The 113,600-nt window shown below is 51.2% G+C and overlaps 7 protein-coding genes and 1 long non-coding RNA gene across 14 annotated transcripts; 4 read left to right on the top strand and 4 right to left on the bottom strand.

Annotated features, from left to right (window-relative positions):
• Positions 1-15,631: 15,631 nt before the first annotated feature.
• LOC134555350 (biotin-dependent 3-methylcrotonyl-coenzyme A carboxylase beta1 subunit-like) lies at positions 15,632-26,453 on the top strand. Of its 2 annotated transcripts, XM_063406857.1 has the most exons (13): positions 15,632-15,764; positions 16,564-17,288; positions 19,240-19,436; positions 20,261-20,439; positions 21,186-21,266; positions 21,450-21,628; positions 22,341-22,533; positions 23,475-23,566; positions 23,750-23,906; positions 24,413-24,535; positions 24,912-25,054; positions 25,400-25,481; positions 26,316-26,453. In XM_063406857.1, the coding sequence occupies exons 2-13, from the start codon at positions 16,576-16,578 to the stop codon at positions 26,397-26,399; spliced, it is 2,223 nt and encodes a 740-aa protein (XP_063262927.1). In that variant the 5' UTR covers positions 15,632-15,764; positions 16,564-16,575; the 3' UTR covers positions 26,400-26,453. The 2 variants fall into 2 exon arrangements, with proteins under 2 accessions (XP_063262927.1, XP_063262928.1); XM_063406858.1 differs by lacking the exons at positions 15,632-15,764; positions 24,413-24,535 and having other exon boundaries at positions 16,174-17,288.
• Positions 26,454-26,514: 61 nt separating this feature from the next.
• On the bottom strand, positions 26,515-36,336 carry RPE65 (retinoid isomerohydrolase RPE65). 2 transcript variants are annotated; one of them, XM_063406860.1, is made up of 14 exons: positions 36,230-36,336; positions 32,901-32,983; positions 32,423-32,573; positions 32,068-32,175; positions 31,835-31,976; positions 31,106-31,253; positions 30,763-30,844; positions 30,434-30,566; positions 30,177-30,316; positions 29,208-29,337; positions 28,269-28,383; positions 28,073-28,167; positions 27,871-27,982; positions 26,515-27,414 (listed from the first exon to the last, which is right to left on the bottom strand). In XM_063406860.1, exons 4-14 carry the CDS (start codon positions 32,142-32,144, stop codon positions 27,263-27,265), a joined length of 1,326 nt encoding a protein of 441 aa, XP_063262930.1. In that variant the 5' UTR covers positions 32,145-32,175; positions 32,423-32,573; positions 32,901-32,983; positions 36,230-36,336; the 3' UTR covers positions 26,515-27,262. The 2 variants fall into 2 exon arrangements, with proteins under 2 accessions (XP_063262930.1, XP_063262929.1); XM_063406859.1 differs by lacking the exons at positions 32,901-32,983; positions 36,230-36,336 and having other exon boundaries at positions 32,068-32,559.
• LOC134555354 (uncharacterized) lies at positions 27,282-38,664 on the top strand. The gene is made up of 4 exons (XR_010081411.1): positions 27,282-27,421; positions 27,887-27,988; positions 38,229-38,432; positions 38,539-38,664. It is a non-coding gene; the product is annotated as an uncharacterized LOC134555354 (long non-coding RNA).
• Positions 35,786-46,440, bottom strand: DEPDC1 (DEP domain containing 1). 2 transcript variants are annotated; one of them, XM_063406855.1, is made up of 12 exons: positions 45,905-46,437; positions 45,026-45,291; positions 44,306-44,447; positions 43,495-43,613; positions 42,978-43,108; positions 42,475-42,522; positions 41,644-41,784; positions 40,143-41,186; positions 39,425-39,597; positions 38,585-38,761; positions 38,197-38,382; positions 35,786-36,491 (listed from the first exon to the last, which is right to left on the bottom strand). In XM_063406855.1, the coding sequence occupies exons 1-12, from the start codon at positions 46,187-46,189 to the stop codon at positions 36,351-36,353; spliced, it is 2,853 nt and encodes a 950-aa protein (XP_063262925.1). In that variant the 5' UTR covers positions 46,190-46,437; the 3' UTR covers positions 35,786-36,350. The 2 variants fall into 2 exon arrangements, with proteins under 2 accessions (XP_063262925.1, XP_063262926.1); XM_063406856.1 differs by lacking the exon at positions 40,143-41,186 and having other exon boundaries at positions 45,905-46,440.
• Positions 46,441-46,708: 268 nt separating this feature from the next.
• On the bottom strand, positions 46,709-56,096 carry LOC134555353 (cystathionine gamma-lyase-like). Its single transcript, XM_063406861.1, has 12 exons — positions 55,871-56,096; positions 54,249-54,330; positions 53,547-53,642; positions 52,156-52,265; positions 51,478-51,609; positions 50,219-50,276; positions 49,916-49,993; positions 49,097-49,249; positions 48,415-48,536; positions 47,781-47,833; positions 47,299-47,437; positions 46,709-47,128 (listed from the first exon to the last, which is right to left on the bottom strand). The coding sequence occupies exons 1-12, from the start codon at positions 56,030-56,032 to the stop codon at positions 47,120-47,122; spliced, it is 1,194 nt and encodes a 397-aa protein (XP_063262931.1). The 5' UTR covers positions 56,033-56,096; the 3' UTR covers positions 46,709-47,119.
• Positions 56,097-59,845: 3,749 nt separating this feature from the next.
• ANKRD13C (ankyrin repeat domain 13C) lies at positions 59,846-77,201 on the top strand. Its single transcript, XM_063406854.1, has 13 exons — positions 59,846-60,288; positions 64,336-64,377; positions 65,770-65,874; positions 66,803-66,888; positions 67,898-67,943; positions 68,669-68,735; positions 69,980-70,124; positions 70,830-70,961; positions 71,685-71,846; positions 72,725-72,804; positions 73,348-73,446; positions 74,014-74,114; positions 74,913-77,201. The coding sequence occupies exons 1-13, from the start codon at positions 59,982-59,984 to the stop codon at positions 75,041-75,043; spliced, it is 1,503 nt and encodes a 500-aa protein (XP_063262924.1). The 5' UTR covers positions 59,846-59,981; the 3' UTR covers positions 75,044-77,201.
• Positions 77,202-79,715: 2,514 nt separating this feature from the next.
• Positions 79,716-95,815, bottom strand: SRSF11 (serine and arginine rich splicing factor 11). 4 transcript variants are annotated; one of them, XM_063406850.1, is made up of 13 exons: positions 95,686-95,815; positions 95,386-95,538; positions 91,059-91,192; positions 87,141-87,250; positions 85,920-86,012; positions 84,637-84,686; positions 84,189-84,316; positions 83,184-83,265; positions 82,859-82,990; positions 82,557-82,646; positions 81,955-82,050; positions 81,254-81,392; positions 79,716-81,160 (listed from the first exon to the last, which is right to left on the bottom strand). In XM_063406850.1, exons 2-13 carry the CDS (start codon positions 95,511-95,513, stop codon positions 80,963-80,965), a joined length of 1,380 nt encoding a protein of 459 aa, XP_063262920.1. In that variant the 5' UTR covers positions 95,514-95,538; positions 95,686-95,815; the 3' UTR covers positions 79,716-80,962. The 4 variants fall into 4 exon arrangements, with proteins under 4 accessions (XP_063262920.1, XP_063262921.1, XP_063262922.1 ...); XM_063406851.1 differs by having other exon boundaries at positions 79,716-81,157; XM_063406852.1 differs by lacking the exons at positions 95,386-95,538; positions 95,686-95,815 and adding an exon at positions 87,547-90,215.
• Positions 95,816-97,940: 2,125 nt separating this feature from the next.
• On the top strand, positions 97,941-109,692 carry LRRC40 (leucine rich repeat containing 40). Its single transcript, XM_063406865.1, has 15 exons — positions 97,941-98,160; positions 98,667-98,848; positions 99,083-99,156; positions 99,839-99,968; positions 100,325-100,448; positions 100,705-100,847; positions 101,363-101,535; positions 102,260-102,350; positions 104,933-104,978; positions 105,800-105,908; positions 106,399-106,506; positions 107,557-107,667; positions 108,397-108,474; positions 108,651-108,836; positions 109,457-109,692. Exons 1-15 carry the CDS (start codon positions 98,007-98,009, stop codon positions 109,560-109,562), a joined length of 1,815 nt encoding a protein of 604 aa, XP_063262935.1. The 5' UTR covers positions 97,941-98,006; the 3' UTR covers positions 109,563-109,692.
• The last annotated feature ends 3,908 nt before the right edge of the window (positions 109,693-113,600 follow it).

Genomic DNA, 113,600 nt, shown 5'->3' with positions numbered 1-113,600 from the left:
GGGCTGGAATCTGCCTTTCCCTGGAGCATCACCTCCTCAAAAGAAGCAATGAAACTTGTATTGCTAACACATATGGGCATTTTTATATTTAAAATTATGTCCAGCATCCTGTTGTAGCGCAGCAAGGTTAGCAAAAGTAAAAGCTGAATTGCACAAACATTTAAAGCAAAATCTTCGTGGTTCCATCACTCCTGTCCATGTTCAGAATACAAAGACTGAACTCCATTTCTCTGTTAAGCCTTTATATTTCTTTGAATCCAATATTTTGCAAATTTAGCACTGAAGACCAAACTAGCAGTTGCTAAACTAAAAGAAAAAAAAATTAAAATGAAGCCATTTCTTCATATTTTCATAAAAAGTGAACTCTAGGGGCCTGAGTGTTTGTACTGGTGGCACCTGGTTTAGAATTAGAACACCAAGAAACAGGCCCTCATTAAATTTTAGTGAACACTGATATCAGTTAATTAATGACAGAGATTTAATCATGTTCCTGTGCTGTCTTCAGATGAAAAGTTGACCAATATGAACCTCAATTTACTCTTGTGTTTTGTTAAAAAATGTGCATTTTGTAGGTGGCTGTTTTGGATTTGGTAAGAAATGATTTGCAGTTCTCTGTGTCTGCACTGTGTGAACACACAGAGTTATTGGTTCATCCAGTCTGAAATTCTGGACGTCTGGAGAAATTAGAAATTTCAAGTTCAACCAAAGCAATACACGCCCAAAATGCCACCCAAACATGAAGCATGGATTAGGTTTTAGGATCTCCTAGAAAGAGAAATCTGTTTTGGAGCAGTCACAAAGGGCTATGGCCAAAACTATCCCATAATAGTTATGAGCTGTAATTTGACATTTTAGAGGCACATTCCTCTTGCCAAGCAATATCATATTTTGGCTCTTGGAGGAGAAAATAAAGAGAAGGATCTGTCCAGGATGAGTAATTTAGTACAATGTAATCAAGGCAAGCTGCCCCACAGACTGGGGACTCAATGAAAATTACCAAGTCAGGGTTTTTGTCCTCTTAAATAAAAGTGTGTGCATTAAACAGGAAAAAGATTAGAAAGAAAAATGATTTTCTTAGTAGATATTTTCCATCTGAGCCCAAGTGTGGGCTTGTACTCTGAGGGCAGCTGCTCTGAGGTGGGGTGGCTGAAGCAGTTCCTGAGCTGTGTTCCTTGGAGATTCCCATCCCTGGAGGCTCATCCCAGCCAGGGACCCTCGTGTCCCTGTCCCCACCCAGCACAGCCACTGAATTCACAGGTTTCAGGCTGCCCAGGAGGCACAGGCACATCCCAGCCAGGGACCCTCGTGTCCCTGTCCCCACCCAGCACAGCCACTGAATTCACAGGTTTCAGGCTGCCCGGGAGGCACAGGCACATCCCAGCCAGGGACCCTCGTGTCCCTGTCCCCACCCAGCACAGGTTTCAGGCTGCCCGGGAGGCACAGGCACATCCCAGCCAGGGACCCTCGTGTCCCTGTCCCCACCCAGCACAGCCACTGAATTCACAGGTTTCAGGCTGCCCGGGAGGCACAGGCACATCCCAGACCCCGGGGGATCCCTGGCAGCAGAGCACGGCTGGCACTGGTGAATCCACCTGAAACCAGGATTCCTGCAGCTCCTGGGCAGGGAGGTGCCGTGGAACTGGAGCTGTGAACTGCTGTTTCTGTGGCTGTCCAGCAGCATTTCACTGAGCTGGGACACAAACACTGAGTGCTGCACGGGCTCTGCGTTTGGGGACGCTGCCATCCTCCTTTAACCCAGCCTGACACAGTGAATGAGGCAGAGGGAGAGTTTAGGGGACACTCTGTGCTCTCCAGTCTCCAAACAGGGATCCCATTCTCACCCAGCAGTCTGGTGAGCCCTCAGCCCCGCTGCTCCCACTGCACAAAACTCCCAGTTCCATTTCTGGGCTCTTTTCCCACCTGAAAATCCCGTGGGGTTTGTGCAAACCCACCCACAGCAGCTGTAAGGTCACACTCTCGTGTGGGGATTCAGCAGAGCTCGGGTTCTGCGAGCTCTCTGCTCTAACTGCAGAGGGAAATGACCCAGATAGTTTTTATTATTGGCTTCTCTCTCATTCTGCGTTTGAAAATTTGAATAATTTCTGTGGTTTGCTGTCAGCATTGCTTTAAAGGCAAAGCACTCAGGGTAAGCATGAGTTGTAAAACCTGAGATGGATTTTTTATGCTATTTGCATGCTCATTTATCTTTCTCAGAACACAGACTGCAAATGTATTTGTTAAAGACATTATTATTTTTAAGAAGTCTTATGGCATATTAAAAATGCACATATAAGCAAAAGAAGATAAGTGAAACTATACATTAAAATACTTAAATTCACTTGTACCACAATGAAGTGAATATTTCCCAAATTATACCACACGCTGATGCAAATCGCTGTAGTTTTCTTACAATAAATCAGATTTCAGCTGGAAAAGACTGATTTGCTGATCTTGTGTGTTGCTGTTATTTCAGGTTTTTATCCAAGTGTTTTTACCAGTTCAAGCAATGGAAAACAGTGAGCTGAAAGGGTGAGAAAAGCAAACTCTGTTTCTTAACTCCAGCACTGCTCATGGTTTAGGGGAATGAATGAATTTCTAGAGATAACTCTGCTCTCACAACAAAAAATTGTGCCCATCTCATGTCCAGGATTATATTTTTATATATTTTCAGCAGATTTGATTGTGTAATAGCAATAAATCCTGGCTAAAAGAATGATGCAGAGTGGGCACAGTCCAGGCACGTTTCCTCTCCAGGCAGAGGAGAAACCTGGGATCGTTGTCCTGGAATGCACCGAAACCTCTCAGCAGAGTTCCTGAAATATTCATGAACATTAAGGAAACAGCAAAATTTTGGGGAGTGTAATATTTAGCTGGAACTTGCTATGTTCTGCCATGCTTTGAGCTCTAAAATTACCAAGGGAAGGTTTTTTGCAGAAAGTAAATGAAGTAACAGAGATTTGGGAATTTTATCTCCCGGCTGCCACAGACCACACAATGCTGAATAATTCAACTCCTCAATTACTCATCCTAACTGGGAAGATTCTGATGTGTTTGCTGGTGTAGATCAGTGGGGAGCTCAGAATTTTAAGATGAGATTTACTGTGTGTGTAAATTCTTAGTAAACAGTAGAGGAAAGACCAAACTGCCATTTACCAGCTGAATTTACATTCAGTGAATGACTAAATTTACATTCACCAGCTGATTTACATGAACTTCCCAAATTCTCCTGTGTTTTTGTTCCTTTTGGAAAGTCCAGAGGCAAACACTTTTTGATGGAGGAAGGGGGAAAAAAGGAAGGAAAAAGAGGAATAAGCTGCAGGTAGGGAACATGAAATAATGCAGAAGTTTCTGTCACCACTTCCCATCCCTTCCCTGCCTGGATGTGGATCTGGGGATTGGATTCTGGGGATTTGGGTCTCTGGTTTGGGTTTTGGGGCTCTGTGACTCTGGTGAGGCAGGTCAGGAACTCCCCCAGTGTGAGTTAGTCATACTGAAGGGGGTTTAAGAACATGGAAACAACAACTTCACATGAAATGCTGGGAAAAAGAGACCTCTGATGAAATGTTTATGTGTTTCACCAAGACATAAATATTTGGAGAACAGCAAAGGACGTGGCTCGGCCTGGGCAGACTGGAAGCATTTACCTGATTAACTGGCCCCAGTTGCAAAGACTTTTCCTTGGCAGCAGCCCCAGCTCTCCCAGCCCTGGGCACAGGAGTGGTCCCTGCTCCGTGCTTGTGAAGCTGTTTGTGGTGCTGCACAGGGGAACCCAGGCACGCTGCAGGGAAGGGGAGAGGGAAAAGGGATGGGGGAAAATTGTTTCCAGGTGCAGCCTCAGACTGTCTCGCATTCCCAGGCTGGGTTGCTTGAGGCAGAACTCAGCACTTTGTCCTGTCTGCACACAGCACAGACTGAGCAGCAATCTGGCTGGGAGAGCCTTTTCTGGGTTGGAAAGGGGATGTGGAGTTCTGCTTTTCCAGCTGGATCCCTTTCCCATCCGGTTCATCAGGAGGCTGTGTGAATTCTTGTGTGAGCAGGGAAGGGGATGAGGGATTCAGCCCTGGCAAAAGCACACAGGGGGTGTTTGTAACAGGGCTGGTGCTGGTGATTTTGGTGCCTCTGGCCTGATTCACAGCACGGCTACACCCGTCAGGCAGCTCTGCTTCTTCTCTGTGTACTTGGAGACAAAACCAGGAGAAGCTGCAGAAGGACAGGAGCACAACCTGTTCTGAGGCAGCAGGAAGCGTTTCCCAGGGCAGGACTATTTCTGGCAACACTCTCCCAGCTATTGATCACAAGTCTGATGTTGTGAATAACACTCTGATCTGGAGTCTGGCTGCAACTGCTATTTTTGTAGGTGCAGAGACTTCTTTCGGATGCAGATATTTTGAAAAACAGCCAAGCTTCCCACACTGTGCTTAATAAAATTATTTGAATATATAATAATGTCAAGTTGCAGCATCCTGTGGTTTCTGAGAGCTTGTTACTGCCTCAGAAGGTTTGGCTGATTAGAACATTTAATGAGAGGTGCTTGGCAGAGGGCTCGGACAAGATCATTAAAGTCCCTTCCAGCCTGAACCATTCCAGGATTCTATAATTCCATGAATTTAGGATATGGGGATTTGTTTACATTTTAAAGTACATAATTCCAGAATTATACTTCATTGCTATTCTGCCATTCTGCACCTTTGTTTTCCAAGTCTCTTTGATTTGCAAGGCCAGTTCAGGGGCACTGCAGCCCCAGTCTGTGCAGAACAAGCATTTCCTGCCCAGCCCCTCGTGCCAGGGTAACACAAGGCTGGGAATAGCAGCTGGAAGTGGTGGAGGTGCCGTATCCTGAGCCAGTGCTGCCACTGAAAAATGTCTCACAAAACAGCCTGGGAGGACGGAGGTGGAAAAATTATATAGAGTGAGCTGAATGACATGGGGGAAGGGATTTTTAAATCAGCCTTGCCAATGGGAAAATATTTTCTATGCATTTCTGCTGTATCTGTCATGTCCTCAGGCATACAGAATTTGTCTGGGAAGAGCTGAAAAGGCCTATTTGCTACTCAGTGTTTTTCATGCTTCTGTGATTCTCTGGGCTTATGTATCTTGCACATGCATATGTAAAAATGGCATATTTTAGTTATTTTTTTCTTTTCTTGTATTGCTACCAGTGAGGAGTTGCTGGAGACTAAGCAGGCATTGTTTAAACACCTCCCCTGCAGTTCCACTGGGATGCTTCAATCTGTCTTGCTAGAGAGGAAAAAACGATTAATCATTGTTTTGTGTTTTTTATTCTGAATGCTTGATTCTGACAGTGAAAGCCATTTGTGGGCCTTAACTGTGATGCAGACACTTTCCTCCTGTTGTTTGAGTCATACCCACCTTATTTTATCCAAGTTTTTCGAAATAACTCTCTGAAAGGTCAATCTTAGTTTAGTAATTGGGATTTGGGGGGTTTGGTAGGAACACTCTAGTTCCAAATCATTAACCTGGATGTGTTATTCCAGGAAGGGAAAATACCTCCCCCTTTTCTCTGGATGCCAGAGTGAAGGTTACACTGTCTGCTCACCTGTTTGCCTCTCTGGAGAGGTGAGGAATGAGCAGAACTGTCTGCATTCCTTCTGCACAGGAGAGCTGAGCTGGGGGGAATAATTGACTGCAGATACAGACTGACAATAAATTAGCACACCCCCAAGAGTCTGGAAGGAACAGAGGAGGAGCAGTGAGTCATTCCTGAGTCATAGAGCCTCCCTGGATTTATCCTGGGATGAGGTACTGCACGCACCACTCCTTGATCTGGTCTGCCTCGAAAGGACAACCCTGAAAATAATTGTGGAAAAATAAATGCTAGCAGCAATCATTCCCTGGCAGGCTTTATGATGTTTTGTAAGAGCCTCCCTGTATCAGGGCAGAGTTTTGATAAGAAATGGTGGAAAAGATGCAGGGCAGGTTGGTTTGGCTGCTCAGGCAGGCTGCAGTCAGGGCTGTCCCATCACCCCTCTCATGCTGGCATGGGCTGTGGGGCTGTCTGGGGAAGGTTTTGGGGATCACTCAGAAATCCCTGCTCTGTTCAACAGGCAGCACTTTCTGTGCTTTTTTTCCTCCTCTTTTCTGTAGAGGTTGTGCCAGCTGGGAGCATTTTCCCTGCTCAGCACTGGTTGATGCCTGAGGGCACAGGGATGTCCCAGCCCTGGCGTGCTCAGCTCCCGTTCCTGAGGGCAGAGGGATGGAGGCTGCTCTGGCATGAACAAACCTCCTGCAATGAAAACCAGCTGGGCTTTCACTGGGTGGGAACCACCCCTGGGGAATACCAGTTGTACCAGCAGCATTCCCAGCCCAGCAAAACTCATGGAAGGGGTTTGTGCCCGTCCTGAATTCCCTGTTCCAGGAGCAGAGGTGTCTGGAAAGCCCTGCAGCCTCCTGTGCTGGGGCTGCAGTGAGCTCCGGCGTGGCTCTGCTTCCACTCCGATATTCCGAGGACAGCACTCGTTACGGTTTTGGTGAGCTGATAAAATTCCCTGCCTGGCAAGGAGCTCTCAGCTGTGCCAGATAATACAAACTGTGTTTTCTGCTTGCTTTGCAGCTGCAGGGGCCCAGGCAGAGGCAGCTCATGATAAGCTCCAGGAACGCAGGGAGGAGCAGGAACAGTTCCTCCCCCAGTAAGGATCAGATCAGGTTGCTCCATCTCTGTAACTTCCTCCTGAACCTCCCACCTTGTTCCAAATGTGAGCAGGCAACAGGTTAATTAAAACTGAGCAGGTTTTCAAACTCAGGGAGGGACCAGCAAGTTAAAACAACCCCAGAATCTCAGCTGAGGGTGCAAATGGACCAGGAGAGCTCTGATTTCTCCTTGTCTAACAGACCTCTTTGGGCTTATTAGATCTCTTTCCTTGTGAAAGTTTTATGAATCTTAAGTACATTTAATGGACCTGTCTTGGCAGGGGTCTGTCTTAGTGACAGCTCTATTTTAAAGATGATGAATGTCCACTGTAAAAATTCTTTTGCCTCTTCCTCTTGACTGAGAGAGGTATTGATAAGACCCAGAAGATGAAGCCTTCAGAACTAAGCATCGTAAGCTTTTAAAATGTTTGTAAATAAATAAATGTCTCTATTCCTATTTCTTTTGCACACACCAAGTATGGTGAAAAATGAGAGATTTGAGTTAAAGGTTAGTGCGGAGTTTTAAGATTTAATGTGGTGGACACTGTGCTGAACCATTCAGTGTCACCAGTGGTGAATATACGTGGAGAAAAAAAAACCAAATTCACTGGAAATTTCATTCCACAAGAAGGAGCATTTATTTCTGTGACTTTTCTATCTGGTTCACGAGCAATTCTTACTTCCTGCTGCATGAGTAGCAGTTCTCATGGAATCATGGAATGGTTTGGGTTGGAATTAACCTTAAAGCCCTTCCAGTGCCACCCCTGCCATGGCAGGGACACCTCCCACTGTCCCAGGCTGCTCCAGCCTGGCCTTGGGCACTGCCAGGGATCCAGGGGCAGCCACAGCTGCTCTGGGCACCCTGTGCCAGGGCCTGAGCAAACAAACAATTTAAAGAAAACAGATTTCCCCATGAAAATCTCCTTAAGAATTTAAGATCAGGAAAAGAGCACCTCCCAAGCAGCAAGACAATGGGCTGTCAGTGAATTCTCCCAGCACTGGTTTGTGTGATGCTGAAGCACAACATTCCAAAATATCTCCGTTCTTATTTTGCCTCAGAGAATTCAACAACTCCAAAAAAATAACCCAAAAGCTGGAAGAGGGATGTGCACTGAACCTGGATGGCTCCAATGCCCAGCCTGGCAGAGGGAGCAGCACCCGAGCCCCCGCTGGGGCCGATCCATGTCCTGGAATGCCGCGAGCTGCCAGCCCCGCGCTCCTCTGGCAGCGTCCGGCCCCAGCCGTGCCCGGCAAAGAAAGGACAGGCAGGAATTCACAGCATTCCCGCCCGGATTAATCCCGGCGGTCCCGCTGCGCCTCAGCGGGCTGGGCTGGGGTTCGGAGCTCTGCTGGGGACAGCTGTGGCTCCTCGGGGCTCCTGGGGACAAGCGACACAGCGAGCAGAGAGGGGAGACAGCGGCACAGAGCCCTCGGTTCTGTCACACGGCTGAGGGTCTGCGCTTCTCCCGGGCGGGATCCGCAGGAACAGGGAAATTCCAGGCTCCGACCCATCAGCAGCTGCCCCAAACCCTCCTCCCCAGCTCTCTCCTTCCCAGGCTGGGCAATGATTAAATATCAAATGATAGTGTTCTTTTTAAAAGTGAGGGCAAATGTAGGAGAGGTAGGAAAGCTCTGGAGGTGTTAAACTTCCAGAAACTCATCCCAGGAATCTGGTTAACCAGGTACCTCGGTATTATGTGGAAATGTGCATGGAAATTCTAATTATTCAGGGCCAGGTTGGACTGGGCTTGCAGCAACCTGGTCTATGGAAAGGGAGCTTGTCCATGGAACTGGATGAGCTTTAAGGTCCCTTCCAACCCATTCCAGGATTCTAGTCCAGGATTCTGTGAAGGTGTTCATTCTGAAATCTACTGTGGTGACTCTGAGAATATTCACAGACTACGTCCATAAGTATAAATGCAATAAACAGAAAGCAAACAGCAACTGGCATCTGGATTATTTGACCAATTATAAATGTGAAGCACGATTCTAAATTTTGCACTGAAAAAAATCACAGCAGACACATTGCAATCATACTGCAGCAAGGAAATAAATGAAAATTAATAATCTTAAACAGTTATAATTGAAATCTATGTACAGACACCCTGTAATCCACCTGCAATATTTCCTCCTTTTTAACATATTGGTATTTGTAGATTCAAATTAAATAATAATTTTCACTAATTCTTTTACCTTTATATGTTTCTCCTGAGTATTTCTGTTTCTTCTCAACAATCAAAAAACTGCTGCAGTTCCACAAGAAGGATTCCTGATGCAACTGCCATTCCTGCAGTTCATAATTATTACTCTGGCATTAATGAAGCTGTTAATTACACCGCTGCTCTTCTGCTGAGACCAGAAGATAATGGTCAGAGACCTAAAAATGAAAATTTTGGTTATATTTTCAAAGTTTAAAATGTTACAACTGGAAATCTCTTGGAGGTTTTTGTGGAAAAGTTCCCTGTGCTAACTGCTAACCCCACCATGGTTTCTGGAATTTCTGTAGCATTACCCCTGTGAATATTCTGGACTTCCCTGTTTGTTCCCTGGGCCATCAAGGCTGGATTTGCTGGGGACAAGGAGAGCTGCACACCCAAAGCAGCAGTTCCATGTGGCACAGGAAGCTCTCAGTGACACCTGCCAGCAGCACTGCTTCTCCATCCCCTTTTCCCATCCTGTGGATATGTTCTGCCTTATTCACAGAAATTCCTCATCCAGCATCTGCACCAAGACAAGGTAATCAAGGGATGGGCCAGGAGTGGAACCAGTGAATTTCCACATCCATTCCTGCTCCCACAGTCCTGATTTTACTGGGTTCAAGTCTCTTGCCAGGACATTGACCTTTCCTTCCATTTCTTTACAGTTATCCAGAACAGCTCCTTAAAAGTACCTGTGTGCTTCCAGTTTGGAAGCCTCTGTTCATTTTTTTACTTCATTTCTAACAATACCAGCTAAAAATATCTCCATCAGAATGAGGAACCCACTGTTAGGGGGCTTTTGCCACCTGAAATGATTCAGTTGTGGCCATCAAAAAGGAAAGGATCCAGTTAGACAAACAGAGGGAAATGTGAGGGCCTGTTTTATGCACCAAGGCTGAGCTGCAGTAGGTGAGCCCAGCTCAAAGGGATTTGGAATCAAAGGATCTCTCCTGTGCCTCAGGGGTTCCAAGGAGGCTTTTTTCCCTGGAGAATCCCAGCCCTCCCTCACAGCCCTGCTGAACAGCTCCCTGCTGAGGGAATGTTCCTCACACAGAGCTCAGTTAAACCAGGGCTATCACAGGGAGGATGATCCAAGTACCCTGGAGAATCCAAACCTCCCACCAAGCCTTTAAGATGCACCTTAACTTCACACTGACTCTGATTTTAATGTTTCAGTCTTTTTCTGGCATCATTCACTGGTTCAGACCACAGACATAATTTTTAGTGCACCAAACTTAGCTAAATATGTTACCAATAATTAAAGTTATTATTAATATATCAAGGGAGTACATGCAGACCAAGGGCAAAACAAGTCCAGTCTGAAAGGGGCAACAGAATTTTCACAAAAATCTAACAACTACTAATTTTTTATCATGATTCAATTTGAGCTGTAAATATTCATATAGGGGCTACCAACAGGAGTAAAATAAGCTGCTGGATGTGTAAATCCATGGGTTCTCAGAGACTGGGGGGTTGTAGCCCTGATGCTTGCCAGAGGCTGAGATGCTGAAGTGATTTTTTGGAACCCCATTTCTGTTCTGTCACTGCAAAATGTGAATTCACATGGTACCAATTACTGGATCTTGGACAAAACAAGTAGCAGTGAGAAGAAACCCCTGTGGTTTTTATGAGGATAGTAAGTAGAAGTCAAGAAAACATCTCATGCCAAGTGGATCCGGAAAGAGGGAACTGGAGGAGGATTTTCTGGTGTCACTGCAGCATCTTGCATGTGATTTTCTATGTCTTGTTCATTAATATTCAGATTTTTGCTGAAACTTTGCACTATAATTCAAGGCAGAGATATTTTACAAGTCATGGCAAATTTCATGCAGTTCAGAGCTCAGAAATGAGGTTTTTGTCTCCAAAACTGTGCTCCATGATTTCGAAACTATCCAGCTTTTGCTGTCACAGAGGGGGCTGCTGGCTAGTGGGGTGTCCCAGCACCCACAAGCAGGGTAAGACTCTTCAAGCAGGCTTATTTATCCACCAGGATCCTGGAAAAGTGCAGGAGAGAGGACAGAAAACTACTTGCAGGGCTTTTCCCTCTGATTTTGGTGCTGTATCACTCTGGCCTCTTTCTGCGGTGAGCAAATCACAGTAAATGGTATTTTTATCCTTTTATATATTACATGCTTGCAAAAATTGCTGACAGAAACTGCCAACAGGCTGCTCTAATCACTATAATGCTGCTTCACTGGCAAAAAATAAAAAAGCCTTTTTGCTTTAACCCAGACCATCTGCTTTGGGGGCTTTTAATGATGCAACTTCAGTAGCATTTACAGAAAGAAAACTCCTCTGCTGTGACCTCAGAGTGGGGGATCAGTCCTAAGGGGATGGTAGGAGGAAGGGAGATGTTAAACTGGTCTGAAGGAGACAAGAGAAGCATGAGGAAGCTGTGGAGCTGCATATATGGAACACATCTAACCTCAATTCCTCTTTCAAGTAACATTTTCCTGAAAACAAACACGTCACATCCCCCCAAAGGCGCTGTGAGTAACAGCAGCTCCTACAGCATCGATAGGATATTTACCCAGTGATTCAGCCCTTCCTGCAGTGTTTATCTGCCTGCCCTGACCACATCCAGTCACCAATTACTAGCTGGGAATGGCCTTACAAACCCATGGGCAAGGCACTCCAAACGGGCTGAGGCTTTGGTGTCAGCGCTCCGTGCCAGGGCTTTGCACAGGGGAATAAATCCATCAGCACTTTCCTGGAGTTTGCAACTGGATCTGCATCTCCTCTCACCCACAAAGAGCTCTGGGACTGCCTCAGAACACTCTTGGTTAGGCCTTTGAAACAGGAGGCAACAGATCTGCACAAAGTTGTTGCATTTTAAACTGAACAAGAGCGGTTGCTCTGGGGTTTCACACACCTGTGCAGGTAAAACCAACAGGATTTGGCCCATGGAAGTTCTTTTTCTTCTGATTTGGATATCATCACCAGTTTCCTGCAGTCTCAGAATAAAATTCTGTTCTTTTCAGCTCTTACCAGGGCAATTTAGGACAGACTGGCCCTGCAACAGGGAATTGTACACTCTATTAATTATGTACACCCTGTTAGTTATGTACACATTATTAATTATGCCCTAATCAGAAGATAATTCTATTCCTCTAAGATAATTCTTCTCTTTTTGCTCTGTGCATTTTTTGCAGGAGCAAGGCAAACCAGAAACTCACATTTCTCAGTGATGGCAGTAAGAGGACACGTTGTTTGTCTTCTCCAAATCAGCCATGATTCCACAACTGGAGTTATTATAGGATTTTTCTTAAGTTGTCAACTCTTTGTGGCAGCAGGCTGAGAAGCAGGGAAGGCTAAACGAGATTTAAAAATACGGTGATACCGTTAAATGATGTGAAAAAATGTTGTGGCTAAGGGTTTGATGCTAATATAGATTTTTTTCGAGGTGTTGTAATACAGCTGCTGTCTCGTACAGCTGTGATGAACAAATGTGCACAGAACTTCCATGACTCAGTGGAGCACCCTCATCTTTTGGCACAGCTTGGGAAGACATCCCTGGAGCTCTGTCTGGGGATTCATAAACCCTCAAACCACCCAAAAAAAGGAAGCTGACTATTACGGGAGCATCTGATATACCCTGAGTGGGAATGGCATTTACTTACTGAGGATCAGGCTCCCAGCTTCTCCTGTATCTTCCAATTACTTTAACTCCTTGTGTTCTCTTGGATCTTCCAGCAATTAAAATAAATAAACTTCTTAATATTTCATATCAAATCCAGATTGTCCCTCAGCACACCTGCCCAGGCTCAGCTCCTCCTTTGGGATGGATGCAAACACATCAAGTGAGAATTGCTTTCTTATCAAACTTGTTTTGAATCAAATCTATTTTAGAATGATGTAAGTCCTGAAAAATGCTGCAGGACTGTCCAAGTCTGTTAGCACTTCTAAGTAAACAAACAAAATCTGCTTTAATTTAGCCCAATTTCCAGTCCACCATGGTCAGAACCCAACTAAAAGCTCTTTGGGCAGTCAAAACCAAACTCTAAATATGAAACAGAAGCTCCACGAGGAGGAGGGCTCTGTGGAACCCTCCTGCCTTTGGTTTGACAATCCAAAAAGTGTGTTCTGGTTTCCCCCAGCATCCAGTGCACTCCAGCAAAGTTTCTAAGTTTAAGCTTCACTCAGAGCTTCAGTGTTCCTTAAATGGCACAGCTCAGCTTGGCTGGCAGGGCTGCAGCTCATGGTAAAGGAAGCCACCACCACAGGAACTCTTTCCCTAAATGCTGCTCTATATATTCTCAATGCTCAGCGCAGGAGTGGCTAAAATAAGCTCCTAAAATAACAACTTCAAACACTTCCCCAGGCTGCAGCCTCTCAGAGGGGCTGGGTGCTCCTGCCTCAGACTGCCCTCAGCAGAGGATGCTCCGTGCCATGCAGGAGAGGAGGGCTGAGCCCTGCTGGAGGACTGACAGAAGCCAATTAGGATCCTTGGCTGGTAATTAGAGGATTTGTTATTTATCCCGGGCTGCCTCCCAGTACAAACTGGTGGCTGATGCCTTCTCCCTGGGATAAACAGGCACTCAGAAATGTGGGGGCTGAAATGTGAAGAGTGTTTCTTTCTCCTTTAATCTGAGCAAGCAGCATTTAACTTTCATGAGAATGAAATTAAATTACTGTTTTAAGCCTGAGTAAAACCCCTTCTGTTACATACAGCAAATTCTGCCAGTGACCACTGATTCTATCTACTGGAGAACCTGTAAAATAATAAAGAATCAGAGAATCATTTAGGCTGGAAAAGAGCTTTGAGGTCATCAAGCCCAACTGTTAAACCAGCATGGCCAAAACCACCACAATATAAGCCAAGAAATCACCAGCAAATGGAATTTATAGAAAATCTGCACATTAAAATCACATGTAGTGAAATTGCTATGCAACACCAGTGATTCAGAGATAATGTCTCCTATGGAAGCCTAACAATTATGGAAAATGACATAAGCATGAAAATTATAATTGGACAGGATGCATTCACTGATCCATTCACAGAACAGAGAACTCAAAAATCGTATGAATGTAGGGAAATGATACATGGGTCAACTTTAAAAGGAGCCCAGAAACACCAGGGAGCCCAAATCTCACTTCAAACAGATATCCAAGTGTTTGCATCTGCAATTCCTCCTCCAGGGAGCTGAGCACCACCACCAACTCTCTGAAATTCAGACTTCTTCAAATGTATTCTGCTTTACATGGATTTCTGTCACCATCCTTCCTTCCCCATTATCACCTGCACCACAGAGAGCACAAAAATTCACACGATATCCCACAGGAAATGCAAAAGATCTCTGTAGAGCTGCACACTGACTCTGTCTCCTCCTCAGCTCTTCACAAGTTTCTCAAAGTGTTGGGAGAAAAGAGTTCTGGCAACCCTGGGGAAGGAGGGAAGAACTGAAATGAGCAAAGCACCCCCAAAATGCCCCAAAGCAGCCTGAATGGTGCAGCAGCTGCTGAATTCATGCATGGGCTCCACCAGGAACCACTCGTGGCTGCATCAGTCCCCATAACACCTCCAGATCAGTGGTTTGGTTAAATTTCATTGTTCAGTGTAGAGGAGGCCATGGAGCCTCTCCAGGGCTGGAGCCCCTCTGGAGCCGGGCTGGGAGAGCTGGGGGGGCTCCCCTGGAGAGGAGAAGGCTCCAGGGAGAGCTCAGAGCCCCTGGCAGGGCCTGAAGGGGCTCCAGGAGAGCTGGAGAGGGGCTGGGGACAAGGGATGGAGGGACAGGACACAGGGAATGGCTCCCCTGTGCCCCCCAGGGCAGCGGCACCACCTTCCACAGCTCCACCTGGATTTGGTTTCTTGCTACAAGGGAGCACAGCACTGGAAAGTGTCCTGTGTGCTGTAACAGTAAAAGGAAAAAAAAGATCATTTTAAATTACTATATCTCAGGAAATTGTAATTATTACCCTCAAGATTTTTAATAACATATATATAACTTATTTACCAATGAATTCCAGCCCATGCTGGATACTTTCACTTATGAACATATTAGTCATCCCTTAATTATTGCTACCCAGCCTTATTAATATGTATAATACAGATAAAGAGCTCGCTGGTAGGGATGAATTTTAATGAAGGCACTGAAAAGCAACACACAGTAATTTCTAGAAGGTTGTGCCATGGTTGACAATAGCAAACCAAAACAGGCAGGGATGGGATGAGGTGTGGAAGGAGAAAAATCAAATTCGTTTTTGTATTTTAATAATAAGCTTAATTTGAGAGAGGAGACCTGAAGCACAGGACACACAAGAAAGGGGACACCCAGGGTACAGGACACTCAGGGCATGGGACAGCAGGGACAAAGGGTGCACATGGCACTGGATGCAGGACACCGGGGACACAAGACACCGGGGGCACAGGACACCGGGACACAGGACACCGGGGACAGAGGACACCAGGGACAGAGGACACGGGGGACAGGACACCGGGGACAGAGGACACCGGGGGCACAGGACACCGAGGGCACAGGACACCGAGGGCACAGGACACCGGGGACAGAGGACACCGGGGCACAGGACACCGGGGACAGAGGACACCGGGGGCACAGGACACCGGGGACAGAGGACACCGGGGACAGAGGACACCGGGGACAGAGGACACCGGGGCACAGGACACCGGGGACACAGGACACCGGGGGCACAGGACACCGGGGACAGAGGACACCGGGGACAGAGGACACCGGGGGCACAGGACACCGGGGGCACAGGACACCGGGGACACAGGACACCGGGGACAGAGGACACCGGGGCACAGGACACCGGGGACAGAGGACACCGGGGGCACAGGACACCGGGGACAGAGGACACCGGGGCACAGGACACCGGGGACAGAGGACACCGGGGGCACAGGACACCGGGGGCGGGCCGCCCTGCGGAGCCGCCCCGAGAGGCGGGCGCGGACCGGACGGGGTAAGGAAGGGGCGGTGGCGGCAGGGTCCGGCCGGGCCGCGGCGGGCTCGGGGCGGGCTGGGAGTGAGGCCAGCGGGGGCCGAGGAGCTCCGGCGGAGAGGCCGCGGCCCCGCGCTCCCCACCCGGCCCGGGCGGCCCCGGTCCCGGCCCCGCCGCGTCCGCAGGCCCGGCTGGGCCCGGCCCGGAGCGGGGCTGTCCCCTCGCGGCCGCCGTGGCACGGCGGGGACCCGTGAGGGGGTGTCCCCTCATGGCCCTCACGGGAACAGGGGTGTCCCCTCATAGAACCTGCGGGAACAGAGGGTGTCCCCTCACAGCCCTCACGGGAACAGAGGGTGTCCCCTCACGGGAACAGGGGGTGTCCCCTCACGGCCCTCACGGGAACAGAGGGTGTCCCCTCACGGCCCTCACGGGAACAGAGGGTGTCCCCTCACGGCCCTCACGGGAACAGGGGTGTCCCCTCACGACCGATGGAGTCCAAGTGGCTCCTCACGACCCCCGTGCCAAAGCGGGAACCAGTGGTGTCCCCTCACGACCCCTGCGGGAAGAAGGGAGTCAGGAGTGTCCCCTCACCACCTCCGATGAAGGACTGGAGCCAGGGTGTCCCCTCATGGCCCCTGCGGGAGCAGGGATGTCCCCTCACGATCCCCGCGCCAAGGCGGGAGCAGGGATGTCCCCTCACGGCGGAATGGAGTCAGGGGGTCCCCTCATGGCCCGCGCCCGAGGCGAGGGGGCCGCGCTTTACAGAATTACAGCAATTACAGAATCCGCTCAGTAATTGCTGTCACTCGTTGTCCCTCAGGCTCTCGGGGCCATGTGGAGCCCGGCCCCGCTGTGCGCCCTGGGCCGGAGGCGCCCCGGCCCCTCCGCGCCGCTGCAGCCCCTGACCCGCCTGCTCCAGAGGGAATATCGGGAGAAAACCCCGATCCCCCTGCTCCAGAGAGAATATCGGGAAAAAACACCCATCCGCCTGCTCCAGAGGGAATATCGGGAGAAAACCCCGATCCCCCTGCTCCAGAGAGAATATCGGGAAAAAACACCCATCCGCCTGCTCCAGAGGGAATATCGGGAGAAAACCCCGATCCACCTGCTCCAGAGGGAATATCGGGAGAAAACACCCATCCACCTGCTCCAGAGGGAATATCGGGAGAAAACCTCGATCCCGCTGCTCCAGAGGGAATATCGGGAGAAAACCCCGATCCCCTGGCTCCAGAGGGAATATCGGGAGAAAACCCCGATCCACCTGCTCCAGAGGGAATATCGGGAGAAAACCCCGATCCCCCTGCTCCAGAGGGAATATCGGGAGAAAACACCCATCCACCTGCTCCAGAGGGAATATCGGGAGCTGCTGCTGCCGGGGCAGGGCTGGGGAAGGACACAGCACCTGCCTCCCCGCCGGTTTTTAAGTAATAAACCCAAATCCAGGCGGCATCCCAAAACATTCCCGGTTCTAGACGGACGTGTCCCTGCCGTGTGCCGCCATGTGTTCCAAGAGAACTTAAGGAACAGTGAGGCTGTGATTAAAAGGTAATAAACCTGTTTTTGTGGGGTTTCTAAAGCATTGATGTTTGTGACATCAATGTCTGTGATGTTGTGACATTTGTTGGGAGAGTCAGTTATGGGCACTTTAGAGATTTTAAACATGGGACAATATTTGGCCCATGGAACAGTGTGGAGCTGCCCAATCCCTGGAATTGCCCAAGGCCAGGCTGGATGGGGCTTGGAGCACCCTGGTGTCCCTGCCTGTGGCAGAGAGTGGGACTGGATGAGCTTTGAGGTCCCTTCCAACACAAAGCAGTCCTTGAAATGTTGACTGAAATACCCAAATCGAGGTGCAAACTATTTAAAACAGCGCCATGTGTTGTTTTGCATGTATTGCCAAGAAATACTTTTTCCAGACCTTGGTAACATTTGCTTCATGTTGCATTTTGAATGCAAAGACGTAAATGGTGACTCACACGCTCCTGGAGGAGTAGGGGACGGGTGCTGCAATCCATCATGGTTTACGGATAAAACGACAAAATGTGTTTTATGTGTTTGTCTTCAAAGTTTAGATGGCAAAATTGCAAAGGCCTTTGTTCAGGGGAGTGATCCACGAGCTGGAAGCAAAGCTTTGGAAAACACACTGTGCCCTCCTGTGGTGGCATTGAGGACATGATTAAAATCCTTTCCCTCCAGAGTTTTTCCAGCCTCCGCAGTGTGCAGGGAGCCACACTCAGATCACAGGGACACACACAAAGTGCTGTGTGAGTCTCTGTGACAAACAGCATTTACAGTTAGAGGTGATGCATCTGGGGGGAAAATGAAATAAAGGAAGAACTTGGTTTATTTAAGACCAAAGTTGAGATACCACGTTTGTTTACAGTTTATTTAATTTTTAAACTATATGTGGTGCTGCTCTGACAATAACATTGAGTTATCACTTCCTGCTTGTGTCCCCTGCTTTTAGTATATCTTCCAGATTTAGTAATTTATTCCACTTCCCAGTTAAGGATTTTTGTCAGATAAACTTGTTGCAGGAACTGACAGAGGAAGCTCTTGGCTGGATCATTCCCAAGAGCTGATGGAACATGGAGATTCATTCTGAATTAGGACAGACACATTATGATACCTCATTATTATGTCTTATATTATTTGCTTTATTAAACAGTTTTTGGATAACAAAAGTGATATGTTTGCTTTAAATAGTAGACCTTTGCATTTTATTACACTTTGTAAAAACAATAATCTGAAAATGTGACTTTATCCTCATTTTCACGCCATTTGTGTGAAAAATGTGCAATATATTTAAGTTCAATCTGCTAAAGGGTAACTGGTAAGGAAAATGGTTTGGGTCAGGAAGGTCCTCAAAGCCCTTCCAGTGCCACCTCTGCCATGGCAGGGACATTTCCACTGTCCCAGGGTGCTCCAGCCTGGCCTTGGGCACTGCCGGGGATCCAGGGGCAGCCACAGCTGCTCTGGGAATTCCAGCCCAGCCCCTGCCCACCCTGCCAGGGAACAATTCCTGCCCGATCTCCCAGCCAGCCCTGCCCTCTGGCAGTGGGAGCCATTCCCTGTGTCCTGTCCCTCCATCCCTTGTCCCCAGTCCCTCTCCAGCTCTCCTGGAGCCCCTTCAGGCCCTGCCAGGGGCTCTGAGCTCTCCCTGGATCCTTCTCCTCTCCAGGGGAGCCCCCCCAGCTCTCCCAGCCTGGCTCCAGAGGGGCTCCAGCCCTGCAGCAGCTCCGGAGCTCCTCTGGACAGGGCAGGATGAGCTCCTCACGCACCAGCACCCCAAACCCTCCCGGGGCTCCTCTCCATGCCTTTTCCTGTGTCTGTCCTTGGGATTTTCCCGGCGCAGGGCAGGACCTGCACTTGCCCGTGTTGAACTCCGAGGTTCTTTTCCACCTCTCCACCTTTCCGTGTCCCTCTGGAAGCCTCCAGCGTGTGGCACCCTCAGCTCTGTCCCCAGGGACCGAAACGTTGCTTTTTTTTCCATCAGGTACTTGGAATTGCTGGAGAAGGTGAAGAAAGGAGGGGGAGAACACGCCATCCTGCGGCACACGCAGCGCAATAGGAAGATGTTCGTGCGGGAGCGCCTGCGGCTGCTGCTGGACAATGGGGAATTCCTGGAGCTGTCCCCGCTGGCAGGGCTGCACATGCCCTACGGGGATGTCCCCGCCGCCGGCTGCCTCACCGGTAATGCCTGGAACGGGAAGGGAAAACGCGAGGGAAAAGGATGCGTGGAACAAAGTTTAGGGGATGGATTAGTACCTGAAGTGCTTTCCTAGGAGAAGTGAACACAAAGAGTTCAGCCACTGCTGTTTTACTGTAATGGCAAATCTGGGAGAAACCTTTGAAAAAATGGTTTTCAATTACTTCTGGATTTACTAATTCTACTTACCACTTACTAATTTTTGTCTCAAAATATGTAGGGTGATGTGACAAATCAGCTGTAGCCTCTTAAAGCAGAGGGGACAAAGTTACTGTGAGAAACAGGAGCTGTGACACATTTTGAAGTGTTTTAAATCATAGACAATTGAATTTTCTATGGAAACATTATCTCTAAACTGGTACAGCTCTTCAAAATGAAATGTCATTGAAATTCAGTGAAATTCAATTTCATTCAATATCGGCAAAAGTGCATTTTGAAGAGTGGTTCCAGTTTAAAAAGCAATGAGAAAAACAGTATGAAACTCCCTTTTTTCATCACAGATTGTTTACTTTTTCAGTTTTATAGGGGTAATTTTTAATTGCCTTCCCTTTTATCTCAAGGGTTGGAAGTCACAGTGTATTTTTTCTGTTACATTATCACCAGAGGTGCATAAATTGATTTGAGGTTTTCCCGTCACTTAGATTAATTTTTTAAATACTGTCAGTCCAGTGAAGAGTGTGGATTTCTTCCCTGTGTAGTATTTTCAAGTTAATTTGGAGCTTCCTGATTTAGCAATACTGGAAAAGTTTGCCCCCCTTGCTTTGCCTATTGCTTTAGTCCTGATAAAAACCTGTGGTACCCCTTGCAGGAATTGGCAGAATCTGCGGGGTCTGGTGTGTCTTCATTGCAAGTGATGCCACTGTGAAAGGAGGAACAATTTACCCAATTGGAGTGAAGAAACAACTGAGAGCCCAGGAAATTGCCATGGAGAACAGGCTGCTGTCTGTGCACCTCGTGGACAGCGGGGGAGCCTTCCTGCCCCTGCAGGTACTGCTGGCACCTCCAGACAGGAGATATTGGTATTTATTTCACCCCTTGGGCTGGTCCTGCACCTCCCACCTGATCAGGGGTAGAAACTCTGAGTGTGCCGAGCTGCTTTAGTGTCTAATAAATGAGGACATGGTGGGAGGTGTCTATTTTCACTTCAGAACCTCTGAAGTGTTCTGTATTTTATTGTCCTGTTTGTGCCAGTGGTGCACAGAGCTCATGGCCTGGAAAAGTGGAGTTTTTGTAATTCTGACTGCAAAATAAGAATTTGAATGGGTTCTTTAGCGAAATGCAGAGATCATCCTCTCATAGAGACTGCAGTTGTTCTCTCTCCACACTGAGGACAAGCACACAGGAAAAGGTTTTAGCAAATCAAGTAATTGTTTGGAATTGTATCCAAAACTAAATAAAAAAGGAAACTGCTGAAGGCATTTCACAGATCAAGTAGAGCTACCACCCTTCCCTTCTCCACATTTACTGTCAATTTGTGTAGAATATATTGATTTCAGGAAAAAAGCACAAAATTTAACCTGTGCTTTCAAAGCAAGTGGGTATTTTCGGGGGATTTGACAGTATATAAAGGAATAAATACCATAATGAATGCTGCATATGAAAGGTTAAGGAGTGATAATCAACTGACCTTCCCAGTGTCAGTTTTGGTGTGTTTGGGAATGAATGGAGTGAAGAGCAAGCATCAGCTTTAGAAGTTAGTATTAAAAATCCTTTTTCTTTTCCGTGTCCCTCAGTCAGAGCTGTTTCCTGACAAGCTGCACGGCGGCAGGATTTTCTACAACGAGGCAATCATGTCTGCCATGGGAATCCCTCAGGTACAGTGGCACGGGGAGTGCCAGGGGCTGCAGGAAAGGTGTACATGTGGAGGAAATTTTGTTCTGTCTCTGCTTTGTTCCCCAAGCCGTGATTTAGCCCTTCTTGCATTTCTGAAACAGCTTTGGGCTTGTCTTTGCCTTTGCTGTCCCCTCTGCAGCGCTGCTGTGTTTGTGTCCCCTCAGGTGGCCGTGGTGTGTGGCTCCTGTGTGGCTGGAGGTGCCTACGTGCCCACCATGGCCGAGGAATCCGTGATCATTGACAAAATCGGGACCCTGTTCCTTGCTGGGCCGCCCCTGGTGAAAGCTGCCACGGGAGAAGACGTCTCTCCTGAGGAGCTTGGAGGAGCCAGGCTGCACTCACAGTACGTGGAATATCCTCAGAAATAAGGAATTCAGCTGCTCAGCTGGGAAGGAACGTGGCACTGGCATTTCACAGCAGGGCTAAGGGTGGAACCTGTGGTTACACTGGTTTGCCTCCTCGGGTTCAGGGGTTTGGGTCGAATCAGCCAAATGGAAGTAAAGTTAAGTTATTTATGGGGTGAGGCAGGGATTGGACAGGTTGGATTTGGATCTCTGTTGTTCCACATACTTCTTGAACAACTTCAGGCAAGCAATTTCCTCTGTGCCTCGCAGGGAGCAGCTACAGAAGAGGGATTCTGTCTCCTCTTTTCCCAGTGTTTTCCAGAATACACATATTTAACCCAATTATGCTACATGGAATGCATTCCTGTCTTTATATCTTGGCTGCAGCCACTTATTTTGAAATTCCTAAAGTTTGCTTTCCTTTTTCCCTTTTTGGTATTGTCTGCAACAACAGCATCACAAAAATAAATTCCAAGGTCTTTCTTTAATCCAGATAAACACAAAAAGTCATGGGGAGGAAAACTCCTTACTGTGAATTTAATGGGATTGGACTGCAGAGAAATTCCACTGAGTGACTGCTTTCACCTCATTCACACAGAACCAAACCACACAGTATTTCCACAGGGCATTTGGGGAGCCTCAGCTTTTTTCCTAAAGCTTGCATTTCCCCCCAGAACTCTTTAATTCAATGCCAATTAATGTCTCTCCTAGAGTCAGTGGCTGCAGTGACCACTTTGCACCCTCAGAGGAGGAGGCCTATGAGTGCATTCGGAACATTGTCTGTACCCTGAACTGTGAGCCAGTGCCAGAGGGGGACAGGGAGCCTGACAGGCCCCTGTACAGCCCTGAGGAGCTGCTGGGCCTGGCACCCCTGGACTACAGCTGCAGCCTTCCTGTCACACTGGTAAGGGGACAGGGATTTCCCTCCTGCATCCTTCACTCTGCTCTGTCCCACAGCTCAGGTGCTATTCTGAATTATCACCTCATCAGTTGCCAGCCTGTGTTAACCCTGAAACAAAGTAGGATGGCAGCAGTTCTGTGGGATTATAGAAAACACTTAACCTGAAATCCTGCTGGGGATAAAATAATCCCAGACTGTGCCAGTGCTGCCCAGCTGTTCCCATGCACTGTTGGGATGCTTTATGTCTTGCACTGTGTTGGCTGCCTTGAGAACATCCACCCCTTTAATGCCTGTGTTTCCCTTCCCCTGCCTTTTTTTCCCCTTCCCTCCAAGCATTCAAGACAGTGTAAAAGAAATGGTGAAATTACTGACTGAAAAACAACACAGCTCAAATCAAACTTGTTTGATGTTGGGGCAGACACTAAAGCTTAAGCAGAGACATGCAGAGCTGCCCACGCTGTTTTCTTTGTGTTCTACATGAGATTTCATCTCCATGGATGGGAATCCAGTATCTTTTCCAGTGGTAAATCCCTGCACTTGAGGGAATTGGCTGTAGAAAGCTTTGAAGGCAGCTTTTAACTGTGTTGGAAAAGAGCATGAGCCATATGAACCAAACATTCTTATACTCAAAATCTGAAACTGCACACACTGGGGTTTGGGTTTTGCTTTTATACATTTTTATGCATGGGAACAACTGTGCTTTGTAAAACTAAAATAATTTTGGAGTTGGCCTTTGTCTTAAAATACACAGTTGGTAATTAAACTAAAGACAAATTGGATGGTTTGTGCATATTGAGCATTTAGCAAGTCGCCCAAAGACCCTCTGTGCTCATCTTACATAACTCGGGTCTGCTACTGTTTGAACAGAGCATTTCTTTCAGCAGAGCTCTCCTATTTTCACTTCAGTTTCTCTAGTAAAGTGAATTCTGTATAATTTTTTGCAGATCCTGAGCCGGCTGGTGGATGGAAGCAGATTCCAGGAATTCAAGGCTGCCTATGGAACAACATTAGTGACAGGATTTGGCCATGTGGAAGGGTAGGGCTGGCAACATTCCCCATCCAAATAATGGATGAACGTGCATTTCCCAACAGCTTTGTGTCCTCAGCAGGTTCCACACCATTCCAGTCATTTCTAGGGTCCAAAGGGAGAATCATGGAATTGTTGAGGTCAGAAAAGACCTCTCAGATCAGAGTCCAGCTGTCCTTGTTTGTTCTGCAGGCACTTGGTGGGGATAGTGGCCAACAACGGGGAGCTGGCTCACGATGCTGCTCTCAAGGGAAGCCACTTTGTGCAGCTCTGTGGCCAGAGGGGAGTCCCCATCCTCTTCCTCCAGAACACTGCTCCACAGCCAGCAGGGCCTGCAAGCATCTCACAGGTATGGCATGTTTGCTTCCACGTATTGCAAACAACTCTTGTTCTGGTTGTGCCTAAAGTTACATTTTCAGAATTATTAACTGCTAGGAAAACTATTTTTGTAACCACTCTTGATGAAGCTTCATAATGACTTTGCTAATGGACAGATTTAAGAACGTTCTCACTTGAATTTTAAGCAGGCCTGGATGCTGATATAAAATGATGCTGTTCAGTCAGCAAGGCAGTCTGGAAAGTTTGGGATTTGCCTTTGACATTGAAACACAGCTTATTGATTCCTCTGCTGACTGCACTCCAGAAAATTGGCTATTTCTCTTTTTAAAGTGAAGGCATTAAAGCCCAGTAGGATTTGTCCTGGACTAAGGAAAGTAAAACCTCCATTTAATCCCAGATCTGTTTCTGCAGAATTGCAATTAAATAAACAAATTATTTAGAAATATAAGTTTGTTGAGAGTGGAGAAAATCTAGAATAAAGTCTTAAAGGATCTAAAATATCTATTTTTATTCCAGGCAGAGGCTCATTCCAACAGGCTGAAGGCCCAGGCCTCCATGATGGCTGCAGTTGCCTGTGCTGCTGTTCCCAAAATAACCATTGTCATTGGAGGCTGCTTTGGGAGTGACAGCTACGTCATGGTATGGGTGGCACCAGCCCGGGGCTTGGGGACACACCTGTCACCCTGCTCAAGTGTCACTGCCTTTCTAAAGCACAGCAGGGAACTCGAGCTCTGAACTGATATTTCAGTAAGAAATACGACACGGCGTGTGATTGCTGAGAAGCAAACATGGAAGATTTAAACATGGAAGTGCAAATTCATTTTTTTAACAAAATGAAATGTTAAAATAGAAATACTGAGGGCAGTGGGGTGGTGGTAGTTCAAGCACAGGGTGTCTGTCCTCAGACAAATCCTCCTGTGTTCCATTCTGCCTTGCCCTTGGTGGTTTCACCTCACAGACACCTTCCTATGATTCACCTCAGGAGTTTGTTCTGTCCTTTGGTTTTTCCTTGCAGTGTGGGAGATCATTCAGCCCCAACTTTCTGTTCCTGTGGCCCAATGCAAGAGTTGCTCTTGTGGATTCTCGACGTTTCCCCACAGCTCCACCAGCTGGGGACTGGACAGGAGAGGAACTGGAGCTAGAACAGCTGAAGGCAAAGTAAGGACATTCAAAAGGTGTAAGGTACAAACCTTGCAGGGATTTCATTGTTAAATTACCTACTTCTGCTCATCTTACAGAGCAACACATCCTGACTAATGAAACAAACAGGGATCTACTGAAAAAATATTTTACATTTCCACATCATTCTGTGTCTTTCTGTTAGGGTCTCCCCATTCCTGCAGAATGTTCAGCTCTGTTATTTGCTGGCTTCTGATTAATTTTAGCAGCAGTGCTGCCCATTCTTTTCAGATGGATGGATTTGCCTGTTTCATCTGTAGGTTTTTTCACTGCTGTGCTGTTTTTATTGTGCTTTTAAGCCTGTCCAATTCTCTGCCTCTCCAGGCTAGAGGAAGAAAGCAGTGCCTTTTACTCCTCTTCCAGGCTCTGGGATGATGGGATCATTCTACCTCAAGACACCAGGAAGGTGAATTTTCCTTTTAGGCCATTTTATTCTCCAATCTCACTGTGGGTTAACATGACTCACTCAGCGTTTGCAACCTGCTGATTCCAGACCTGGGGCTCCCATTTCTCTCTCCATGGAATTTCTTTCTGTAATTCTCATCTTGTTTCTTCTCCATTAGTTTATCAAAAAAGTTTCTCTTAAATTCTGGTTACTTGACCACAGCATTTCCTCACTGAGCCTCTCCTTTGACTTTACTACAACTTGAATCTGCATCTGAATCCCTTTTTTCCATATAACTACCCATATCTTCCCTCTTTGAAGTTCAGGCTCCTCAGAATTCCTTTTGTTTCCATTCTTTTATCCTGGGATGTTGCTTTTTTGCAATTTTCTCTTCCTGCTTTAAATTTACTGTGCACATTTGGGATGCTCCCCTGCCTTTTTATTGATTTGGAATTGGCAGACATCCCTCCCTCCATTAGGTTCTTTCTGAAAGCTGCTGCCTTTGTTCTTTTGTTTTTCCTTGTTAGATTGTTTATTAGCAATAAAAATCTTCTCTGCACTCCTGAAGTTTGTTTACTTGAAGATCTCAATCTGTCCTGGTTTCAGCTGGGGTTAAATCACAACACAACCCTTCTAAATATGGTAATATTTATGGAACTATGTGGATGGTAAATATTTTCATGGAGTTTATGGGAACTTTGATAATGGGAGAGCACCAAGAAGATTTTTTGTCCTAGAGCCCTGAATTTCCCACTTTATGAGCTACACATTGAAATAAATGAGAGTGCAGAACTACTGAGTTTTACCTTTTTTTTTTGAGGCTCATTGTTTATATTGTGTTTTGGTTTTAATTAGGTGATTGCCCAGTGCCTGGAGATCATGGAACAGAAGAAGTCCCAGGCTGTGTCTCCCCGTTCCCATCCCATCATCAGGATGTGACTGCAGCCCCCTCCAACCACAACCCTCTACCAGAACTCTGAATATAAAGGTTTTCTAATTCTTTGATACCATTAATAAAAATGTTGAACAATTGAAGACAAACAAGAATCCCAGATTTTAAATCTGCTGGCAGAAAGTTTTTATTTTCAACAATAGCCTCTTTTAACATCAGCTGAAAGTTTATTTGGGAGAAGGAAGGATTAAGCTGGACATCTGTAGCACTCTAAGGAAGCAAAGTCAGCCCAAGGGGTAACAATTACTTGATTTTTTCATGTCCATGTTTTAACATGAAATCCAGAAATCAAGGAACTGCACTTGGACAAAAGGAAGGGCAAAGAGCAAACACACAAGGGAAGGTGAGCAGTTTGCACCTGGGTGAAGAACAAAGCTCTGCCTGCCATCCCCAAAGCAGCTGTGGAGAGGCTCCACTCGAACTGCTCTGAGGATGCTCCAGCAATCACCAGGATGATGTTTTAACCCCAAATCCTTCAGTACAGGCTAAAATTCTCAACTGTGTAACACAGCACAGCCTGCTGTACACAATGTTACCACATGTAAAGGTACTGAGGTTACTCTCTGCTCTTTCAGCCTCCTTCACTCTGCTGCAGCTACAAAGTTTAATTTTGCTTGAACAGAATCTCTCCACCACCCCAAACTTGTGGTTTAACTGGAAATGCTACCGAGGAGTGCATTTTAAAAATACCTGATTAACCGTTTGAAGAATCATTGACAAGACTGAACTGTTTATCTGAGTTAAGCAGCCCCACAAATACAAAGGGCTGTGGAAGGAGTTTGTCACCTGTAAACGGAGACTGCCCCTTTTGGGGGCTGGAAGGACCCGGGCCAGGCGTGGCTGTGTGTGCTCACGCCCTCTTGAAGAGCCCGTGGAATGTCACCGGGATGTTCACCTCCACCTCGGCCCTGGCCACCTCGCTCATGTCTTTGGCGTTGAGGATGAGGAGGAAGGCGGGCTTGGGCCCCGCGCCCGGGCTGATCACGATGCTCAGCACCACCCCTGCAAGGTGAGAACGCCATGGGTGTGGCCCGGGTGGGTGTGGGCTGTGTCTGACCCCGGCTGGCCAAGGTGAGAGCAGCCCTGGCTCCCGGGCTACCAGAAATCCCGGGAGTGTCATCGGTGCTGAGGGACACGGGCAGGGACACAGCACGGGCTGCCCAGGGAAGCGTCCAAAGCCGGGTTCGAGGCTTGGAGCAGCCTGGGGTAGTGGAGGGTGTCCCTGCCCATGGCAGGGGGTGGAATGGGATGAGTTTTAAGGTCCGTCCCAACCCCAAATTTCATTATTCTAGTTTCAGTTTCCCCATGTTTCCTCAGAAATTCCGCACCAGTGTTAGCCCCTGTCCCATCTCCTCCAGGACCTGCCTGCAGGCTCTGCTCTGCCCAGCTGTGGCACAGCCCTGCAGCCAGCCTGGCACAGCCCTTCCCCATCCCAATGCCACCAACCCCCAGCATTACCATCATCTTCCTCCAGGGCATCCGGGTGGGAAACGAAGATGGGCTCCGACGGGTACGCATCCGGCTCCTGCCACACCCAGGTCTCCTTGGTTTTAACGTTCAGCTTGCACAGCTAAAGGTGGGGACAGCACAAACCCACAGAGCTCAGGAAGACTCCTTGTTGTCCCCAGATTGCAGCCATCCCCTCTTGGCTGATAGTTACCCTGTCTGGGACAAAGTGGTTCAGCCCCAGCCCGTAGGTGTACGTGTACGGCTTCCCACCGTACTTCCTGTAGTTGATCTGGGGGAATTCAAAGGCTACAAGGAAGAAGAAATGTATAAATGCTGAGGGTTGGTGGGGTGTGGGGGCAGGCAGCACTTGGCTGCTGTGCTCTGGGGGAGCTGGGGTGTCATTGTACCGTGACGTGGCCCCGAGAAAATCACCTCTGGCTCCAGCCAGATGGTCTCATCACTGCGCAGCGTCGCTGTGGCTGTCGTGTAGGGCAGGGTCACCAGGTTCTTCCCCGTGTCAGCCTGTGGCAAAGAGAAATAATACCCAAGAGACTGGAGAAAAGGTTTAGTTTATTTGCTAAGGGACGTTTATTTGAACAGGGAAGGCAGCGACGCGCGGCAGAGCCTCAGCGAGGGCAGGAGGCGACTGCTGCCGTGTGCTTGGCAGTGCTGCAAGAACTGTCCTGTTCCTCTGCCTAAACACAGCTCCCCTCCCTCCTGAAGGCACCCCGAGGTTTCATTCAGCACTGCCACGTGGGCTTGCACTTCTCCCTTGATCCACAGCCCAGTGAGCCCCAGGCTCGGCTGACCGGCTCCCCCTGCAGCCTCGGCAGCCACCACGAGCGGGGTCCTGGAAGGGACCCAGCAGCTGCCAGCCAGAGAGCTCTGCCCACGCCGGGCTGGCAGCTCCAGGGACCTCACACCGAGGGCTGTGGATTTAACCACGCGTGCTGGGGCCGTGGCTGCTCCCCTCTGTGCTGTGAGCAGATGCAGCATTCACTGCTGCCCCACAGGCTCTGCCAGGAACGGTAACACGGAGTCATCAAAGGGTTTGGGTGGAAGGGACCTTAAAGCTCATCTCATTTTCCTCACTGCGGGCAGGGATACCTTCCACTAGACTGTTTGCTCAGAGCTCCATCCAGCCCAGCCTTGGACACTTCCAGGGATGGGGCAACCACAACCTCTCTTGGCAACCATATAAATAAACTAGAAAAACATTGATGGGCTAAAGAAAACACAGAGTTTCTCTGAAGGCCCATACTTCAAGTTTGCCCTCTTAATTCGCAGGTTGAATTTGAGGTGAGCGGGGCAGCAGCCCCGGCAGGGGGCGGAGCAGGCTGCAGTACCTTGTCGATGCTCAGGGGCAGGACGTATCTGCGGGCCTCGGGCTGCGGCGCCTTCTCCGCCTGCCGCTTCACCTCGTCCCAGTTGGCCCGCAGGTTGGCCAGGTACAGGTAGTTATAAACGAACTCGAACCTGCACAAACAGCATCACAGAGAGAAACACAGCTGGGCTTTGCAGGTGTGGGGGAAGTGGAGGTGTTATTGGCCTGAAATTCATGGAAGCACAGAATGGTTTGGGTTGGGAGGGGCGTTAATGTTTATCTCATCCCAGCCCCTGCCGTGGGCAGAGACACCTTCCTCTATCCCAGGGTGCTCCAAGCCCTGTCCCTGGCCTTGGGCACTGGCAGGGATGGGGCAAAACAGAGTGACACAAGCCTCAGTCCAGCTCCTCAGCAGAGCTGAGCTGTGCACACCACAGCCCCTGTCAGGAAAACCCAGCAACTGCTGGTGCTCAACACAAGCACAGGAAGGGGCTTGGAGCAACCTGGGACAGTGGAAGGTGTCCCTGCCCATGGCAGGGGGTGGAACAAGATGAGTTTTATGGTCCTTTCCAATCCAAAGCAGTCTGGAATTCCATGATTCCATGCCAGGATCAGCTCAGCTCAGGGGGTGCTGGGTATGCAGCCAACACAGCTTCATCATTTCAGTGCCACATTTCTGTGTTTACACGAAGAGCAGCATTCAAGCCTCACACACACACTGCTCATTGCAGCCCCGGGAGCCAGAATAGCATCAACCCTTCAGCAGTCACTAACATTTCTTAAAGATAAAAATAAACAAAAGATAAAAATATTTTTTTCCTGGGAAATGAGTGTCTAGCAGGCTCCCTGCACCTCTGGAGAGCCCAGTGCTGTATAGACTACATGTCACCCCCTGTTAAATGTTAAATGAGTTGGTGGCAGTGCCAGAGGCCCCAGCAGGGGGGGTGTGTGTGGTGCAGGGGGCAGGGTGGTGCCAGGGACCTCGGCTCACCCCTTCCAGGTGCACAGGTCCACGATCAGGAACCCGTTGTCCTCGTAGGTGTTGATGTGGTGGAAGAGGTTGAAGGCCGAGGTGCGGTACTTGAGGTTGAGGAGCCTGCCTTTCTTCTTCTCTGCCACGTGAAGCCACACCTGGGGACCACACAGCAGCCGGGCTGGGGCTCAGGGAAATGAAGGAGAAGCCAATGGACCTCCCAGCCCAGGTCTGGCTGCCCAGCCCAGCCCAGTTTGGGGTGACCCCGTGCTTACCCCCATGGTCTCGTTGGACTCGAAGCAGTCCATGTAGTTGGCTCCCCAAAGGCTCCAGGAGGAGAGGAACTTGAGCAGGTTGATTTTCACTGGGGTCTCCACAAACACGATGTAGTTTGGGGTCAGCCCAAAGCTGTTGGGAAAGGCAGGGGAGCACATCAGGCTCACTGCGGTCAGTTTGGACAAAACCGTGGAGCTGCTCATCTTAAACACGTGGATCATCACTCAGTAGAACCCTGATTTTGGTTAATCACCTAATTTTCATTGCTGATTACATGTGAGAACCAGTCCCTGGTTCCAGCTGACCTGCTGACCCCACGGAATGTTACCTGTGGACATAGGAGGGCTTAAACCTGTCACTGCAGGGGAACTGCACCACCACCTCCGACTTGTTCATGGGGTCTTCCTTGTCTGGAACGGGACACGTGAGAGGTTATGGAGGTCTCACCCACACCTGGTCTGTACTTACAGCATCTACACAGCAAATCTCTGCCTTTAACACAAAATCAGTCATTTGGAAGCCACCTGGAAATGGTTTAAATACAACATTAAAAAAAAAAATCTAAAGGAGCATGAAAAAGACTGAACTGGATGACAAAATTCATTGAAAGGATAAAGAAACGATTCATAAAGGAAAAGTTTCCCAGCTGGCTCAGAGGGGGGCTGACTGACCTGCCTGCAGAGGAGGAATCCGGATGATGTTGTAGGCCAGGGCAAAGTTCTTCCCGAAGCAATTCCCGATGTTGTAAACGGTGCCGTCGTTCTCGATGTGGGGATGAGCAGTGGCCCCATTGACGGACACGTATTTACATAGATCCACCTGGAGAACAGCAGGACAGGGTCAGGAGCTTCCCTGAAGGGCAGGAGGTGGAAGGCACGACCTCTGCAAGGTGTTGGGAGTCGATACATCCTTGCTGTGCAGGTGGGAAGCTCCTCTCAAAGTGCAGCTGAGCTCTGATTGCAAACTGCAGCCCAGAGCTGGAGGGCTCCAGGGGCTGGAGCCCCTCTGCCGTGGGAGAGCTGGGGCTGCTCAGCCTGGAGAAGGGAAAGGTCAGGGGGACCCTTCCAGTGCCTAAAGGGGCTCCAGGAGAGCTGGAGAGGGACTGGGGACAAGGAATGGAGGGATAGGGGGCAGAGTTGGACAGGATATTGGGAGGAATATCTGTGAAGGTGGTGAGGCCCTGGCACAGGGTGCCCAGAGCAGCTGGGGCTGCCCCTGGATCCGTGGCAGTGCCCAAGGCCAGGCTGGATCAGCCTGGGGCAGTGGAGGTGTCCCTGCCATGGCAGGGGTGGCACTGGAGGGGATTTAAGGTCTCTGCCAACCCAACCCATTCTGTGAGTCCATGATTTTCATTCAGTTTTACTCCTCCACGCCTCTGCCAGCCCAGGACAAGGACCCACCTGCTTGATGGTCTCCAGGGTGTCTGGGTTAATCCTGGTGATGAAGTTGGTCTCAGTACAGGCGTAGTAATCCTCGCCCACAGGGTAGACATTCACCAGGGCGTTATCTGTCACCTCCACACCTTTGAAGTAGGAGAAAAACCTGAGCAGAGAAAACCAACAGGCAGTCAGGGGCTCCTGGGAAGCAGAAACTCTGTAGGACATCCCAGCAGCGTGTGCCCCACCCGAGGTACCTGGAGAAGATGTTCTTGCAGGGGTCTGGGTAGGCGTAGGTGCCAAACTCGGTTATCACGATCCTCTTCTCTGTCATGGCGCGCACGTAGGCGTCAGTGCGGACAAACCTGGGGGCAGAAGGGCTGTTAAGGTGGGCAATAAATACAAATATTCCTGTGAGGAACCTCGTGAAAGCCCTGGGAGCTCTCCACAGCCTCACGTTGCATCTGGAGCTGGGTTTAATGATATCACTGCTAGAGCTCTTCAATAACCACATGGGCTCAAAATAACCAGTGGCTCCCACAGCCTGTTCCCAGCGTTTCAGACAAGCAAATGCTTCCTTATTTATTCCTTTTTCCTGGAAACTGGCACTACCTCCGGTGGTAGGTGACGTGCCCCTCCTTGAAGTCGAACTTGTGGAGCAGAGCCTGGCCATCGAAGAGGTGGTAGAAGGGCTCCGAGCCCACCTCGAACAAGCCAGGACCACATCTCAGGAGGCTTCCTCGCAGCCACGTGGGAATCCTGCCTGTGGGAGGGGCAGTGTTGGGAGGGCACGGCACATCAGGCCAAGGAATTTTTATTGTGACAGCAAGAAAATCAAAACTTCACCTCATTTTCTAATTAAACTTAGTGTTTAAACACACATGAGCTCTTTAAGCGCTGATTTCTCCACATCCATACCTGCTGTGGACTAACACAGTCAGTATTGAAATGTCTAAAGAGTTCCCCACCCAATCTGACCTTTCTCTGCCCCGAATGCAGCCCTGAGAGCTCCTTCACCCCCAGCCTTGTAAAGCCTCTGAGCCCTGGGAGCCCCGGAGCTGCAGGAACAAAGGAGAGCAGCAGGACCAACCTGTGACGTGGGCAGTCACCGGAGAGGACAGCTCCTCCACTGTCTCAAAGAGCTTCTTGTAGCCTCCAGCAGGATGCTCCACCCTGCAAGGGGCACAGCTGGGTGAGCCCAGAGCAGGGAGGGGTTGATCTTTCTGGATGAGGGGTGGATCTTTCTGGATGATCCAAGATTTGCAATGAACTCGAGGGAGGAAGGAGAAGCACCTTTCCATGGGGAAAGGCTCTGAAGATCCAAACTGCTACAGAGAACTGTCCTGGGCACAAGGAGGGACAGGGACACCGAGGGGACAGCCCATACTGCAGCCCAACAAACCCAGGATACTCAAATCATCAGAAAGCAAAATCCAGCTTGTACATCCCAGCTCTTCCAAAAGCCTTTTTTTTTTTTTTTTTTTTCAGCAAAGAATTCTTTGTTGGGTTCCAATTTTATCTGCTGCAAAGCCATGAAGACACACCAGGCACAGGCTGGTGAACTCTGCCCAGAGCAGCTGTGGCTGTCCCTGTCCCCTGGCAGTGCCCAAGGTCAGGCTGGACAGGGCTTGGAGCCACCTCCACAGTGGGAGGTGTCCCTGCCATGGCAGGGGTGGCACTGGATGAGCTTTAAGGTCCTTCCAACCCAAATCATTCCAGGATTCCATGATTCTACTCCAAATTCTGATCAATCCTCTGGAACCTGGAGGTTCCTGTTGTCCCAGACCAGAACCACACCTTGGCATGGGATGTGCCAGCACGGGCACGTGGAGACCTCCCCACTTCTCCTCCCCCCAAACCCTGCTGCCCCCAGCCCCACAGCAGCCCCAGCCAATGCTCCATGTGGGATGTGCTCCCACAGATCGAGCCTCAGGAATACTCACTGGCTGTACATCCTCCCTGAGCCGCCAGCGCCAAGCACAGAGCCAGAGCTGTGCTGGGTATTTATGGGGTGCTGAGCCCTGCCCAGGGCAGCCCCATCCCAAAACAGCCCCCACCAATGAGAGCACCTCGGGAACAGAGACGGCTTTCAGCACCAAAATCCTCCTCGGGCTTTGGGAGCTTTTGTCCCACTGTTCACACAAAAAGGGGCTTTCACTGTTTTTCTGAGACCTAAATTCTTCCCAAGCAGAAGTGATTACAAAGGAAAAAACCCAGGGAGGAGCGAAACGGAGCGCGCTGGAGCCGTGCCGGGAGCTGGCACCGCATCGGCTCTGCAGGGACCATCCTGGCTTCTCCAGAGCCTCACCCAGGGGTGAGTGACACTGGAGACACCACGAGGGAAGAAAATGCCAGTGTCAAACATCAAGGAATCTTTTGAGTTAGGAGGACCCCCAGGGATCATCGAGACCCAGCCCCTGGCCCTGCACAGACACCCAACATTCCCACCCTGGGCATCCCTGGCAGCGCTGGCCAAACACTCCTGGAGCTGCTCTGGCAGCTGTGCCCGTTCCCTGGGGAGCCTGGGCAGTGCCAGCACCTCTGGGGCAAGAACCTTCCCCAAAATCCAACCTAAACCTGCCCTGGCCCAGCTCCAGCTGTTCCCTGGCTCCTGTCCCTGTCACAGGGAGCAGGGATTGGGGCTGTCCCTCAGGAGGAGCTGCAGCCCCTGAGGTCTCCCCTTGGTCTCTTCCAGACTCATCCTTAGGAACCACCTCTAGGAAGAGTCAACATTTATGAAAACAACAGTGCTGTAAAGAGTCACTGCAGAGAGTCACAAGGTCTGAGTTTCCTGCTGTCCCCTCACAGGCAGAGGATGAAGGTGTTTTCTCACCACATCCATTCCCTCCCATGCAGATGGAAAGAGCTCCAGGGATCTGAACTGGGGTGAAGGGACAAGAAGAGACATTAAAGAAGCCCCTGTTCCATTTGCTGCTACAACCAGCACGTGAGGGCTGGCTTCTTTCCCTGCTGTTGTCTGTTTGCTCCCTCTTTCAAGGCAGTGTTTCCACTTGGACAAGGGTTCATTTAAGGCTTCTCGCAGAAAAACCAGGATCCTGCACTGAGATCTTGATTGAGGCCTCCCCTTAACCCTTTCTATTGAAGAACCATAACTATAATTTGTCTATTTATTCCCATTTTGGTTAAATTCTGTCAAAACACCTTAGAAGGGAACATTAAATAACCTGGATCAAGAACTGGGAATAATGAGGGCAGGCCTCTGAGAGCCAAATCCTGGGAAATGTGAGCTTCTCACCTAATAAGTTACTTAACTGGAACACCACATAAACAAATCAGTTATGCAACATGGACTGGGGTAGGAAGCACTGCAAGCAAGTTGAGGCAGGTGCAGAGTGCTGGAGGTGCTCGGTTACAGAAGTTCCAGGGGAGGAGCAGCTGCCCCTGCCCTGAAAGCACAAAGTTCCCCACAGGACAGGAAGGCATCATTAAAATGGGGTAAAGTGAGGCTAACTTGGGTTTCTCATTTACAAAATCTTTTTTTAAAAAAAGGAGGAAAATGGTATTTGTCTCAGGATCCCAAATGTGCCAAGGGATTCCTGGCTGTGAGGGGGGCAGGCCCTGGCACAGGTGCCCAGAGCAGCTGTGGCTGCCCCTGGATCCCTGGCAGTGCCCAAGGCCAGGCTGGAGCAGGGACAGTGGGAGGTGTCCCTGCCATGGCAGGGGTGGCACTGGATGGGCTTTAGGGTTCCCTCCCAACCCAGACCAGTCTGTGATCTCAGAGCCATGCAGTAGATTAATTATTATTAATTATATTTTCCCAAAAATATTCCTGTAGATTTAAACTCCTGTGGGGGAACCTTTATCTTATCATAATTAATAAGCAAGTCCCTAACTCTGGAAAAAAAATAGGAAAAATTAGTGTATTCTGTTCTCACTTCACGGATCATCCATCACTCCTATTCTGAGAATCACACCAACAGATCCAAAATGAATTTCCCATGAAAATGTCTCAAATACACTTCACGTTTTTTAATATAAATAAATATCAAAAAGCTGATGAGGGGTTTACAGATGATATGAACAGAAACATTTATGGAGTGAGATAATCATTTATTTATGATGAACTGGCTCTCCTGGTCCTGAACTCATAGAAGCTCCTTTGTTTAAAGACAAACATTTTGGGAACAGAAAAAGGCACTTAGTCAAAACACACACACGCATGTAAAAACTACAATAAATGGCACAAATTCCTGATGAGACATTTAGAGGTTACAACAACAGTCCGGTCATTAGTTTCCCTTAAAAAAACATATATAAATTTTTGGTTAACAACAGCTTTTTGTGTAGTTTCACATTTTCCTATTCCAATATACTGTAATATTTTGTAAACAGATAAATATATATTTTTTAGAAGTTATTCCAAAGTATCTGCACAACAAAAAAAAGGTATTTTGGCACCTTCCAGCACAGCGTCCATGTAAACATTTCCTCTTTCTCCAGCGCAGCCAGCACCAAACCCTGCAGCAGCTCCTCTGGTGAACGCCCAGGTTCCAGGGGGAGGAACAGCTCAGGGGTGGGATCAGTACCTGAGGCTGCGGAATTTGGCTTTCCTGAGGCTCAGCATGGGCTGTTTGAGGGTGGGTTTGCTGTCCAGGAGCAGCGCCTCCGAGCCCGTGGTGGGGAACCTGCTCGCGTAGATCTGGGGGTGCTCCCGCTGGAACTGCAACAGGCACCAGGGAGGAAACCCCTGTGGAACCCCAGCTGTGCCACAGCACGCTCCCTGCCTTCCAGGAATTCCCTGATAAATGTGTTTTACCCCACAGGGAGCCAAGATTCAGCCTGTTTTGGAAGGGTTCTCCCAGGAAAGCTTACCCCAATTCCATGGAAATACCCGGAATCAGAGCCATGATTTGGACATTTTATCTGTTTCCCACGCAAGGCCTCAGGAAGGGACAAAAAACTGGAACACATCTGAATGTGAGCCAAACCCTTCCACTGAGGGATTCAACCCACCTTTGTAACTTGTGGTGTTGACACAACTGGGACCTTACCCTCTGGGAAGTGCCATGAATTTGGCTTTTCCCAAGAAATCCCAACATTTCCCATCAATAAGAATGTGTCCAGCAGGCCCAGGGCAGTGCCCATCCCTGTGCTGGCACTGCTGAGGCACCTCCAGTCCTGGGATCATTTATGGGCCCCCATTTCCTCCCTCCCCTTTCCCCTGTGAATCATTTCTCACTCCTCACATGCTCCAAGCCTTAATCAGCCATAATTAACCATTCCTCTTCACATTCAGAGGCTGTGCTGCTCCTGAACCACACCACACTCACTCCTGAGGCCCAGAAGGTCTCCACAACCCACGGGGCACTCAGAGCTCAGGAGTGTGGCTGCCCTGAAAAGCTGCTTGCTCAAATGGCAGTCACAAGACTTGCTTAGGAGATTCCAGGACAAGTACAGAACTATTCCATTGGGCAGAAAGACTTGCCAAAGGAAAGAAAAACCCTCCAGGATTAAATCCTGCCAGGACTGCTGTGTTTTAGCCTTACTATTAGGCAAGTTGTTGGTAGGCCAGGGAAGTGCAAGATAATCTTGAGCACTGCAAGTGTTACAAAACACAAAGCCAAGGCCACCAAAAAAATGTTTCAGGATTGTCAACAGAGAGAGTTTTGTCTCTTAAAGCCAAAAATTATTGCTCTTAACACCTACTGAATTTAACCCCACCTCTGGCATGTTAATGGTGACTTGGATGGCCAGAGCAGCACAGAGATCCAGGCTGCAATTCCATCAGGAATCACCGAATGCAGAGCAGGAGCTCCAGCAGAATAATTTGATACTGCTTTTACCCCATTGTTTGAACACCACTGCTGGCAGTCAAAGCTGCATTATAAAGGAGTGGTTTGGATTGGAAGAGACCTTAAAATCCCATCTCATTCCAGCCCTGCCATGGCAGGGACACCTCCACTGTCCCAGGCTGCTCCAACCCAGCCTTGGGCACTGCCAGGGATCCAGGGGCAGCCACAGCTCTGGGAATTCCAGCCCAGTCTCTCCCCCCACCCTGCCAGGGAACAATTCCTGCCCAATATCCCATCCATCCCTGCCCTCTGGCAGTGGGAGCCATTCCCTGTGTCCTGTCCCTCCAGCCCTTGTCCCCAGCCCCTCTCCAGCTCTCCTGGAGCCCCTTCAGGCCCTGCCAGGGGCTCTGAGCTCTCCCTGGAGCCTTCTCCTCTCCAGGGGAGCCCCCCCAGCTCTCCCAGCCCAGCTCCATAAGATGCAGCATTAAAAACCATCTTTAGAATCCCCAGCAGAGCACATGAAGCTCTGCACTCCAAAGCTTTAGAGCACAAACATTTCTCATTGTGCTCCTCTCCTGCCCCAGGCTCTGGTGCCTCAGCCCTCCCTCACAGAAGTAGATTAAATAAACTCACCTGTTTTAACTTTTTCTTTTTGTCCTTCACAGAGAGGTTCTTATCCTTGATGATGTTCTCCAGGAGCTCTGCCACTGCAGCCTGCGAGGTGGAGACCTTTTGTTCTTCAAACTCCTGGGGAGTGATTTGTTTGCAGTAGGAATACGTTGGCAGGATGGCACAAATGTCTTCTGTTTCCTGATTGCACTGAAAGAAAAAGGGCTCTGCATGCACTCAACTAGTTCTTTACTATTTGAGTAAGTACCTAATAAACACCCACACCCACTCACAAGCTGCAAAAGATTATAATTAATATCTATACATTCAATTTGCCTGGGTTTATTTGCATTTTCCCAACTTCAGAAGCAGCAATTAACAAATGAATTTCTACTGCTCTGATGGCACCAACCTGAGCCATCTTCATGTACTCGAGGTGATCCCACACGGCAGCCTGCAGGTAAGTTGGGACCTGGAATATTTCCTGCTGATGGTCCATCAGGAAGGAGAGCAGGCGTGTGGAGAGCAGCTCGTCCAGGTCCTCCTCCTCTGCACAGCGCAGCACACAGCGGGAAAACGTCTGGATCAGCTGGAAGAGTGCAGCAAGAGGTCAGGACACGCAGTTTGGGATTCATTTCCCTCCTCTCTGCTCTACAGGGGCACAAATCCTCCAGTGTCAGCTTCCAAGTATGGTCACACAGGAGGAAAAGCCATCGTTGTTCCCTCATGTGAACTAAAGTAATTTCTTTGGAATTGAACAGCACTTTCCATTAAAAATACATATTCTAAAAAGGTAGCAGCAGAAAAAGGCTTAACCTACAGAAAAATGAACATCTTCACAGAACTGTAGGATAGAATTCTGGAATGGTTTGGGTTGGGGCAGGGACACCTCCCACTGTCCCAGGCTGCTCCAGCCTGGCCTTGGGCACTGCCAGGGATGCAGGGGCAGCCACAGCTGCTCTGGGCACCCTGTGCCAGGGCCTGCCCACCCTCTGGATAAAGAATTTCTTCCTACTTCTCATCTAAACCTAAATCTTCAGTTGGTCATCTTGAGACAAGTGAGGTGATGAAAACCTGCAGAGCCAACCTAACCCAGCCTAAGGCACAGCAGGAGCCAGGTTTAACCTGGAATGAGATGGGCTTTAAAGTCCCTCCCAACCCGAACCAGTGTGGGACTCTGAACGGCAGCGGGGTGAGAAACCAGCCCGAGGAACCGTGTGCATTGTTTGCAGAGGAGCTTTCCCTCCCTCACCAGGCTCCTGGTGCCCATGGCCTCGTGCAGCCGGGGCATGTCCACGTTGCAGCTGATCCTGGCCATCATGCGCAGCAGCAGCTGCAGGCGCCGGCGGCGCGCGGGCGGCAGCAGCACGCAGCAGATCTGCAGGGCCTCCACTGCCACCCTCTCCAGGTGAGGCTGCACCAGATCTGCCAACCACAAACACAGCGGGTGTCAGGCTTTGAAGCAGCTTCCAGCATGGTTTTACCTCACTATCACAGGTCTCTTATTTTTCAGTGTGATTATTTATGTTTCAGAGAAATCAGCTGTAACACAGAGGAGAATGCATTGGCCTTTGTTTGTGTGGTCATCTTCAACTTCCTTCATTATGGTGCAATTACGACCACAATACAGTTAATGACACTAATTATTCCTAGAACTATTTCCAGAAAATAACGATTAACAGAGCAGAGAAAGACATCTCCAGCAGGCAGGTGTGTGCAGATTCCCTGCCCCCATCACTCACCTGAGCAGAAACTATTGACACATCAAGCTCATACTGCAAAGGTACTACACATGCTATTTGTTAGCAGAGCTACAGCAGTTTGAACAATTTAGCCAGCAGATTTTCTTTAAAAACCCCACAATCCAGCTCTGTGCCTATGCACAAGCCCAGCAGGAGTGGCAGAGGTGAGGGAAGCAGGGGTTAGTGAGGCCACACAAGGCAGTGCAACATGCTGCAGGGAGCCCTTACTTGTGCCAGCCAGCACACAAGGGGAGGGGGGCACAGGGCGCTGTGACAGCTCCGTGCTGCTCCTGCAGAGCCTCCTCTGGCCGCTGATGGCCACAGAGGGGCTGGTGCTGCTCCTGCAGAGCCTCTTCTGGCCGCTGATGGCCACAGAGGGGCTGGTGCTGCTCCTGCAGAGCCTCCTCTGGCCGCTGATGGCCACAGAGGGGCTGGTGCTGCTCCTGCAGAGCCTCCTCTGGCCGCTGATGGCCACAGAGGGGCTGGTGCTGCTCCTGCAGAGCCTCCTCTGGACGCTGATGGCCACAGAGGGGCTGGTGCTGCTCCTGCAGAGCCTCTTCTGGACGCTGATGGCCACAGAGGGGCTGGCTGCTCCCTGCCCCCGGGGCCAGGGCTGCACGGTGATCTCAGCGCTGGGTCTGTGGATGGCGCTGCAGCTCCCGGAGCGGCTCCTGCCCAGCAGGCTCAGGGAGCCGTGGCTGTCCCTCCTCAGCCCCTCACCCCCAGGGGATGGGGCAGGTCCTCTCCTGAGGTGCCTCTGGCTTTGACCTGAGCCATCCCAGCCCAGCTCCAGCTCTGAGGTCCCTCTGTGCTCCTCCAGGCGTTCTCCACTTCTCGCGGTGCTGCTCACACCACCTCCCCCAAGGGGGGCACATCCTCCTTTATTACTCGAAGCAGCAGCTCCGATTCTTTCCAAGGAGTAACACCTTGTCCTAAATGCTGCAGGTGGCTCCTGGTCATCCCTGAATCCTGCAAGGTTCTGGCAGCTCCCTCCCATCAGGGTCCCAGCACTCCCTTGCTGTCGTGGCAGTTTGCGCTGCTGCCACTTCTTTCCATGTTGGTTTTGGGCTCTCAGCTCTTCTGAGGAAAACCTTCTGGAAGCTTCCTTCTCCTTCTGGTCAGGCTCTTTGAGGAGCAGGCTCAGGAGAAGACACTCAGTGGACTTGAAAGAGTTCAAGTGAGGAGCTTTTGAAGGCTGAGGGTCACCTTTCTCCTCTTGGACAGAACGTTTCCCACTGCCCAGATCAGGAATTTGGATGTAGCCACATATAACTATCAGGAAATGAAAGAGATGTTAAAGGTGCAAGTGGCATGAAAATGAACCAGTTCAGAGAGCTGCTAACTGGGCAGACAGAAAACAAAGCTAAGATATTAATTAAGATATTAATTAAGAAGCCTTTAGTTCAGTCCCAAAGCGATTTAGCGAGGTCATTGCAACCAACATGCAAGAACAAAGGTGACACTGCAATAGTGAGGAGCAGGCAGAACAAGCACATCTTTTAAAGTTTTTGTTATTGAATATTTAGAATGTGAGCTGAAACAGCAATTTCATGGGGAATCATGAGGCAGAAGCACATTTTAATTAACACTAACACAGAATGGAGCAGTGATGATCCTCCTCAGATTGGAGCTCCCACAGATCAGGGGCCAAGCTCTGCTTTGAATCCCATTTGTCCCCCAGCTGATCTGAACTTGGAGCTTCCCTGACTGTTTCCAAACTCATACATACCTAAGACATTAACAAAGAGCTCATAGTATTCAAAAGTGAGCAACGGCTCAGGGAGACTGAGAAAATAATCAGCAACTGTTCGGAACACGTCCCGCTCAAAGCCACTGTAGGTGGCTTGGCTCATGTCATTGTTCCTGGGCCCTGAAAAGAGGGGAAGAAAGGAAATTCACACCAAAAATCCACTAGCCCATTATAAAAGAAATTTTTGAAGATCAACCAAAATTGATTCTTGTTTCACAGGCAAAGAATCCTCCCAGCAATCCACAATTATTGTATTTGACACAATTTGTAAGCAAAACCAGTGTAAGAGATCCCAGGCAGCCACTGAAGAGCTGTGCTCAGTTCTGTTCCATACCAAGAAAATAAATAAATAAAAATTAATCTGTGGTCTTTATAGGTTCCTCAGGAAAACAACAACCACCCCTTAGTACGTCCCTTCATTTCCAAAGCACAGTGATCCCACCTCTCCCACAGGGAATTCAAGCTCCTGAGCAAAAGGAAACTCAGCACATGGAGAACAAGCTCATTATCTCTGGCTTCATGGGAGAGGCACTCAGCTAATTAATTTATAGTTGATTCTTTAAAAACCAAAGAAAATTGATCTCCCCAGAAATGTAGGAAATGTTTTGGTCCAACTAAAAGCCATGGACTGGAAAAGCAAAGTCCCCTTCACTCCTGAAAAACTGCATCAGAGAAATACCACCCACAAACCAGCCACAGGTCTGCCCAGTTTCTCAACTGAAACATCACAGCTGATTTCACACACACAGATATTTCCCTTTCAACTCTCAGCAGAGGTTTCTGCAACTTAAAAGCTCTTCAGAGACTCACAGTAGGCCAAGCACTTCATGGCTGACAGCACCCAGTGAGGGAGGTCCTCTGAAATCCAAACAGATAAATGCAGCATTTAGACATGAGCCCAAATAATTAACAACTAAAAATGGCTCATGTGTATCAAATAACACCTGAAGTACAAAAGATTAAATTTGAAACTTATTTGAAGTATTGCTACATAGGTAATTTTGATAGGATAAAGGGGAATAACTTCAAGCTGAAGGTGGGCAGGGTTAGATGGGATATTGGGAAGGAGTTTTTGGCTGGAAGGGTGAGGAGGGGCTGGGATAGAATTCCCAGAGAAGCTGTGGCTGCCCCTGGATCCCTGGCAGTGCCCAAGGCCAGGCTGGAGCACCCTGGGATAGGGGAAGGAATGGGATTTAAGGTCCCTGAGCTGTGCTTTGGTTTGGGGGAAAAGTCTAATCAACAGACTGTGAAGCAGATTAACTATTAATTATAAATAAAGACTCTTTCTGCAGATGTAGGGCAGGGAGTGTCACCTGCTCTGTCCTGCAGGATCACCACGCCGTGCCTGCTGGTGTTGCTCATGTTGTACACCACAAACTCGGGGATGATCTGGGCTGGCTGCAGAACCTCCTCCAGCGAGGGCAGCCCCAGAAGGGTTTGCAAACTGCAGAGGGAGAGAGCAAAGCTTGGCAAGGGATGCAGGAAAACGAGTTATTCCCATTTCTGTTCAAACCCCTTGATGAGCTGAAGGCTGTTTGAGAACTTCTCCCTTCCAGGAGGATAATCTGAATTCACTTTTCCCTGGGACAAACAGCAACAACCACAAGGAAGAGCACCTGTGGTGTTTAAATCTATTTCAGCACCAGCACACAATCAGAAATTCCTTAAATGCAACAATCCAATGTTAATAAACAGATTAGAACACCTGTGTAAACAACAGAAAAAATATTCAACTTAAAATATGGTTTTAAAAATTAAAAACCAATTGCAAAAGCTTGCTTGAGCTATTTCCTGCTAGATGAGAAGGGCTGTGTGTAGCTCATCACTCACTGCACCCGGATGACATTTCTCCATGTTTCTTGCACATATTCCTGGCTTATTTCCCTCCTTTGCAGTGTTTCCTCCTTCTTTTCTTCTGTTCCATCAGGTTTTGGTCTTGGTAAGTTTTCCTGAAAATGAGTGGTTTATACTGTGAGATAAATGAGCCTCTTGAGGCAATTAAAAATCAGAGAAAATTGGAATTAGAAGAACAGGGTGTTCTGTGGAACATTAAATTCCACACGGGCCAGGGAGTAACCTGCAGCCTCAGCACTGAAATGGAAGCACACAGCCAAAAAAAGGGAAAAAAACCCCCCTGATCAATGCAAAGTCAACAATTTAAAAGGTAAAAAATACCTCAAATTCAGATGTATTAATATGTGAATTATCCTCCTTTAGGACTGGAACCTAAATTCAGAATTTATGCATGCAAATCTCAGCTGACTCAAGGGCCACACACACATTCCACCTTCTCCAAAAAGATGACCACTTAAATGATTTGTGCCTTTTATTTGTTCCCCAAAGATAAATTAAATTTCAACGAGGCCATATTGTGCAGATCATTTCTAGGACTGCACCTTTCAGCCTTCCCAGTGCTTTAAAATCCCTTAGCAGGGACAATTCTGCACTGAGACAAGACAAAGAAAACCCAAAACAAAATAAAGCACCCTCTCATATGAATTTATTTCTTAATACTTCTCAATTCCTTAAGTCCAAACTGTTTTTATTAAGGGAAGATGCCACAACAGAGCAGTGCCAATAATTTTAAAGAGTAAAGACAATACAAGACGACTGCAATGCTGTAAGGAAAAGTTGTTATTACCAGAGACTGCAGGAAGTTCTGTTTTTTCAAAGCCCTCTTGGATGAACTGGGCAGTTTGAAAAGATTTCCTTTGTCTCCAGAGTTTTCCAAGTTCCCCCTTGGTGGGCTTGGTAGGGGTTTGACTGGAGATGTTGGAGGAAATCTGTAAGGAATGGGAGAGATGTTAAACACATTTAGAATTGACCTGTAATCAAATAAATTACTTGACAAAACAAAACCTCTGACTCCATTCCAGTGTGATTCGGTTAGGTTCACTTATAAAAAGGAAAGCACAGATTTTATTTGTTTTTTAAATGTATCATATGATAAATTAGCTTTGGGCTGTTTCTCTTGATGCCAAAGTCGAGCTGAGGGTGTTGGCACAGCCTGAGCCCAGAAGGTGAGAACTGAGGGCCATTAATATCTTTAATTTCAGAGCTCTTTGGCTCTGTTTCCCACCCAGACTTTGTGTGAAAGGTCCAAGAGAAGCAAACCCAGCGGGCAGCTCCTCCAGAGCACTCTGGCTTCCCTCCAAAGCAGCACAGTTTGTATTCCAGCAAAACCTCGGCTACACAAAGGCATGGACACACACAGGAGCACACTCAGCGCACAAAACGACACCAACAATTAACTTTTTGCCCAAAGTGCTCAACCCAAAGCGAGCTCTTTTTGCGAATCTGAGCACCTTTAACAAAAATTCTCAACACCCGAGAGCCCACGGAGCAATTTTAACCGCAGTACCTGTACAGGGCACCGTTGTCCTCCAGCTCCTCGGTTCCCCAGCGGCCCTTGATGTCCTCAATGACGTGGTTTTTGAGGAATTTGCGCAGCAGCTGCACCGTTTGCTGCCGGGTGACGTCGGGCCCGAAGCTGCTGCTGGCGCGGAGGGCGCGGTGCAGCCAGTCCGCAGCCTCGGCCGCCGTGAAGCAGCTGCCGTGCGAGCGCAGCCGCTGCCGGTGCCGCCGCACGGGCATCCCCGCTCGGAAGAACCGGGTCACCTCGTTCCACTGCGGGCAGAGCACACCCGGCCGCACCGCCGCTGGAGCGAGCCACCGCACCGAGCCACCGCAGCGTGTCGCGACAGCGGGGCATCAGCGTACCGCGACACTGCGAGCTACCCCCATGGCGCGGGAGTGGGGGATCCCAGGGCACCCAGTGTCGCGACAGAGGGCAGCGGGGTGCCAGGGCACCCACATATCGTGGCACGGGTGTCTCTGAGCAGCCACTGTCGCGATAGAGGTAGGGGGGATCCCAGGGCTCCCCCACGTGGCGATAGCGGGCAGGGGGTCCCCGGGCACCCGCACACCGAGACAACGGGCACAGGGCAGAGGGCTGCAGGCACCCCCGGGTCGCGACAGCAGCTAGGGGGTCCCAGGGCACCCACGTGTCGCGACAGCGAGCAGGGCGTGTCCCTGAGCACCGTCACGACAGCAGCCGGGGGGTCGCAGGCACGCAGATGTGCACGGCGCGCCCCTCAGCGCCCCTCAGGCGGTCCCGAGGGCAGAGCCCCCTCCCGTCCCGCGGCGCTCGCACGGGTGCCACGGGCACCCCGCTCGCTCCGCGGCAGCCGCGCCCCCGGGTCCCGCGCGGCCCCCCCGTCCCGCCCCGCTCGGTGCTCACCAGCCTGGTGGCGCGGTACGGCCCCGGCCCCGGTCCCGGTCCGGCCATGGCGGCCCCTCCGCGGGGAGCGCAGCGCCCCCTGGCGGCCCCGCCGCGCGCGTAACGGCCGCTGCCGCCGCGCCGCCGTTCGAATCCGCCGGCGGCCGCTGATTGGCCGAGACGCGCGCACGCGGCGCGTGGCGTCACGCGGCGGGCCGGGCTGAGGGGACGCTGCAGGCCGCGGGTTCGAGTCCCGCCCCGAGCGCCTGCACGGGCGGTAATTACCCAGCCGTGATTAACAGTCATTAGAGGAACTCAGGAGCCCCAGTTCGCCACTTAACATCATTAACGTGCTGGGACAGCTGGCCCCGCTCATGTCAGAGCTGCTCCTGAGGTGGACGGGGTGGCACTGGTTGGGCTTTAAGGTCCATTCTGACCCAAACCAGTCCGGGACGCTGTGGAATGAGGAGGTTTGGGTGAAACCTTCACTTCGGTTCTGTCAGGATTTAATCCCTCTGTGCAATGAAGGTTATTCTGAGTGTGGCCAATACAGAATTGTCCTGCCTCAGCTCCGTTCCCCTCCTCAGCTCCATTCCCCTCCTCAGCTCCATTCCCCTCCTCAGCTCCATTCCCCTCCTCAGCTCCATTCCCCTCCTCAGCTCCATTCCCCTCCTCAGCTCCATTCCCCTCCTCACCTCAGCTCCATTCCCCTCTCTCCCCTCAGCTCCAGCTCTCCTGCCTTCCCACAGGAAAATTCCAACAGCTCCAGGGTCCCTCCATCCCCTGATTTTGAACACAAGGAGCACACGCAAATGGAAACACAAGTAAGGAAAGGAAAAGTGTGTTTTAATTAAAATTATTCCAATAATTCCTACAGCACATGATTTTTTCTTGAAAGAGAAAAAGACTCGTCTTTAGAAAGTTATTCACCAGGTGTTGGATTTCACTACATTTTCAGTAAAACATCAAGAGAAGAAAAAGCTCTAAAGAAAATCTCCAACCTAATTAAAAGAAAGCTGAGGTCAATCAAGATTTTGAGCTGAGCTGATGGGTGAGAAGAGAAAGATCTGAGAGCAGAAACAGGAACCAGCCCTTGTTCCCCAAACCCTTGTGCCCCTGCAGCAGCAGGAGAAGCAGCTCTGCTGGCAAAGCAAAGGCAAAGCAAGAAGGGTTTGCTTTTCCACGTCCTCGTCCACAGCCATGTCCAGTTCCGAGTTCCTTTTTGACCCCCAAGGTTTATTTGAACTGCAGGAAGGAAAGGGAGGGATCGTTGTGCTCTGCCCCTCTAGGGCAGCAAGCAGGGAATCCTGGCAGGGAGAGCTTTCCATGCACAGCCCAGGCTCCCTGTGGGAGCAGCTGCAGGCTCAGCCCGTGGGAAGGGCTGGGATTATTCTGGAAGGGAACTCCCCACTCACCGCAGCCTCCAGGGCCTGGTCCAGGTCTGCCAGCAAATCCTCCTCATCCTCCAGCCCCACCGAGAGGCGGATCAAGGTGTCGCTGATTCCCAGGGTTTTCCTTTCCTTCTCAGGCACCGATGCGTGGGTCATGACAGCCCTGTAAGGATAAAAAGGAGCCTTTTTCCTAAGAATTTGGGATTTTTATTGGTAAAAATCTGGACCTGAGAAAGGAGAAAATCCTATTCCTCTTCCTTCCTCAGCTGTTTTTTTATTGTACAGAAGCACTGCAAGCTCTGCACGTGGGCAAGGTGCAGCCCCCAGTATCAAAGCTCCTGGTTTCATTTCTGGTTTCTCAGATCCCTCTGGAATCTCCCCTGGCTGCACAACAGTCCCTGAGTTTTGCAAAAGGCAAAAGAGCAGAACAGCTTTGAGAGCTGGAAAACTGTGGGAATTTTGTGGTGCAGTTTTTTGAGGCTCTGAAAATGGGAGGATGAACTTACGGGTGCTCTGCCAGGCTCTCGAAGCCACCCAGACTCTCAGCCAGGGTAAACACCTATGGGAGAAAGGGAAGGAGGTTATGGATGCATGGAAAGAGAGCTCACAGAATCAGGAACAGCCTGAGCTGGCAGTGCCCACAGGGATCACTGACCCAGCTCCTGCACAGACACCCCAGCAGTCCCACCCTGAGCACCCCTGGCAGTGCTGGCCAAACCCTCCTGCAGCTCTGGCAGCCTCGGGGCTGGGACCTCTTCAAGGACACTGAGGAAAAAGGAAAGTTTAGGGATTTTTTGCCCAAGCTTTTCTCTCTAGAAGGGCCTTCCTCAGTGGCTTTCCCTCCCGAGGGCACTGTGCAATGCTCAGCAGAGCTGCAGCAGCCCCGGCTGCCCAGCCCTGCACAAAGCCTTTGCTGGCAGCAGCTCCTGGGCTGAGCTGGGCACGCCTCACCCTGGCAGCAAACAAACACTGCCAAGGGCTGAGGAGTCCCTTTGGTCCCTCTCATTAACCCCAGGGACAAACGATCCAATTTGGAGTGGGGCACACCCAAAGGGCTCGGCAAGAAAAGTCACTTCCACCCTCCCCTCCCCAGGGCAGTTTCAGCTCCCTAGGAGGGTGATTTTATTGCCTTTATTTTACCTTCAGGCTCTTGAGGAAGGCAGAGGCATTCTTGATGTTCCCTTTGATGTAGAAGGTGACCATCCCAGGACAGCCCGTGCACTGCTTCTTTGTCACCTCATGCTGGGGGTGGGAAGGCAGCCCTGGGATGGGAGAGTTGGGAGAATCCCCAGTGAGTTCCAGTGCAGAGCTGGGGCAGCCCAGACTCGCCTGAGTGACCCAGCCCCAGTCACAGAGCGCCGCAGCTCCCAAAGCCTCCCCGGGACGCTCCCAATCCCCTCCCCGGGATGGTCCCAATCCCTCCCCTGGACGCTCCCAAACCCTCCCCGGGATGGTCCCAATCCCTCCCCTGGACGCTCCCAAATCCCCTCCCCGGGATCCTCCCAATCCCCTCCCCGGGATTCTCCCCAATCCCCTCCCCGGGATTCTCCCCAATCCCCTCCCCGGGATTCTCCCCAATCCCCTCCTCGGGATTCTCACCAATCCCCTCCACGGGATGCTCCCAATCCCTCCCCCGGATTCTCCCCAATCCCCTCCCCGGGATTCTCCCAGTCCCTCCCCGGGATCCTCCCAATCCCCTCCCCGGGATCCTCCCAATCCCCTCCCCGGGATCCTCCCGATCCCCTCCCCGGGACCCTCCCGATCCCCTCCCCGGGATTCTCCCCAGTCCCTCCCCGGGTTCCTCCCGTCCCTGCCCACCCACCTGGGTACAGCACCTTCTCCACCCGCGGGTGTTTCTCCAGGAACTCGGCCACGGCCAGGCCGTTCTGGAAGTGCAGCTTCATGCGGATGTGCAGGGTCTTGAGCCCGCGGTTGACGAGGAAGCAGTCAAAGGGGGAGGGCACAGCTCCCAGGGCTGTGGGGACACAATTCCACAGATTTCCACAGAATTCCACAGATTCCCACAGATTCCCACAGCAACCTTGGTGTTGTGCATCCAGCACAGCCAAACACGTCCTCACCTCCAGCATTTCTGAGGTTAGAACAAGTGGGAACACACCCGAGGCAATCTCTGCTCCTCATCTCCCACACTGGGGAGCCAATTAATGAGCCCAATTAACAGGCTCAGGCCTCGAGGTTACATTTATTGGGCACAGTGCACCTTCCCTGCTGTAGGCAGAGGGCACAGCCCTGGACAGGAATTTACTGCTGACAGTGAAGAGGCTGGAAAATTGCTGGAATCATCAGAGACAGGAAAATTCTGCATTGGGCACGTCCTGATGGGAGAGTTTCAAATTGCAGGTGGGCACCTCAGTGGTTTCAGGATGTGCCCAGCCCTGTCCTGAAAGACTTAGGAGTGGAGACCAATGTCCCTCCTTTTATTGGCATTTCTTTCCATTTTATTGGGGTTTTACTTGTTGGAGTTTGGTTTAATTGAACTTTTCTCAGTTCTGCCCATTGAAGTCACATTCCCAGGCAGATTTCCCAGTTGTGTGAGTGCCCACCCTCCCCAGCAGGGGCCGTGGATGGAACAGGATTCCTGTCAGGAATTCCCTGTCAGGAATTCCCTGTCTGGACTTACAGTTCTGCAGGAATTTGAGCCTCTCATAGAGATCATCCCGGTTTACAGAGACCAGGCCCATGAGAACATCACTGTGCCCTACAAATGACAGGGACAAGAATGGGATCAGCCACTCCAGCTGCTCCAGGTCCTGCCACAAACCCCCAAGGGTCAATAAAATCCCTGGGGATTTTTATTTATTTAAAATCCCTCCACCACTGGACACTGCCAGAGATGCAGGGGCCTCCCCACCCTCCCAGCCAGGAATTCCTTCCCAATCTCCCATCCCACATCCCTAAGGATGTGCTCAACTCCCCTACTCACCATTCATGTATTTTGTGGCAGAAGACATACAAATATCAGCCCCCAGGGACAAAGGGCGCTGAAACAAAAGGAAAATGACATCAGAATTCAAGTTTGGGTGCACTCAGGCTCATTCCCAGCCATTCCCAAGGGCTGGGAGCTCACACAGGAGAGAAGAGTGGAGAAACAAACACAGAAACCCGAGGATGACAGCAGAGCAATGCTGAAAGCAGCAGTGCAGGGGGACACTCTGAATTCAAGGCAGGCACAAGAAGATGTGATTTAAAAAACTGCTCCAACTCCCACAGGCTGCAGGGAGAGGAGAGACTGAGCACATCCAACAGCAGTGCACAGCTGGGGAAAAACAGCTCTGGGGCTGAGCTGAGGCAGGGACAAATCACAGCATTTACCCCAGAAAGTGCATTTCCACGGGAAATGAGGGACTCAGACTGCAAAGCAAAGGAATTGCTTTGTTTTCCAGGTGCTGGAGATCCTGCCCTGGAGGAGCTGAGAAGGTGAGGAGAGGAGGGTCCTTTGCCAGCTCTCTCCCCCTTCACCTCCCAGCTCTGCCCAGGAGCCTCCTCAAGTGAGACAAACCAGGAGGTGGATGGGCAAGAGCTGGTGAGCAAGGTCAGATTTTTAATCTATCACTAATTAAGGGACTTTGCACATGATACCAACACATTCTAAAGAGTGAGGGGCACCACTGTTAAAACTTAACAAAGCAGGCAGATACAGAGACTGCTGCTGCCACATTAAACACTCACCCAGGAATGTGGAGATGCCCAGCCAGAACCATCACGGAAAAGCCTTTTACACTCAGTATTGATGGACAGATCACTGTGAAATTCTCCTTTTCTTAGCCCAGTATGGTACCTCACCTACTTCTCCCACCAATTAATCATTAGCACTGTCTTTCCCTTCAGACTGGGCTGCTGCAGACACATTAACCAGCACCCTGTGCTCTCCCACAGATCCCTTTCTGGAGGAAATTTGGAATTCTGAAGTGACCAACCCATTGCAGGGCAAACCCCCAAACCTCTGCTATGTCCCAGCCAACTGCAGAGCTGCTTGAGCTAAGCATTAACACTTTCTGCAGAGTTCTCCTAATTCAGCAGGATCACAGTACCCTGAACCACAGCAGGCCCTTTGCACTCAGCAAGAACGGTGACCTTACACCCACAACACCAGGGCACAGCTTGGTCTCCTGGGAAATACATCTGATATAATCCCTCTCCAATCCCTTTCCCCATCCAGCTGTCCTGGGGCAGGTGACACACCTGGAAGTAGGCAGACATGAAGCTGTTGTCCACTGCCAGCAGCACCCCGGGGTGCCTGCGCACCACGTCTGCGCAGGCTCTGATGTCGATCACCTTCAGCGTGGGGTTCGTGGGGGTCTCCAGCCAAACCAGCTGCACAAACCCAAAAACCCCAGGTCAGAGAGGCCCCAGGGCTGGGCTGAGTCCCAGGGGCTCTGGGGGCTCCGTGGTGGCAGCTCCCGTGGGGTTTGAGCACTGGGCACGGGCAGGGCCCTGCCAGAGCCGGGGGAGGCTTCAGCTGCCTCCTCCAGGCTCAGGGAGTTTCCCTTCCCTGGGCTTGTGCCACCCCAGAGATCCCCGCTGGAGAAGGCCCCACACAGCCAGGACAGAGCCTTTTCCCAAAGCCTTTCCCAGCTGAGCTCCCTTCCCAGGGCAGGGATCACCCACCAGTGCCACGGAGCCCCTCTGGCTCCCAGCTCGGCGTTCCCTCTGCTCTTTCTCACCTTTCCCTTTGCCCTCCCCTCTCTCCAGGGGCTTTTCCCTTCCTAGGATGTTTTCCATGAGGCAGCACACTGGGAAATGCTGGATCCAGCTGTGCCCCAAGCTTCCCCCCCTCAGCTCAACACAGCCCCCAAAACTCAACAGGAGCAAGGATAAAACAATTGAACATCCCCTTAAAATCCATTCCCACTCCCCTACCTTGGTCTCTGGTGTAATTGCAGCTTCCAGGCATTTTGGTTTTGTGCAGTCAACAAATATTACTTTCAAATCATTTTCACGGGCTACTTGCTGGAAATATCTGTTTGTGCCTAAAAAAGCCCAAAAATCACAGAATGAAACAACTTCCTTAACTCTCACTCCCTGCTCTCCAGCCTCTTGCATCAGGCAGGTACAGTCAGGAGGGCTCAGCTTTATGCTGCACTCCAAAAATGGCACATTTATATTTTCTTTAGTTACAAAGTTTCAAGATTGTTGTGGATTTGATGATCATGAAACAGTAATAATGTGAATATGGGATCAGAGTGATTGAGGAAGTACTTGAAATCAATGTGGGATTTATGATCAGGAAATGAATCAGAGAAGAAGAATCAAGGGGAAGACTCCAGCTGCTGTTTCCCATCATTCCATCCAAAATGATTCCTTCCTGTCTCTGGAGCCTTTCCCTGGGAGCATTAGAAGAGTCCAGCAGCAACAGGTGATCAATGGATGTGCAGCCCTCACCCCCAGGAAACACTGCCTGGATTAAAAATTAATTGATTGGGTCCAAGGTTATCCCCAGGGCCTCGGTTTCCCATCTGAGCCCGAGGGGATGGGACATGGAGGTGGATTCTGTGAGCTGCAGGAAACATCTGGGTGATGTTTGGGGGCTCTTTTGAGAGAAACCCTTTCTTCAGAACAAACCAAACCAGAGGAGAAGCGATGAAATTCACCCTGCAGAAACCAGCCCAGGCTGAGGCTTTAACGGGAATGAGCCACCCAGAGCCCCCTGGATGAGGAACTGAGCCCTGCTCTGCCTTAATGACCCTGATTAATTGAGGGCTGGGAGGGAGAGGAGCAGAGATTCCTGCTGTGCCAGGATCCAGCTGCACTTTGGAGAAGGTCACCTGGCAGGGCAGCAGTGAGATAGGAAAAGCAAATGTGGTGTTTGCACTGGATGTGCCCAAGCACAGGGAGCTCCCTGGCCAAGTCCCCGTTCCCAGGGAGGGGAAAGGGGATTCCTGCCATTCCCAGCTCCTGCTGGGAAAAGCCAACAGTGGCTGGGCCCTGTGACCAGCCCTGGCCAAGAGCCAGGCTGAATCTCTGTGCCAGGGCCAGAGCAGGGCCAGCTCTGCTGAGCAGTGGCCCAGGGCACCCAGCAGGACACCCCTGTCACACCAGGGACAGCCGGGCTGGCACTGAGCCCACCCTGCTGAGGGCTCTGCAGAGCTGGGTGCCCTCTGCCCCTGGGGAGCTGCCTGGGAAGGGGATTGATCAAAACAGGCTGCAAAGGACAGGGAGGCCCTGGCTGGGAAATCCAGAGCTCCTGAGAGCCACAGACAGCTTGGATCCCCTGCTCAATGGACACTGAAACCACAGCGTGCTGGACCCACCTCCATAGACATCGTCCATGCAGATAACCGTGTCCCCTGTCTTCAGCAGGTGACAGATGTTCAAAAGAGCTGCTAAGCCAGAGGAATAAGCCAAGCCTGGAGGAGAAAGGAATCAGTGATTGATGTGACACAACAAATCAGATTGGCTTTGGCCTTCCTTGCTTTGCCTATGAAAAGAACCTGTTCTGTCACTGGGAACGTGGAGCCAGTGAAAGCAGGAGCTTGATGTGCACAGCACAGACACTGGGACAGACTGGGACAGACTGGGAATGGACTGGGACGGACGGGGAATGGACTGGGAACAGGACTGGGAACTGGACTGGGAACTGGACTGGGAACAGGACTGGGAACAGGACTGGGAACTGGACTGGGAATGGACTGGGACTGCCTGCTCCCACTGCCCCTGCCTGCAGTGCTGCTGCACAAGGATGGATCCAGCTCAGCCCAGGCATCAGCCATGGTGAGGAGGCAGGAGAGAAACCCAGGATGGAGCTGGACTGTCCTGAACAAGAAGTGTTGGGCTCTTCCCACCTTGGAGCTGCTCCTGCCCACAGCCAACAGCCAGAGCCGTGGCCACAGGACCATGGGATGGTTTGGGATGGAGGGACCCCCCTGCCTGGCCAGTGCCCCCCTGCCATGGGCAGGGACACCCCCCACTGTCCCCGGCTGCCCCAAGCCCCGTCCAGCCCGTGAGGTGCTCACAGTATTTGGCTCCATCGAGGGCGGCCACAGCCTTTTCCAGGCAATCCCGAGTGGGGTTCCCAGAGCGGATGTAGTCGTAACCCTGGGGTGGGAACAGGGAACAAACATCAGAGAGCACCGGGAAAGCCTGGGATAACAGCAGCTCTGGGATCCTTAAAGAGCCCTGCCTGAGGGCATCCAGCTCCTCCCAGAGCAGCAGGAGGGGGTCCTGGCACAACCCCCAGCTGGGCATCCCCACCGGAGAAAGGGCCTGGGTGCACTGGGCAAGGATCACCCTCCTGCTCCTCCCCAGACACCCATCCGTGGGCACTGTGGGAGGAGGGGCTGGGCTGCACAGCCCAACATCCTCAGAGTGCCAGGCTGGGGCAGGCTGGAGGGACCACGGGGTGCCCTGGCCCCACTCCCTGCTCAGCAGGGCCACCCCAGAGCACAGGGCACGGGATCGTGTCCAGAGTTGGGATATCTCCAGTGAGGGAGACTCCACAGCCTCTCTGGAGGGAATTACTAGGGAAAAACCTGTGTCCATCTCCACACCCACAGGGTACTGGCCAAATCCTCTCATCAGTTCTTGAGAACCCACATGTTTCTCAGTGCCACAGCTTTTATGCAAATTCTGGGGAAATTTAATGAGGAAAATACCACTCATGCATGCACAGATGCAATTTTTACCAAGAGAACCTGCTGAGCACCCTGGGATTGGCCTGCTTTTGGGATTTCTCTTTAATGTCAACTTCCTCATAGTCAGGAATCCTGCAGATCGCTCTGGCAGAGCTCCCGGCAAGAACATGGATCCTGTCATCAGGATGTGGATACAGCAGCGTGACTCCTCCTGAGGGCCTCCTCAGCTCAGCTGGGATTCTGTGTGGAATGAGGAATCACAAGGCAAATTCCTCCTGCCCGACCAGCACAGCGCGAGCTTGGAGCAGGTGCTGATTTAGGAGTGGCAGCTTTGTGCCACGTCCGTTCAAACCTTTCCAGCACTTTCTACAGGACTTCCACAAGATCCTTAAGAAATATTCCCTCGGTTTGGGAGGAAAACTGAAGCAGGCTCTTACACAAAGTGTGTGTAGTGGAACAGGGATTCTGCCAGGGCACTGAGGCGGGTGCAGGGCAGGGAGAGCCTCCCCGATTGCGGCTCCGGGCAGCCCCTGCAGCAGCATCGCTGGGAGCCCGGGAGCGCTGGGTGCTGCCTGCTCCCCTTCCCCGCCGGGCACACGGGAATCATCCCAGCCTCATCCCAGCCTCATCCCAGCCTCTCCCGATCCCGGGAACACAGAAGCGCAGCTGGGCCAGCTGGAAGGGAGCACAGCGGCTGCCGCGGTGCCGCCGCTGCTCGGCGGGGCCGTGCGGAGCCCCGGGCACGGGGTGCGGGCGGGCGGCTCCGCAGTGCCCCCGCTGAGGGGACTCCGCGCCTCCCCGGGCAGAGCCCGCTCCCGGCCGAACGAGATGCTCGGTGTGCCCCGGAGCTGCCACGGGGGAAACACCGGCACCGGCAGCTCCCTCCGCTTCCCGGGACCTGCCGCCTCCCGTTCCCCCTGCAGGGCCACGCCGGATGCTCCTGGCCCCCGGGCGTGCCCAAGCCCGGAGTGGGGGCTCGGTGTCCCGGCGGCGGCCGCACTCACCGCGTGCTCGCCGGGCGCCCGCTGCTTGAAAGTGGTGGAGAGCGAGATGGGCGGCACCACGGCCCCGGAATTCCATTTCTCGGGCTCCTGGCCGGCGTGGATGGCGCTGGTGGCGAAGTGCTTGAAGGGCGGCAGGAACCCCTCCGTCCCCTTGCCCGCCATGGCCGCGGCTCTGTGGGACCGGCCCTCAGCGCTCCGGGGGCTCGGCGGGGGCGGGGCTGCCGCGACTCCTCATTGGCTGCGGAGCCGGCAGGGCGGGGCCTTCGCGCCCTCCCATTGGCTGGCGGTGGGGCGGGGCCCGCCCTGCAGGGGCAGCGCCCGCCCTCTTGGGGGCGCCTGCGCGCTGCGGGGCCGCTCCCGGGGAGCCTTCCCGGGATTCAGAGGCGCCTTTCCCTGGGAATAACCGGGAATGATCCGGCAGCACGCGGCCCATCCCCGGGGAGCACTGCCCGCCAGCGCCGCCTGGGTTCCTCAGCGCCTGGGAATAACCCCAGGCACGGCACAGGCTGGGGGGACCTGCTGGAGCAGCTCTGGGGGAAGGACCTGGGGGTGCTGGGGGACAACGAGCTGTGCTGACCAGCAGTGTCCAGTGGGATCTGGGGTGCCTCAGGCAGAGCACTCCCAGCAGCTCAGGGGTGATTCCTGCCCTTCTGCCCAGCCCTGGAGGCTCCTCTGGAGTGCTGTGTCCAGCTCTGGATCCTCAGCACAGCAGGGACAGGAGCTCCCGGAGCTCAGCAAGGGCCTGGAGCATCTCCGTGCCCAGGAAAGGCTGAGGGAGCTGGGGCTGCTCAGCCTGGAGTGGAGCCCCAGTGAGAGGGGCCCTCAGCCCTGGGTGTCCCTGAGTGTCCCTGGGTGTCCCTTGGTGTCCCTGGGTGTCCCTGAGTGTCCCTGGGTGTCCCTGTGTCTGTCCCTGAGTGCAGGGAGGGTCAGGGCAGGGCCCAGGCTCTGCTCCAGGCCCAGCAGTGGCACCAGAGGAACGGGCAGGGATTGATCCCAGGAACTCCCCCTGCACAGGGGGCACAGCTCCTGCCCTGGGCAGTGCCCAGCCCTGAGCAGATTGGGCAGAGAGACTATGGAGTCTCTCTCTGAGGATATTCCAGAACCATTGGGACACAATCCTGTGCTCTGGGATGTCCCTGCTGGAGCAGGGAGGTGGCACCAGAGACCCTCTGTGGTCCTTTCCAGCCTTACCCATCCCGGGATTCTGTGATTAAAAATTAATTCACTGGATCTCCCTGTCAAGGTTATCCTGCATGGACTGACGTCCATGGAACAGCACTTTGACATCTGAGGACAAAGGGCATGTATGTGCTGAAGGCCACTGATGAATGATTTTTGTATTAGATTTTGTAAGGAAACATTTTCTTTATAACAAAAATATTGATAAAATCTGAGCAAAGCTGGATCTAAGAAAAGCAAATCTCTGGATGTGTGCAGGGCCATGCCTCAGCCTCAGCACACAAACACGAACCTGGGACTTAGGAGAAGGAATTCCAGCCCGTCTTGACAAATCTGCTTGTTGTAGGAAAGTTCTGTTGATAGACAGACAAAAAACTCATTCTCAAGAATTTGCAAGTGTAAAGTAGTCCCACAGCTGAGATTCCCTACAAACACCAGTTTTCCCAGTGCCCTTCCCGTGAGTAATGCCTTGGTTCCACTTCTGGGGTGAATAAGGGAGTCCATAATAAGCTGGTAAACAATGACTTCATGCCTCCAGTAATTAAAAATGCAGCGTGAAGCTTCTGACATCAGCTAAAACCTGAGCCAATCCCTCCATTCCAGAGACCAGCTGTGCTCCGGGTGTGTTTCCAGCACGGGAGAACAGGAGGCATCAGAACTGCTGACACTGCCAGCCTCTCACATTCTGCCTGCAAATGTGTTTGACTTTCCTCAAAAAACAAGGAGACAGAAAATTCTTGTTGGAAAGACCACTAAAGTAAAGAGAACAAAATTTTAAAAAGTTGGTTTTTTCTAGAAGTACTTCAAATTCTGTAAAAAGCTGTGTGAGAAGCAGCTGGGGACAGCAGGCACAGGAATTCCTAAATCTGCCTAGAATTCTTCTTGGTCACTTGGGATGAGGGAGATGATGGAACTCAGGAAAGACAAGGTCACCAGGAAGGCATTTCTGTTATCAGAACAGGTCTGGTCCTCCTGGAAACTTGGAGGCTGTTTTTCCTGAGAGAATTAGTTAAAAATCCAATTCACCCGGAATTTGGGACATCATCATTTTTACAATTACTCATCCCGTACTGGAAGCAGAAACTTGCAGAACTGGCCCAGGAGTGGGAGGGGCAGTGGGAAATTGGGAAGCTCCGACCCAAACAAGTAATTTCAGAGCTGACAATGCACCTACAAGGGCTCGCACGACAACAGGGGGACTGTCCCATTTTTCCTTTTCCCTGAAAGTGTTTTTGAGGAAGACTTGTCCAGGTCCCATCATTTCCCAAGGAACTTTCCATGGAGAGTGGGAGAGCACCGGAACAGCTGCTCAGAGAGTCGTGGAGTCTCTCTGTCCCGGTCCCTCGGGTTGTGGCCATTGGGATCGATCCCTGATCCTGCCTGTCCCTCAGGATGGGATTGTTGGGATCGATCCTGTCCCTCAGGACATGCCCATTGGGGCCGATCCCGTCCCTCAGGATGTGCCCGTTGGGATCGATCCCCAATTCCCGATCCTGTCCCTCAGGACAGGGCTGTTGGGATCAATCCTGTCGCTCAGAACGTGGCCATTGGGGATGATCTGGTCCTTCAGGATGCAGTTGCTGGTATCAATCCCCGATCCCACCCCTCAGGATGGGGTTGTTGGGATCTGTCCCTGACCCCCGATCCCCGATCCCGATCCTCACTATGAGATTGTTGGAATCGGTCCCCGTTCCCGCCCCTCAGGATGGGGTTGTTGGGATCGCCCCCTGACCCGATCCCTCCCCTCAGGATGGGTTTGTCGGGATGGGTCCCTCACCCCGTTCCCTCCCCTCAGGATGGGGTTGTTGGGATCAGTGCCAGATCCGCCATCCCGCCCTCAGGATGGCGTTGTTGGGATGGGTCCCTCACCCCGATCCCTCCCCTCAGGATGGCGTTGTTGGGATCGGTCCCTCACCCCGTTCCCTCCCCTCAGGATGGCGTTGTTTGGATCGGTCCCTCACCCCCAGCCCTCCCCTCAGGATGGGGTTGTTGGGATGGGTCCCTGACCCCTATCCCTCCCCTCAGGATGGCGTTGTTTGGATCGGTCCCTGACCCCTATCCCTCCCCTCAGGATGGCGTTGTTGGGATGGGTCCCTCACCCCGTTCCCTCCCCTCAGGATGGCGTTGTTTGGATCGGTCCCTGACCCCTATCCCTCCCCTCAGGATGGCGTTGTTGGGATGGGTCCCTCAGGCCCAGCCCGCCCCTCAGGATGGCGTTGTTTGGATCGGTCCCTCACCCCGTTCCCTCCCCTCAGGATGGCGTTGTTTGGATCGGTCCCTCACCCCGTTCCCTCCCCTCAGGATGGCGTTGTTTGGATCGGTCCCTCACCCCGTTCCCTCCCCTCAGGATGGCGTTGTTTGGATCGGTCCCTCACCCCGTTCCCTCCCCTCAGGATGGCGTTGTTTGGATCGGTCCCTCACCCCGTTCCCTCCCCTCAGGATGGCGTTGTTTGGATCGGTCCCTCACCCCGTTCCCTCCCCTCAGGATGGCGTTGTTGGGATGGGTCCCTCACCCCGTTCCCTCCCCTCAGGATGGGGCTGTTGGGATGGGTCCCTCACCCCGTTCCCTCCCCTCAGGATGGGGCTGTTGGGATGGGTCCCTCACCCCGTTCCCTCCCCTCAGGATGGCGTTGTTGGGATGGGTCCCTCACCCCGTTCCCTCCCCTCAGGATGGCGTTGTTGGGATCGGTCCCTCACCCCGTTCCCTCCCCTCAGGCCGCCCCGCTGGGCGGATCCCGCCCCGCCCCTCGCGCTCCCTCCGTGGCTCCACCCGCGCGCTCTCGCGGTGCGGCGCAGTCTCGCGAGAGCGGCGGCCGAAGATGGCGGCGCGGAGCCGAGGCCCGTGAGGCGCGGGCGGAGCTGCGGCCGCTCCGGGGGCTCCGGGCGGGACCGGCCCCGCGGGCTCCGAGCGCTCCGGGCGCTCCCGCCGGCCATGACCGGCGAGAAGCTCCGCTCGCTGCGCAGGGACCACAAGCCCAGCAAGGAGGACGGGGACCTGCTGGCGGCCGGCGAGGACGAGGCGGCCGCGGCGCCCGGGGGCGCCTTCACGGGCGGGAAGGGCGGGCGGGCCGGGGGGCACCGCGGGCCCGGCGCGCACCGGCACCGCCCGCCGGCCCGGGCCGCCCCCGCCGGGCCCGAGCGCGGCCCCTTCCCCGTGCACGAGTGCGTGTTCAAGGGGGACGTGCGGCGGCTCTCGGCGCTCATCCGCACGCAGGGCATCGCCCAGAAGGACAGTCACGGTGAGCGGGACGCGGCCGGTGCGGCGGGAGATGCGGGTGCTGAACCGGGAAATGGGGAATTCGTTGGGAGCTTTACAGGGGAGTTTATAAGGGTGTGGGAATCCCCTTTAGGGAGGAGTGTGAGCAAGGGCTGGAGGGTCAGGACACAGGGAATGGTTTCCACTGATAGGAGACAGGGGTAGGTGGGATATTGGGATGGGATTGTTCCCTGGGAGGATGGGGAGGCCCTGGCACGAATCTGTGGCTGCCCCTGGATCCCTGGAAGTGTCTCAGGCCAGGTTGGACGGGGCTTGGAGCAGCCTGGGACAGTGGAAGGTGTCCCTGCCATGGCAGAGGTGACACTGGATGGACTTTAGGGTCTATTGCAACCTAAACCATTCCGTAATTCCGTGATTTTCGTAATATGGATGAGCATTGTCAGCTCCAGTATCAGCACTGTGCTGGCAGAGCTGTCTGATCAGGTGTTGCTCTGTGTCCGGGACCCCTCTGCATTTCAAGGTTTTGTTATTTTTTTATGATGTCTGAGCTGTCACCTGTTTGCTTTGGGGAATGCTGAGTGGTTCCTTTGGCTGTTGGCAGAGCAGTTTTTGATATTTCCCCAGGCTACAAAAACCAATCCTTTTTTTCCCCTTCCTTTTTAAATGCTGTGGCTCTGGATTTTCAGAGAGCTGTTCTCAGCTGCTCCTCTGTCAATGCCCTGTCCACAGCAGTGTCAGTGGCAGAGGTGGAATCTGATCCTTGTGCTGCTCTGAAATTTGTAAATACTGAATGTCTAGCCAGGACATTTCAAAACTCTTTAATTCGGGGAATATTTTATACTGTTAACAAATAAATCAGCCTGGGGGATCAGCTTGACCTTCATGGTTAGTTTTAATCTCTATTTTCAATACCATTTTGAGAGTGAGACGATCCATTTCTGCTGGAGAGTTCCAAGGCCCGCGTGTGTGGTGTCTGAGGAGTTGTGATCAAGGGGATGCTTGTGTTGTGTTTCTGATAAGGAGGACGGCTGTGCTTGGTTGTGGTCAGTAAATTCAAAAAGAACACCAAGGTGAAGGATCTCTGGGACTGGCACGGTGGCAGGAATGATGGAGTTGGGAATCCCAGCCGTGTGTGTGGTGGCACTGGGCACGGAAGGCAGCAGGGGGATGCAGAGTGGCACAGGGCTCAGCTCCCAGCCACGATGGGCAGGAGTGCTCCCTACAGCTGGCACAGCGCTTTCCTAGGGGCACAGTTCCAAATCCAGCTACAGATCTGTTTATCCTGCCACCTTCATTCCAGCAAATCCTGCTGGAATGAAAGCAGCAGACTTGGGGAAGATTTTTCCCACTCGCTCTATTCCTGCTGCTGCTTCTCCCTGTTCCTCCTCCAGTTCCCCTTCGAGCAGCTCAGCAGCAGCAGCTCCAAATCTTTCCTTGAAGGCATTTCCTGATCCCTCTTTGCTGCGCTGTCACTCTCAGTGTGTGTCACACACATTCATTCCATCCTTTTTTAATCCATATATACATCTCTAATTAATATCTCCCGCTTTCCCAGCTCTGTTTAGAGCTGGGACACTTTGGGGAGCTCTGACTCATCGTCTTCCCCCAAGTTTTTACTTGAACTGTTCAAAAAAAGCCCCACAACAAACCTCTTGGTGGCTTGACATTCCAAAGGCCTGAGTAACATTTCCCTGTTATTGTTTTCTTCCTGCCTGATTCCATCTGTCACTTGTTTACACACTGGAACTGGGAATTATTTGGGGGACACTCCAGCTGATGATTTGCTCAGAAATAAGCCAGAGGAATCCTGGGATGTGAGAAGGATTGGACAGAGGAGAGACAGAACTTATTGTTAATAACCCAGGCCTGTTTTACTGTTTGTTCAGTGCAGGAAAGCCAAATCCTGTGGAATGGGAGACTCCTGCTGTTCTGCTAAAAGCAATTGAGTGTTAATTGAGTGCCTACCCAGCTTCCTAAATTAACCTCCAAATCACTGCCCAGAGGAAGGCCAGTGTCATTATTCCCAAACAATGAGTTTCCTGGGAGAAGCCTGTAGCTACACCTAGTAGATGACTTGGAGTTTCATTATAACATGCATTTAAGGGCTTAAATCCTGAAGCAGACAAGTCCTCTTGCTGGAAAACAGCTGGAGAACAGTCCTGGCTCCTGTGGGTGTGCAGGTACCCCCGCAGAGGTGAAAGGCCACACGAGTGTGGGGACAGGTGCCGTGTTCCAGGTGTGTTTTTGTGCCAGCAGGCCTCGTGTGCCCTGGGTGTGCACGGGCAGGATTCCAGGAGCTGCTGGGGCTCTGATTTCTTGGGAAAAGGGGCTGCAGCTGTGCTGGGCACGGATGAGGCCTCACCTCAGATCCTGGGGTCAGTCCTAGGCCCTCACTCCAACAAAGACATCGAGGGGCTGGAGCGTGTCCAGGGAACGGAGCTGGGAAGGGTCTGGAGCCCCAGGAGGGGCTGAGGGAGCTGGGAAGGGGCTGAGCCTGGAGAAAAGGAGGCTCAGGGGGGACCCTGTGGCTCTGCACAGCTCCTGACAGGAGGGGACAGCGGGGGGGGTCAGGGAACAGGGACAGGAGGAGAGGGAATGGCCCCAGGTTGTGTCAGGGGAGAGTCAGGTTGGATATCAGCAGGAATTTCTCCATGGAAACATCATCAGGCACTGGAGCTGCCCAGGGAATTTTGGAGTGCTCATTCCTGGAGGTGTCCAAGGAAGGGCTGGATGTGGCACTCAGTGCTGGTGCCAGGGTGGGAATTTGGCACAGCTTGGACTGGGAGATCCTGGAGGGCTTTTCCACCCTCTCCGATCCTGTGATTCCGTGATTGTATGAAAATGGTTCCCCTTGGGTCTCACAATTTGCATTTCCTGAGCACGCAGTGCGCTCCCTCTCACACGTGTTCCTCAGGAAGGTGATTTCCATCCCTGCCAGGGCCTGGCAGCATCCAGGATTCCCAGGGCAGCGCTGGCTCCCAGATGTTGGAGCAGCTATTAATAGGGTTATTAATAGCAGCAGGAGTTGAGCTGGGTTAGTGTATAATGAGCTGGGCTGTGCCTGCCTGGGGTGCTGCCCGTGTCCTGCAAGGATGAATGCAGGGCACACTGAACAGCCCTGGCAGCCCCTCTTGGGCAAGCAGGGCAGAGTTCCCATCTCCAGCTGAAATTCCCTGGTGCTGCAGGGATTCCCAGATGTGGGCAGCCTCTCCCAGATGTGCAGCACATCCTCTGCACAGGGCAGGTTCTTCCTGCTGGCAAAATGGGAGTTAGAAAATAACTCTCAGCCAAGTGTGTGTGTTAGAATTGCACAAGAAATTTGTTTTCCAGCTTTTTTTTTTTTCTCTTGAGTGCTCTAAGAAAGCGTTGAAATGTGCAAAATACTGTTAAATGGAAAAACTTTGCATCCTTAAGCTCCCTAAATAAAATGTCATGAGCTTGGTAGCAGCATTAATCCAGGAAAAGCAGCTCTGGGTGCCTCACAGTGAATATTTAACAACACAAATGCCACCTGTGTCACGAGCATCACCAGGAAAATGGGACAGGTTTGAGAGGCTGCTGATCATCCCCAAAGCTTCCTTTGGAAACAGCCAAAAGGCAGCTTTGTAGTGAAGGTGCTGCTCCTTCTCAATATGCCCAGTACTGTAGTTGTAAGAAATGAGTACTCAGTCCTTGAAAAATTAATAAAACAGGCTGTTAAATTTTTAATCAGTATCATATCTGTGAGTAGCTTTTAACCCAGATATGTCAGGCTGGGAAGGGATCAGACCCTTCAGCCCGTGGGGAGCAGAGGGGTTTGGGCTGTGCCTTTCTCAAAGACACCTCTGGACCTCTTTGCCTGGAGTGAGTTTCAAGATATCATTAAAAGCCCTCTCTTGGCCCATGAAATGCCTCAGTATATTTATTTTGACAGTTATAATCCACATGGTTGCTTAGAAAAATGTCACTCCTCTGGTGGCTGTTGGTGCTTTCCTGGGTTAGAGCAGGAACTGGAGTTTCCTAAGGAAGGGATTGCAGTGGATTCTGGTAACTTTAACCTAATCTCTTCTATTTCTGTGGTTTCTTTTAGGAAACACTCCTTTACATCTTGCTGTGATGTTGGGACATAAAGGTGGGTAGAACCATTTGTCTTGTTACCTCTTCAGTGAGTCTGAAGATTTGAGGGCAAGAGGAAAAAAAGGTTTTTTTCCATTTTTCTGAATGTGATTTTGTGTTTTAAGCTAGTGAGGTTTTCTGGGAAGAAGGTGCTACATGGATTTGGAGAAGAGTGGGAAAAGGAATGTGAGCTTATTCCCAATATCCCACCTATATTGGTGGGATATATCCCCTGCCCTCTGGCAGTGGGAAGCCATTCCCCCTTTCCTGTCTCTGCTTGTCCCCAGTCCCTCTCCAGCTCTCCTGGAGCCCCTTCAGGCCCTGCCAGGGGCTCTGAGCTCTCCCTGGAGCCTTCTCCTCCCCAGGTGAACTCTCCCAGCTCTCCCAGCCTGTTAATTGAACTGGAAATGGACTCTGGCTGGTGACCCCAGGCTGATTTCCCTGCTCCCTGCAGAGCGATGTTCTTGTCCCGGGCACTGTTTAAGGAACCATAAGAATCCCTGGGTGTCTTGGCTGGGTTAGGCAGGTTTGTTTATCCCCACAGGAGACAGTTTATTCAGCAGGGAAGGATCCCTTCCTCCCCAGCCTGCCCCTGACTCACGGCTGCTGCATCTGGAATGACCAGTGCAGTTTCCTGTGGCACCCGTGGCAGGACAATAACCCAGGATGTCCCTGTCGTGGTGATGACACAGCTGGGCCCTGCTCCATCGCCTCCACACGGCTCAGGGTGGCTTTAGTGACACGTGCTGAGGTTTCCTGTGGCTGGAAAATGCAGAACCATTTCCAAGGAGCACAGGGGAGCACTGAAACCCTCCTTGTCCCCTTCATTGTTCCATTCCACCATCGTGTGCAGTGTGGATGGGGAGTGCAGCTGTGGTTCCTCACCTGCTCTGAGGTTTCCTGGAGCAGAGTTTGCCCTCTTTAAATCCCCGATTCCCCAGAGTGTGTTGGTGCCTCTCCCTCCTCTGCCTCCCACTGCCCCAAATCCGTGTCCCTGTGATCCATTCACCCCTTGGAGAGGGATGAAGGCCCTGAGGTTTCTCTGTTCATGTGTGCAGCAGAGAGAGCTGATGTCACACATTAAATATAAATATCCTTGCTCCATAGTGATGTGTGTACCTGACATGCAGAAATATTATGAAAAGCAAAATGCACATAGCAGGAGGGACAGGTCTTCAGTGTTACATAATTGATGTCTGATCACCAATTATTTTTAGTGGTAATATTGAACAGGGAAGTGCTGGAAGTACTTGCATAAATGGCTTTGTTTGTTAGAGTGAGTCAGAACCCAGATATGTGTTTTGATAATCTGTGTAATATCTCTGGTGTGAATTGCTTTGGTAGAGTTTTGTTCTGACTGCTCCTGCTGCATCCTGTACTGTAAATAACTGTGGATTTTCTGTCCCAGAATGTGCCCACCTGCTTTTAGCCCACAATGCTCCAGTAAAGGTGAAAAACGCTCAGGGATGGAGCCCTCTGGCCGAAGCCATCAGCTATGGAGACAGACAGATGAGTAAGCACCTCTTCATTCATCCCAGTTTGCCCATTCATCTCACACTGGGGCTCATTCAGAGCAGGAAAGCAGAGCTCTCAGGCTGGGTGATTTTCCCACAGCTCTCTGAAGGGTTTCTCTTAATCAGCTGAATGTTTTCTATCTGGACATGATCAGGCACATCCATTTCCTTGATAAGAAATTGCACTGGTTACATAAGCAGGCTGTTAACTGTGCTCAGGCTGAGGGGACTGGGAGAGCTCTGCACCAGCGTGTGCTGGCTTTGGACTGGGAGTGCAGGGTCCAAATGGGTCTGAGCTGGGTGGGATCATCTCCTTGGAGCTGCTCCCTGTGGCCACGGGTTCCTTTGTGCATCAGTTGCCAGTGGGATGTGGCTTTTAGGCTGCCAGTGGGAAATATAATTTATGTATCATATATTATTCAAGTATTATTTATTCACCTCAGACATGGAGCAGCAAAAGGAAATTATTTTGCTGCTACTCACTGGTGGATGTTCATAGTATTTGGTATTACCATTTGTGGTGGTGCATTCCTATAGCAGAAAACTCACTATTTATTACATATATAAACGTATTATTAATATATTAATGCACTAGTTTATAATCTACTAACAACGTTCTCATGTCAGCTCCTCACTACTGATTTTCTCAGTGCAGTAGATGTTACACATGTTCAGTATATTGGTATCCATATATTTACTAATACATGTTTAAAACTCTCCTGACATGATTATATAGTTAATTTTACAAACAATTTACTGAGGCTTTTCTTCCTGGGGTGATCTGAGCAGGTTAATGTGCAGTTCCTGTAACTGGGATTAATTTCTCAGGTGTGATGAAATGTTCCACTGCATTGTTGGGCTTAAGACCTTAAATAAGACACCTCTAATTACCAAACAAACAGAGTTCATGGATTAATTCCTGTGTAGTTTCAGCACTCCTGAGGAAGCTCAAGCAGCAGTCCAGGGAAAGTGTTGAAGAGAAGCGACCTCGGTTATTAAAAGCCCTGAAAGAGGTGAGTTGTGCTGACAAAACCAGATGGGGTGGACAGCATGACTTGTGCTCTGAGTATGGACACTCTGGAAGGCTGCCAGGAAGTTTTTTCCATGTTTTTACCACTCCTTTGCTCTTAAAAGCAATCTTGGCTCTGTTTTAAGGGGTCACAGAATTCTATTTATTTTAAGATAATACTTCCTTTCAACTTCGAGAAATTGAAATGAAAGGTTTGTGTAAGACAGACCTGCTCATCATCTTTGCACTCTCAGAGTTAAAGAATCCCTGTTTCATTAGATTTTTAATGAAAAAATCTTTCTTAAATCTTGTATCAGTGAATAATTTCCTGGTCTGTTCAGTCCCCAAGTGACTCCTGCCCAGCGATGGAGGAGATTTTTGGTTTCACTCTCCATCAGCAGCCAGTTCCCCTTGGGCACAGTGAATTACTGCTCAGTTTGGGGACAGCAGTTTGTACAAACTCAGATATTTCTCCAAAGTGACTGAAGCTGTGCAGGCTGGGCTGGGATCCCTGCGTGGCCTCGTGTGGGGCTGGCTCTGCCTCACTCCTGCTCTGCAGGCACAGGAGGTCTCACCTGGTGACTGCAGCACATTTCCACAGGGCCAGTGGAAATTGGTGTTTGCAATACTCCTGCCTGAAACTTGACTCATTAATTATTGTATAATTAATTCTAATTCCGTGGGGTGGGATGGGATCAATCAAAGCAAGCACAGAGCTCCACAGGTGTTTTTTAAATCCATGTTTACAATGAATCTTTTGCAGTCCAGGGCTTGATGGTTGTATTAGTATTAAAAATGATTAAAAATGTGTGTTCAAATGAGTGACATCATTTTATCATTATTGATTCTGCTGCAGCTGAAGCTTCAGTGATGTTTAAGCTCAGTACAAATTCAAGTACAACATCAGAGAAAGTTTTCTTTGTTTACCAAACACAACTTCTGCCTGTCTTTCAGCAAATTTCACAGTTGTTCAGCCTGAAAAGCTTGTTAACACATTGTTCTTTTCTTCTCAGCTAGGTGACTTCTATCTAGAGCTTCACTGGGATTTTCAAAGTTGGGGTGAGTGCTTGCCTGTCCCTTCCCCAGGGAGATAAAGCAATCAGCCTGCACACACTTGTCCTGCTCTGCTGGAACACTCCCAGCCCAGTGCTCAGGATCTGAGTCCTGGGGGAAGGATACACAGTTTTTCCAGATTTATTTTTGCCTGTTCCTTTTGGAGCTGAATTCTCCTCTCTCTCCCAGTGACTCAGTAAGGGGGAGGTTGCTCTTTGCTTGAAGGACCTGGGCCATGGAAGCTGTGGGAGTGGGATGGGATCATCCTCAAGGTCCCTCCCAACCAAGACCAGTCTGGGGTTCCATGATTTTACGTGTTTTATTAATTTACTAATTAATATGAATATCAATATTAATACTTTGGACTATTTTTACGCTTGTGGCTGTTCTGCTTTAGTTGGAGCCAGGCTTTCCCTTGGTGCATTGTATAAACTGTTAAATCCCAGAACTCAAACTGTGAACAGCCACAGTTGGTGGGATTTATAAATGGTTTACCTGTGATGGAAATACAAATTCTGTCTGAGACTGGAAGCAGGTGTGCAAGTACAATTACAAAATAATCAATTTTATCAAACAGAAGTAGCCCTGCTGTTGGTTGTGTTGGATTGATGATGGGAAGTGCTGTATTTGCATTAAAACACATCCAGAGTCAAACTGATGGAATGGGTTCAATGGGAATACCTTGCAGAGGGATCTCAGTGCCCTGACTGCCTTTTCTCTCCCTCCTTTAGTGCCTTTACTTTCCCGAATTCTGCCTTCTGATGCATGTAAAATACACAAACAAGGTATAAATATCAGGTGAGTGCTGCTTTTGTACCCAAATCCTTCTGTGCCAGGGAGGAGCTGGATCCCAGTGGGCCTGGCAGAATCCCTGAGGAGCCTGGGCACTGTGGCTGGGAATTTCAGGCTCCCTGATTCTCTTTGGAGCTGAATATAACTTAAATATAGAGCAAGAGCAGTTCAGCTGGATAAGGCTTTATCTACCTGGAGTGCCAGTGAAAAACAGGGATTGGATATTTATAACACAGCTGCAAATAAATTCCAGTGTTTTGTGGAGAAATATTGCTGTTCCAGTCTGGAGTTAAAAAAAAGTGATATAATTTCTCTCTTTAGGGTGTTTAATGTGACAAATTCACCAACTCAGCAGGGGGTTTCAGGAGTCTGTCCAAGCTCAGCTCTTCAACTGATTTAGTTTGGAATCAAATGTATTTTCTGGCATTTTCTTTAGGGGCCAGAATTTAAAGCAAAGAAGCAAGAATATGATCCTGGAGATTCAATCTGTAGAAATTCTTGTTCTGTTAAAGGTGCAGCTTGGGTGTGTAAAGTGAATTTTTAGGTGAAATTTGAGTCTGGGGCTGTTGCTTTGCTTCTCATTTCTGAATACTCTGCCTGTGTGAGGCCTGAACTGAGGGGAAATAGATAAATGCAGGTTTTTCCTTGGAATCAGAGGAAAATCTGTGAGGAATTTTAGTCCCTCACCACTTAGAGTTGAAGTCACCCAGTTCAGGTTCTTTAACCACCTTTTAATGAGAAATAAATGCTCTGGCAATACTGGATAAGAATTGCTACAGAGATCCATGGCCTTGGCTCCATCTTCTTCCAGTTACTCAGGTCTGCAGGAGCATTTCCTTGCTATTGGTGAGGGAGAAAAATAGAAATAGTAAGAAAAATAAATCAAATTTCAAAAGCTGAGTTTGTTTCTGGGTCCTCTTCAGATTTTGGGTCATGTCCCAGTGCTGTTACTCAATTCAGGGCCTGTGTGGGACCCTGCTGAGCAGTTGTTTCTCAGTGTGTAACACTGAATAAATTCTCCCCCTCCCCTCCTCGTGCTGGCAGTATTAAATACAATTTTCTGAATAAACTTCACCTTTATAGCGATTTCTTGCTGATTTCTGCACCCAGGCTTCACTTACTAAATCTTGTGAAAACTCATCCCTTGATGTGTTTGTTTGCCATTAAAAAAATTCACTTTCCTGCTTGAGAGCTGAATTTTCCCCTGCGTTTACAGGTCATTTTTGTGAAATTTGGGGTTGTTTTCACAGGCTGGACACAACTCTGATAGACTTTACTGACATGAAGTGCCAACGAGGGGATTTAAGCTTCATTTTTAACGGTGACGCCGCGCCCTCCGAATCTTTTGTAGTTTTAGACAATGAGCAAAAAGTTTACCAGCGAATACACCACGAGGTAAAGCTCTGCCAAGGGGGTGGGACACACACCAGGCTTTTTTGGGAATGTATCAAACAGAATTTGCTTCAGAAACACCCAAAGAACTGCAAAGCAAAGGATTTTTTCCTCAGTAGTTCCAACTTGAGCTGTGGAGGCGACATTGAATTTTGTGAGGAAAACCAGCTCTGAATGCAGATTTGTGCTTGAGGAAAAGCTGGAGTGGGAATAGATTGGAAAGATGTGGTTTAAATTACGATGTGCTGCTTTTAATCTTCCCTCTGGGCTTAGCTTAGGTGTCCTCAGGTGGGTTTTCAGGCCTGCTCCCACTGCTTTGCATCCTTTTAGTCACCCCCTGGCCTGTTCAGCTGATGACAACGTGAGGGTCTGACTCACTGGACCCCCTGTAATTAGTCAAGTCTTTAATTACAGCTTTATCCCCCAGTCACTTAAGCAGATGGATTATTGCCTGTGGAAAGGGTGTGGCTGTTGAGCTGCTGCATAAATCCCATTGGGATGCTTTATTCACATTAATATTCAAGATTAAACTATTTGGGAACCATTTGGCCAGAGGTTTTATAAAACCGCTCGAAAATTCAGGAAATGCTGCTTCTGGGAAAAGATCCAAAGGATGAGGCTTGTGGGTTTGTATTTATTGGTGTATCTTTAGAAGAAGCAGTCGTTGTTTGTTAAGTTCTGCTGAGTGTTTTGGAATTTTTCTTGCAGGAATCGGAGATGGAGACAGAGGAGGAGGTTGACATTTTGATGAGCAGTGATATTTACTCTGCCACCTTATCCACCAAATCCATCACGTTCACACGGGCCCAGACCGGGTGGCTCTTCAGGGAGGACAAAACCGTGAGTGGCAGGGAGGCTCAGAGCTGTGCTGGGCTGCAGGAGGAGGGAAAGGCACTGGGGCAGATTTCCTGGAGAAACCGTGGCTGCCCCACCCCTGGCAGTGCCCCAGGCCGGGCTGGACAGGGCTGGGAGCAGCCTGGGGCAGTGGGAGGTGTCCCTGCCATGGCTGGGAGTTGGATTGGGGTGGGTTTGAGGCCCCTTCCAGCACAAACCAGTCCAGGATTCTGGAAGGATAAGGTGCTCAGGACAAAGGAAGAATCCCTCTCCCTGTATCCCCAGTTACCACAAGTTCATCCCATGTGGAAAGTCTCTGCTGGACTGGCTTCAGCAGGAACAACTGGGAAGATTCTGGAGCTGTCGGGCAGGGGAGGAGGGATTGTTCTGGGAATGATTTTACTGCAGGAGGCTCTGATCTCTGCAGGGTGACCCAGGGGTGCAGGGAGGACTCTGTGTGCTCCTGCTGGAGAGAGGCAGGGATGGCAGTGCTCTGGAAAGGGATTTCACTCCAATTCTTCAACAACCTCTGTCTTAAAGCTTCCCTTCAGAGGAAGAACCTGTTCCTGCTGGATTTTTGGGATTGCCCACTGCCAGCCCATGTAGGGGACTGGGGGAGTTCCAGCTCAATCCCCAAGTTCCCTTCTAGCCATTATTTGATATGCAAGGATCAAAATGTTTTTATTTCATCTTCTGTGAGTCGTTAATGTCCCCATTCCTTTCGTGCAGGAAAGAGTAGGAAACTTCCTGGCAGATTTCTACTTGGTGAATGGGCTTGTGCTGGAATCCAGGAAAAGAAGGGAACATCTCAGTGAGGAGGACATCCTTCGGAATAAAGCAATCATGGAGAGCCTGAGCAAAGGGGGCAACCTCATGGAGCAGAATTTTGAGGTACAACTGATAAACCCTTCCCAGGATGTGGGAGAAAAGGCTTGCACACCACTCACGCTGCAAAATACATAGATAATGTTTTTATTTTCTTCTGATTGGCGTAATTTAAAAATCATAAACATGACCCACAAGTATAATTGTGGTGATGCATTAATGAATTACCCTGATTAGTGCACACAGGGAGGGATTTCTGTGGTTGTATTGGGTATTCAGCATTAATTTGTCTCTTAGAAGAGATGAGGGGTTTGGCTGTGGCAAATCACTTCGGATTCTTTTAGACCCAACGTTGATTGTTGGGAATGAAAGGGAAGCCAGCAAGGCAATCGTGTTCCTTTGAGCTTCATTAAAATGGGAGGAAGCCTGTGATTAGCACCAGGAAATCAAGAGCTCTTCAGAACGAGCCAGGCTTCAGCTGGGAGCACACACAGAGCTTTTAAAGTGATTAATTTATTTCTGTGCGAGCTGGAGCTGCTGCCTTGGCGCTTGGAGCCCCGAATTAACTCATTATGCTGGAGCAGTGCAGCCCTTGGAGGCCACACACCTCAGAGGGGCTGAGAGCAGCAGCTGGGCTGTCAGGGCAGGCTGTGGCTGTGGCTGTGGCTGTGGCTGTGGCTGTGGCTGGGGCTGGGGCTGGGGCTGGGGCTGGGGCTGGGGCTGGGGCTGGGGCTGGGGCTGGGGCTGGGGCTGGGGCTGGGGCTGGGGCTGGGGCTGGGGCTGGGGCTGGGGCTGGGGCTGGGGCTGGGGCTGGGGCTGGGGCTGGGGCTGGGGCTGGGGCTGGGGCTGGGGCTGGGGCTGGGGCTGTGGCTGTGGGGCAGCTCCAGGTGGGAATGCCAGGGGAGGGGACAGGAGCAGCGAGCTGAGCTCTGTCTGTCCCCCAGCCCGTGCGCCGGCAGTCGCTGACGCCGCCGTCCCCCAACACCATCTCGTGGGAGGAGTACATCTCTGCAGAGAGCGGCAAGTGAGTGCTGCTGGGGCTGCCCTGGGACACCCCTGCAGCCCGGGAAGGGCTGGGGGCTGTGGGGGGCTGAGGTCTCTGCTTGGTGGGTGCTGCTTGTGGGCGGGAGGAGGGTGGGTGTGGTGTCTCCGTGTTGGGTCTCCAGGGGGCTGGGAAGGGATCCTTGTGGGTGGGAGCACCGTGCCTCAGCTGCAGGCAGGGAATCCTGGAATGCTTTGGGCTGGGAGGGATCTAAAGCCCATCCAGTTCCACCCCCTGCCGTGGGCATTTCTGGGTGGTGGTCAATAAACATTTCCTGCAGGGTTTATTAATATTGTTTATGAGGAATTACTTTATTGGAGTAATTTTCTCTCCTGGTTTAGCACAACTCAGAATTGTCTAAATTAAGAGGGTTTTTATCTTCATTCTGCTCAGCTTTACAATGAAGCAAATCCTTTGAAAGCAGGGATTGTTCCCTGATGTTTTCCAACCCAGGTCTGTTTTCCTGCCTCTAAACCCAGGGTTTCCCTGGGAAACACTGACTTTGCCTCTCCCTGTCCCTCACAGAGCTCCTCACCTGGGCAGGGAGCTGGTCTGCAAGGAGAGCAAGAAAACCTTCAAAGCCACGATAGCAATGAGCCAGGAATTCCCCTTAGGAATCGAATCGTGAGTCCAAGCTCCTGCCCATGGGAGTTATTCCTGTTGGGAATGTTTAAATGTGTTCATGAGCTGCAGAGCCCTCCAGATCCCCAGGAGCTGAGCAAGGAATCCCTGAAACTGGGATGCTGGGAGCTGCTGGGGCTGGGGCAGGAGCCAGGCCCTTACCTGGGCTTGATAAGAGCAGTTCTGGGCAGGGTTCTCAGTACCTGTGCCTGATCCCACAGAATTCTGGAATGCTTTTCCCATAATAAGCTTTAGCACAAAGTTGTGTCCCCTGGACCAGTGCAAAGCCAGGGCAGTTCCCCTGTCCATGGACAGGGGGTGGTTCCTCATCCCCCATCTCCTGTGGCAAAGGAGGACCAGGAATTGCTGGCCTGGGGTTGGTTTGTTGTAATCCTGGATCCCTGGGAGTGGGATGTGGGGTGACCCTGAAGCCCTGGGATGGGGATGGGGAAGGGGGATGATGCCACTGTCACCTCCTCTGTCCCCTGGGCCCTTTGGATCCTGTTTTCCTGTTCCAGAGGGGCAGGGTGTGGCAGGAGGCTCTGTCACGGGCTCTGCTCTCCTTTGCAGGTTGTTGAATGTCTTAGAAGTCATTGCACCCTTCAAGCACTTTAACAAACTTAGAGAATTTGTTCAAATGAAGCTTCCACCAGGCTTTCCTGTCAAGTTAGGTAAGAGCACACAGCCACTCCTGGGGCTTTACATATCCAGAATTAGAGGTTGGAAAAGCCTTGTAAGGCTGAGTCCAACCATTCCCCAGCACTGCCAAGGCCACCACTGCCCTGTGTCCCCAAGTGCCACCTCCACACAGCTTTGAAATCCCCCCAGGGATGGGGACTCCTCCAGCTGGAAAACCCTTTCCAAGAGAAGTTTACCCAAATATCCAATCCATATCTAAACATGTGCATATGTTCTTGCAGTATGTTCAGAAAGTCTTTTGTTTGTGTTTTGGGGAAGAGCTCTCACCTAGGAATGTGTTGCTGGAGAGTCCAGGGGCAGAGAAGTGCTGGAGCTTTGCTCCCAGGGCACTGGGATGTGCTGGATTATTCCTGCATTAGGGGAGGATCTCAGGTGTGGAGTGTTTTGTGCCATTCTCGTGTTTCCTTTTCTTGAAGCATTACTGGGGATAGATTTATTTTAAATGAAAACCACAAACCTATTGCACTTGTAACAGATGGAAATGTCTAAAATCAACTTACTGGTGAGATAGATGATCCCAGGAGCAGTAGCCCCTTTCCTAAGGGACACAGGGTTTCTGGAATTGCAGGGAGCTGTGTGACAGGCCGTGCTCTACCTCTGCCGTGTTTGAGCATCCCAGAGCACTTTGGCTTGGCAGTGACCTCAAATTCCAGCTCAGATTCCCTCAGGCAGGGTCACCTTCCACCATCCCTGGCCTTGGGCACTGCCAGGGCTGGGCTTGGTGCCCGTCCTGGCCGTTCCCTGGCCTGACCCGCTCTCGGTGCCCGCAGACATCCCGGTGTTCCCCACCATCACGGCCACTGTGACCTTCCAGGAGTTCCGCTACGACGAGTTCCACGACTCCATCTTCACCATTCCCGACGACTACAAGGAGGATCCCAGCCGCTTCCCGGACCTCTAGCGGGGCTGGGAGCCTCCTGGGGACTGTCCCCGCCTGCATCCCAGGGAAAGGGAACGGCTGCACCCCGGCAGGGCACAGCAGGGGCAGGGCTGGGCCGCAGCAAAGGGAAGGAGCAGCGGCGCGGATGTGCTGGCGCTGCCCCGGGCACCCAGCCCCTCCAGCTCCCCAGAGCCTGCTGCTGCCATCCCCGGGGCACAGCCAGGCCTGGCCTGGGAGCTGCCACCCCCAGCTGGCAGGAGCTGCTGCTGGTTTTTAAATTTTTTACACTTGTGGTGATCCACGAGGCGCTGCTGGACCTTGGCACCGAGCTGGGCCCGGGGCTGGGGGTGAGCCCCCGTCCTTGCCGTGCTCCCTGTTCCCTGAGCTCACAGCTCAGCCACAGAATGTTGGGAGGTATCCTGAAGGAATGCCTTGGCTGTAGATGAATGAACCAAATGGGCACCATTGACACTTGGATTTCCTCCTGCACCCCAGGGCGCAGCCAGCTGTGCTCTGCAGGGAGCACCGGCCCTGCTGCTGCTGTCCCTGCCTGATCCCTCCATTCCCTCTTCCCTCCCTGCTCTCTGCTCCCTGCCGGGCTCCCTGTGGCTTGGGGAGCACCCCAGGGCTGCCTGGCCACCAGTGTCACCTGCTGGTCCTTTATTGGACCCTCACCTGGAGAGGTGTCCCAGAAAGGCCGAGCACCACCAGGTCAGTCTGTTGTGCCCTCAGCAGCCTGCAGAGCTGGGCTGCACAGAGGCACTGGGAAAGCTCAGGCACTGCAGCGTTCCCTGCAGGAGCAGCGTTCCCTGCAGGAGCAGCGTTCCCTGCAGGAGCAGCATTTCCTGCAGGAGCAGCGTTCCCTGCAGGAGCAGCGTTCCCTGCAGGAGCAGCGTTCCCTGCAGGAGCAGCTTTCCTTGCACGTGGGGTCGTTGTGGTGCTCACGGGCAGCTTTCACTGGGGTGTTCCCACGTTCATTTCCTGCCTCTTTGTGTTTTAATCAGAAAATCCCAGACTGGTTTGGGGTGGGGAGACCTTAAAGCTCATCTTGTCCAGCCCCCCTCCATGGATGTTTCAGTACTCCAGCTCCTTGAGCTGATTCCCATTCCCAGTGGTTCCAGTCTCCCCATCTAATAATAATCCACCTTTTTGGGGCTTGTTAGGCAAGATTTGTGCAGAAGGCTGATGGTGCTATTTGTTTGTATGAAGAAATTTAGATTCAAGTGCTGTGGTGTCATTGTACAAAAATGTAAATATTTTCCAAATTATATTCTTTGTGCACTGTAGGTAAAACTTTTTCTGGAATTCCATAGAGTTAAGGAACAAAGTTTATAATGAAGAGGAGCAGCTGTGCTGAGCAGAGGGACAAGGGAGGGGCTCAGCACAGGGCAGGGTGTCAGGCACACCTGGGAGCAGGGGATTCCAAACTGCTGGAATCTCTGATCCATCCCAAAGAGGCTGCTCGGGGGAAGGACATGGAGGAGGCCCAGGGAGTCACTGTCAGCAAAGTCCAGGAGCACTGGAGTGGGAGGGTGGGGTTGGTCCTTTCCTCTGCACCTGGGGAACGGGGGAGCACTGGGAAATGAGGGAATAGGGGAGCACTGGGACAGGGGAGCACTGGGACAGGGGAGCAGTGCAGCTTTGTTGTTAATTCTAACTCAAATCCAAAATAAAACCTTAGGGAAAACAAGCAAAGGGAAATGACTCCTGTGTCAGGGCAGGTGTGGAGCATCCTGTGGGAATGATGGAACTTGTTCTCCCGAGTAGTGATGAATTCCTGCTGTGTTCCACACCTCTGGGATGAACTGACACCGGCTGTGCTGCTCCGGGGACAGACTGGGAATATCTGTGGGGCTGAGCTGGAGCTCGGATCGGTGCCTGGGGGGCAGCACAGGGCTCTGTTCCCCCCCTGGGGTCCCTTCAGGGTGTTTTGTGTAGCTGCAGGATCTGTGCCGGGGTGGGGCCAGAGCTGGTGCTGTACAGGGCCCCCCATTCCTTGGGAATTCCAGTGGAGGTGAGAGGTCCCCCCCAAGGTGAATGTCAGAGCTCCCTTTCCTCGTGGATTTGTGTTTCTTTGCACTTTTGGTTATCCCAAATTCATCCCTGGCTTCATGGAAGCGTCGCTGGGGCTGTGGGGCCTGGGCAGCGCAGCCAGGATGGATCCCAGGGTGGATCCTGGGCTTGGAACTGGAAAACAAAAAGGGTTTGGGGTGGCTCCTGTGGCTCCATCCCCTCCGGCCCAGGCCCTGCTGCTCGTGGGGCCGTGGGGTGTCTGTTCCCAGCCAGGGCAGGCCCTGGAAGTGTTTCCTGTGCTTCCTGTGGCCTCTGGCTGCAGATCTGGGGGATTTTAACCCCCCGGGACACTTCCAGGGTCTGCAGGAAGGGTTGCAGGAAGCTGCTCTGAGGCTCGTTCTGCCTTGGGGTGTGGGCACAGCTTTGGAGCTGTCCTTGTCCTGTTTTATCCCAGGAAATCCCGGCTGCTCCTGCTCTCCCTGTGGAGCTGAGGGATGGGGATTCCCTGGATTGTTCCCCGGCTCCCAGGGCAGCCCTGCAGGCTCCCTGAGCTGCTCTCAGTACTCTCCCTCCTCCTGGGATGTGTTTCCTGTCTGAACATTCCGGGTGAGGAGCTCTCACACTGAGGGACACCTGGGCAGGTTTCTGGGGGAATTCTGTGGGAATTCTCTCCCAGAGGGACACTGGGCTGAGCCTGTGGATCCCGAGGGGCTGCCCTCGTCGAGATCCGTGTTTATATCCGTGTTTTCCCACTGCAGCCTGTTTCTGTCACTGGGTTGTGTTGCATGGACACAGGGAATGTGTGGGCCTGGATGTGTCCGGGTGTTCCCAGCCGTGTGTGGGGCACAGGCCCCTCTCCCGTGGCTCTGGAAAATTCCTTTTCCAAGCAGGATTGGTCCAGCAGAGCCTCCCCTCGGCTTTTCCCGTTTTCCTGAGGGCCAGGCCAGGTGGTGCAGGAGGGTTTGGGAGGGAGCACAGATCCATGGATCGTGTCCATGCAGCAGCTCCAGTCATCCCTGTGGCCTGGGAATGTCAGGAGGACAGGAGCAGCCTCTGGACACGCAGCTGGGAGCTGTGTCCAGGGCAGGAGAAGGGAGCTGGACCAGGCTGGTGGGAATCACATCCTGCTGCTCCTGGGGTGGGGCTGCCCAGCCTGGGGCTCCCCTCCCACCACATCTTTCTTCCTGAGGTTTTTTTATGGCTCTTAAAAGACATCCAGGAATTTCGCTCAGCCCAATTCCGACCTCGCTGCGGAGGGATCCCGCGGGTTGTTTCTGAACCAAACTGTTCCTCTGGTCTTCCAAACTCCTGCTGTGTCCGGTGGCAAAGGGAACCCCCTGGAGCTGCTGTCCAGCCCCTGCACTCCCACCACGGCACCTCCCCGTTCCCGCGTTGAGTCCGTTCATCCCCCGATGTTTGTGCTGGAATCCCACCGTATTCCATGGATATTCCCAGCGCCCCTCTGTTCTGTTACTGTCCCTGCTCCTGAGTTGTAATTCCCACCAGGAGAACCGCGTTATTTAATCCGGATTAACCAGTTCCTGTAATGCTGCAGTTTCACTTTTCTTTTCCTGACACTTTGTAACTCCCATGGAAAAGGAGTCACCTCTCCTGCGTTTTCCTGCCCTCTACTCCCCGGTTTCCTCTCCCCTTCACTCATAGTCACTTTGGGTTGTATCATTTGTTAGAATAAAGACCAAACGATGCTGTTGGATTCGGAAGCTGCTCCAGCTGTGCAGTCCAGGCTTCCCTCCCGGGGCTCGGCTCCGCTGGGAGCAGGGCGGGAGGGAGGGAGGAGCTCCTGCTGCTGCTGCGTTCTGCGAGGGCATTTTCTTGGTCATTTTTTAAATAAAATCCTGCATTTTCATTACAGCCTCTTCTCGGCCCTCTGTGAATCCCAGGTTTTATGGGGAAAGGTGCAGGGAGCAGGTTGGGAACTGCCTGGGAGGGAGGGAAAAGGAGCCTGAAATTCACTGAACTGTGTTCAGTTCTTCAGAGATTTCACCTCTCCCGTCCAGGAATCCCTTGGAGCACAGGATGGACGGTGCTGGGGGAACGGAGAGCACAGCCTGGAGGTCCAGAGAGGCTTTGGCCCTGCAGGAAGGGCGGGGGCTTGAGGGGATTTTTGGTTTGGTGTTTTCTTTTGGCTTTGAAGGCGACTCTTTGGGGGTTTGGGGTTTTTTTGGGTTTTTGGTTTTTTTGGGGGGAGGGTTTGGAGGGATGGGGTTGGGTTTTCAGTTTTTAAACTTGGCCTTGCTCTCCTGCCCCCAGCATCAGCCCCTGAGCTCAGAGAGGGAGCAGGGCCCCCCTCTCCAGGTACAGATTTGCTGATTGAAAATCTCCTGTTTCTAAAGGGGCAGGAAAACCTCCAGGAGCAGCTTCAGCCATTGCCAGTTAAAACAAAGATTTTTAAAACAAAGATTTTCCTAACTGCAGTTGTGCCCTGAGGTTGCTCTGACTCCTCCCTGCCAGAGCCTTCTCTCTTTTCATCCACCACCACTGCCACATCCTTCTCAGCAGTCCCCAAATCTCCACAGCCCCTTTTTAACCCATCTCTCCTCAAAAGTAAAATAATTCCTTCTTCAGTGACAGGGAGATGGAAAAGTCCCCTCTAAGGAATGAGGTAAAGTTTGGTGCATCCAGCACCAGTGGAAATAAAACCCAGCAGTTTTCTAGGAAGAGGAGTTGAAGTTTCAGGGTTTTATTATCAAAGTTTTGTAAAACATTTTCCGAAACTGTACATCAACATGGCACAGACTGTCGGCTACTTTTGTCTCTTTACCTGCACAAAAGTAAAAGCTCTGGAGCTGCTGAACTAAGGAACAGCTTTGGGTAACTACTCTGCAAATACCATGGGATCACCGAGTGCGGGAGGGAGGGGACGGCCGGGACAGGAACACAAATTCATCTGTTTGTACAACTGGAGATCAAGTAAAAAGTACATTATCTATGGACTCGCTTTAAAAACAGACCAAGGGCATTTTAAAATGCACTCCCTGCTGCAGCGGGTGAGCTCCTGAGCCCCCAGCCCTCCTCACGGGGCACGGGCAGGACTCCCCTTCCCGAGGTGTGACCGTTCCAGCTCGCCCTGGACGGAGCTGAACGGACACAGCGGAGGGAGAGCCCTCAGGAAGGTCGGGACAGAACCCTGGGCAAAGCCAACCAAGACCCACCGGAAACCAAACCCAACCGAGCCCAGCACGTGGCTTAAAACCACAACAAAGCCAAGAGCACAAAGAGCTGGTGTGATCCAAGGCCAGCTCCGGAGTGTCCGGGAGGCCCCCGGCAGCCCCTGGGTGACTGCAGGACAGGGGGGCTCTGCCACCCACCCGGGGCATTCCCAAGGACAGGGGGGCTGTGCCACCCTCCCAGGGCATTCCCACAGGACAGGGGGGCCGTGCCACCCTCCCGGGGCATTCCCACAGGACAGGGGGGCCGTGCCACCCTCCCAGGGCATTCCCACAGGACAGGGGGGCTGTGCCACCCTCCCAGGGCATTCCCACAGGACAGGGGGGCCGTGCCACCCTCCCAGGGCATTCCCACAGGACAGGGGGGCCGTGCCACCCACCCGGGGCATTCCCCCAGGACAGGGAGGCTGTGCCACCTTCCCAGGGCATTCCCCCAGGACAGGGGGGCTGTGCCACCCTCCCCACAGCCCTGGGACGCTGCAGGGCCCTGCTGGCTGGGCCCGGGGCGCTCTGAGGGAGGGGAGCAGGCAGGGAGGAGGGCTGGCCCAGCCCGTGCTGGGGAGGGACGCGCGGCCGGGCCCGGGCCCCGCTGGGCCCTGGAGCAGGGCCCTGTCTCAAGCTTTGGGTGTGAGTTAGTATCGGGATGGACAGACCATGGAGAGCTCGGAGCTGGGTACATCTAGGTTGAGGATTAACGAGTACAGCATAAAGGATCACACTGGAGGGGCTGTGGGCGGGCTCAGTCGCTCATGTCCATGTCCTCCTCGTGGTGGTCGTCCCCGTTGACCTTGGATTCCCTGCCCGGGTCCGCGCTGCCCTTCTCGGCTCCGGGCTCCTTCCCCTTGGGGGAGGGAGCATCCGCCACCTTCTTCTCCTCCTTCTTCTCCTTCTCGCTGTCGTAGCCCTGCTCCTCCTCGTCGTAGTCCCTTGTGACCTGCTTTGCCGGGGAAAGGGACACGTTAGCCGCCCCTGCGGGCCGGGGGGAGGCGGGGCAGGGCCGGCAGCAGCTCCGGGGGTTTTTGGAACATACTTTCACATCCTTGTCGCTCTCGGATTTCCGGTCTCGATCCTTCTCCTTGTCTTTGCTCTTCTTTTTCTTGCTCGTTGACCGCTCCCTCTCGTCTCTGCTCCTCTCCTTGTCTTTATCCTTCTTCTTTTCCTTTTTATGCCTGTAGGATCAGCAGGAGGAGGATGAGGCCCATCACCATCACCCATTCCCTGGCTGGAACTGTCCAGAGCGTTACCCACAGCTCCCGGCAGACCCACAGGAAAATGGCAGAGTGCAAGTGGGGAACAGCCTCTGATTTCAGGAAATACCCAAATCCCAGCTTAGCTCTGGCTCAGGGACAACTCCCCAAGGCCAAGGCTGTGGCAAACAGAACCCTGGAGTGTCCTGAGCTGAAGGGCCCCACAGGGATCAAGGACAGCAAGGACAGCAGGGCTCTGGTGTTTTACAGAGGAGCCCCTCGAGTTCCCACCCTGGGACAGGCCCACAGAACGCCCAGGCCACCCCACACCAGCCAATCCCACCGTGCAGAGCCAAAGGGACTGGGAACGGTGGCACGTCCTACTGCTGCCACCCCCAGAACCCCTGGGGCTCCCAGCCAACCCCAGAGCAGCCCCGTAAAAGCAGCAAATCCCCCCCAAGCAGAATCCCCTGGGATCCTCCCTGCAGGTCACAGGAATTTCCCACCCAGACACCATTTTCCAGCCCAGTGCTTCTTCCCTGACCTTCTGGGCGACGGGGACCGGGACATTTTCCGTTTGGGAGACCTGGGCTTTTTCGGGGAGCGCGTCCCGCTGCGGCTCCGCCGGCGCCGCCGCTCTCTGCAGGGAGACACAGCAGCTCGGGAAATCAGGGTTCATTCCCATAAAGCTGCACATGCACCCCTAACTCCAACCCCAGCCCTGCTCACAGGGGACCAAAGAGTTGTTAGAACTGCAGGGTAAATCTGGAAGGTTTTTTAAAAATGAAACACTTTTGCCTGGATTTATTCCCTAAGTCAGGCAGAGCTTGGCAAACTCTGACTCAAAACAAGGAGAAACTGTTCTAGGCCCACAGAATTTCCCTCAAACACCGCAGGAAAATGAAAGTGTGTATTACACACAGGGGGTACAGGTGCTGTTGAGCCCGTACCAGACACATCCACACTGGAATCATGATCCAAAGGGATCCAGGCACAGTTTGGGCTGGAAGGGACCTCAAAGCTCCTTCCATGGGCAGGGACACCTTCCACAGAGCAGCTGCTCTAGCACAAGAACGTTTCTTTCTATTTAATATTCAAGTGTATCCAGATCCTGCTGGGAACAGAGAGAAAGCCCCATTTCTGTACCTGCTTGTGCTTCTGGATCTTCTGGTTGTGCTGTAGCTTTTGGGGGGAGTTTTAGAACGTTTCTTTTCTTTCTCTTCCTTCTTTTTATCCCTTTTAGTAGAAGAGAGAAGAAGTTTAGGTCACTTTCAAACAGGGCTTCCCAATGTGCTGTACAGGGGAGGGATGCAAGGGGGGAGGGACAGGGGTGACACCCCAGGCTGGGCCCCCCCGGTGCTGCAGCCCCTCCCTGAACAGGGGGCACAGCCCGGGGGACCCCGCAGTGCCAGCACAGGGGACAGTCCCTGCCCTGCCCTCATCATCACCTGGTTTTGGATGTGCTCCGAGACCTCCTGCTCCTCTCTCTGGAGTGAGATCTCCTTCTCCTGGGACTTTTGGATCGCCTCCTGCTCCTGGATTTGGAATGGGACCTTCTCCTTGATCTGCTCCTGGAGCGTCTGCCAGGGACACACAGAAAGGACATTTTGGGACTTCCCCCAAATCCAGCAAAGCTCCACGCATGCACTGCCCTCCCTGTCCTCACAGAGCTCTGCACACTGAAATGTCAGGGAATCCTCAGAGCCCCAAATCCAACCCCAGGCTCTGGCCCAGAATGGTTTTGGGAGGTGTTTTTGGGGAATTCTCACTCACCTGTGTCTGGATGAGGAAGGTGTCCTCCTCCTCCTCGAGCGTGACCTCGACCTCGAATGTCTTCGTTTTTCATCTTTTTTGTCTGAAAAGGGAAAAGCAGAATAAAAACCAGTTGTTTTTATAATATTGAAGAAGATTTTCCAAAGGAAAGGACCTGGAGCTTTCTGTAATTGATATAAATCAACCTGATTTTGCCATTTGAAAGGAAAGCTCATCTATAATTTTCTTCACAAGACAAAAAGAACCAACAGAGGATGGGGACGTTTGTGGCATAAAATATCTGACATAAAGTTTTATGCAAAACTGGAGAAGTCAAAATTCAGAAAAAACTTAAATTTAAGTCAGTGAAAAGCAGGGTCAAGTGAAAATCCCAGAATCTGCCATTTTCTGAGGGGATGAAGAACCTCTTGAATGATTGTTTTGAATTTCCCACAAAAAAGCCTCAAGCTAAGCAAGAACAAGAGCAGGAGCTCTGTTCTTTCCTAGAAATCATCAGGAAGATGCAGAGCTGATGAATATTCTGTATTTTCAGTGTTCAAGTTTCTGCCTCTCAGATTTGGTGGCTCTGATATTTGTGAGAGAGCTGCTGGAGCCTGCTCTAAAATCAAACCTGCTGCAAGAAGCTCCAAAAAGAGAATTATTCACCAGCTCGCTCAGATTAGGAATGAAGATAAAGGAAAGCAGCCCTGGGAAGCATCAGCAGGATGCCAAGTGGTGAGGGCAGGAAATCCATGCTCCCTTGGAATCTGAGCCAGCAGCAGGAACTCCCCTCAGGGAAGCCTGGGTGTTTTACAGCCTTCAGGCAAATCAGTGAATTTTGGGAAAATCAACGCATTAATTCCAGCACATTTGTGCAGGACACAGGGAGCATCCACTGCAGGATGATTAAAAACCCAGTACCTGAATTCCCCACAGACACAGGCACTGAGGCAGCACCCTCAGGTTTTATCCTGTGCTGTGTCCAAGCCCATCCTGGCTGGAATGCTCGTTCCAGGCTGGCATTACCTGGCTCTATAGCAGCAGAAATTAGGGACTGTGCTTCTCGGACTCTCTTCATGGCCTCTTCTATCTCTTTACTGGAGGTATCTGATTTCAGACTGGGGGACACGAGACCTGCAGCCACGTGGTTCAACCTGGGCAACACAGAGTTCCACAAATTCAGCGCTGAGGAATCCAAGGATACAGAGTGAGCCCTTCACAGGATCAGGGAATCCTGGAATGGTTCAGGTCTGCAGGGACACGAGGCCCATCTCATCCCACCCCTGCCATGGGCAGGGACCTTCCCCAGCCCAGGGTGCTCCAAGCCCCTTCCAGGCTGGCACCAGCTCCACAGGAGAGCGAGTGGGCACTGAATGCCCAAGGATATTCCCATGGAATCCCACGGATATTCCCATGGAATCCCACGGAAATTCCCCAGCACTGCAGTACAAGGGTTGGGAACACTGGTGCTTACTTTGGATCCACTGTGCTCATCAGTTTTAGGAGCTGATCTGCTGCGAGAGACTGTGGGGGAAAAACAGAGTTAAAGGCAGGCAGGGAGACATGAGAGCTGCAGAGAACCTTCCCTGGATTCCCCTCCCAGCTGGAAAACCACACCACAACAGCCCCCAGCGAGGGGGAAAGGCCCCACTGGGCTGGGGGGACTGGGGGGACTGGGGAGGGTGAGAACATCCCACACGGGGGCTCAGGGGCTTTAACTTCCACAGCCAAACCCTGCCCTGGGCAGGACCAGGAATAAAACCAGGAATGGATAAAAGCACACATGGATAAAAGCACACATGGATAAAAACACACATGGATAAAACACACTGCTGGGCTGTGCTGTATCTATAATTATGTACCAATAACTTGCTGTGCACAGGTTATTTCTGTCACTGTAAGAGAACAGAGCCTCTCTGTGCTGTTTGTCCACTGAAGATCTCAATGCCAGCGTATTTAACATTTAAATATTTCATGAAAAAATGTATTTTACAGCTCTTAGGGTAATCCAGGTATTGTTGTGATCAGCCACTTCCTGCACCAATGGGGTATTAAGAAGAAAATGTTTAATCTTCACTCATTTTTTAATAATGAGCCCAAAGTTTCATTTTTGAAATGTTTGTTACAATGTGATGGTTTAATGTACAAAATTCCTCCATCACCCCAAATTTACATTTTTCTGATTTGCCTTTAAAATGATTTTTCTCATTTGTTATGTAATTTTCACCATCATTTGCTTGCTCTTCCACATGGGAATACATAAAAAAATTAAATGATGGCAGCAGCAATGCATTAAATTATTGCTGCTTCTTGTTGCTGTAAAAGAGTATTTGGTTCTTACCTCTTAAATAATTTATCTACAGAGATATGATCAATATATTTATATTGCTATATTTTTATTGATAAAATACACTCAATATTCTAGTACTTAGTACTTAAAAGCCTTTTTTTATTCAACTGTACCAACCTAATGAGGTTTCTTCAGATTTTTGACACCTAAAAAACTACTTTTTACTTGAAGAACAAGGCAGGTTCATGGCCTGATAATGACACATATTTGAAATATTTCATTGCTATTCCCAAACTCTTCCTTGGCCCCTTCCAACATTTAATTTGATATTCAAGCAGATATTTCTTTTTCCAAGCAGAACCCAATTCCTGGAGTTTGCAGGCAGTGGCTGTGAACTGACACAAATGAACCCCACTGTTAGAGCAGGGAAGAGGGGCAATAAAGGGGATTTTGGACTGGGGACTCACCTGGGAGTTCAGGTTTGCTCCAGGAAGCCCAAGAGCAGCAAGGGCAGGGTCGAGAGCAGGAGCTCCTAGAGCAGCTAAAGGGACAGCACCAATCTGTGGCAGAGACAGCAGTCAGGGCACAGGCAGGGACAAACCCAGGCAGGGACAGCAGTGGGCAGGGGAAATAAAGATGAAGGAGTAAAGCATTCCAAAAATTGAAGGGATAGTTGAAAATCAGGTTATTTTTCTAAAAAACAGGAACTCATTCTAAGCTTTTGAGGCTATTGCCCCATTTTAATTCATTTCAGGGTTGAGATGGCCACGGTTTATGTTAAAAGGCAATTTAACAATGCTGCATCCCTGCAAATGGTTAAATTAATTTGGTTAAAAGTGACTGGGAGAGCAGAAGGCTCCTAGGGCAGCTCCTTGTGGGCCATTTCAGATGAGGTGACTGAACAGACACCCAAACCCCAGCCAGGCTGTCAGGATGTGCTTGGACATTCCCCTAGAATGGATTGTGGGACACATCCCAGCACAGAGTGGCCGGGAGCAGCCTGGGCTTCAGAGACACAGCTGGAATTAGGGTGGCTCAACAACCATCCCCAGGATTCCTACACAGTTTGTTCAGTCAATGAAATCTTTTGGGTTGCATTTGGTCCTTCCAACCCCTTCCCTGGGTTTCAAAGGTTAAATTTAGGCTCTCCCCCCTGAGGAGCTCCATGAGCTGAGGTGGGTTTGAGAAGTGCAGAATGGACGAGGCTTTATCACGATTAATTTGCCTCCTGCACTTTCACTCTGTGCTCTGTTGAGAGCTGAGCTGTGACTCCAACCTCTCCCACAAGGTGCAGTTCTCAGTGTTCATCTTCCACATGGATTCCTGTGGGGTCACACAACCAGGCTCCAACTCTCCCCTCAGCTGCAGGGTTAATGAAGGGAATCTCACAGCGTGGCAGCTCCTTGGGCTTGGGGGATTACAAATCTGTGAGATCTCTACTGCTGGGCACATCTGTAAAGTACAGTGGGTGAGAGGGGTGGAGGCACAGACAGGGCCCTGAGCAACCAGGAAGTCAGGAAATAGGGAAGTAAGGATATTCCAGCATATTCCATCCAACAACTTGTCACTATGGTGCCCCAATCCATGGATAAACCACTTCAGGAACTGGAATGAACACATCAGTCCTGAGAGAAGAGCAGGAATGAAGCAGGAAAGCAGCAGGAGGCCCCCAGGGGTGCCCAGCCTACCTGAGAGAGAGGGTTGGGAGTGGGCAGCAGGCCACCCCCGGGCAGCAGCCCTGCCACGGCATTAGCTGGTGCCAAGAGAGACAAAGCCTTAGTCTCATCAGGAATGACTCCTGCAGGGAAACAGCCTGGCATTAGAGAGCGTCCCAGCCCAGAGGCACCAAATACACAAATACACCCAGCAAAGTCTCCCTGATACACCACCTGAGTTTGTTGAAAGTACTTATGTTGGCTAAAATACAAAGCTTGATGGCTATTAATATTTAGCATTAACTTTTTTTGTCAGAATGCAACTTCAATGGGTGACAATTTGACTGTTCCTTTTTCTCTACAAAAGGTTAAGTTTCTAGAGCAAAAAAATAGCACAATACACACTACTTTGTTGTTAACACTGCCAAGGTTTCATCACCTGTACTCGATTTTTAAGTCATGAACCAAACGTAAGCAAGCACAGTCGGTTCTCCAGGGGTGAGAGTGCTCTCAACTTTCAAAAGCTGTTTTATGAACAACGACTCGTGTCGGCTGCTTCACTACAAAGCACACAGAAAAATCAAGATACACAAGACAAAAAAAGTTGGATTTAGGGGTTAATAATATGGTACAGTTCACTATGTTTTCTTTTACACCTACCATACAAATTTTGGCAAACTTAAAGAGAAGGGATGGGTGTTTGGGGTAGGGCTTTTGCTGGCGTGTCTGATGGAATGCGGTCCCTGCGGCTCTCCGGGAATGCTGGGGGTGTGTCTGTGGCTGGGATACACACAGGGATGCTGGCACATTCCTTACCTGTGCAGTAAAATGCATTTGCTCCAATATGTGCCAGCTCAGAGCACCAACACTGCCACCTGCCGTGGCACAGGGGACTGGTGGCCCAGAGCCCTGCAGCCAGCTAAGGCCAGGGGCTCTGCACTGCCTGCTCTGCACACGCAGAGCTCGGGGCCTGCCAGCAAACAGGCGTGCAGGGAGTGCTACTCTATCCAACAGCAAAAGCCCTATACAGATGGATTAATTTGTTAATGTGCCCAAGCCCCCAGAATGAGAGTTCAATAAAACAGTTTTACTATATAGTTGCAAATACCAGTAGTGTTTCTGCAATACATATTAAGAAACTGCATCTCATCATAAAACATACAATATGTACAGGGCACTTAAGAGAAACTGGATAAGCTGCAGAAGAAAACTGTTGGGTGGTTTTTTCAGCAGGGCCTGGTATATAGTTCAGGCTGAACCAGGGAAAAGAACTGTAAAACACAACAACAAAAAAGAAAAACCACTGTTAAATAAAGGTAATGGTTCCTCCCACCTATACTGAGAAGTGCCGATAATCTACACAAATGTACAATACACAGCACTGATATCTGGCTCGTGGCACTGAGCTGGCAGCACTTTAGATACCCAAAGTTATGGAGGGACAGGGGAAAAAGGTCATGGAGGCAAAGGGCAGGAATGCATAAATACATCAACATACCTACAGAGAGATTATGGGGTCATTTGGCATGCAAAATTATGTCTCAAGAGGATATTTATCAATTACAGCTAAACATTTCAAATTAGTGCAACTACAACATTTCTGGCATCTAAATACAAATCCTCAGACTTAGCTCGAGACACCTCATAGAAGATCTGCATCCATTAAAAAAATTCATGCATCTGATCCTCTAATTGTTTCTTTTAAAAATATTTAAATAAACTACAATTTAAAAAAAGCAATGAGGCCCCTCACCAGTTAATTTTCATGCTTCAAGAGCTTTTTTTACTGCTGCTTTGTTAGAACCATGAAATACTGCATGAATGTGTAGAAATGAAAGAAAAAGAAACAGACAAAAGAAACAAACATTAACCAAAGAACCTAAACACCCCTCCCAGCCATCTTTAACCTTAAGAGTTCCTTCCAAATCTAGGAATTAGCCCAGAGAAAATGACAAATACTAAACCTTACCGTAGCCTTTGTGTATAGTTCTATAACACAAAGCAACAGCCAACACCAAAGTGTCTGTGTGAGCTAAAACTTGGGACGGGGGGGAATTATTGCACTAAACAGATAATAAACATTTGCTTTAGTGACAGGCAATAATCACACAGGTTCATTAGCACAGCAGAAATGAGAGGAGGGCCCCGTTCAGCACAGGCCTGGCTTTAAGCACAGCAGCAGTGGCCCTGTGGGCTGGGGAATTGCTGCTCCTTGTTGAACTGGGACATGGCAGGCTGAATTTTGGGGGAAGGCTGTACTCCAGCACAGGGACACAAGTTTGGGATGATCAGCCCAGGGGCAATGCTTTACTGGCTGAACATCTCTCTTGCCATGTGCCAGGGCCACTGAATTCTGAACTGTTAAACAGCACGAGGTACAGCCCAGGAGTGACTCCTTACCAGGCCCAGTAAAATATTCTACTTTAGTAATTTGGTTTTCTGAAGCACAGCTGCTGGGCAGGATTCTCTACGTGCCAGGTTTATCCACAGTGTCAGACTGACAACGAGAAAAGTGGGTTTATCCTTGTAGGAAGAGTTCAACTCTGGCACTATTCCCAAGGGCCTTGGAGAATATTCCAGCACGATCCCACTGGGCTGGTGCTGTGTTTAACACCCACAGGGACAAGGAGCCTTTCAGCTCTGCTGTTCTCAGCAGTGGCAGCACCTCCAGTGCAGAGGGGCTCTGGACCCTCAGGGAGCAGCAGGGCTCAGCCAGAGGCCACTGCACATTCCTACACTCCAGGAATTAGGCTGCACATCTTTGAAGTTTAAGTTTTGTATCTTTTCAGCTTCAGGAATACAAAGATAAGATAAGACAGCTCCCCAGGCCTCAAGAGACAGCTCTAGCATGACAGATTACAGGTGTGACCCCAGGCCATGTACCAAATTTAGCACTGTAGTATGACTTAATCTGCAAGATTTTATTCAATTCAACCTTTCCCAGAAGTAAATTAAGAAATGCACAAGTACAATGGAAATCAGTTACTTCTAAAGCAAGTCTAGAAGAGTTTAATAAGACTTCTGTAAGAAGAGGTGTCTTCTCAGCACTTTGCTTTTAAGGTAAGTTCCAAAAACCCTGCTCATTGCCTTTCAAATTACTGTAACACCCTAAAATGTAAAAATAAAAAGAAGAAGAGAAAATGTAGTTAACAAGTGGTTACACCAGGAAAACACTTGGGGACTTGAGTGCTTGCTGGCCTTTAGTTAATGGCTAGAATCCCCTGTAGCTGCAGAGGACCCACTGTTTTTCAGTCATCTGGAAGGGCTTTGCATTTGCCTTCTCCACTACAAAAATCACACACACAAATAACAGAGAGAAGAGTTTATTATTTAGTGAAATGCTATTAAATATATCAAGGATGAACAAGAAAACTTGGAATTAAAAACTAGGACCAGTGCCCATGTGGCACCTCTTGGAAGTTGTCACTTTTGAATTAAACCGTAATTACTCAAACCCTTGGTATACTGGACTCCACAAGGAGAGTGAGGGCCTTTTTGGGGGATGTTCCCAAATAAATGCAGAGGCAGCATATTCCAAAGGAATGCTAATTCCTCTCCCATGCACTCTCAGAGAGGGAGAAACCATTCTCATGAAGAGAGTGAAAGTGGCTAATAATTATTAAGGTGCAATTTCCTTAAAATATTGACCTGTTTGTGTTACAGTCTGTTTGGGAAAAAGTCTCATTGAGACCGACACAGAGCAAATTTTGCACAGAATTCTGCCTAAAACGTTCTCATTCTACACTTCAAGACACACAAAACTTCCCACTTTGGTTTGGCGTCACTGTGGAAGCAAAGTGACCAAACCCAGGGGCCAAAGGCAATATACCAAGGGTTTCAGAGCGGCCATCTGTGACACATTTGACACAGGACTAGTTAAACTTTGTGCACTAGCAAGGAACCAACCACCACCCAAGGGTGGCCCCATAGAACATCAAACGAGGTACAAACCTTCAGCATAGGGAACCACAATGAGGGCTCTGTCAACGAACACAGTGTTTGTCAGGTGCTGCGCCACCACGGCCGAGTCGGGGTCGTGGAACTTTACAAAGCACACACGCGACGACACCGGCAAGGGGGAGTCACTGCAAGAGAAGAGCCAGGCTCAGGGACAGCAGGGGACAGCAGGGGACAGCAGGGGACAGCAGGGGACAGCAGGGGACACAGCACCCGCCCCAGGATCACACCCTCCCCTCTGTGACACTGCCTCACTCGCAGCTGCACCTCAGCTCTGCTATCACCTGGAGCTGCACATTTGTTACGCACAATAAATCCGTGAGCGGCCACCCAAATGCAAATCCCGCCCTGGCTGCGAGGAAAACTTGGCAGAAAAAGGAGAAAAAGTGACCAATTGTGCCTCAGTTAGACCCTGTGGGTTCACACTCCCTGCTTCAGGCCCCAGGTGACTGATTCAGGTGAACTGTGAAAGGAAGAGGGTGATGATTAAAGGATCGCTGTGACTCGGGACAAGGGCAGGCAGGGGCAGGGTGTGTGGGGATGGCTGTGTCCTGCCAGAGCGCACGGATGGGTGGGATTTTGGGAAGGAATTCCTGGTGGGAGGTGCTGAGGCCCTGGAATGGAATTCCCAGAGAAGCTGTGGCTGTCCCTGGATCCCTGCAGTGTCCAAAGCCAGGTTGGAGCAGCCTGGGATAGTGGAAGGTCCCTTCCCACGGCAGGGGTGGAACAGGATGAACTCTGAGGTTACTCCCAACCCAAACCAGTCTGAAATTCTGTTTTATTTATCAACCCAATTCCATTTCAGCTTCTACACTGAACATCCTGTAAATGCCCAGTGCCGAGCTCCTGCCTGTCCCTCAGACGGGAAGAACAAACACAGGGGAATTTCGGGAGCTGAGGCAGGAATGAAAAGCTGGGCACAGTAAAACACCTCTCTCCAAGCTAGGTCTGTATCTGTTCCCAGCTCAGAACAAGTGTCTGTCAACCCACAAATCCAAAACTGAGAAGTTTTGAGTCACTTCAAAGAAAAACCAACCCAGAAATATCTGCTTCCTACAACAGGAAAGAATTGTACAACTACAGCTGCAACTTCCCTAAAACCAAACCAAACTCAAAGTCCAGCTGCAGTCAACCCAGGCAAGGTCCAGAACGGGTTTCAAGGACCCCCTGTCCTGAAAGTGGGGCAGATTTTGCTGTAATTGGAGGCACAAAGTGAAAGACAGGAAGAAGAATTGTTCTGCAGGCAGAACTGTGGGACAGATGAGTTAAAAGCTGCCTCCAGAAGCCCCAGGCAGGGAGTGGAAGCAGCAGCAAGTCCTAAACTCCTTGTTCCTACACCAGACCAGAGGTCCAGATCAGTGTGGGGAGCTCTGAAAACATCACTGATCCTGACAAAAATCTGCTTTTCCTCCCTGGATTCCCAGCCACAACTCCAGAACATGTGACTTCAAAGGCATCCCAGCTGCAGAGCAGTTTGATCTGAGCTCTGAGGCTGATCCAGCCTCTCAGCACTGGGGGCTGTCAGAATTCAGGGAGCAGTTCCCACACACCCAGACACATCCAGGGTCTATTTTTGGCACTGCAAATGCCAAAAGCTCCCTCACCTTCAGCCCTGCTGAGCCCAACACACACAAGTGCCCCCAGTGTCTGTCAGACCACACTTTAATAACCTCACATTTCACCTGATGTGGAAAACTAAATTGGAGCCAGCACATTGCAGCTTCTGAGGCATTAAAATTAGAAGCAGCCACTTGCTCCCACAGCTTGCAGACCAAATAAATTGGGAAGTAACAGCAGTGATAAATGAGAAAATGGAATCTGTTGGCTCTTTTGTGCCCAGGAATCCACAGCAGCTTGCCAAAATGGTGCCTTTTTTAGCCCATAAGTAATAATTATAAGAAATAATAAGAAATTTAAAATAAAAATAACATAAACCCAAAGAAGTGTTACAAGGTGTTTTAACAAAATAACAGTAAAATTGTAAAGAAAAGTAAATCAAGGGATGATGGCAGAGCTGAAGGAGTTCCTAATCTAAATTGTATAAAATTTACACAATTCATTACAGAAATGCAGCCCAATATTTCCAGGCATTTTTAAAATGCCAGTGATAGCAATGTGGACTACAGCAGATCCTACTGACTCTTCAGCAGATCCTTTTTACAGCCAGGAGTGCCACTGGGAATGCTCTGAGCTTCCTCCCAAAATAATGAACCCAAAATAACAACTGAAAATGTGTTAGGCAACGCTCCTGCAGCCTGACATTTAATTTACATCTGTGTATTGCACTTTGGAAAATGCTATTTCCACTCCCTCTCAAATGCAAGCTGGGTGAAATTCAACAAGAACTGGATGTTCTCAACAGCTCCCAAAAAACCCCACCATCCATCATTATCCTAATTCACCCCAGGCTGAAACATTCAGGAATTGTCTCAGCTGCTGGAATACACAGGGATTTCCCGGGGCTGGAATACAGGAATCCCAGACATTCATTGCCTTCGCTTCCCAGTCTGGATGGGATTTTATGGAATACAATAAAGATGAGAACCGGGCAATGGAGTCGGGGAAAAGCAGAAGGATGAGGGGGAGGAAAACTGGAAGAAGTCCCAAAGCTGGTTGTGCATTAAAGATGCAGCTGAGGTGCACAATAAATGGGAAACAGGGATTAAATAAACTGGGAAAAGGAGGCGGATGAGGGGGGAGAAGGAAACCCAGGGATTTCCAGAGGCTCAGGAAGTTCCACACGATCTGGAAGTGCAGGAGAATCAGGAAGGTGTAGGGCAGAGTCAGAGCGACACGGATCAAAGGAGGAGGTGGAGCAGCGGAAATGGGATTGGCTCCTCAAATACCACAGGCAAGGGAGAATCCAGACCAGGGGAGAATTCACAGATTATCATTTATATCCCACACCCCTCCAAAAATGGATGGACACCATGGGCAGGGGAAAGTCAGGAGCTGGAATTTGAAGGAGAAGGAACAGAAAGAGTGTGGCACTATTAGAAAATGTCCCTTTCTTTGGGGTGAAGTGGAACTGGGGGCCCTGAAGTGACCTAGAGCAGTGTCCCATCAGCCCAGGGAGATTCCCCTAGGGGTGAGTGCCAGGGCCCCCCTCACACAAGGGAAAGGACACCAAGGCACCAGAGCAATCTCCAAATTAGTTAATGTGTACCTAAAGCTACAAAGTGTCAGAGACACACATCACCTCCAAAGAGTGCCCTGAAAAACGAGATAAAGTGTTCAAATCCAGAGCAGCCCATCCAGGTGAGCTCCTGCCATGCCAGTAATCCCAGCTGGCAACAAGGAATCTCCATCTGCAACTGTCTGTGGTTTGTGCTAGCAGGGATGGAAGCCTCACTGAGGAAAAACAAATGTCTTGTGATAGTTTTATCCCCTAAAATAAAAAATCCAAGTAATTTCGGGTATTACAAAGAACTGTGTTCTTGTTTGATTAATCTTCAGCGTGGCAGAAAGAAAACCTTTAACTTGCATAATGAATATGCAAAACACCAACGTGGAATGACACCAGGCTCTGTAAATCAATCAAACTGAAGCCATCAGCACTGCTAACACCCAGGTTTTATACTGCATCAGAAAGGATTCTGAAAGCACTATTTATTTTCATTAGAACTTAACTGCACGTGGAGACATAAACACTGTACGTTTCGTTTGTTTGTGGTTATTTGTAAATTTCCTGAATTTGTAAATTACCCGAACCTTCATTTTCAGTTATATACACACTTGAAATGTGCATGATTTGTTTCAATTTGCACAGAATTCCTTGCAAGATATGCGAATGAGAAATGTGCATTTGTCTGTTAGCAGTTACGTTTCTGCTCAGCACAGATTTGTTTGCAAGGAACACAAATATTAAAAACGTATTCTTTGTAAACTAGGGGTAGGCCGCTCCTCTAGCACAAAATCCTTTGTAACAAATGCATTTATCTACACCTAGAAGTTTTGGTCCCGTGGAGGTGACGCAGCCAGCAGAGGCTCGGCGGGCACAACCCTGGACAAACAACTCCTGGAGACAAACGTGAATTTCCCCGGAGCCGCACGTGTCCCTCCACGCCCCGCACTAATCCCGCAATCCCGTGACCGAGCGGGAACAGCAGCTCCGGGGCCCGCGGCCAGAGCCGCCCCCGCAGCCCCGCAGCCCCCGCGGGCGCAGCGCGGCCCGGGCCCGGCGCGATCCCCGCGGGCGGGCGGGGGCGGCCCGGGCCGGGAGCGCAGCGGGGGCGGGCGGGAGGCGGCGCCGGGCCGCGGGCAGGGCGCGGGGGGAGGGACGGAGGGGGAGGCGGCGAGGCCGGGCCGGGCCCGCACTCACTCGGGGGGGAAGAGGCGCAGCTCCTCGATCTTGCCCAGGAAGCCGAAGAGGGTCCGCATCTGCTCCGAGCTGGCGCTGGGCGAGACGTTGGTGACCTGGATCACGTCGGTGCCGCTGCTGGAGGCCATCGCGCCGCCGCCCGCTCCGCCGGTGCTGCAGCAGACACAGCGGGGGCGGGGAGCGGGTGAGGAGCGGGCGGGGGCGCTGCGGTTCGCTGTCCCCCGGCCCGGTTCGCCCGCCCCGCTCCGCCGCCCCCGGCCCGGCCCCGCCGCCCCGCCGGCCCCGCGCGCGCCGCCTCACCAGCCTGCCCGGGCCGCAGTATCCCACAGTGCACCGCGCCGCGCCTGCGCGCGCGCCCACGGCGCGCGGCCCCGCGCATGCGCCGCGCCGCCGGACACGCACGGGGACAGCGCCGCCCGCGCGCGGGGGCGGCGCGTGCGCGGACGGGGCGCGCTCACCGCCCCCTCCCCCCCCCCCCGAACAGGAGCGGGGGCGCGGCCGGAGCCGCGCGCGGGAAACCTGAGGGGGCTCTGAGGGGGCACTGAGGGGGCTCTGAGGGGGCACTGAGGGGGCTCTGAGGGGGCACTGAGGGGCTCTGAGGGGGCACTGAGGGGCTCTGAGGGGGCTCTGAGGGGGCTCTGAGGGGGCACTGAGGGGGCTCTGAGGGGCTGTTATTTCCTCCTCCTCCCTCATCATTTCACAGACCGAACTCTCACTGAACACACTGTCCGAGTGATGCCTTAGGATTCTAGCTTTTATATTTTTGCATATATTTGTGATGCTGTAATTTTGTAGTGTATAGCTCTATACTCCGTATACAGCGCTAGCTGCTGTCTTCGCATTTTGGTCAGGCACAATTCCTCCCTTGGCCTGTGAATCAAGGACACCTCACTGCCTCAGGCCCTGAGAGATGGAAACAAAAGTGATTTGGGGGGGGAAAACTTGAGGTAAAAGACTTCATTAACCGAAGCTGTAATTGGGAAATTAACTCCCAATATGCAAATAGACCAAACTTATAAAAGTGTGAAAACTCATGACCTGTCTTCCATTTTTGAGCGTAGCTCCTGAGGGGCTTCGTCTGCCCAAAAGTACCTGAAGGCCCTTCAATAAATATTTTTATTCCCTTAACTCTGTCTGGCCTCTGTTTTCAGGTACCCTGGAAAAGGCATCACAAGCTGTACAACGTTGAGATGGGAATTTCTATAGAGGAAAAATGTGTTTGTGGTTAACTTATTACAAGTCACGCTATTTCCTGATGAGTTTGTTGCTTTATATTAATGTGTTTCCCCATAGATGTTCCTGAATGTAAATAAAACAAGCCTTATTTATTAATCAAGCTGAAATTCTACCGCATCCGATTCATAAAGTAGGAGACGCTCACTATCCTGCCTTACCACATATCACATTTCCACTTATGAAATATCACAGATATCTTGTACTGAATTGCCAAAAGCCAATTTAAATTCCAAGTTTGAATTTGTCAGACACATTCCGCATGGAATTTCGTTAATTTCTGACAGCATTGAAACTGAATGAGAGTGGATTTTACCTGGTTTTCACCAGGGGCCCTGAGGCACAGAGCACTCACCCTCTGAAGTCCTTAAAACCTGTTTTTAAGCACTACTGTTTTTCTTTAAAATCAGTTGAAATACTCAGTATTTTCTGGGTGTTTCTGCCTCCACTGAGAGAGGAGAGGAAAAAAGGGGGGAATTAAAGAACAGTGGTAAAAAACTAATGAAGCCAATATCCTCAGTCAAGAGCAAGTGCCTGAAGCGAGTTGTCAGAACAACACAATTGACTAATGTATTTAAGCCTTCACTAACTACTTTTCACTCCAATGGAACCACTCGTAGAAGGGTTTTTCAAAGAGGGCAGTGTCTGAAACACAAGTGTGCAGCTTCAGAGTGAAGGGAGCTACAGTTCAACATGGGACCACGTTCCTTTTCCATCATTCCCCTCTCCCTGGGAGCTGCTGGTGGGATCCACAGGCACGGGGCTGATTCCATGGGCTGGTTTAGATGGATCTGGGGCAGGAATTGTTCCCTGGCAGGGTGGGCAGCCCTGGCACAGGGTGCCCAGAGCAGCTGTGGCTGCCCCTGGATCCCTGGCAGTGCCCAAGGCCAGGCTGGATGGGTTTGGAGCAGCCTGGGACAGTGGGAGGTGTCCCTGCCATGGCAGGGGAGGAACGAGACGAGCATTAAAGCCCCTCTCAACCCAAACCATCCTGAGATTCTGCTGAGATTGGAACAGACCCTGAACATCATCGAGCCCAGCCACCCACAGCCCCCCACGGGGCTGCAGTGTAGCTGCGCACCGGGCTAAGGGGGAAAGGAAAAACAATAAACTGATGCAAAAGCGCCGTTTCGTTTGCTGTTCCTCGTGTATCCGTACAGAACACCCCGAGCGGGCTCACACCGGGACCCCGGCGCGCTCCGCGGCTCCATTTCGGCACGGCGGGGCGGGAAATGGCGGCGCCGGGGCTGGGCCGGGCCCGCCCGCGGGGCCCCGCCTGCCGGGCGGGCTGGGCGGCTCCGGCTGCGGGCGGCCCGGCCCCGGCCCCGGCTCCGGCTGCGGGCGGCTCCAGCGCGGCTCGGGCTCGGCCCGCCGGGGCAGTGCCGGGGATGGCGGCGGCTCGGCGGGCGCGGGCGGGCGGCGGCGGCGCGGGGCCGGGGTTCGGGCGGGCGGCCGAGCCGGCGCCGGCGGTGCCGCAGGGGCTGCTGCGGCTGGCGCGGCGCAGCGGGCAGCTCAACCTGGCGGGACGCGGCCTCACCCACGGTGCGTGAGCCCAGCCCGCCCGCGGGGCCTCCCTGCTGCCGGGGAGCCCCCGGGACCCCGCGGGCAGCGCGTCCGGGCGGGGCGGGAGCGGCTCCCGGGGAGCGCCATCTGCTCGCCATGGGCTCCCTGGTGGCTCTTTCTGGCATGTTTCTATGGCCTCGTTGTTGTTCCCTCGGCAAAAGTCTCTCTAGAACACAGTGGGCTGTGGAGCGACTATAGGGATGCGTGTATTATACATATGTGCGCGCTTGTGTGTGTATATATATATGTATATATGTCTGTATATATGTGTGTTTTTATATACGTACACACATATGCCTATATGCACCCATGTGTATTTATCTGTATGTGTCATTGCCCAAGGCAGAAGGGTTGGAAGTAGATGATCATTAAGGTCCCTTCCAGCCCAACCCGTTGGATGATTTTTTACACAAAAAGCACGCAGACGGTGAAATCCCGGAGCAAACACCTATGGGATTGATTTGACGGCTGTGCTTGCGCCGCAGTGCCCGAGCACGTGTGGAGGATCAACCTGGACACTCCGGAGGAGGCGCAGCAGAACCTGTCCTTCGGCGCCGCCGATCGCTGGTGGGAGCAGACGGACCTGACCAAGCTGATCCTGGCCTCCAACAAGCTGCAGAGCCTCTCGGAGGACGTGCAGCTGCTGCCTGCCCTCACCACACTGGATGTGAGTACAGGCATCCCTTGGTGCTCGCGTGTAGGACTTAGGGAAATGTCCTGGATCTTTGTTTTCCATTTCCCTGGTCTGTTCGTTTCCTGGAGTGCCAGGACAAGGAGGGATGGCTTCCCACTGCCAGAGGGATGGATGGGATGTTGGGGAGGAATTCTTCCCCATGGGGAGGCCTAAAAAACCCTCCAAGGCACAAATTAATAACTGTGTCCTAAAACCTTTTTCTTCCAGGTGCATGACAATCAGCTGACATCACTTCCTTCTGCTTTAGGGCAACTTGAAAATCTCCAGAAACTCGATGTCAGGTAAGGCCGTGTTACAGAACAAACATGAGAAATGCTGCAGTGACTTTGAGGTGTGAGTGAGAGATTGCAGGATAGCAACCTTTCTGTCAAAAAATTCATTCCAGATTACTCACTGTAGAGTATTATTTAATATTATATATGTTACATTATCCATTTTGGATCAAAACTGGTGGCCTTGTGTTTGTTGAAATTGTTTCACTCATATTCAAGGGCACAATTGCTTGGAAGGTGCAAACAGTGATGTTCTGAATAATCATACACAAAATATTTATTTGCTTCAGTCTGGCAGTTCTGAGGATAAAACATTTCCATTCATGAATAATGCACATTGTAAATAACTGTGTAGATCTTGTTTGTGCTGGAAAATTCAGAATCTTCTGTTTACTGGGGTAATTTTGTAAATTTGTGCACAAGGAGAGGTTATGCTACCACTGCCTGTGCAAAGTACATAAAGAAAGAAACCTGGGATCCATCTGGAATGTTGTAAATTCAGAGCAGGATTAAAAGTCTTCTTGAACAAATAAATAAAGATAATTAATTGTTCCCAGGAGCCAGGTTTTCCTTAGAGGTGGCAATGTCCTGACCAGCAGGCTGTGGGACACAAATGTTCTGTGTGCAGTTACATTCCTAAAAACTCCTGAGTGTTTGTCCTTTCCCTTTGTGTTCCACGTTCCCACCCCAGCCACAACAAGCTGAGGAGCCTTCCCGAGGAGCTGCTGCAGCTGCCCCGCCTGAGGAGCCTCCTGGTGCAGCACAACGAGCTGAGCCAGCTGCCCGAGGGGCTGGGGCAGCTCCTCACCCTGGAGGAGCTGGTAAGGCACAACTTCAAACCTCTGTCTTTGTTTGGAAAGGATTTCTCTGTGTTTTCCCACTGCTAGTTAAAGATCCCTCGGGTTCAGTGGCAGAACTTGGCGAATATTCCAGCGACTGTTCTGGTCAGTTATTGCATGGTGGGGTTTGGTTTTGGTTTGTTCTTGGTTTGACATATTTTGGGAAAGCTGAAATCCCCGGTGCTCTCTCAGTCCTGGGGGGTTGTTTCTTCTCTCACACTTGTACCAGTTGTCAGCCATCTAATTTTACTGTTCTGCCACTAATTAACTTTGCACTAGCAGCACTCCTGGGATGTTTCAGGCACCTCTCATCTCTCTCTCTCTGTTTCAACCTGCAGGATGTGTCCAACAATCAGCTCACAGCCATCCCCAGCAGTTTTGCTCTGCTGGTGAACTTGGTGCGCCTCAACCTGGCCTGTAACCAGCTCAAGGAGCTGCCTGCAGATCTCAGTGCCATGAAAAGTAAATCACTTTCTTTGGGTTATTAAATGCCAAACAGCCAGTGCTGTGCTTATGTGCAGCAGTACAGTGCAGAGTTTTAAAATAGATCCTTAAAGAGTTACTGTTTCCTCAAGAAAATCAGAGTTATCATTTCTAGAATCTGTTTGGCACAATGTTGTGTTTAGTTTAAATTAAACCCTGGGATAAATATGATGCCGTAGAAAGGTATTTTTATCTTCTCCTCTTTCTGTTTGTCACTGGACATTGGCTTCCACAGGCTTGAGGCAACTGGATTGTACCAAGAATTACCTGGAAACAGTCCCTCCCAAATTGGCAACCATGGCATCCCTGGAGCAGCTGTACCTGAGGAAGAACAAACTGTGCTCCTTGCCGGAGCTTCCCTCCTGCAAGCTGCTGAAGGTGAGCTGGAATGGCTGCTCTGCTGGAAATGCTGTAAACTTTGGAAATAAAGACAGTTACTTTAAACACAAGCTTTAGTGAGGTGCTCTGATCAAAACCAGATGACAGCTCTGTGTTTAGAGCTCTGTTTAATGCATCCCCACGAGCAACTTCTCTTACTGCCCTCATTATTCAACCTTCTGAAAGATGAGTTTGCAGATTTGGAAAATAAAAAGTGTTTAGGAGAGGAAAGCTGGCTCTAATACTGCCTGCAACAGTTATTTTTTATCTCTGGGAACTTCTCCTGGATAAATTCACTTTGTTTATTATCATTTTTATTTCGTAACTACAGAGTAAATACACTGGTTTTCCTTTTAACAGAATCAGGTTACGTCCAGGTATTTTGGAGGCAGATGAGAGGGAATCAAGGTGTCCATATTCTCCATGTCATCATGCTGATGACTGCTGATGTCGTGACTTAGGAGATAAGTTACAAAGTCATTTCACCACGGTTGTGGTGCTCTTTGTTCCTGTAGGAATTACACGCTGGGGAGAATCAGATTGAGATCCTGAATGCAGAGAATCTGAAGCAGCTGAGCTCCCTGTGCGTGCTGGAGCTCAGGGACAACAAGATCAAGGCAGTGCCCGAGGAGATCACGGTGCTGCAGAAGCTGGAGAGGCTCGACCTGGCCAACAATGACATCAGTAGGTAATGGTGGCACCTGGGCTGGGGGTGGCAGCTCCCTCCTTCCTGAGGGGAGGGCACGTGGAATGACGCAGCCATGAAAGGAGGGAGCCCTCTGTGTGATCAAACTGGGACTTCTAAAATGTTCTGTGTTCTGCCTGTGACTTAGCTGTGACTGGGAAGTGCTGTGAGGAGCAGCTGAGGGAGCTGGGGAGGGTCTGGAGCCCCAGGAGGGGCTGAGGGAGCTGGGAAGGTCTGGAGAATCCCTGAGGGAGCTGGGAAGGGGCTGAGCCTGGAGAAAAGGAGGCTCAGGGGGGACCCTGTGTCTCTGCACAGCTCCTGACAGGAGGGGACAGCCGGGGGGATTTGGGATCTGCTCCAGGAACAGGGACAGGAGGAGAGGGAACGGCCTCAGGCTGGGCCAGGGGAGGCTCAGGGTGGGCAGCAGCAGGAATTTCCCCATGGAAAGGGAGCTCAGGAATGGGAACTGCCCAGGGAGGGTTGGAGTGCCCTGAAGGTGTCCAGGGCAGGGCTGGAGGTGGCACTCAGAGCTCTGGGCTGGGGACAAGGTGGGGATTTGCCACAGCTTGGACTTTGTGGTCTGGGAGAGCTTTTCCAGCTTAAATTAATCTGGGATCCTGCATCTTTCCCTTTGAACCTGAGCTTCAGTATCCCCTCTGGCCAGTCCTTGCACGTTTTTTAGCAGTTGTTTTGGAACTGCTTTGGGATCAGTTGTTTCCCTGTGCAGGCTGCCCTACACCCTGGGGAACCTCCCTCAGCTGAAGTTCCTGGCGCTGGAGGGAAATCCTTTGAGAACCATTCGGAGAGACCTGCTGCAGGTGAGCACTGGGCTGGGCTGTGTGGGGAACGTCTGCACAGGAGGGAGCTGGAGCTGCTGGAGAGGCTCCAGAGGAGGCTCCAGGATGAGCAGAGGGACGGAGCAAAGGCTGGGAGAGCTGGGAATGTTCACCTGGAGAGGAGAAGCTTTGAGGTGACCCCAGTGTGGCCTTGCAGGATCTGAAAGAGCCCCAGGAGAGCTGGAGAGGGGCTGGGGACAAGGGAGGGAGGGACAGGACAAGGGGCAGGGCTGGATGGGAGATTGGGCAGGAATTGTTCCCTGGCAGGGTGGGCAGCCCTGGCACAGGTGCCCAGAGCAGCTGTGGCTGCCCCTGCATCCCTGGCAGTGCCCAAGGCCAGGCTGGACACTGGGGCTGGAGCAGCCTGGGACAGTGGGAGGTGTCCCTGCCATGGCAGGGGTGGCTCTGGGTGGGATTTGAGGTCTTAGTTAAGGATCTAGGATTCAGTTCTCTATTCTCTTGTAGGGAGGCAGCAAAGGGAGGGTGTGAGCTGCTCCCCAGAAAAGGAGTCCTTAGGGCAGCAGGGAGGCTGGAGCGTGGGCACCACTCCTGCTGCAGAATTCCCTGTGATTTTTTCCCTGGCAGGCCCCTCAGCGGTGCTGTACATTCCTACTTCTGTGCCTTTGCCAGGGTTGTAAAATCGATGTTCCCAAAGCACTGGGATGCTCCAAAAATAAGCAGAACTGACAAGTCTGTGTTGCAATGAGATCTGTAACATCTGTCAGGAGAGGGAAGCCCTGGTGTGCCTGGCTGAGGGAGCAGAGTGTGCTCTGAGTTAATGAGCGCTTGTCCAGAGTGCTCCTGGAGAGGAGGCTGAGTCAGGGCTGCTGCAGTTGTGCTGCTCCCTGGATTACTGAGGATTTGCTGCTTCAGCTGCAGTGTCACTCCTGGCTGTATTTCTGTATTTCCCACCTGGAGCAAGGGCCAGGCACGAGGAGTCTGTCAGGCCATGCTCCATTTGTGCTGCCTGGATCCATCACCAACGCTGTAAATTCGTGTGCCTGCAATTTTCTTTGCCTGGCTGGATTTTTTCCACTTGATTTAGAGGAGCAATTGATGGAGGAGCCTTAGAGCTCCCCAGGCACTGCTTGGAGCAGGTGGATACTGAGATAAAGGACTGGGGTGAGTGTAGAGGAGCAGAGATTCCTTTCTTCTCTTCCCCAGCCCTGCCCAGCTCACCTTCTCTTCCTCAGACCTCTCATTCCAGCCCCAACCCCATTCCTGGTTCTTGATGAATTTCCAGTTGATTTCTGGTAAATCCTGCTCTGGTTTTGTTAATCCCTGTGCCATTACTTGGCTCTGGAGCTTTGCCTTGCTCTCTGCTTTCCTCCCTGTGTCTGTCAATGAGATTTCAGTGTGACCTTCACCTTTCACTCATAACTTCCCGTGTTCTCTGCTGGCTTCCTCACTCTCCCTGCCTGTCTCCTTGTGACAATTCCTTCCTTCCCAGCATCCACATCCCCTTTATCCCTCTGTGTCTGTCCAGTCTCTCAGGCTGTGTCAGCTGGAATGAGAAATGTTCATCACATCCAGCACTTTAGGTCAATCCAGGTTCTGAAACCTGTAAAATCATCCCCCAACCTGTAAAATCATCCCCCAAACCCGTAAAATCATCCCCCAAACCTGTAAAATCATCCCCCAAACCCATAAAATCATCCCCCAAACCTGTGAAATCATACCCAAACCTGTGAAATCATACCCAAACCCGTAAAACCATCCCCCAAACCTGTAAAACCATCCCCCAAACCTGTGAAATCATACCCAAACCTGTAAAATCATCCCCCAAACCTGTAAAACCATCCCCCAAACCTGTGAAATCATACCCAAACCTGTAAAATCATCCCCCAAACCTGTAAAATCATCCCCAAACCTGTAAAATCATCCCCCAAACCTGTAAAATCATCCCCCAAACCTGTAAAATCATCCCCAAACCTGTAAAATCATCCCCCAAACCTGTAAAATCATCCCCCAAACCTGTAAAATCATCCCCCAAACCTGCCTTTCCCCTAAAACAAACAGTGCAGAGGAGACTTTGCTTCACTACCCACAGGTTTATGCAGGTGGCAGCTGTGCCTGACCACTGGAAGCTGCTGTGAGAGGGCTGAGGGAAATCTTTGGAGCTGTTAAAATTCCCTGCAAGTGATGCAAACTGCCAGGATTTTCCCAGAGTTTATGATCTGGGCCATAAAAAAATAACAGAACAATGAGCAGGCAGCTTCACTGACAAGCTGTGATTGTGTTCTCCTCAGCAAATTGTGCTGGAGCTTTTAAAAAGGAAAATCAAGCTCATTGGAACTTCTTCACTTGCTCTTGGAAGTGGCAAAAATCCTGACATAAGGAGCTACAAAAGTGGAGCCTGAGGCTGTGATTCAGGATCAGAAATTTTCAGCTGGAACAAATAAAATTCTAACTAAGCAAGTTCCCAAGCTGCTGTGGGATTTTGAGAGGGATTTTTAGTCAGGAGTGCTGTGGGCCCCCCCTCTGTGCTGGCGTTGTCCCTCTGTGTTGTCCCCCCAGCTGCACAAACACTGCTGAGTGACTTGGGGTTTGTTTCTTTTTTAAAGAAAGGCACCCAGGAACTGCTGAAATACCTGAGAAGCAAAATCCAAGGTATGTTGTTTTCCCCCCCTTCATTTTAAGGAGAATATTCTAGGAAATTAAAGTAAATTAGAATTTAGGGAGGATGGTTGTTTGAACCCAGATCTCCCCAGTTGTCCTGCAGTAATATTTTCCTTTACTCAACAGTTTGCTGGGATATTTTAGTTTCTTTTTCTTATCCTATTAGCTAATACTGGATAATAAACATTCTGAATTGAGGATTATCCTTTACTAAACCAGACTCACCCTAATCAGCTGGATGGGAATTCCCATCTCAGGCATGCAGGAGCTTTTTCCTGTGGATTGTGGGGAGTAATCAGAAGCAACTTCATAGAGGAGGGTTTGTAAATATTAATGCTTTAACTGGAGTTGTGGTCAGATGTGCTGGTGTGGATAAAGCTGCTCCAGGTCATCATTTCCAGGCAGAATTCCCTGCTTTTTGTAATTTCCAGTCAGAATTCCCCGGTTTTTGTGATTTCCAGTCAGAACTCCCTGGTTTTTGTCATTTCCAGTCAGAATTCCCTGGTTTTTGTCATTTCCAGTCAGAATTCCGTGGTTTTTGTTGTTTCCAGCTCCCTACCCCTGGAGCAGAGCAGCTGCCACCAGCACATCCCCAGAGCTCCCTCCCTTTGCAGTCTCCAGCTCAGCCCTTCTCCCTCCTTCACCCTAAAAGAACCCCAAATCCAAGGTGGTAAAAATGAATTAGGAAATGACTGAAATAACCTGAATGTGGTGATCTTGAGTCGAGCCAGAGCAGAGCAGGGCCACAGGGGGGTGGTGGCAGCTGCCTGGGGCCACTCAGAGCAGCTCAGCCGTGTCCCTGCTGTCCCCAGATGATGCAGCTGGCCCCGGTGAGGAGCCTTCTGTGACAGCCATGACTCTTCCCAGCCAGTCCAAGGTCAACATCCACGCCATCACCACGCTGAAACTGTTGGAATACAGGTATTTGGGAATATTACCCGTTCCTGAAGTTGTAAGAACACCTGTGTATTTTATGCTTGTGGGATTTTCCCCACCTTCGTTGTGCACCAAGCTGTCCACAACCCCTTCCCCCTTTAATTCCTGTGCTTGGGAATGGGCAGGTTTAGGCTGGGGGGTTTGAAAGGTTTTTTTTTTTTATTATTATCAAATAACCTGCTGTAACTCATAGAAGTGCTGAATCCCAGCAGGTGCCTTTAGTACCTTTGAAACTCTTTATGATTTTCACTGAGTCCCAGAACCTCTTGTAGTCGGGGAATGTCTGCTCAGTTATTCCTTAAATGGACCTGGAAGGGTTGGGAAAGGGGAAAAATCCTGTTTGGTGACACTGTGGACACGGGGCAGTGCTGGGAGCTTCCTGCAGCTGTGTTCTGCTCTTGATCTTCTCTAAGAGGAGGTGGCAATGCCGTGTTAATTAGCAGGCAGTGGTTAATTGGTGTCCCTCCTGTCCCAGTGACAAGCAGGCTGCCGAGATCCCCGAGGCCGTGTTCGACGCCGTGGGCGCCAACCCCGTGGCCACCGTCAACTTCAGCAAGAACCAGCTCAGGGAGATCCCCCCCAGGTACGGCTGGCAGGGCTGTCCCAGCTGGGGTTTGCTCTCCTGCCTTTGTTTTCAGTGTCCTGTTCTCCCCCTGGGCTGTTTGTGCTCACAGATCCTGCTGTGAGGAGCCACTGGGGCCAGCCACGGCCAAGGAGAAGCTTTCCCTCAAAACCATTTCCCAACAAATCATTTCCCAAAAACCATTTCCCAACAAATCATCCCTCTGTGTCAGGGGGAAGGCTGCTGTGCCTCTGGGAGCCCCCCATAAAACCATCCACGCTGGTTTTTGAGGACAGCTCAGTCTATTCCCAGGTGTGCTGAACACTGAACCTGTGGCACAGTTTGGAGAGGTGCAATCCTAAAAGGACAAAAAGGCTTCTGGAGACTCAATTTTGGGAGTTGCTGCTTTGTCACTGTGTGAGAGGCTGCTCAATTCCCTGGGATAGCTGTGGGGGAGTTTGCAGCTGCCTCAGAATTCCAGACAGGAGACAGGAGAGTTTTCTCACTTCGTTGCCTTTTCTTTTAGGGCTCAGCCAGAGATCCTGTTTGAGGGGTTTGACAGGGAACTTTCTGAGCTGTTAAAACCCTTACACCAAAGTGTGTTAGTACAATAAAAAACCTTCCACAAGCAGCAGCAGGTACTCCCAGAATTTGTAACAGCACAACAGGGGAGCAGAAACAGAAGGTGGGAAAAAACAGGGGGTTTTTGTCAGGTCTTTTGGCTGCAGAAGAAGGTGGGTAAAGTCTGTGTTAAAACATCTCCAGGGCAGGAGATGGCAGTGATGTCACCTGTGCCATGAAATAGCTGCTGGCTGCATTTACTGAGGAGGCTTTGGTAGCAATGTTTGTGAGAGGAAATGCAGTCTGATAACTGTAGATAAGTGATTGGAGCTTTGCCTTAGCCCACGTGGAAGGCTGGAGGAGCAGCAGCTCTCAGAGGTGACATTCCATCACCTCCCCAAAATCCCTTCAGAAAAAACCACAACATGTCCTTGATTTGTAGAGTAAACCAGGGTTTTTAATAACTTACATGAGCTTCCATAATGGGAGCATCTCCCTTTTGTGCTTCAGGCTTGTGGAGCTGAAGGACTCCGTGTGTGATGTCAGCCTGGCCTTCAACAGAATCTCCTCCATTTCCTCGGAGCTGTGCCTGCTGCACAAGCTGACACATTTGGATCTCAGGTTGGTGAGGGGTGTTGCTGGGAATCTCTTTCCCTGCCTCCCTGAAGCAGCCATCTGTTCCAGTGGGATGGCAGAGCTGAAATCCTCTCTCACTCCCAAAATTCCTCCGTGGCAGAGCTGGAACAGGACGTGGCCTAAATTTGGGCCATGCTTAAAGAAGACACAAAAAGAAAGGGACCAGTTCTGAGATTTGCTGGAGGAGAGATCCTGCCTCAGTCAGGGGAGGGTTCTGAGGTGTTGCTATTGCAAAACACTCGCAGCACCCCCAGGAAAACCACACCAAAAAATCCTGGGAGTCAGGGCAGGGAAGGTGCAGATTTTGTTGCACCGCTGGAAAGAGAGGCAAGAGATGTTTCCTTGTTATCATCTTGCCACCTCTGATTCCTGAGAAATGCTCCTGGCATTGTTTGGATCGGGATTAGCTCAATCCATTGATTTTTGGGGAGCTTTAGAGTGACCTGATTAACTTTGGCTCCAGGCTCTGGGCACTTTGATAAGCTTTCCTCTTAAACAAGGAGCTAAATTTCCAGGCAGCTTTGTGCAGTTGGAAATACTTGGGGATCTTTAGAGGACAGGCTGTGAGTGTCCTCCTGGCAGAAATGGGAATCCCTGGCATATTTTTGCCTCTGTTCTGAGGTTGTGAGCTGGCCCCAGCCTGTGTAGCTGATCTGGGAATTCTCAGCCAAACCCTGACTAAATTTAGTGCTTGTTGTTTGTCTTTGATAACAGAAACAATGTTCTGACAGCCTTGCCTGAGGAAATGGAGGCACTGAAGAGACTGCACACAATAAATCTTGCTTTTAATAGGTGAGCAACTCTTTAGATTTTTTTTTAATATAATAATAAAAAGAGCTGGGCTGAATTTGACACAATTTTCCTGTGATGTGAGAACAAGGAGCCACTTCAGCAAGCTGGGAGCTCCCATGAAGTGCTCCTCTCTTGAGTGCCCCGTTTCTGACTATCCCTCCTCTCTCCTCCTGAAGGTTTAAGGAGTTTCCCAGTGTCCTGTATCACCTCCCAGCCCTGGAGACCATCCTGCTCAGCAACAACCAGGTGGGCTCCATCGACCCCGTGCAGCTGAAGGGGCTGGACAAGCTGGGGACTCTGGACCTGCAGAACAACGACCTCCTGCAGGTGCCCCCAGAGCTGGGCAACTGTGAGAACCTCAGGTGTGTGGGGTCAGGGGCTGCTTCCACACACATTCCCTGCCTGAGTTCTTCAGGAATGTTTGCCAGAGGAAAAGGCAGCCCCTGGCAGCTGCTGGGTTTGCCTCAGAAGGGTCTCTCTGACCGTCTGTGGAACAGGGCAGGTTCTTCATAGTCTCTTCCCTGATTTCTCAGTACTGCAGGGAGCTGTGGGAGTTGTTCCATCATTCATAGCTGATGCTGAGGGTCTGTGGGCTGTGTGGAGCTCGTGGTGGAGCCTTGGGGGTGACATTTCCTGTGCTCCCAGTCACGCTGCTTTGATGGTGACAAAGGGAGGGAGGCTGGGCCAGCTGAGCCCACTGCCCCCTTCCAGCCCTGAGCCATATTCCAGAATATAGGAACAGATTTCCTCCTGGCAGAGGCTGAAGGAGTGGGGTGTGTGCCACACCCCCACTGATTCATCAGCATAAATTAAAATTCAGCTCTCCAGAGCTGCTGAGAGCGAGGGAGGCAGAAACCCAAACTGCTTTAGCAGGAGTGAAGAGGAATTACCCAGGGATCTCAAAGGCCTCAGAAGGCTGAGTGCCGTGGGTGAGTGTGTGGGTGCAGGGAGGTTTTACCCCTGAACTGATCCCTGTTTGCAGGAGCCTGCTGCTGGAGGGGAACCCGTTCCGCACGCCCCGCGCCGCCGTGCTGGCCAAGGGCACCGCGGCCGTGCTGGAGTACCTGCGGAGCCGCATCCCCTCCTGAGCCTGAGCCTGGGCCTAGGCATCCCCTGCTGGGCCTGGGCATCTCCTGCTGGGCCTGGGCATCTCCTGCTGGGCCTGGGCATCCCCTTCTGAGCCCTGGGCATCCCCTCCTGAGCCCTGGGCATCCCCTGCTGGGCCTGGGCCTGGGCATCCCCTTCTGAGCCCTGGGCATCTCCTCCTGGGCCTGGGCATCTCCTCCTGGGCCTGGGCATCCCCTCCTGAGCCCTGGGCATCCCCTCCTGAGCCCTGGGCATCCCCTGCTGGGCCTGGGCCTGGGCATCCCCTCCTGAGCCCTGGGCATCCCCTGCTGGGCCTGGGCATTCCCTGCTGGGCCTGGGCATCTCCTCCTAGGCCTGGGCATTCCCTCCTGAGCCCTGGGCATCTCCTCCTGGGCCTGGGCATTCCCTCGTGTGCCCTGGGCATCTCCTCCTGGGCCTGGGCATCCCCTCCTGAGCCCTGGGCATCTCCTCCTGGGCCTGGGCATCTCCTCCTGGGCCTGGGCATCCCCTCGTGAGCCCTGGGCATCCCCTTCTGAGCCCTGGGCATCCCCTCCTGAGCCCTGGGCATCCCCTGCTGGGCCTGGGCATCCCCTGCTGGGCCTGGGCATCCTCTGCTGAGCCCTGGGCATCCCCTGCTGGGCCTGGGCATTTCCATCTCAGCCCTGGGCACTCCCACCTGAGCCCTGAGCATCCCCTCTTGAGCCTGGGCATCCCCTCCTGTGCCCTGGGCATTCCCACCTCAGCCCTGGGCATTCCCTGCTGAGCCCTGGGCAGTCCCACCTCAGCCAGCTGAGGTGGCCAAGGGCACAGCTGCCATGCTCAAATACCTGTGGAGCCGAATTCCCATCTCAGCCCTGGGCATTTCCACCTCAGCCCTGACCCTGGGCACTCCCTCCTGACCCTGGGCTTTCCCTCCTGGGCCTGGCCTGTCCAAGGGCACGGCTGCACTGCTGGAACAGCTGCAGAGCCACATTCCAGCACCACGGGAGCAGCCAGGTACCCCCTGTCCCACCAGCACCCCTGGGCTCCACCCAGTGTGAAACATTCCCTGCCCTCTGCATGTTCCAGCAGGGATTTCTGCATCCCACACTCTGTTTACACTGTTTATTATAAAGTTTATAATAAAGAGGAAAGCTGCCTTCAGCACAGCCCCGGTGCTCCCTGCAGCTCAGCTGGGGTTTGGAGGGAGGTGTCACTGTCAAAGCGTTGGGGCCAAAGGCAGAAGGGAGCACTGTGGGGTTTGTGTCCCTTTTTTATCTCGTGTCACTGCTGTCCCCACTGCCCCCTGTGTGAGTGGTCGATGCTGGAGCTGTGAGGTGTGAGAGGTGCCCAGGTGAGTGCAGGGCTCACCTGGGTGAGGCTGGGGCTGGTGCTGCCCTGAGACAATAAAAGTTCTCCTTGGATGTCTGCTCTGGCTCCTTCCAGCTGTAACTGAGCTTTGTAGGCAGGAACACTGAGAGCTTCTCTAGTTCAAGCACCCTTCCACGTGTCCTGCAGGTGGTACCTTCAGTGGTGAGAGTGCTGCCCTGTGGTTGCCCTGGGGGTGGGCACTCCAAACTTTCCAGTCCCTGAGCTCCCTTTCCATGGGGAAATTCCTGCTGCTGCCCACCCTGAGCCTCCCCTGGCCCAGCCTGAGGCCGTTCCCTCTCCTCCTGTCCCTGTTCCCTGGGATAAGATCCCAAATCCCCCTGGCTGTCCCCTCCTGTCAGGAGCTGTGCAGAGCCACAAGGTCCCCCCTGAGCCTCCTTTTCTCCAGGCTCAGCCCCTTCCCAGCTCCCTCAGCCTCTCCTGGGGCTCCAGACCCTCCCCAGCTCCCTCAGGGATTCTCCAGCCCCTTCCCAGCTCCATTCCCTGCCCTGGACAGCTCCAGCCCCTCAGGGTCTCTCATGGACACAGCCCTGGAGGTTCTGCAGCACAGCAAGATTTAATACAGTTCCACAATGAAAGTTCCAGGTTTTGAACGTGTCCAGATGAACGTAAACCACTCTGAGCTCACCCTCAGCTCTCCAGGCGTGGGCATTGCCTGCCAGCTGGAGCAGGGGGCTCAGGGGTGGCTCTGCACCTCCCCAGGGAGGGGAGCAGAGCCTGGTCCTGGCTGCAGGGAAATGGGAGGCACTGACCTGCCTGGGAAAGGGGTTTGGGGCACTGGGAATGGGAATGGGAAGGGCGGGATCTGTCCTGTGGGAAATAGAAGGCAGTGCCTGTGTGCAGTGACAGCAGGGGACACCCGGAGCTCCGGGGCACTTCTGCAGCTCCTTGGGTGATGGATCTGCTGCTGCCCTCACCCCTTGCCCCCTTTTGTCCTTCCATGCATTTATCCATCCATACATTTGTCCTTTCATCCATTCCTTCCATGCATTTATCCATCCATACATTTGTCCTTTCATCCATTCCTTCCATGCATTTATCCTTCTATACATTTTGTATTTTCATCCACTTCTTCCATGCATTTATCCTTCCATGCATTTATCCTTCCATACATTTATCCTTCCATACATTTGTTCTTTCATCCATTCCTTCCATACATTTGTCCTTCCACACGTTTGCCCCAAAGCTGCCAAACCTGAGTTTTCTTCCCCATTTCCATCACTCCCTTTCCATATTTGATGTCTCCCAGTGGCTGCAGCTGGACCAGGGGACTCCCAGTTGGGAGTTTCCCAATTTTCCAGGCTCATTCCCAGCAGCTCTCCCCCTTCCCCACCCTCCGAAACCTTTCTGCCTGGAAAAAACCAAAAAACCACCCGAAGGCCTTACAATAAGGTGACGTTTTTATTATTTATACAATAAAGAGACTTTTTAATGTTATTCAAAACACTTTTTTTTTTTGGAAATACTGAAAAAGGTGGGTACAGCAAAGCCGAAAATGGCTCTGCTGCACTGCACAGCATCGGTTCAGTCCCTGGGCTCCCTCTGCACAGAAGCATCTGCAAAATGCAGCGACCCCTCGGGGCACGGGGAGGGGACAACCTGCGTGTGCCAGGGGACAGGAGCTGATTGCACTCAATCAATAGATTTAAAATAGAGTTTTTGAAGTACCTTTTTGCACATAAAATGAAGCAGCTTTCAAGTTCAGTAAGTCTTTATACTGCAAAAAACATGAAGTACATTCACAATCTATGTTAATAAAGTAGTAAATATTTCCTCATTCAGCTTTATTTACATGGATACTGGAGTTCAACTGAAAAGTACAGTCATCTGGAATATAGCAATCTTTGAACACATACAAAAATGACCATTTCTGTATATAATTTAAGCTCAAAATCACAATTATCTCAAAATATTAATTACAATACAGCCATCTCCATCATAATTAAACATGTCTTTTATAAAATGGTAAAATCTTTACTAAAGGAAGCTGTTGGTTCTGAACTGGATACAGTACTCACAGGTAGAAAACCGAAGTGATGAGCGAGTGCCCTGCCCGGGGAGGGGGAGGGAGGGAGGGGGGGGACACACAAAGGCCCCAGTGCCACCTCCAGTGCCCGGAACCCCGGGAATCCTGACCCGTGCCATGGCACCAGTCAGTCAATTCCACCAAACCAGCTGGAATCGGCCAGGGAGAGGATTGGCAAAAAGCTTTTTTGGGGTTTTTTTTGGTTTGAAATTCCACGATTTGCAAATGGTGCCTTTGGGGACGGGGTGGTGGCGCCGCCGGGCTGGCCCCGGTGCCACCCCCGGGCTGGCCCCGGTGCCACCACGGCTGTGCCCGCCCGTGGCTCCGGGGCCGGGCCAGCTCCCCGCGGATCCTGGGTGCGGATCCTGGGTGCGGATCCTGGGTGCGGATCCTGGGTGCGGATCCTGCCCAAAGCTGTGTGGGCAGGGCTGGGCTGCCCTGCCCGCCGGGACAGCCCCGGCTCGGGGCTGCCAGAGGGGTGCGAGGGACGGGCAGGGCAGGGAGCTCCGGCTGCACACAGCATCCCCAGGGCCTTTGGAAAGTCCGGCTGGGACACCCCAGCAGCTCCCAGGACCACCGGGGAACCCCTGGAGCAGGGACACGGGGAGGGGCCCGGGTGGGGCTGGGGGACCCCACAGCCGCTCTG

Source organism: Prinia subflava, chromosome 10 (assembly GCF_021018805.1).
Source record: "Prinia subflava isolate CZ2003 ecotype Zambia chromosome 10, Cam_Psub_1.2, whole genome shotgun sequence".
Taxonomy (NCBI): Eukaryota; Metazoa; Chordata; class Aves; order Passeriformes; family Cisticolidae; genus Prinia; species Prinia subflava.
Note: the sequence above shows the minus strand (reverse complement) of the source record. Positions and strands in the feature narration are given on the sequence as shown.

Excerpts from the sequence above, each read along its gene's own strand:
- LOC134555350 (XM_063406857.1), top strand. The coding sequence starts at position 16,576 with ATGTGGAGCCCGGCCCCGCTGTGCGCCCTGGGCCGGAGGCGCCCCGGC. Across the intron at positions 22,534-23,474 it reads GCAGCCTTCCTGTCACACTG|ATCCTGAGCCGGCTGGTGGA; the intron begins GTAAGGGGACAG and ends AATTTTTTGCAG. Across the intron at positions 24,536-24,911 it reads GGAGTGACAGCTACGTCATG|TGTGGGAGATCATTCAGCCC; the intron begins GTATGGGTGGCA and ends TTTTCCTTGCAG.
- RPE65 (XM_063406859.1), bottom strand. The coding sequence starts at position 32,483 with ATGGCCAGGCTCTGCTCCACAAGTTCGACTTCAAGGAGGGGCACGTCA. Across the intron at positions 30,317-30,433 it reads AGTCCAACGAGACCATGGGG|GTGTGGCTTCACGTGGCAGA; the intron begins GTAAGCACGGGG and ends TGTGGTCCCCAG. Across the intron at positions 28,384-29,207 it reads TGCCCCTGAGCATCGACAAG|GCTGACACGGGGAAGAACCT; the intron begins GTACTGCAGCCT and ends TCTTTGCCACAG.
- DEPDC1 (XM_063406855.1), bottom strand. The coding sequence starts at position 46,189 with ATGACTGTTAATCACGGCTGGGTAATTACCGCCCGTGCAGGCGCTCGG. Across the intron at positions 43,109-43,494 it reads AGAAATGTCATCCGGGTGCA|TTTGCAAACCCTTCTGGGGC; the intron begins GTGAGTGATGAG and ends CTCCCTCTGCAG. Across the intron at positions 38,762-39,424 it reads CCATGGGCACCAGGAGCCTG|CTGATCCAGACGTTTTCCCG; the intron begins GTGAGGGAGGGA and ends GCACTCTTCCAG.
- LOC134555353 (XM_063406861.1), bottom strand. The coding sequence starts at position 56,032 with ATGGCGGGCAAGGGGACGGAGGGGTTCCTGCCGCCCTTCAAGCACTTC. Across the intron at positions 49,994-50,218 it reads TGCCACAAAATACATGAATG|GGCACAGTGATGTTCTCATG; the intron begins GTGAGTAGGGGA and ends TGTCATTTGTAG. Across the intron at positions 49,250-49,915 it reads GCTCAAATTCCTGCAGAACT|CCCTGGGAGCTGTGCCCTCC; the intron begins GTAAGTCCAGAC and ends GTGTCCCCACAG.
- ANKRD13C (XM_063406854.1), top strand. The coding sequence starts at position 59,982 with ATGACCGGCGAGAAGCTCCGCTCGCTGCGCAGGGACCACAAGCCCAGC. Across the intron at positions 70,125-70,829 it reads ACCAGCGAATACACCACGAG|GAATCGGAGATGGAGACAGA; the intron begins GTAAAGCTCTGC and ends TTTTTCTTGCAG. Across the intron at positions 72,805-73,347 it reads ATCTCTGCAGAGAGCGGCAA|AGCTCCTCACCTGGGCAGGG; the intron begins GTGAGTGCTGCT and ends TGTCCCTCACAG.
- SRSF11 (XM_063406850.1), bottom strand. The coding sequence starts at position 95,513 with ATGGCCTCCAGCAGCGGCACCGACGTGATCCAGGTCACCAACGTCTCG. Across the intron at positions 82,991-83,183 it reads CCTTCCTCATCCAGACACAG|ACGCTCCAGGAGCAGATCAA; the intron begins GTGAGTGAGAAT and ends TGTCCCTGGCAG. Across the intron at positions 82,647-82,858 it reads CGGAGCACATCCAAAACCAG|GGATAAAAAGAAGGAAGAGA; the intron begins GTGATGATGAGG and ends TTCTACTAAAAG.
- LRRC40 (XM_063406865.1), top strand. The coding sequence starts at position 98,007 with ATGGCGGCGGCTCGGCGGGCGCGGGCGGGCGGCGGCGGCGCGGGGCCG. Across the intron at positions 102,351-104,932 it reads TTCGGAGAGACCTGCTGCAG|AAAGGCACCCAGGAACTGCT; the intron begins GTGAGCACTGGG and ends TCTTTTTTAAAG. Across the intron at positions 104,979-105,799 it reads CCTGAGAAGCAAAATCCAAG|ATGATGCAGCTGGCCCCGGT; the intron begins GTATGTTGTTTT and ends TGCTGTCCCCAG.